The following is a 137,025-nucleotide window of genomic DNA, read 5'->3' as shown; positions in this document are numbered from 1 at the left end:
TTATTAGTGATTATAAGCTACCATGTGGGTACTGGGAATCAAATCTGGGTCCTCTGAAAGAAGTGCTCTTAACAACTGAGTCCTCTCTCCAGCCCCTTCAATGACTTCAAAAAGAAAAAAGAATTGGTAGACAGCTCCTGAAGAACATCACTGAGTCTGACCTTTGACACACACACACACACACACACACACACACAAAATCAGTGGATCCCCGGTAACTTTGGGTTTGATTTTCTGTACCACAAGCTTGAAGCAGAGGCGTCTCAGTAGAGGGCGCAAACAGAAACCAGACCACTCTCCACTTCTGTTTTCTGTTGACAGATCCTACAGGTTAAGACGTCCTTAAGGGTAGTTCCTGATGACAGGGAGCAGGGCAGGGCCAAGATGTGTCAGTGTTTATGAGCCATCAACAAGGATCACTGAGAACTGACTGAATCCTCCTTGAGAACAGTGTGTGCTTTAACCACTGAACCACTTCTCCAGTCCCTAGTTCGGGCTTTTTGAGGGAGAAGCTCCAAGTGAGGTCTGGGTAATCTTTGAATGGTCCTCCAGCCTCAGTCTCTTAAGTTGCTCCATTGGCGGGGGTGAGGTCCTGTGCCTGGCTTCCTGCTTTAGATGAGTGTTGCTGGTGTTGGGAATCCCTTGTCTGCCTCACCTGGCTTCCAGTAAGCAGGCAATTCACAGACAATAGATCCAGCCCTCAATGGAGACTGGTTGCTTTGTTCAACCTCTCACTGTGCTGCAGCCTTGTCAGGGCTTGTCTGTAGAAACAGCTTCCAACTGCGCCTCCACACACCTAACACAGTGGCTGACTCATCGTTGATGGCAGTGGGGTGTACTCATTAGGACTTGAATGTTTGAGATGAAGGCTCACCAAGTTTTGGGAGAACCCCCAGTCATTTGGATGGCTAAGATCTGACTTCTATAGAACATACCTCAGAGAGCCACGGGCATTCCCCACACAGTGTAAGGTAGTTAGTGATCTTCCTTGAAACAATCCTGGCTCAGAGCTGTCTGAGGGAAGTTGTGGAGCCAGGCTTAGACATGCTAGAGCTGCTTAGCCACTTTCTGCTGAGTCAAGCTCTCTGCTAGATTCTCTAGCCCCACCCATCCCACAGACCCGGAATTCCAAGTAGTCCTGAAATGGAAACAGGAAGGTCATAAACTCAAGGCCAGTGTGAACTTTGTAGACATATATTATCAAGAAGAAGAGGAAGAGAGGGGGGAGGGAGGGGAGGGAGAGGAGGAGGGAGAGGGAGGGGAGGAGGAGGAGAGGAGGAGGAGAGGAGAGGAGGAGGGAGAGGAGGAGGAGGGAGGAGGAGGGGAGGAGGAGGAGGAGAGAAGAGGGAGAAAGAAGAACAAGAAAAAGAAGAACAAGAAAAAAAAAGCAGAAACAAAAGAAGAAGCACAAAAAGAAGCAAAAGCAAAAGAAGAAGCACAAAAAGAAGTAGCAGAAGAACAAGGAGGAGAAGGAGGGGGAGGAGGGGGAGGAGGAGGAGGAGGAGGAGAAAGAAGGAAGGAGGGGTTGGGGATTTAGCTCAGTGGTGAGCTTTGCCTAGCAAGTGCAAGGCCCTGGTTCAGTCCCCAGCTCCCGAAAAAAAAAAAAAAAAAAAGGGGAGGGAGGGTGGTCAGGCCTTTAATCCCTGCACTTGGGAGGTCGAGACAGTTCTACAGAGTGAATTCCAGGACAAACAGGCTACACAGAGAAACCCTGTCTGGAAAAACAAAACCAAAAGAAACAAAAAACTAAAACTAAAAAAAATCATTAAAAATAAGAGCATTCCTTTCATCCCCCAAACCCCCGTGTCCCATTTGTGGCAGTTTCCCAGTCCCTGCAGCTGCTGATGTGCTCACATACCTTCGTGTTTTCTAGAAGGTCACAGAAAATAGAACCACACAGCCTTTTGAGCCTGCCTTCTTTCACTGACATAATGCATTCTGAAGTACACTGGCATTGTATCCTGTATTCATGGCTCTTTTTTTTTTAATGGTTTAAAAATATTCCATTGTGTGGATGGATCACAACTTGTATACCCCACTCAACTGCTGAAGGACATTCCAGTTTCAGTAGCTGTTGGTAATTCTTCATAAAGTCTCAGTAAAAATAAAATCCTGTGTTACATAAACATGTTTATTTAACTTTTTAAATTATACTTACTTTGTGTGTGTGTGGGAGCGGCACTCATGCCACGTGGCTAAGAGACAAACTGCTGTGTGTGGGTGACAAGGATGGAACCCAGGTCCTCAGGTTTGGAGGTGAGAGTCCTTACATGCTGAGCTCTCCCATCAGCCCTTGAGCACAAGACATGTTCTGTTTTCTGTTTCCCTTTTGCTCTGTGTGTGTGTGTGTGTGTGTGTGTGTGTGTGTGTGTGTGTGTGTGTCACAGTGTTTTGTTGTGAATCCCAGGCTACCCTGAAATTAGAGATCCTCCTGCCTCAGCCTTTTTAGCTCTACAGTAGAAGTTACATGCCACCATCCCAATTGAAACATGAGTTTGTATTGCACATAGACTTTCCCTGGGAATGGCAGTAGTGGCTGAAGGGCTGCCATGTTTTTTGATGGTCTTTGATGGATAGATAGGAGACAAGAGGACAAGAGCAAAATTCTTTAAGGCTTTAACAACATTTGGGCCACATCACAAACCAGGTGAACACTCTCAGTAAGGGCTCAATACGCAAACTCTTCGATGCTTTATTCTCTGTAAGGCCTGGGTAAAATAGGAGTGTCCAACTTCTCAGAGCCTTAGCTTTAAAATAGGAGTGTCCAACAGTAATTGTGTTGTGACGATTAGATAAGTTAGTGGAGCCTGGGGGTGTGGCTCAGCAGTACAGCCTAACAGGTGCTGGCCATGGGTGCCAATCCTGGGGAAAAAATAGAATGGTCGTGGACTATGATTCTGCCTTATCTGAGGCAGCTCATCTGTAGAACAGGCAGGACTTGAACTCAGATCCATCTGCTTCTGCGCACTCCTGTGCCCCCAGGGCTGGGATAAAGGTGTGCACCACCCAGCTTCAAAGTTCATTGCTTAGTTCCTTCTTGTTTTGTGACAGTGTCTCACTATATAAAGCGGTCCTGGAACATAGAGCTCCACCTACCTCTGCCTCCAAAGTGCTGGGATTAAGGGCGTGTGCCACCACTGCTGGCTCCAGCTTGGTTTTTGAGACACTCTCCCACTGGGTACACTGATTAGACTGGGCTGGATGTAATAATATTTGGGGAAGGGTTCGTCACGCCCTCTACTCCCAAGTAACTGTTTTGTCACCCACTCTACTATTTTAGCTCCTGAAAAATGACACGGAGACCTGATATTTTTATTAACAAGTTGCAAGCACTAAGCTGGGCAGGTTCTGAGCTATTCTGACCCTCTATGGCTGCCTGTTTCCCAACCACGTGGTCCTTTACCTCCAGTCTGCGTCTTACCCTGGCTAGCTCTGCTCCAAGTGTGTTCTCAAGGTGACCTCTGCTGGTCCCTACAAATGGTCTCTCACACCTCCCCCCACTTCTCTCTCTGGGACCCCCTGACTCAGATCAGAAGTCCTACCCTATTCTCTTCTGCCTCACCAACCAACCCATAACCTTACTGGCTCATCAGCTCTGTTAACCAAGCAGAGGTAATAGAAAACAACTTTACATAACTTTGAGACCGGAGATGCTTGACCTTGCACCGTGGGGACTGCAACCAGTTGTCCCGGCTTGGAAATCAGCATCTGAACACACAACCATCCCCCTACTGCTAGCTGTCTGGTCAGCCTACCCAGCGCTGGGATATCAGGTGCCTGCTGAGAATGCCTGGTTTTGTTTTTCTGTTTTGTTTTTGTAGATTCTGGTCATCAAACTTGGGTGCTTTCCATACAGAGACCTCACATTGGCCCTACTTCTAAATTTTGAGGCAGGGTCTCAAATTTTACATGAGCTGGCCTTGAATGTGCAGCCCAGGCAGGTCTCAAGCTCCTCGAAACTCTCTCTTGCTTCGGACTCCCAAGTGCCCTGGAAATCTACAGACCACGCTAGCCTCGAACTCATAGATCCACCTGCCTCTGTCTACAAAGTGCTGGGATTAAAGGCAAGCACCACTACGTAGGTTTGCTTTTAAACAACTGATACTTTCTGTTAAGCATGGTGGCAAGTGCTTGTCAGCTGGACACTAAAGACACTGCAGCAGGAGAATCTGGAGTTCAAGGCCAGCTTGGGCTACATAATGTATCCAAGACCACTGTAGGTTAGAGGGTGAGAATGTGCATTAATAATAATAATAACAACAACAACACCATCATGAATAAGCCTCATAAACTTCAGCCTTACTTAAAGAGCTAGAGTTCTCAGCTGTGAGACTGTCCCCAAAGATTTCCCTTGCACAATGTGGGGAACAAGACCCCCAGATGGCAAGAGACCTTAGTAAAACCCAGATAGGCCCACCCATAGGCATGCCTGCACTTCTCCATTAAAACCACACTGTAGGGGTTGGGGATTTAGCTCAGTGGTAGAGCGCTTGCCTAGCAAGCGCAAGGCCCTGGGTTCTGTCCCCAGCTCCGAAAAAAAGAAAAAAAAAACACACTGTAAAGAGAAGAACTCCCATGCCCTGTGCTCTTCCTTGGGCCCCTCTTCTGTTCATTATATACTTTTGATTTCTATTCACCCACTTTGAAGCCAGGCTGGCCTCACATGGGAGTTCCTCCTATAGCAGCATCCTGGCACAGGGATTACAGGAACGAGTCACTGTGCCAGGATAGGCTCTTCGTATCTCGGTATCTTTAAAGACACATTCTCTCCAAGTGACTGGTTCGGGACACCCTCTCTGATAAGCTAATGGGTTTCCTAGCCCCAAATCCATCTTGGGGGAAGGAGGACTCAACTGGTTCAGCTTTCACAGGGTCAGTACGGTCAGGAAAATCAAAACACACACAGCTATACCATCATGGGACAGCTATACCATCAGGGACGGCTAAGGTTGTTTTTCTCAGGGGTGCCTAAGGCAAGGGTTATCAGACTCTCATGCTGCAGGGCTGCCAGAAAGTGAGTGTCAACAGTTGTCCACTAAACAAGATGATTAATCATCCCTTTCAAGAACACCTCCTTTGTCCCTTGTCTGTCTACGGCACTTTCACAAATGCTGGATAATGTCAACTTAACCATAATACAGCGATCATTCCCATTATTCAGATGAGCATACTGAGACCAGAATGGCTGCACACTGAGACCAGAATGGCTACTTTACCAGCACAAAGTCACACAGCCAGAAAGTGCTAGGATTACTGTCAGCCTTTCATGCACTGTCTTCCAGGCAATTCCCTGCAAGAACCACCACTGACTGCTCCAGCTTCCAATATCAGAAGCTCTGTCCTCTTCCTCACTCAGCAGTGTCCTTGACCGTAATCATCCCAGGCTTACGAAGCCAAAGCAAAAAGCACCTATGTCAAAGTATTTGGAAATATTTACGAAGCACCTAGTGGATCTTAAAAAGATTTCACTCTCTGCCCTGGTGGTAAACTCAGCAAAGGAAGTGACACCAAGAACGCCAAGAAACCAGCTAATTCCAATAGGAATTAGTAGGAAGTAAAATAAGCCAGCCCGACTGGAGCAATCCCAAGGCAGACCAGTCTCACCTCGCTTTTCAGTAATGGCCTGTACGGGAAGACAAAGGGTTACGGGCAGAAGAGGGCGGGGTGCGTATTTTTATCCCTGGGTTGAAGCAGGAAGACTTGGAGTTACACATCAGGTAGCTACCATAAGTCACGCATCGGAACCGCCCAGCGGCGATCACCTGGGGAAAGGGTGCGGCCATCCGGGAGGGCCGCCTCTGTAGCCCGCCCCCTCGCGTCATCAGGGAGAGCGGGTCGCGATTGGCTGGATCCGCCGCGAAGGCGGGACCTCGGCAGCCGGCGCGCGCGTCCGAGGAAGGCGTTGACCAGGGGAGAGAGAGAAGGGGCGTGGCCCCGCGCGGAAAGCCGTTGGCCGCCGGGTCCCACCCCAGATGAGCTGCGTCACGCAGCGGGCTGCAGCGATTGGCCGGTGTGGCGCGACGCATCGGGAGGGGCGGAAGGTTCTGGAGGGCTGGCGGGATCTGGAAGCTTCCGCCGGACGGGTATATAGAGTCCGGGACGGGGCAGCAGCGGAGCCGGAGGCGGCGACAGCTGGGCGGCGGTGGCCATGGGCAAGGACTACTACCAGACGCTGGGCCTGGCCCGCGGCGCGTCCGACGACGAGATCAAGCGGGCCTACCGCCGCCAGGCGCTGCGCTACCACCCGGACAAGAACAAGGAGCCCGGCGCCGAGGAGAAGTTCAAGGAGATCGCCGAGGCCTACGACGTGCTCAGCGACCCGCGCAAGCGCGAGATTTTCGACCGCTATGGAGAGGAAGGTACGCGTGCGCGCGGCCCGGGTGACCCGCCGTTTGACAGGCTAGGAAACCGAGGCACTCGGGGCCTCTCTTCGGCGGGGGACAGATGGTCCGGGGATCCGGCCGCGGCGCTGCCTCCTCCACCTTCTCTCTAATCGGCGGCCTCAGACGGGAGGAGGAGCTCTGGGTGCGCCGCTAGCACAGAAGCTTCTAGCACGTCTGCCGCAGCCCCTCCCGGCCGGCCGCCTGCACAGCGCCGGAATGCTGCAGACGGGGGCGGGGGGCGGCGGTCGGGATGGGAATGAAAATTGCCCAAGTGTCGATTCTCTTTCCCAGCCGCAAGCTCGGTGCTTACCCAAAGTTGAACCTTTCTGGTACTAGTGCGTAGGAACTTCTTTGTAAGGTGTTACAGCATAGCTGGGAGGATGGAGCAGTCACGTCAACCTGGTGGCACCGACATCTAGAGACCTTTCTACTGAATTGTTGTCACGAAGTTAAACGGGGTGGTTTGTTTCCTGCTCCTGTTGCCATTGGGAGTTAAAGACTTGAGATTCGTCCTTGACTAAGTGGAAAAGCTTTTAAAAATATACACGTAACTCCACCACCACCACCACCCCCACACACACACACACTATAGTTTCTGCTGCTTTTTTACTAAGACCAAAACTTGTTGAGAGCAGTGTACTGGGGCTCACACCTCCACTTGGGAGGCTGAATTAGGAACGTTGTGAATTTGCTGCAAATCTGAGCTACAGCGTAAGCTGTTTCCAAAGGAAGCAGACGTTGTGACAATTCCCCCCACCCCCACCCCGGGGTGTCTGAGTCAGAAAGATTGCCTTGAGGCTAATCTAGACTACACAGCAAGTTCTTGTGCTACGTAGAATTGACAGTAATACATGCAAGGGAACAAGATGTTACCATTTACTTGAGACAGGACTTCACTGTTGCTGGAACTTTTATTTTTTAATTTACTTGAGTGTGTACCTCCGTGCATCATCACACGCTTCTAGAGAAGGCATTGAAGTTCCCGGAACTAGAGTTAGACCATGGTCTGCTGCTTTGTGGGTGTTGGAAATTGAACATAGTTCCTTTGCAAGTGCTCTGAGCCATTTCTCCAGCATCTCATGTTAGAGCTCTGGCTTGTCTGGAACTTGCAGAGATCAGTCTGCTCCTGTCTTGAGAGGCTGGGGTTCCAAGATCTTTGTTTCAAGGGCTTTGTGTTTTATCTGTGTGTAGAAGTGTTGGGATGAAGGGTCCTGACTCTCCTGCAGTAACCCTGAGTTGCCGTTTTGTTTTCCAGGCCTGAAGGGTGGTGGCCCCAGTGGCGGGAGCAGTGGTGGTGCTAATGGTACCTCTTTCAGCTACACATTCCATGGAGACCCTCATGCTATGTTTGCTGAGTTCTTCGGTGGCAGGAATCCCTTTGATACCTTTTTTGGGCAGCGCAACGGGGAAGAAGGCATGGACATCGATGACCCGTTCTCTAACTTTCCGATGGGTATGGGCGGCTTCACCAATATGAACTTTGGACGTTCCCGCCCTACTCAAGAGCCCACCCGGAAGAAGCAAGATCCCCCAGTCACCCACGACCTTCGGGTCTCCCTTGAAGAGATCTACAGCGGCTGTACCAAGAAGATGAAAATCTCCCACAAGCGGCTGAACCCTGATGGAAAGAGCATTCGAAATGAAGATAAGATCCTGACCATCGAAGTGAAGAGGGGCTGGAAAGAAGGGACCAAAATCACCTTTCCCAAGGAAGGGGACCAGACCTCGAACAACATTCCAGCTGACATCGTCTTTGTTTTAAAGGACAAGCCACACAATATCTTCAAGAGAGATGGTTCTGATGTCATTTATCCAGCCAGGATTAGCCTTCGGGAGGTAAGGTGCTGGGTTGGGGGAGGAGGAGTCATGAAGAGAGATGGGTACTGAGGATAACAGGCTGTGGGGGTGGCACTCTGCTTCTGACAGCATGGGGAGCTTTGTAGTGGGGTCTCGGAAGGCCTGGTCTGGTGGACCTGACCCTTCTCTGGATGGTTCTGGTCTGGAGGGGTCAAGCTTTCTAAGCCAGCTGCTACCTGACACTGTCTTTTTGCTTCCCTAGGCTCTCTGTGGTTGCACTGTGAATGTTCCTACTCTGGACGGCAGGACCATTCCTGTTGTATTCAAAGATGTCATCAGGCCTGGCATGCGGAGGAAAGTTCCTGGAGAAGGCCTCCCCCTCCCCAAAACACCTGAGAAACGTGGAGACCTTGTTATCGAATTTGAAGTCACCTTCCCTGATAGGATCCCCATCTCATCCAGATCCATCCTGGAGCAGGTTCTTCCCATATAGCTACCTGCATTCCTCAAGGACTGAGCCAGGGACCTTTCCAGAGCTGCAGATTTCCAGACCGTTCCACTGGTTGCATACTGCGGGAGGGCCCAGGGAGGGCTTTTGCTCTGCCGAATGTTTTCCACAGAATATATTACAATCTTTCAAAGTCGCGCACTAGACTACAGTGGTTTTTCGAGCGATAGGCAGGCGGTGGGAACAGCAGCCCTCCTGGAATGGACCCACCCTTTGCACCCCAGCTCCTGCCCGAGGGTGTGAGGCAGGCCTGCAACTGGACTCTTCCCCTCTGCTATCCTTAGGTTCTGGCTGTCACGTGACAGTGGCCCACCATCTCGGTTGCCAGACCCTGTGCACTAATCAGTCTCCACTGTGTGAGAGGTTCTTGTTTTATTCTGTATTTGTCCCCTGCCTTGTCCTCCTCCCCAGAAGAATCCTGTCTTGTCTTGGCCATCTCAAATTGAGACCAATTCTTTAGAACTGCCAGGCCAGCATCACAAGCAATACCTGGTTGCAGGACCACAGGGCCAGCCTCCTTCCAGGTTCTGGGGCCTGGACAGCCAGGAGATCCCCTGGACCTCTGGCTCTCTTGAAATCAGATGGCTGCCTTACAGTCACAGTACTTGCTGGTCCAGAGGTAGCCCTTGGCCACACCTGGCACTTCTCAGAGGTGCAGGTGACTTTTTTGTGTGTGTGTATGTGTGTGTGTAATGGACTCAACTTTCTCAAAAGGATACAGTCCTTTTGAATTTTGCACAGCCCTAGATATAATCCCTTTTGATAAAAGGGCCTTTGCTTCTGATGAAAGGAGCACTGTGGAACGTATGTAAATATGTTTTTATAATTCCATGCAAAGCTGGTGTGCACTTGGATGAAAGCAGTCCCTGTCAACTACTGCCTGTCCAGGGCTGTGATGAGTCAGACCTGGGGAGGGAACGGATCTGTTCTTTGGAGCTAGCCTGGTGCTCTGACCATTCGACTCATTGTAAGTTGCCACTACCAACACAAGACCAAAGTGTGTGACTTGTCATTATGCAGTGTGACAGCATTAAAGACTGATGCTAAACCTCAGGGGAGCAGTCCTTCGACTCTGTTTGAGGGCTTTGCTGGTGGGGAGGGGCGGCATGGTTACTGTTCTCATTCTCAAAAGCTGTTTCCCTCCCTGGGACACACTGGTTTCCAGTTCTGAACCCCAGCATCACTGTGCTGAAGGATGGGGTAGGATCCCACCCTGAGTGCCTTTTCTACCTTGCAAGGCTCCTGGCTACTCTGGGGACCTAGTAACCACCAGGGCTGAGGATTACAGTGCCATCTGCCTGGATTCTCCCTTCCCACTTGGTAAGGCAGGCTAGACTAGAGCCAGGATGCACCTGCCTAGAGCTGGCCACCCTGGGAAGAAAGAACCCTCTTCCTGTCCCAACTTCATGGGGGTGTCTGGGAACTTCTTTGAAGAGGTAGGTTGATTATAAAGAATGGTTTTGTTTCTGTGTTTTGGTGGTGCTGGTCATGGAGCCCAGGGTTTTTTCCTCTAGCTGAAGTCCATGCTAGAGTCTGCTCAACCGTAAAACCTGTTTTAAGAAATTATAACAGAATAGAAAGTTAATCCCACAGCCAGATGTGACATACATAGTTGAAGGGCAGCTTGATTTGGAAATGTGTCTAAGCTATGAGAGTATTGGTCCAGCCTATGTAAGTCTGCCTGAGCTGCTTTTCCTTACCACCAAAGACAACTCTGGAATGTTGTTTTAAAAAGTTAGAATAGCTCCTCCAGGCTCCCTAGCACACCAGGTGTTCAACTACCACATGCTGTGGCTGCAGACTGACCTCCAAGATACGCACTCCTAGAGAAATGACTTGGTATGTGATTAGCTTCACAAGGACACAGCATGTCCTTGTGAACTTTGACTAGGGACAAAACAATGTCCACAATTAGTTCTAGAAACCCACAAGTAGCATGGGCAGCAACCTCAGGAGTAGATCTTTGGGAAGCATACTGTTCTTCAGGGCCAGGGCACATGAATCAGTGCAAAGCACTGGTTTGGGTGTGTGGGGCCCAGGGCACCTGATACCTTAGCATGGCCTGAGATGGGAAGCAGGGCCTGCCCCAAGCCTGAGGTTCCCTCCCTATTGCAGCATGGTGCTGAAGAAACAGAAATCTGTTTTTTGTGCAGTCTAGAGAATGCCCATGGGGCTCAGTCCACTGCACTTCATCTCGTGTAAGACCCAGGTTCAGTTCTCATCCCCACGTGGGGAGTTTGCCTCCATCTACACCCAGTTCCAGGAGGTCTGACCCCTGACCTGAGGAGTCAAGCATGCATGTGATGCGGGCAAAACACTCATAAATACATCAGAAACCTTAGGAAGAGTGTGCCTGTGCTTATATAAAATACTCATATAAATACATATAAAACACTCAAATAAATCAGAAACCTTAGAAAGAGTGTGCCTCTGCTTACATAAGCCCAACTTCTAAGTTTTCAGTTTCACTTCTTGGCTTCAATTAGCACAATTTGAAACTAGGAAGAAAGGCTCAGAGTGAAGCTCACTGCCCTCCCCAAATGTTGTTTTCTGAGGGTTTCTGCTGAGACACGGTACAGAATGGTTCTCACTACGCATTCCTTCCCGCACCCAGGGCAATAGAGCCTCTCCGTTTCTCATACTCCATATCCCAGTTCCTGGGTTTCTGTGCTACTGGCTCTAACTGGATAGTGGAGCTGTAAAAATCCAGTTGATGAACGACAGCTTCTGTCTCCAGTTTGAATGTCTGCTTCCAGGTTTGAATCCTAGCTTCACCTTTGAGCTGTATGAACTTGGACACGCCAGTGCTCTGACTGTGAAGTGAGTGCAGTACAGACCCCATTCTGGATGTGAGGTCTTACACCTAACCGTAAGCAACTGCAAGGTCAAAACCAGCCTAGGAAACAGACACTGTGTCAGGAAGCTAAACCCCGTGTGGTGCATGCCTTTAATCCTGGTACTTAGGAGTTCCAGGACAGCCAAGGCTACATATCAAGATCCTTTCCAGAAAAAAAGTCATGAATTTTTTGTAGAAAACCAAAGTTTAGTACCCAGAACCCATGTCAATGGCTTGGAGGGATCCAAGGCCCTTTTTCTTTTTTTCTTTTTTAAGATTTATTTATTATATATAAGTACACTGTAGCTGTCTTCAGACACACCAGAAGAGGGCATCAGATCCCATTACAGATGGTTGTGGGCCACCATGTGGTTGCTGTGAATTGAACTCAGGACCTCTGGAAGAGCAGCCAGTGCTCTTAACCCCTGAGCCATCTCTCCAGCCCCCAGGCCCTTTTTCTGGCCTCCGAGGACACCTATACTCAACGTGCACATAGGCACACATGCCCAACATAGTCAAAACTCTTTTTAAGGGGTTGGGGATTTGGCTCAGTGGTAGAGCGCTTGCCTAGGCGCAAGGCCCTGGGTTGGTCCCCAGCTCCGAAAAAAAAAGAAAAAAAAAAAAAAAAAAAAAAACAACAACAACAACTCTTTTTAAAAGGGGCCAGGGGCTGGGGATTTAGCTCAGCGGTAGAGCGCTTACCTAGGAAGCCCAAGGCCCTGGGTTCGGTCCCCAGCTCCGAAAAAAAAGAACCAAAGGGGAAAAAGGGGCCAGGCTTAGTGGCACACAGCTTTGACCTCAGTACTTGGCAGAGCCAGGTGGATATCTTGACTTTGAGGCCACCAGGACAGTCAGCTACATAGTGAGGCAGTCCCCGAAAAGGGTGGGGAGGGGTAGAGTGTAGCTTAGTAATGGAGTGCTTGCCTAGCACTACACAAGGACCCGAGTTCCAGTCCTTGTACTACAAAAATGTATAACTACACCTCTTGTAGGTTTGTATAGATTTCCAGATATGTAAATGGCACACACACCATGCAGGTACTGACACAGAACAGTATTGTATGTCAGCTCTATGCACACACCTACCTTCCCAAAGACAGGCAAGTCTATCCTGGATCAGTGCTGTTGCCAAGTTCCAGGGACCAAACCCAGGTAGATTGCTGACCTCAGTAGAAATCTGCCGAAGCAGAAGCCAGAGCTAAAGTAGGCCTACTCCTTGTCACCTCTGGCCACCATTGGACAAGCACCAGAAAATAGTTACCAAGGCTGGGCACTCCCAGTTTTGTATCTCTGCTCCCGCGCTCTGATTCTGTGTGTTGTTGGATAAGTGATTCCACCTCTCTGGTCCTCTCAGTAATCTTGGAAGAATGGAGTAAATGACTGAGTATGATGTCAAATCCCAGAAATCCAGCACTCTGGAAGCTGGTCTGCATCCCCAGTTCCGGGTCACCCAGTGCTACATAGTGAGACTTGCAAATGGGCGGGAGATGCTGGAGGCAGGCTCGGTGGTTAAGAGAGCACCAGCTGCTTTTCTAGAGACTCCGGTTTGATTCTCAGCACCCACGTGGGAGCTCCCAACTAGCTGTAATTCTAGTTACAGATCTAATCCATGTGATGACCTCTTCTGGCCCCAGTCGGCACCAGGTCTGCACAAGGTGCACAGACAGACAGACAGGAAAGCAAATCAACCAACGTTAGCAATAAGTTCATGGTCCTAGAGAAAGAGACCACCACCTCTCCAACTAAACTGGACAAGACAAGATTTAATCCTTGACAAACAAGGTCAGCTCGGAAGAGACAGGAAGTGCTCTTGATTTTTACTCTAACTCAGGTGGTGACTGCAGATTTTCCCTATTGGCTGGGGTCCAACCCACAGTCTTATCCTATTGGCTTGTCTGAAAAAAATTGGTTCACTGGAATGAAGGGGGAAGAGGAAGTCAGTCTCTGCTCCAGTCTATCAAATTCCTGGAATGCAGCAGGGGGCCTTTTCCTTGGTGAGGGGGATTAATACATTTGCATAAAAGGTTTGTGAAGTTGGGGGAGATAAAAAAAAAAACAACACTTCATTCCTGAGCTTTTGATAGAGAAGACATTTCTTACACCTTACACATGAAATAAAATAATAAAAAAATTTTCCAATAATAAACTGAACTCTGGGGCTGGGGAGTTAGTCAGTGAAGGGCTCCCAAGCACTGGAGTTTGGAGCCCCAGTTCCCATGTGAAAGTTAGGTGGGTGTGGCCGGCTGCCTAGTGGCTACCCATAGAAAACTGACTGCCTAGACTAGCAAAAATTGGGAGCTGTGGCTTCAACCAGAGATACCAGTGGGAAGTGGTGAAGAAAACAAGCTTGGGGCCTCCACACAGATACACAGGTAACACATGCAAACACGCACACCACACACATGCAAAAGACAAACCTCACAGAATTACAATTTCCAGTGTTTAGAGACTGAGCCTCAAAGGATGTGAGTTCAAGGACACCCCTAAGCTACATAACGATGCCATCTTATAAGGTATCCACCAGAAGAGACCACTCAGACGCAGGTTCAAGTGAACAGGAAGTCTTTATTAGCTGGCTGGCACTGGGTGTTTGGGACCCTTAGGCAATCTAAACTTTTCTGAGGGTGAGCTTTTAAACACAAAACCCACATCCTAGGATGATACAGCTCACTTAACAGGAACAGTTACCCAAGAGTGTCACTACAGAAGCCAAAATGTACAATTAGGGACTTTCTCAGAATTATGGACTTTGATAGATTAGCTCTTTGTTCTCATTTGGAAATGTGGTGCTGTCTACATGCTTCATGGCCTGAATGGTACCTCCATCATGGAGTCAGTTGTGCTAAGGTCTGGGTACCTGTTAGAATGTCAAACAAAACACAAATTGATGGTCAATGAGAGCTGTGTGCTTAGCACGCAAGATGCTATGGCTTTGGTTTCCAGCATGGCAGCAAGAGAAAAAAGGAGATATTCCTAAGGCTAAACAGAAGACTACTTTCCAGTCTCACTATTTCTAAAGCCCGTCACCGTGTGACAGTCATATGGTAAGCACTCATCCATTTAATAAGTATTTATTGAACAGCCACCGAGTTCCAACTGTGAGCTTAGTGATGGGAACAGTGGTGAAGCAAACAGTCAAGAGCTCTTGTCTTTGGGCTGGTGAACTGGTTCAGCCTTAAAAGTGCTATGCCTGCCAACATGAGTTTGACACCCAGAACCCGCATGATAAAGGGGAACAAAGTTTCTCAGGTTGTCCACTGACCTCCACTAATGTGCCATACGTGCATGCAATAAGTAAATACATATTTAAACAGAATTTATTTATTTTTTTTTTTGGTTCTTTTTTTCGGAGCTGGGGACCGAACCCAGGGCCTTGCGCTTCCTAGGTAAGCGCTCTACCACTGAGCTAAATCCCCAGCCCCTAAACAGAATTTTTTAAAGATCTATTTATTCTGTTTATATGAGTACACTATAGCTGTCTTCAGATACACAGAAGAGGGCATCAGACCCCATTACAGATGGTCGTGAGCCACCATGTGGTTGCTGGGAATTGAACTCAGGACCTCTGGAAGAGCAGTCAGTGGTCTAACCACTGAGCCATCTCTGCCCAAGAATTTTTTAATTTCTTGGTTTTTGCTGGGCCGTGGCCCAGTGGTAACTCAGCCTAGCACATAGGAGATCCTGGGTTCCATACCCATCGAGGAAAAGAAGGAAGAAGGGGAAAGGGGTAGGGAAGGGAGAGAAAAGACTCCATCCTAACAAGCTTGAGACCCCATGCTCCACCCCCACATTACAATAAATAAATTAGTAATCCCTATCCCCGTGGAGCTGATGGTCAAGTGGGAGTAGCAACATATAAATACAGCATCCAGTGACGGCGTCAGATATCAACGAGAGGCAAGGTGCTGGAGGAGCAGTAGGTGGAGAGTGTTGGGTACATTTTTAAATAACAGCAAGTGTTTTGCCAAGAAGGTGGCATTTAAGCCAAGACCAGAGCAGTACAGAGGAGCTGTGCAGACACAGAATAGAACACCCAGGCAGAGGGAGCAGCTGTGCAAAGGCCCTGAGGCAGGAGGATGGGGGGAGGAATGCTTGAGGGTGCAGGCAAATGACAGAGGCCTGGAGGGCTTCCTGTGAGACAGCTTGCCAGGGCTTAGGGGTGAGAAAGTATTTCAGGTTTCCTTTGCTCGTGGCAGGGACTACAGGGGCACAAGGCACAAATCACATGTAAAGATCAGAGGACAGCTTTCAGGAACCAGTACCCTCTTTCCCACCATATAGGTCACAGGAGTCGAGCTCGGGCCTCGAGGCTTAGCCAAAAGTGCCTTCCTTACCCCGGGAGCCATTGCATCTGTCTGCACGAGTGTCATTTTTATGGCAGCATCAATTTCAGATCCTTGAAACCAGTCATCAGAACCTCGAGGTCACAATGCAGCGAACTTCCATCTCAAGGCGGCAGATGACAGAATATTAAGTACCACGAGTTCTCTTAATGTGCAGGCTTCCAGGTGTGGTAAGCAGACCTGAGGCCACACACTCCTGAGACTGCTTCATGGAGAGACAGCTCAGCATTTGTTGCTGGAGGACTCAAGTTTGACTTCCGGCACTTACATGGTGGTTCAAAATTATCTATAACTACAGGGGATCCACTGCCCTCTTTGACTTCTGCAGTCACCAGGCATACACATAGTACACAAACACACATGCAGACAAGACATTCTTACACATAAAGGAAATAAATCTAAAAATACAACAAAAACTAGGGCTAGGGAGGTTTTTTCTACTGCTGTGAGGCGACACCTTGACCAAGACAACTTATATAAGAAAAGTTTATTTGGGGCTTATGTTTCCAAAGGGTTAGAATCTGTGACCATCATGGCAGGGAGCAAGGCAGCAAACAGTCAGATAGGAATGAAGATGGAACAGTAGCTGAGAGCTCACATCTTGAGACATAACCAGGAGGCAGAGAGAGAAACCGGGCCTAGTGTGGGTTTTGAGACCTCAAAGCCCACCACCAGTGATTCACTTCCTCCTATAACAAGGCCACACCCCCTAATCCTTCCCAAACAGTTCTACCAACTGGGGACCAACTATCCAAATGTGTAAGCCTGTGGGGAGGGTATTCTGTTTGATTCTTTGAGAGAGGGTCTCTCTACATAGCCACACCTATCCTGGAATTCATAGACCAGACTGACCTAGAACTCATAGAGATCCTCCTGCTTTGGGTCTCCTGAGTGTTGGGATTAAAGGCCTGCCCCACCATGCCCAGCCTATAGAGACCGTTCTTATTCAAATCATCACAGTAGCTCAGTTCATAAAGGTGCTTACTTATTTCTGAACCTATAATTTGAGTTTAATCCCCAGAACCCAAATGGTAGAAGAAAAAGAAAAGAATAGACTCTCAAAGATCACAGGTTCTGGGATACACCTTTCCTTCCCCCCAAAATATAACTTTTAAAATTTATTAAAAAACAGGTGTGTTGTTAAACACCTTAATCTCAGTGCTCTCAAGGCAGAAGCAGACAGATCTTTTCAAGTTTAAGGCCAGCCTGGTCTATGAAGTGAGTTTCAGTCCAGCCAGAGCTATACAGAGAAACCCTGTCTTGGGGTTGGGGATTTAGCTCAGTGGAAGAGCGCTTGCCAAGGAAGGGAAAGGCCCTGGGTTCAGACCCCAACACCAAAAAAAAAAAAAAAAGAAAAAAAAAGAAAAAGAAAAAGAAAAAAGAAAAAAAGAGAAACCCTGTCTTGAAAATCCAACCAATCAATCAATACATACTAAATAATACATAACTAAGTAAAAGACAAAATAAATGTTAAAATATATTTTAATATGTAAATTATAAGTAAAATATGCCTTTGGGTTGTAGCACACACTTTGACTCCCAGCACCCAGGAGAAGACAGGAGAGTCCCCGAGGCTCACTGCCACTAGCTAGGTTAGCCAAATTGGCAGGTCCCTGATCCCAGTGAAAGGCCTCAGCTCAGAAACTGAAGTGAACAGTTGCTGAGGAAGGACAGCTGAGGTTGGCGTTGGCCTTCATATGCACACTTATGTGAGCATACACGGGCACACACCCAGTGGAAAAATGCAGACTTTCAAGCTCATGAACTCATCTCAAACAGGCCTCTACCCGTGCTCACGGCTTGCCAAACCCATGCTCGCCCCAGGGCACTGGAGTCCTATTTAGGAGTTCTCACACTCTAGTCACACTCTCTACACTCTTGGTGTAGGAAGCCAAACACCTTCCTTCTTTGACATGAGGGGCAAAGAGCAGGGTTCAGGAAAGGAATCCAGAAAGCTCCCTTCTGGAGCAAACTGGGTCCCCATTGACATCACCAACCACACTTCTCATAGCGCAGGCATCCAAGGCTGAGTGGTGCTTGACCTAGACTCCCAAGTGCTTGGTGAGTGACCAACTAACCTAATGATTCAGACCAGAGCACGTACAACATCTGTCCCGTGCTCGCCCATGTCACAGAGGGTACAGCAGAAGGAGAGTAGCCAATAGTCTGCTGGTGGCTGCCTCTGGGAGGAGTCTCCTTGTCCCCAGGATGAAGTGGACAATTGCTCTGGCTCCAGAGAGCCCCTCATCTTAGGGACTTTGTGAGTCACAGTTTATCTAGGGAACAACTATGATGGACAGACAGCTCAGTGCTAGGTCCAGGAAGGCACACACAGTAGATGTGGGTCCCTCACGAAGGCTGACTTAAAGGATTCAGTTTTTCTCATTTTAAAATATTGGTTTTTTTTTTTTATTATAAGTGTGATATGTGTGCAGGCATACAGGCCACAGTGTGGAGGTCAGAGGACAACTCGACTGAGTGGGCTTTCTCCTTCCACATGTGCCAGGGATCAAACTCAGGTCCTTAGTTTTATGACACAGGTGCTCTGCCCACTGAGCCATCCTATCAGCCTGAGGCTTCAGTCTTCTGAAGTCATAAAAACAGATGGCTTAAAAAAGCAGAAATTTGAGGGTTGGGGATTTGGCTCAGTGGTAGAGCGCTTGCCTAGGAAGCGCAAGGTCCTGGGTTCGGTCCCCAGCCCCGAAAAAAAAAAAAAAAAAAGCAGAAATTTGGGGGCTGAAGAGATGACTTAGTGGTTAAGAGCACTGGCTGCTCCTCCTAGAGGACCCAGGTTCGATTCCCAGCACCTACATGGCAGCTTACAACTGTTTGTAGCTCCAGTTCCAGGGGATCTGACACCCTTACACATGGAGGCAGAACACCAGTGCATATTCATGAAAAAAAAAGGAAGAAGGAAGGAAAGAAAGAAAGAAAGAGAGAGAGAGAGAAAGAAAGAAGAAAAGCAAAGCAGAGATGTGGGGGCTGAGAGATGGCTTGGTTAAGAGCACATATTTCTGCACAGGAGTTCAACTTCCAGCACCCATGTTAGTGGGCTCACGACTAGTACCTCTGGCCTCCAGGAGGGCCTGCAAACGCACACTTAAACATGCACAGGATTTAAAAAACAAGTAATTTTTTTTGTTGTTGTTCTTTTTTTCGGAGCTGGGGACCGAACCCAGGGCCTTGCGCTTCCTAGGTAAGCGCTCTACCACTGAGCTAAATCCCCAGCCCCAAACAAGTAATTTTTAAAAGCAGAAATTGGGACCTGGTTCAGTGGAAACCAATGTGACCCCAGCACTCCAAAGGCTGAGATGGGAGGATCGAGAGTTTAAGGCGAGCCCATGGAAAAGTTAGGATTCAACCGGATGGTGGTGACATGTGCTTTTAAATCCCTGCAGTGGGGATGCAGAGGCAGGTGGATCTCTGTGAGTTTGAGGCCAGTTTGGTCTACAAAGAGAGTGCTAGGACAGCCAGAACTGTCACACAGAGAAACCCTGCCTCAAAGAAAATTTTCTTGTTAAAATTCTGTCTCCAGGGGTTGGGGATTTAGCTCAGCGGTACAGCGCTTGCCTAGCAAGTGCAAGGCCCTGGGTTCGGTCCTCAGCTCCGAAAAAAAAAAAGAAAAAAAAATTCTGTCTCCAAAAATAAAAAAAAACTGAGGGCTGAATTGAATCCCCAGAGCCCATGTAAGTCACATATCCTCTGGCCTACACTTGCATGCACACACATGAACATGTTCACATAAACACATACATAAACCTTATTTAAAACAAACAACCCCCCCCCAAAAAAATGGAAACAAAACCTTGCAGTGCCAACTGAATTTCTTGTGCTTCCCAGTCTAGAAGTATGACATCACAGTGGCTCCTCCCATCCACCCCCCACCCCCCTGCTGGATTCTGGGGACTTTCATCAATCCTTGAAGTTCTGCTCTTTTGGAAAGCACCCCTTTTCTCTGCTGCCGCTGTCAAACCGCCCTCACTAGTCTGTGTGCCTTTCACTTCTGGACTGGGCTGTGGTTGAGCACTGGCCTAGCAGGTAGTGAGGCCCTCTCTCTAGCTGCAGCCCAGCAAAAATAAAAGATATGGATCAGTAGATAAATGTCGCCAGTAAAGTGCTTCCCTTGCAAACATGAGGCCTGAGAACCCACGCGTGCTGTCCTGAACTTGTAATCCCAGCCCTGGGGAGGCCCAGACAGGAGTCTTGCTGGGGTTCCATGGGCACCCTAACCAGGCAAATTCCCTTAGAGACCTGGTCTCAAAATACATTATAAATGGTGTGTGAGGACTCACACTGGGGGATGTCCTCTGACCTGCACACACATACCTGTGCCCACACACCCAACTCACACATAATGAGTGGATAAACTTCATTTGACAAGACCCTTAACCACAGACCCTCCTCACATACCTTTACTTTAGTGGAGAGCCAGTTCCTTCGAGAGCCTGGCTCTGAAGCCCTCCCCAGAACAGGATGTCTCAGAGAAAAAGCCTAGACATTCAGACAGACAGATTCCCCAGGATGCAGGAATGGCCGCTGTCGTTCAAGCCCTGGGCTTCTGGACATACAAGGCACAGAGACAGCGAGACCTACAAACCTACGCTGCCTCGCATCACTGACTGCTGGGTGGGGGCCAGACCTAGTCAAAGGACGGGACTCACAACTACCGGTTCAGTTTGCGGCTGCCGCAGGCCAGCGGTAGGACTGGGTGCTCTGATGTCAGGAAGACCGCGACCACGTCGTGGGGCACCCGAGCGCGGGCGAGCAGAGACCAGTTCTGGGTGGGCGCGAGCACGGGTGGCCCTAGGTAGGATACCGGAGAGATGCAGGTGCTCCTTGCGCCCTCTCGTGGCCATCAGGGAAAACTGAGGCCGTGACTACAATGGTCCCTCAGGACCAAGTGGTACGGGAGGGCTGGAAGAAAAAAAAGAATGTTGAATAATTGGGAATGAATAGACGAGGGACTTCCGAGGCCCCAGTCCTGGCTGAAGAGATTTTTGGCGAGGTGTAAATTCCAGGTCTTATCCTGGGCCCTGGGATGTGGGCATATCTTTCCTTTGGTGAGGAAATGAGACCTTTCTAGCTTGGGCCCACAACCTTGCTGAAAGGAAAGTCAAGTTTTCCTCAAAGGGTGTGGCCCATAGCAGAATACCCATGACCCCATATCCACGCACATACTGAAAGCAGTAATTGTGCACAGTGTGTTGATAAGAAGCAGAAGGAAGTGAGGCAGGAGAGGGGAGGAGAGGAAGAGACATGAAGTTGAGGGGAGAATGTGTATATGTGGAGGAGGGGGTGAGGAGCGGATGCTGTCTATATGTGTAGTTCTGATCGCAGCCTTTAAGCTTTGAGCCATCTCTACATTAGTTTCTGTGGCTGCAGGTGGTGCTAGAGGAGTTGTTTTTATGTTTCGTTTTGTTTTGTTTCGTTTCAAAGACAGGGTTTCCAGCCCTGGCTGTCCTGGAACTTGCTCTATAGACCAGGCTGGACTTGAACTCACAGAGATCTGACGCCTCTGCTTCCCAAGCGCTGGGATCAAAGCCGTGCGCCGCTGCCGCCGCCGCCACCACCACCACCCGGCTGCCGAAAATACTTGTGACCACTGACTCTCCACTCCAACACTACCTCTTAATTTAAGACAGGATCTGACTACACTGCCAAAGCTGGCCTTGAACTCACTTCATAGTCCCGAGTTGACCTCCTGCTTCAACCTCTTGAGTAGATGAGATTTTTTTTTTTTTTTTAGCTACTGCACGTGTATTTTGTTTGTTTGTGGGATGTGTTTGGTTTTGCATATTTTGTTGAGTGTGTGTGCACATGTGTGTTCACATGTGTGTGTGTGTGTGTGTGTGTTGCCAGGGATGAACATTAGGCAAGAGTTGTACCACTGAGCCATGCCTGCCACTCTGCTAGCATTTGATTCTGCCCTGCCCGCGGCTCAACAGAAGACAGTATGGGCCTCCGCCATTGCCAGGTCTATCCATGGCTTCCTAAAGCCAGCAGTCACAACAGATGCTAACTGCCTGTGACAGTAACTGATAAGGTCACTCGGGGTAGGAATGGAGCTCAGAGAATGTGCTGAGCATGCCTCTGTGGTCAGCACAGGCGGGGAGCAGGGGCGGCTCATCCCAGCATTGCATTGTCCCTTGGCATTGTTCCTTCTTGGGCCATCCTGTCCCCATGCCTTGGTTTGGGTCAGGCCCCAGACTGAGGAATGTTCCTTTGTGCAGGGGTTGAGGTGAGGGCTATGCCCGTGAGCTGCTGTGCAACTTTCTAAGAGTGTTGGCTTCCCTCCAAGTCTCAGTCTCCTGCTCTGTAGAATTCAAGTGAGGGGGTTGGGGACTTAGCTCAGTGGTAGAGCGCTTGCCTAGGAAGCGCAAGGCCCTGGGTTCGATCCCCAGCTCCGAAAAAAAGAACCAAAAAAAAAAAAAAAAGAATTCAAGTGAGGTCAGTCATAAACTAAGGAATTTGGGATTATTTTGTGGAGAGTCACGAAGAGCAGCCAGCGTGGGGCCCGGCACACAGCTGAGGTCCAATGCAGGATGCTGTCTATCGTGTTTCTAGCATGACAGACAGTCTTTGCTCATCGCAGTGCCCTCAGCCCAGCTTAGCAGCTGGGACTCATTAAACATCTATTAACGTCTGTCATGGTTAGAGGTATGTGACATGAAACTGTCACTTAACCCCAACATTTTAGGGCAGGGCTGTTCTTATTACTCCCATTCTGCAGACGAGGAGGGGGCACAGGAGGGCAGAAACCCACCCAGGATCCAGTCAGTGAACGATGCAGACTATGACTAAAGAAAGGCTGGGTTCCACTCCACCCCGAGGTAGACTCCTATTGGAAAAACACACAGAAAAATGAATCGTGGAAAAAGTAGGTGGGCAATTATGGTGCTGCACATCTTAACCCCTAACCTTGGAAGCAGAGACAGGTGGATCTCTGTGAGTTCAAGGCCGAATTGGTGTACAAAAAGAAACTGTCTGAAAATAAATAAGTAAATAAAAATAAAAGATAAGTAAAATAAACCATAAAAGGAGAAAATGAAGGGAAAGTTGTTTTGACTTTGTTTCCAAGACAGGGTCTGATGTAGCAGCCCAGCTGGTCTCAGATTCAACCATGTAGAGGGTGACACTGAATTGATGCTCACCACTAGGGGGCTGAGACTGCAGGTGAGCACAGTGGCTCACACCCAGTGGGAGTTCCGGTGTGGCTGGCAAAGGCAGGCAGATCTCTGTGAATTCGAGGCTAGCCTGGTCTACAGAGTGACTTCTAGGACAGCCAGAGCTACAGCGAGACCTTATCCCCAGCCGAAAAACAAACAAACAAACAAACAAACCAAAACCAAAGCAAAACAAAAAACGTTGTTATTGAGGCTGGAGAGGCGGCTCGGCGGTTAACAGCACTGGCTGTTCTGACAGAGGACCCAGATTCAGTTCTCACCACCCACAGAAAGGCTCACAACCATTGGTAGCTCCAGTTCCAGGGAATCTGACGTGCTTTTCTGGCCTCCTCAGGTACTTGGTGCAAAACATGTATGCAGGCAAAATATGCATGCAGGCAAAACGCACATAAATTAAATGAGTAAACATTTTTTTAAAAAAAAAAATTGTGGGGGTTGGGGATTTAGCTCAGCGGTAGAGCACTTGCCTAGCAAGCGCAAGGCCCTGGGTTCGGTTCCCAGCTCCGAAAAAAAGAAAAAAAAAATGTGTTCTTAGGGCTGGAGAGATGGCTCAGTGGTTAAGACTACTCTTCCAGAGGTCTTGAGTTCGAATCCCAGCAACCACATGGTGGCTCACAACCATCTGTAATGAGGTCTGATGTCCTCTTCTGGTGTGTCTGAAGACAACTGCGGTGTCCTTATATATAATAAATAAATAAATTGTGTTCTTTAAAGTAAACAAAAAAATGCCATTTTTTAGTTGTGTTTGTGTGCTTGCCACTGCTCCTGGTAGCCACGGGTTGTTAGATCCTCTGGAGCTAGAGTTACAGACAATTGTGAGCTGCTAGGCATGGGTCTGGCCCCACATTTTTTACTCCAGGGTTATAGCCCTTGGAATAGTAATGGTTCTGTCCATCTTCAGAATGAGTCTTCTGCTCAAGTTAAACCTTCCTGGAAACACCCTCACTCACAGATCCAGAGGTATTGCTCCTAGACATATTTTTTATATAGGGTCGTTAGTTTAGGCTATCCTTGAACTCACAGTACAGCTGAGTATTACCTGGAACTTCCGACTCTCCTGCCTCTACTTTCCAGAATCTGGAATCATGGGTGTGCAACACTGCACCTGGCTTCTGCAGTGCTGGGATCAAAGTCAGTGCCTGGTGCACGCTGGGCGAGGCCTCTGCTGACTGGATATAGCCGCTGTGTTCCTACGTGCGTCTAAAGGCAGCTGAGTGAAAATAAAGACCGGCTATCAGAGATACTGTGACTGGTGCACAGTCAGTCAGGAGAGACTGTGTGCAGGGCGTCGGGGAGATAGCAGCCTGGCCCCAGCCAGGCATCAAAGGTGATGTTGGTACTGCGACGATTGGATTCTTTTGCAAACGCAATGGAATCTACAGCAGCCTAGGAGACGAGTCCTCAGGCAGGCCTGTGAGGAAATTTCTAGATTAGGTTTAGTGAGGTGGAAAGACCCGTTGACTGTGGATGGCTTCATTCCATAGGCTGTGGTCAGAGACAGAAAAGGAAGGAGTGAGCTGGGTGGGGCATTCATCTCTCTGCTTCCTGACAGGGAATACCATGTGACCAGCTGCAACCATGATGGACACATTTAGACTGTGGGCTAGAATATGGCCACCCTTCCACAGGTTGTCTTTGTCAGTAACAAGAGTGACGGACACAGGGACCTGAGGCAACTGCCAGCATTCCATCACCCTTCATCCCAGTGAGCCCGATGCAGCCCCTATGTGTGCGTTGTTTCCTGTAGTGTTGAACCCTAATATAATCATCAGGAAACAGCTGCATACAGATACGGAATACTCTGCCAATCTACTGGCTTGGGCTCTTCAAACAGATCAAAGCTGAGCTCTAGAGCAACAATGAAGCTCTGTCAGAAAGAAGGCATTGTAGGACAGGATGGGAAATAGACAAGTTTGTAGAGTCCTTGTCTATCCTGCACATGGTCCTGGGCTCCATCCCCAGAATGACAAAAATCAGGTGTGATGATAGATACCTGTAATCCCAGAACAGGAGGTGATGGCTGGAAGATCAGCAGTTCAAGGTCCAACCTGGGCTACATAGGGAGTTGGAGTCCAGCCTGGGCTACATAAAGAGTGGCAGACCAACCTAGGCTACACAGAGAGTTAGAGGCCAGCCTGGGCTACATGAGACACTGTTGCAAAAAGAAAGCTCACCAAAATTATATGTGGGTAGAGTTTTTGCATATAGTATATAATAGGGCACGCACTAGTACACAAATACTGTATTGGTTATCTTTCTGTTGCGTCTATAAAACACAATGACCAAGGGAATACATAGAAGAAGGTTGATTTCGGCTTTGGTTTCAGAGGATTAGACTCTCTGATGGCAGAGCTGAGGCAGCAGGCAGTACCTGGAGTAGGAAGCAGAAGGTTCACATCATGAACTACAAGCACAAAACAAATAGTGTGAACTGGAGACGGCATGAGGCTTGGAAGTCGCAAACCCTGAACCCAGTGACATAGTCTCCCCAGCAAGACCGCGCTCCCTAAGTCTACGCAAACAGCACTACCAACTGGAGACCAACCAATCCAACATCCGAGTCTATGAGAAACACTCTTTTTTCTTTTTTCTTTTTTCCTTTTTTTTTCGGAGCTGGGGACTGAACCCAGGGCCTTGCACTTGCTAGGCAAGCGCTCTACCACTGAGCTAAATCCCCAACCCCTATGAGAAACATTTTTTTTGGGGGGGGGAGGAAAGGGTTTATTCAGCTCACACTTCCACATTGCTGTTCATCACCAAAGGAAGTCAGTACTGGAACGAAACTTTTTTTTTATTCATTTATTATATATAAGTAAACTGTAGCTGTCTTCAGACACACCAGTAAAGGGCACTGGATCTCTTTACAGATGGTTGTGAGCCACCATGTAGTTGCTGGGAATTGAACTCATGACCTCTGGAAAAGCAGTCGGGTGCTCTTAACTGCTGAGCCATCCCTCCAGCCCAAAACATTCTTATTTAAACCACCAAGCACGCGCACACACACACATACACACAGTCACACAGAGAGAGCACAGCGGGACAAATATGGCTAAATATTAATAATTGCCTATTACTGGTTGTCTCTTTCTTATGTGGTACTAGGATTGAGCATGACAGGCAAGTGCTCTACCACTGGGCTTTAGCCCCCGCTCTCTTTTGAATTATTTTGAAACAGGGTCTTTTTAATTCCTTATACACAGATGTGTTGCATATACACCATACTGGAATGAATGTTCTCCGTGTACACCACACTGGAACGGATGTGCTCCGTGTACACCACACTGGAACGGATGAGCTCCGTGTACACCACACTGGAACGGATGTGCTCCGTGTACACCACACTGGAACAGTTTCCTTCCAGCCGCTTCTGGTGTTGCATGAGACACTTTAACTTCACCTTACTTCCTTGTGCCTGGGGAGAGAAACCAGGCAACCTCCAGCTCCTGGTACTTAAGAGCCTTGGACAAGTCCCTGGTGGCTGCCTCTCTAGGAGAGTGCTCTTAATAACTTGGAACTTGGTGCCCGGAACAGCTGCCCCCAGCCATTCCTGAGGGGCCCATTTCCCCGAGCCACCTGTGTCCACTGGCCTCACCCAGCTCTCTTTCTTTCTATTTACTTATCATATTCATATATATATATATATATATATATATATATATATATATAGAGCGAGAGAGAGAGAGAGAGAGAGTGGTTTCTTGAGACATGGTTTCTCTGTATAGCCCTGGCTATCCTGGAACTTACTCTGTAGGCCAGGCTGGCTTTGAACTCACAAAGATCTGCCTGCTTCTGCCCCCCAAGTGCTGGGATTAAGAATATCCTCCATCACTGTTGGCAAGAGCAGGGTATTCTGTTTGTCTTGTTTTCCGAGACAGGGTTTCTTTATGTAATAACCCTAGCTGTTCTGGAACTCATTCTGTAGATCAGGTTGGCCTCAGATTCAGAGATCCACCTGCCTCCTGAGTGCTGGGACTAATGGCATGTGCCACCACACACATTCAGTTCAGAAAATATTTTTAACAAACTCATAGAAGAAAATGTTCCTAACTTAAAGAAGGAGGTGCCTATCAAGGGACAAGAAACACTAAGAACACCAAATATACTGGACCAGGAAAAAATTCCCCATGACACAGAGTAATCAAAACAGCAAACTTACAGAACGAAGAAAGAATATTAAAGTTTCAAGGAACAAGGACAAAGTAACACATAAAGGCAAACCCATTAGAATTAGAGTAACACCCACTTCTCAGCGGGGATGCTGAAAGTCAGCAGGGTCTACATGGGTGTGCTGCAAACTCTAAGAGACTACAAATGCCAGGCCAGACTACTATGTCAATCACATTAGACAGAGAAAGTAAAACATCCCACAACAGAAACAAATCTAAGCACAGTCCACAGATACTGCTAGAAGGCGCTAAAGGAAAACTTTAACATGAAGAAATTGTCCACAGCAAAGAAAACACAATAGATAATCTCAGACTGGTAAATCAAAAGGGGGGAAGACTACACCACAACAGCAAAACAACAGACTTTAATAAGCATTCCTCATTGGTAACTCTCAATATCAACCATCTCAATCCTCCAAGAAAAGACACAGACGAATAGTGTGGGTTGGAAAACAGAATCCATTTTCCTTTTTTTGCTACATCCAAGAAGCACACCTTACCACCAAGGATACACATCACACCAAGAAAAGGATGGAAAAAATATATTTCAGGGGGCTGGAGAAATGGCTCAGGGGTTAAGAGCACTAACTGCTCTTCCAGAGGTCCTGAGTTCAATTCCCAGCAACCACATGGTGGCTCACAACCATCTGTAATGAGATCTGATGCCCTTTTTTTGGTGTGTTTAAAGACAGCGACAATGTATTCACAGACATTAAATAAATCTTTAAAAATATTTCAAGCAAATAATAGAAATAGAGGAAGGAGAAGCAAGCAGATGGTGCCATTATAATATCTGACAAAATAATTTCAAACCAAAACTAATCAAAGAGATAGGGAAGGACACTGTGATGGTTTGTATGTGCTCAGCCCAGGGAGTGGAACTATTAGAAGGGGTGGTCCTGTTGGAGTAGGTGTATCACTGTGGGTGTGGGCTTTAAGACCCTCATCCTAGCTGCCTGGAAGCCAGTATTCTGCTAGCAGCCTTCAGATGAAGATGTAGAATTCTCCCCTCCTCCTGCACCATGCCTGCCTGGATGCTGCCATGTTTCCACCTTAATGATAATGTATTGAACTTCTGACCCTGTAAACCAGCCCCAATTAAATGTTGTCCTTTCAAGAGTTGTCTTGGTCACGGTGTCTGTTTACAGCAGTAAGACCCTAACTAAGACAGACACTCCATACTCATCAAAGGAAAAAATACACTAAGAGGACATTGCAATTCTTAACATCTATACACCAAACTCAAGGGCACCCAAGTTTATAAAAGAAACATTACTACAGCCAAAATCATATATTGACCCTCACATCATGCTAGTGGGTGATTTTAATGTCTCGCCCTGGACAACAGACAGGTAATCTAGATAAAAATTGAACAGAGAAATGATGGGATCGAATAGCATTATAAATCAAATGGAGTTAGTTAGCAGTTATTTATAGAACATTTCACCCAAACACGAAAGAATACACCTTCTTCTCATCGCCTCATAGAACTTCCTCCAAAATCTACCACATACCTGGACACAAAGCAAGTCTCATCAGACACAAGAAAATCGAAACAACATCTGCATCCTATTCGGCCACCATGGGTTAAAGTTGGATGTCAACAACAGCAGAAACAATAGAAATATACAGATTCGTGGAAACCAAGCAACTCACTACTGAATAAAAAATTGGGTTGAGACAGAAATCAAGAAGGAAATCTATGGACTGGAGAGATGGCTCAGTGGTTAAGAGCACTGATTGCTCTGCCAGAGGTCCTGAGTTCAAATCCCAGCAACCACATGGTGGCTCACAACTATCTGTAATCTGATGCCCTCTTCTGGTGTGTCTGAAGACAGCTATAGACGGTGTACTTATATGCGATAAATAAATAAATCTTTTTAAAAAAAATGAAGGAGAGGTTGGGGATTTAGCTCAGTGGTAGAGCGCTTGCCTAGCAAGCGCAAGGACTTGGGTTCGGTCCCCAGCTCCGAAGGAGAAAAAAAAAAATGAAGGAAATCTACAACTTTCTAGAATTGAATGAAAATGAAACCACAGCATGCCCACACCTATGGGCCACAGCAACAGTAGTTCTAGGAGGGAAGAGTCTAGCACTAAGTGTCTATGACAGAGAGTTGGAGAGATCTCACGTTAGTAACTTAACGGCACAACTGGAAACTCTAGAACAAAGAGAAGAAATAACACTCGCTCCATAAAAGTAGATGGCAGTAAATAATCAAACTTGTAGGCTTTGATTTCTTTTAAAAGAAAGCCCTACTTTTTTTTTTTTTTTTTTTTTGGTTTTTTTTTTCGGAGGCGGGGCCCGAAACCCGGGCCTTGGGCTCCCTAGGTAAGCGCTCCCCCCCTGAGCTAAATCCCCAGCCCCGAAAACCCTACTTTTAATAAAGGCTCACAGATGCGATGACCGCCCCCGCCCCCAGCCACCGTCCAAAGGCAGGGGAAAAAAGATGGTAACTAGGACAAGGGGATGTGGGCCTGCTTAGGAGTCGTTCTTCGGGGGCGATTCCAATCTCCATTTGTTGGGATAGCAGCAGTCCAGTTCAGTAGTGTCAGTACCAAGCACAAATCAGCAGCAGTGGTACAATCCAGCAGAAACAGCCAGGCCTCCACCCCCAGGACCAGCGGGGATGCCAGGAGAGGTTCCCTGCCATGCCTTTCTCAGTGAAGATCAATGAGACGAAGACTCGAGAGCAATGAAGTGTGCAAAGCTAAGTGCTAACTGTGCAAGCTCACTGTCTGTCCCTTGAGTCCTGCTTATGCTATCTCCAAACATTGCATGTCCTCCCACAGGTCTTGCCTCAGCAAAACACCAGTTGGCCTCACCATCTGAGTCTGTATCACATGACCCAACCAGAAACTTCTGCTTCATATCCTTGCTTTCATTTAAAAGATTGTCTTTTTCTCTGATATTAACAATGCACATACAATAAAAATAGTAAGAACCGTGAAACTAGAACATTACATATTTTAAATAAACAGCTTATGTAAAATATAGTCTAATAAAACAACCTTAAATTTCTATTAATATACACTAATTCAAACAAAATAACCTTAAAAATCCTATCAGTATACAATTATTCAAATGAATATACCATAAAAACAAAGCAACCTTAAATTCCTATCAGTATATAGAAATTCAAACAAAACTCACCACATGAGTGCATCACATGACTCGAGCAGAAGCTTCCACTTCACAAACTCAGTGCTAAAATCAGTAAAAGAGAACCAAACAAACGAAAGCAATACAAGGAATTAATGAAGAGTTGGTTCTCTGAGAAAATTAATAAGGTTGACAAACCTTTAGCTAAATGGACTAAAAGATGGGGAGAGAAGATCTAAATTAATAAAACTAGAGGGAAAAAGAGGGACATCACAACAGATATCAAGGAAATCCATCATGAGCACATAATTTAAAAATCTACACTCCTGTAAGCCGGAAGACAAAAGAGAATGGATGGATGAATTTCTTGATATATATATTTGGTTATGGGGTTGGGGATTTAGCTCAGTGGTAGAGCGCTTGCCTAGGAAGCAAGGCCCTGGGTTCGGTCCCCAGCTCCAAAAAAAAAAAAAAAAAAAAAAAAAAAAGATTATATATTTGGTTATGTATACACACACACACACACACACACACACACACACACACACACATATATATTACCAAGTCAAATCAAGACCAGAAAAGCAATTTAAACAGACTCATAACCCCGAGTGAAACACAGAAACAGTATTTAAAAGTCTCCTCCTCCACAAACCTAGGGCCAGATGCAGTCAGTGCAGAATTCTACCTGACTTTCAAAGAAGAGTTAACAATACTCTTTAAATTGTTCTCCAAAGTAGAAACACCAAAGGAAGACCAATTCTTGTTTGTTTGTTTGGTTTTTCTTTTTGTTTTTCTTTAAGGTTTTTTCAATACAACATAATCTCCAACTTCCCTGAGGTGGCTGACCATGTCCATGACTGAAGCCCCCTCTAAACTGGAACTCCGTTGCTAAGCCAGCCCCAGCCTTAGCTTTCATCAGCTCCAGGGGGCACAGCACTCCTTCTGTAGGTGTCTCTGTCTGCCTCCCCTCTTGTGAATCTTGCAGGCTGCTCACCCTCTGGACCTTTGGGCCGAGGCCTGCCGGTCTCGGGACGGCTGCGGCGCAGGGTGGCGGGCATGATCTCCAGAGGTAGGTGTAGGTAATCCCGGAGATATTGGATGCTCTCATTCGTGAGGTACCAGTAGAAATGTCTCCAAGCAAACTGCTCCTTCACGTAGCCTCGAGACTTGAGAGACAGCATGGCCCTCATGACGTGAGAGTTGGGCACGTTCTTATCTGCCAACTCGGGGTTCTTGGGCATGTGGACGTCTTTTTTGGCAACCATCACTCCTTCCTTATAAAGGAGTTCATAGATGGCAATCTGACCCTTCTTAGGCATCGACATCGCAGCGGCTGCAGGGTCCGAGGCAGAGGCTGGAAAAGGAGACTAGTTCTTTTTATCAGTCTACAATTAAACTAGTATCTAAGATACACAAAGACCCAACCAAAAAAAAAATTACAAACCAGTTCCTCTTATGAACATAGATGCAAACACTCTCAATAAAAGACTTGCAAACCAAATCCAAGAACACATCAAAAGCTGAAGCACAGGGGAATGCTAGGGCGGTGAGGTGGGAGTGGGTGGGTGGGCAGGTGGGAGCACCCTCATAGAAGCATTGGAGAGGGAATGGGAGAGGGGGGTTTTGGAGGGGAAACCAGGAAGGGGGATTAATATTTGAAATGTAAATAAATAAAATAACCAATTAAAAAAATAAAACATTTTAAAAAAAGAAAAGAAAGAACATATGTAAAAGGGTATTCACCATGAGTAGGTTTCATATAGGCTTCATGCACAGATACTAGATGGTTCGACATACATAAATCTATAAATGCAACCCACCATATAAACAAAGGTAAAGACAGAAACCACGTGATCATCTAATAAGATACAGACAAGGCTGTTGACAAAACTCAGCAGCCCTTCATGGTAAAGGCCCTGGAGAGGTTAAGTATACAAGGGATATGCCTCAACACCATTTTACATCAAGCCCACAGCCAACGTCAACCTAAACAGAAAGAAACTCAGGGTATTTCCACTAAAATCAGGAACAAGACAAGGATGTCCACTCCTTGCCTAGTCAATATAGTACTTAAAGTATTTTTTTTTTTTTTTTGGGTTCTTTTTTTCGGAGCTGGAGACCGAACCCAGGGCCTTGCACTTCCTAGGCAAGCGCTCTACCACTGAGCTAAATCCCCAACCCCCGTACTTAAAGTCTTAGCCAGACCAGTAAGACAGCTGAAGGAGATCAAGGGGATACCGGTGGGAGAGGAATAAGTAAAAGTGTCTTAATTAGCAGGTGATATGATTATATACATAAATGATCCAAAAAACTCCACCAGGAAACCCCTGCAGCTGACAAACACTTCCAGCAAAGTAGCTGGATACAAAGTCAACTCACAGACCTCAGCAGCCTTCCTATATATAAATGACAAAGGGGACAGAAAAGAAATCAGGGAAACAACACCTTCCATAGGAGCCTCAAAAAACATCTCGGGACAGTTCTATCCAAGCAAGAGAAGGGTTTGCATAACAAAAACTTTAAGACGTTGAAGGAAGAAATGGATGAAGATATAAAGATATAAAAATGGCCATCCTACCCAAACCAGGCAACGTCCAGAATCAGTGGGATCCCCTTCAGAACTCCAGGACAAGTTTTGACAGAAATTGGAAAACGATTTTCAGCTTCGTATGGAAACACACACGTTAAAAACCAAGATAGTAAAAACAACTTTGAATGATAATAAAATTAGTATTCACTACTCCTGATTTCAAACTGTACCTCAGAGCTATAGTAATAAAAACAGCATAAAAGAGAACAAGTGTGGTTGCACTGACACCGGTACATAGGCGCGGGGCGGTGCGTCCTTGGGCTAGAGAGCGGGACGTCTGCCCAAGAGCCTGGTCATTTGTGGTGTTGACCAGCCCGGACCGAATTTAAAATGGGTGATGTTGAAAAAGGCTAGAAGATTTTTGTTCAGAAGTGTGCCCAGTGCCACACTGAGGAAAAGGGAGGCAAGCTAAGACTGGATCAAACCTCCATGGTCTGTTTGGGCGGAAGACAGGCCAGGCTGCTGGATTTTCTTACACAGATGCCAACAAGAACAAAGGCATCACCTGGGGAGAGGATACCCTGATGGAGTATTTGGAAAATCCCAAAAAGTACATCCCTGGAACAAAAATGATCTTCGCTGGAATTAAGAAGAAGGGAGAAAGGGCAGACCTAATAGCTTATCTTAAAAAGGCTACTAATGAGTAATTCCACTGCCTTATTTATTACAAAACAAATGTCTCATGGCTTTTAATGTATACCATAATTTAATTCATACACCAAATTCAGATCATGAATGGCTAACAATGTTTTTGTTGGACAGCCCCGATTTAAGTAAAACTGACTTGTCCTAAAGTGGATATGATCTTTTTTAAAGTAACACTTCCAGTTTTATACATGCTATCACTGCTCTCCCTTTCTCAAGATAAGATTGGACTTAATTAGTAATATTTTACTTTCCATAAATATGGGGGTGTCGCCTCAAACCTATTGAATGGTTTTATACTTAGATTTATATAACTGGGTATATGAATATGTTTAAAAATAGATAAATTTTTATATATTCTATCACTGGGAAAATTCTGTCACTGTCTCAGAAACAAGAAGACTCACCCGTGCTTCAGTGTGTGTTCACTGGCCTCTGACAGTCAATGCTAAACACCAGGACGGAACTATTCTTGACAATGCTGTTTTAATTAGAATTCCCTACATCAATGATGCTGCCTTTCACCACCGAAAGGCATTTACTGTGGTTTATGTATGATATCAAATAAAGAGTATTTTACACTTTAAAAAAACAGCATAAAAACAAATACATTGATCAATGGAATCAAACAGAGGCCCAAACAGAAGTCCACACACCTATGGACATCTGGTTTTTGACAAAGAATCCAAAAATTACAGGCTATGAAAAAGGCAGCGTCTTCCACACACGGTGCCGACAGCTGGGTCTAAGAGGGCAAATGGGTCCCTGTTATCTATGCCCTGCAAGAACAACCCAAGTCCAGATAGATTAAGGACCTTAATATGAGGCCAGGTTCCTTAAATATGATAGAAGAGAAAGTCAGAAATAGGCTTGAACTCATAGGAAAACACTTTCTGAAGAGGACACTGTTAACACAGGCACTGAGAATGATACATAATAAATGGGACCTCATGGTACCAAAACCTTCTATGTGGCAAAGGACACCATCATTCAGACAAAGTTGCAGCCTAAAGAATGGGAAAAGAGCATTACTAATTACATGTGTGAAAGAGGGCTAATTTCTAATACATATGAAGAACTGAAAAGCAAAACAAACTGGATGGCAAGAAAACCAATAACCCAGTTTTTTGATTTTTGGGTTTTTTTTTTTTTTTTTCAGAGCTGGGGACCAAACCCAGGGCCTTGCGCTTGCTAGGCAAGCGCTCTACCACTGAACTAAATCCCCAACCCCATAACTCAGTTTTTTTGTTTTGTTTTGTTTTGTTTTTTAAAGATTTATTTATTATATATAAGTACACTGTAGCTGTCTTCAGACACCAGAAGAGGGCATCGGATCTCCTTATAGATGGTTGTGAGCCACCATGTGGTTGCTGGGAATTGAACTCAGGACCTCTGGAAGAACAGTCGGGTGCTCTTAACCGCTGAGCCATCTCTCTAGCCCATAACCCAGTTTTAAAATGGTGAACAGATCTAAACATGGAGTTCTCAAAGGACGGAACACAAATGGCTGAGAAACACTTAAATGTTCAACATCCTTAGTTGTCAGGGAAATGTGATTTAGAACTCCTTCAAATTACTATTTCATCTTCTACCAGTCAGAATGGCCAGATCAATAAAATAAATCACAACTCACACTGGTGAGGATGTGCGGTAAGGGAGAGCACTTGTCCATTGCTGATGAGACTGGAAAACGGTAAGGCCACTATGGAAATCAGGGAAGCAGTTGCTCAGGAAGCTGGGAATGAATCTACCTCAAGATCCAGCTATGCTACCCTTGGGCATATAAATACCCAAAGGACGCTTCAGCCTAATACAGAGACTCATTCATAGTCATTGCCGGTCCATTTGCAATAGCCAAAAATTGGGAACAGCATACACATTCATTAAAAGATTAATGGATAAAAAAATGTGTGATTATGTAATTATATATATACATATATATAAACATTTTATTTTACATTATTTGAATCTGAGTGTTCTGCAAGCATATATGGTGCATGGCAGAAAAGGGCATAAGATCCCATTATAGATGGCTGTGAGCCACTATGTGGTTGCTGGGTCAGGGCCTCTGGAACAACTTCCAGTGCTCTTAACTGCTGAGCCATCTCTCCACCCATATGCAATGTTATTACTCAGATGTTAAAAAAGAAAAACAAAAGAAAAAATTTTCAGGTAAATAGACGGAGTTAGAAAACATCATCTTAAGTGAGGTAACACAGACCCAGAACAGCAAATATTGTATATATTCGCTAATATGTGCATGCTAGGTGTTAAGCCTTTGATAGGCATGCTACAATCCATATACTCACAGAGGTTGAATATAGAGTAAAGGACTAGGGGAGGGGGATCTCCCAAGGAAGGGGAAATAGAATATGAAGTTATAGAGAGACAGGAGAGAGACTGGAACAGGATTATATTGAGAGCAGAGGGAAGAGAGGCTAAAGAAGAGAACAGAGAAAGAAAAAAAGCCTAACATTAAGAGCCATTTGAGGGGTGTCTTAGGGTTTTACTGCTGTGAACAGACACCATGACCAAAGCAACTCTTATGAAAACAACATTTAGTTGGGGCTAGCTTACAGGTTCAGAAATTCAGTCCAGTATCTTCACGGTAGAAGCAGGGCAGCGTCCAGGAAGGCATGGTGCGGGAGAAGCTGAGAGTTCTACATCTTCATCTGAAAGCTGCTAGTGGAAGACTGGCTTCCAGGTAGCTAGGGTGAAGGTCTTAAGCCCACACCAACAATAACACACCTACTCCAACAAGGCCACACCTTCTAATCCTGCCACTCCCTGGGCTGAGCATATATAAACCATCACAAGGGGGAAACCTACTACAGTAGAAGCTTATTAAAATATATACATACATGAACAAAACCTAAATGGAGTTGCTATACTGGGAAGACAATGCCCCAACCAGACATATTTCGCCACCAAATACAATGACTAATGCCAGAAATGGGTTCAATCTAATTGAGTCATTGGCCAAAGGAGGCCTGTGGAGCCTCAAACAATTCAGGCTATCGCCAAGGTTATTGTTCGCACTCTACAAACTGATGGCAAGGCCCCATTGCTGAAGACAACACCTATAGATCTCATTGAATATGGAGAAATTGAGCTGGTACCAACTAGATCCTTCATTCCTACTGACTAACCCAACTATAAACCCTTTGATCCTCAGTGGTGATCTGTCTGCATTACGTGCTAGTGCAGTGGTGGCACTAAAGCCATGGGAGTGACCAACCACGCTCTGATTGGATTTAAGACACTCCATGGAATGACAGCCTTGCCTGACACTGCTCTGGTGGCCAAGAGCCTAAGATTAGACAAGCCAGGGGCATAGGGGAAAACAACAATAGAATGATTCTTACTGCTATACATGTAGATTTGTGTCTTGCTTAGACGTCATCAAAGAAGCGTCTTGCAGTAGAAGGGAGCTAACACCGAGATTCACAACTGAACAATTTGCAAAGAGTAGGAGACTTTGGAAGGCTCAGTGGGATGGGATGGGACTCACAGAGACTGTGGCAGCCTACACAGCGGCTGCAGAGAGATTCAGGCCAGATGGGGTCCCATTCTTAACCAGGAAGCTACTGACAATCAACTGCTTGCAAAGGAAAACTTAGCTTCCTCCAATGGACCCAAACTTAAAGGTAAGGCCATATACTATGCTTAGCAGTATATGGCCAACACAAAACAAACTCAATGGTATTTTTGTGGATTTTTTTTTTGTCTCATATTGTTTTGTTTGAGAGTTTTTTTTCTTTCCGACTTTTTTTTGCTTTTATATTATGGTTTTTGTTTTTTGTAGTTTTCTGGGTTATTTTTTTGTGTGTGTCTGTGTGTGTTTCTTGTGCTTTTTCATTTTTTTGTAAAAATCTGTTTTGTTTGTTCTATTTGTTTGTTCTCTAAAGAGAAAGCAAAGGAAGGTATAAAGGTTGAATGGGTAGAGAGGTGGGTGGATCTGGGAGGAAGTGTGGGAGGAGAAATCATGATCTAAGTTTATTGTATGAATTTTTAGTATAGACTGCTCTGTAAGCTTGGATTCTTCACATCCTATTTTTTTTTTTTTCTTTTTTTTTTTTCGGAGCTGGGGACCCAACCTTAGGGCCTTGTGCTTGCCTAGGCAAGCGCTCTAACTAAAATCCCCAACCCCTTCACATCCTATTTTAATAACGGTTCTTAAAGGTTTTAACCTCCCTTCTAGCCCACCACCCACCAGAGACAGTGGAAAAGAAAGGATATGAGGGAAGTGGAGCTCTTTAGAAAGGTTCTTTGGAGCAAATCCCATCTGCATTGTCAGAAAATCTTCAGTTCAGTTCACAGGTCAGCAGCAGCAGCTCAATCCACTTGAAAACACTTCACACATACACTAGCAGTATAGTTCAGTAGTGTTGGGATAGTAGCAGTGGTGGCATGACCTACCAGAGACATCCAGGCCTCAGCTGAATCTACACAAGTCAGCAGGAGGTACCAGGACCACCAGGGACACCAGGAGAATTTCTCGGCTGTGTCTCTCTCAATGAAGTGAAGATCAGCAAAGACTGGAGACTAAGAATTGTTGCAAAACTAGCTCTACAAACCATCCCCCCTCACAGTCCTATTTATACTCCCTCAAACATCATGTGTCCTCCATGGCTCTTGCCTTACCATGTGTTTTGCCTCAGCACATGAGTCTGTCATAGCAAAACTTCATGTATCAGCTGACTTCACTCTGCCAATTGGCTTGAGTCCAAGGAAGTGGCAAGAAGCCACCAGTACACCACCAGAGGTTCAACAATTTGACCTCCCTAGCAACAGTTTCCACACACCCCCCCCACGCCCTGGTAATGGAATGTCCCTAGAGATGGAGTAAGATAAAGTTCACCTACCCCAGAAACCCCTAATATATTATCAGACCTGAGAGCTCACTTGGTGATCTCTCTATCTTTGTAATGGGAGACCCCAGCGTGCTGGACTTCTGCAGAATAAAACACTCTTTGCGTTTACATACTATTTGAGTCCAGGATATCATTCTTTGACAAATCATGGACCCTCACAATTCTTTCACCTATGTCTGCTTCTGTGAAACATTCCTTTATGAGTCTGCCTTAATGAAACACCTTTCACCTGTGACCGCTTCAGGACAACACTCTTCTATGGGTTTGCCCCAACAAAACATCATCTGACACAACTGACTTCCTGAAGAATTCTTAAGTTTCCACTTCAGTGCTCATGAAGTTTCAGAGAGGAATGAGAAATCTACTGGGAACTGGGCCACAGGCATTTGGTTACATTCTGGCAAAGAATACAACTGTATTGTATCTAAAACCCTGAGTGAGGCAGAATTAAAATGCAATCATCTAATGCGTTTAGCAGAAAAGCCATCAAGCCAGGACAGTGTTCATGGTGTGGCTAACAATCACACTGTGGTGTCACCCCTAGTCCCTCACACTGTGGCCTGGCTACAGGTCTCTGGTCTTATCCAGAACTACAGTGAGAAAGCAGGAACTAGAGCAGAAAGATATGGAAATCACAGTTTTGATGGGGAAAGGAGTTTGAGTGGTTTTAAAGTCGCACGCACAAGGTAAGCATAAAAAAAATGCTGTGACTGCTTATGGAAAGAGTCTAGCACCATTAAAGGACACCTTCTGCTCTGTACTGGAGCATATGACCTTCAGGGAAAGACTTTACCAAGGCTTCAGCATCTGAACACTCAATTTTTTTTGAAAAGAGAGAGCCCACCCTGAGCTTACTGTCACCTAGTGAGGTGGTTTGAACAAGAATGGCTCCACAGGCTCAATAGCTTTGAATGCTTGGTCCCCAGGGAGCTCCGCTAAACAGGATAAAAAGGATTAAAAGGATTAGGAGGGGTGCCCTTGTTAGCAGAAGTTTGTCACTGGACATGGGCTCTGAGGTTTCAAAAGCCCATGCCAGGCCCAATGTCTCTCTGCCTAGAGATCAGGATGTAGCTCTCAAGTACTTCTACGCCATGTCTGCCTACACGCTGCCGTGCTCTCTGCCATGATGATAATGGATTAAACCTCTCAAACTGTGAACCAGCCCCCAGTTAAATGCTCTCTTTTATAAGAGTTGTCATGGTCATGGCGTCTCTTCACAGCTGTAGGACAGTAACTGAGACACATGAGTTCCCTGCCCCCAAACGGCCACAGAAGAAAGTGTTCCCTTAGGGTCAGCCTGGAAAGCACATAAAGGCCAATGCAACTGTGTGCGTCATGGTTTAGCCAAAACGCAGGGACAGGCTACATAGAAAGCCGGCATTGGAACCTGGAAGCATTAATCTACATGGCACTGGTTTAACATTTGTGAAAAATACAGCTGTCAAGTGGGGCAAAGAGGCTTGACAAAGGTCACAGAAACCTACCGAGGCCAGGAAATGTGTAGCAGAATCTGGTTCCATGCAAGGAAACGCTGGGAAGCCACTGAGTACAGCTGGAAATACGAAACTTAAGCTGCAGTGGAGACTCCAGTGTTGGAAATGGTGGGGCTCTGGGCTATCTGTCAAGGAACGCTCTAATGTGGGGTGGTGCTGGGCCAGGGGAGAGGGTGTGTGATAGCAGAGCTGCAGAAGCAGGGCTACCCCAGCCCTTTGGAAGGCAGATGCAGCAGGATTTGGTGTTCTCCCTGGCTTGATATGCTTTGAGCCAATTTTTCCTCGTTTCCTTCCCATTCCCGCCCCCACCCCCTTTTGCAATGGCAAAATTTATTCTGCACCATCATATACATGGTAAGTTTTGACTTGATTTTTCAGGAGCTCCATCTTAGTTTCTGTGTCTGCAATAAAATACCCTAACAAAAACAAGTTAAGAGAGGACAGGTTTATTTTGGTTCACAGTTCCACTCTGTCATGGTGAGAAAGACGTAGCAGGAGTGTAAGCGGTGCAGGGCAGTCACCATCTTGTATGCACAGACAGTTACATACAAGTGGAAGAAGGCTACAAATTCTCTCTCTGTTTTCTTTTCTTTTCTTTTTTTTCTTTCTTTTTTTTTTTTGGAGCTGAGGACCAAACCCAGGGCCTTGCGGTTGCTAGGCAAGCGCTCTACCACTGAGCTAAATCCCCAACCCCGGCTACAAATTCTCAAACCTGCTCTCACTGACACACTTCTTCCAGCAAGGCCACACCTCCTAAAGGCTCTACAACCTACCCACACAGCACTGCCAACCTGGGACCAAATATTCAAACACAGGAACTGAGGGGGAACATTTCACATTCTGTTGGAGACTGGTCCTAAGGCTTTCATTCAGTTGGGAATTTTGTGTGTCCAGACACTGAAGGTCCTTGTCCCCAATTGGTTTTTGATTCATGGTTAAAGATGCTGATGTCCAATGGCTGGGCACAGGGCAGGACCCTTAGAGTTGTGCAGATGAGGATGCAGAGAGGAACGGGACAGGATCACCATGACTCGGGGTAGAAGGATGGGATGCAGGAATGGCAGGAGAGAAAGCCAAGCAGCCATGTGAGATTTCCGGTGGCCACTTCCCCAATTGGGTCTGGGGTGGCAGGGGAAGGTTTAGGAATGTCCAGCTTTGAGGCGGCCAAAGGTAGCATTTTAAAAAATAAGCTGGTGTGTGTATGTTTCATTTGCATAACCAAAGATAGTTCTGAGGCAGGTGTGCCTGTGATTCTCTTCCCCCAAAGAAGAGGGGAAGGGAGGATTGTAGGAGTCAGAGAGGTCAAAGATATCATGAGAATACAGCCCACAGAATCAACTATGCACGACCTATAAAGCTTCATGGAAACTGAAATGACAAACAGACCCTGTGCAGGTCTGAGCTAGGTCTTCTGTTTATGCCTACGGTTGTGTAGCTTGGTGCTCTTGTAGGACTTTCAACAGTAGGCGTGGGGTTGTCTCTGACTCTTTTGCCTGCACTTGAGAACCTATCCTACAGGGTTGCCATGTTCAGCCGTGATATAAGGGTATATGCCACTCTTGTTGTATCTTATTAGGCCATGTTCAGTGGATGTCCCTGGGAGGCCAGCCCACCCCACTCCCTTTTTTTAAGGGAAACAGAGGAGGAGTTGATCTAGGGGAGAGGGGAGGCGGTGGGGAGGTATTGGGAGGAGCGGAGGGTGAGGAAACTATGGTCAGGGTGTAATGTATGCGAGAAGAATAAAAGTTAAAAGAAGGGGTTGGGGATTTAGCTCAGTGGTAGAGCGCTTGCCTAGGAAGCGCAAGGCCCTGGGTTCGGTCCCCAACTCCGAAAAAAAGAACCAAAAAAAAAAAAAAAATGCCTTAAAAAAAAAAAAAAGTTAAAAGAAAGGAATCACGGTTACATGTAGCAAAGCTGAAAGGACAGAACCATCGAAGCCCCCTGACTTCAGACATGAAGCTACAGGATTTGGAGCTTGTTCTGTTGGGTTTGGGTCTTGCTGTGGTCCAGGATTTCCCATAATGCCCCTTTCCTCCCCTTTGAAATGGTAATGCATATTCCATGCCATTGGAAGTACGAAATTCGCTATCTGATTTTTACAGAGGGTTACAGTTAAGAGATTGTTTTGAGTCTTAAAAAAAGGCTTCAGACTTTTTTTTTTCTTTTTTCTATTTTTCGGAGCTGGGGACCGAACCCAGGGCCTTGCGCTTGCTAGGCAAGCGCTCTACCACTGAGCTAAATCCCCAACCCCGGCTTCAGACTTTTAAATTGTGTCAAGACTGTGATAGGCTGTAGGGACTTTTGAATTTGGACTAAATGCATTTTCATTATGATATGGCCACAAGCCTAAAGGGTCCAGAGAATGGAATGTGGTGCTTTGAATGAGGATGACCCCTATAGTTTCATATATTTGAATATTTGGTTCCTTCACTGCTGGGTGTGATGATACATACCTTTAGTCCTAGAACTCGGAAGGCAGAGGCAGGTGGATCACTATGATTTGGAGGCCAGCCTGGTCTAGAGAGTGAGTTCTAGGACAGCCAGAGAAACCCTATCCCAAAAAAGAAAAGAAGGGAGGAAGGGAGGGAGGAAGAAAGGAAAGAAAGAAACAAAGAAAAGAAAAGGAGAGAGAGAAACAAAGAAAAGAAAAGGAGAGAGAGAGAGAGATTAAAAAGTGATCTTCAGTCTTCAGTTGATGGAACTGTTTGGGAAGGCTTAAGGAGGTGTGCCCTTATTGGAGAAGGTATGTCACTGGGGAAGGGCTTTGATGTTTCAAAGATTCAAGTCATTTCCAGACACACACACACACACACACACACACACACACACACACACGTTGTCTTCTCTCTTCTCTTCTTTCTTTCTCTGTCTCTTCTTCCCTCCCTCTCTTCCTCCTCCCTTCCTCTCCCTCCCTCTTTCTCTGTATGTGTATCTTCGTGTTAAAAGGTAGGAAGGTGGATGACAAAGTGTGTGCACAGTAAACTCAGAGTTAGTTGGAGATAAACCACTAAAGGGAAGCAGGAGACGTGGCTTGGAGGTAGATTGTCAGCATCCATCAGTGACAGTGGCTCAACCTTGAGCACTTGACCAGCATGCACAAGACCCAATAGCTGATCCTCCAAGAGGAGGAGAAAGTGAGCCTTGATTCAACCTTAGACCACCTAGAAGAACGAAAAAGAAGGTGGCGAAAAAGAGTCCATCCTCCCTGAGGGTAGAAACCTGGACTGGTTGGTCACCAGCTTTGATTCCGCACAGTACACTGACAAGTCGAGTGTTCTACTGTTCTGATATGTTCCATAGGGTCTTCTTACACGATTTTGCTTGCGGAAGTGCTCTGGAGCTCTCTGTCCATCTTCGTAGCCTTTGCACACCCTGTATTTGACACTGTGTACACTCGGTCCTTGTGTCTGTAGAGACAGGACCGAGCCTGGTACCAGGCAGAGGCAATTAAATATTGAAAGACTGAATGAATGCGCGATCGCCTTTGTCTATTGTATAGAGTGGAAGAGGCAGAGACACGCGGGACCCTCCCTATTCACTGTGGTCCACCCCCTGGAATCAAAGCATCTTTCTGAGAGGGAAGCGGGGCTTGGGGTTGCCCTCCGGCCTCTCCCTGACCTCTCAAAAAGCGCGCTTTCCTGGGTACAGAGCTCGGTCCTCCAAACCCTGTCATCTGACTCTCACTGCCAGCTCCCCGCCCCGTCCACCCGCCCGCCCACCCGTGCAACCCCACAATGGTTCAGCCCTCCGTCATTTAGAGCGAGTAAGGTTGGACCACTGCTCGCACGATGGGGGGAGTCCGAGGTACGGCGGAGGGATCCCTCCAGAGCGTTCCGACCGGAGGCGCTCATTGGACACGAGTGTGCACGGCCGCCGCTGATTAGTCCGCTCGGGACGCGGGCCCCGCCCAAGTGCCGGAGGCCCAGGGAGAAGCCGGGAGGAGTTTCGAGAGGACCGAGCAGGGCGCACGGGGTGGCGGCGGCGCAGGTGAGTGTCCTCCGCCCGGGGGGCGGCCTCCCGGGCGTGGAGCCGTGGCGGTGGGGTGGAGCTGGCCGCGTCGGGACCCCAAACACGGACCCCTCCGCTGCCCGGGCCTCCGGTCTGCCCCTGCTCTCTGCTCCCTGGACGCTCCCTGTTGGTGGTGGGTCCGTGTTCCCGACCGCTTCCAGGCCTTCTCCCAAAGCCGCGGGGACACGGAGACCACCCAGGTCCGGATAACAGTAACAACAGCTGTACTAGTTTGATGCCTCCCCTTCCCTAACCCGGATCAGCGTTTCCTCGTCCGGCACTTACGGTGCACAGCGTTGAATCAAAACACCCTCCTGGGAGGGGTTGTTAACTTGTTTTAGAAGTGAGGCACCAGTGCCAGAGAGGTGGAGTAATTTACCCAAGGTCACACAGCTCGTAAGTAGCCCATGGGGCTTAGGGACCCTTATCCTTTGAGTCCAGAAACTAGTTCCAGAGATCAGGTGTCCCTAGCCAGCCCCTGGACTCATCGCCCACTGCTGTCCCTATATTCACTAAGGAGCCGCACCTGCTTGCTGGGTTTTGCTTTTCTCCTGTCGCCCACGGGTCACTGGACAGCTTCCAAGTAGCCCTCGCGGTCCTTCTCTGAACTGAAGAGGGAAGGCCCAAACACCACGGGTCGCTTAACCCCATTTCCTTTCCACCCACCCTGTCCACTCTTCTCTGTGAAGAGGAGTGACTGGAAGTATAGAGGCTTGGTGTCTGGGGAGCCGGGCTACCGAGGCCAAGACCAGTCAAGCTGTGCATTCCTGCCCCTCTGCCCCCGCCCCGGAAACACTGGAGAGATGAAACCTTCAGGATCCGGTTTTTCAAGAATGAATCAGAGGCCTCCTGCCCTCCTCTCCGAAGCAATACTGTGCTGGGGGTTAGGAGGGAGGGACTACCAACCAGGGAGCAGGTGTGATGTCCCCTAAGCCAGGCGTTATCTGAGCCCCAGGAACAACCCCTTTCCCTGCTTCCTGCTCCCCCCACTTGGCTTTACTGTGACTGTAGGGTTGCTGAGTTTCAGGCCCTTTTTGGGATGAGAGTGCTGGACTCTGGAAATCCATCCAACCCACTTCCCTTCAGCTCCTTGCAGACTGGAGAGGTGCTCACACTTAGCTCTCTAGCAGTCATGTTGTGGGGGTTTGTTTGGGCCACAGGCAGTCGGGAATGTAAGACATTACATTCTACAATTCAGCCCTCGTGGAACTCAAGGTTTCACAGGTTAGGCAGGCAGGTGCCTTGCGTCTGAACTACACACCCATCACCTACCAATACTGAGCAGCCATTGTGCCTGGCAGCATATTTCGCTTAGAGGACTCCAAATGCAGGACAGAATTTCCTGTATTCTAGTGGGGAACAGGCAACCAGTTAACGGGCAGCCATTGCAGATCCTCATAAGTGCTGTGGTGGCCTCAGCATCACTGGGCATAAGGGTCCTGGAACAGTATAGCTTTTGCAGTGCGGAGGACACACACACACACACACACACACACACACACACACACACACACACACACACACACACCCCGGGCAGAGCAGTGTCCTATAGCTGACACAAGGAACAAAGCTAGAGGTGTGATTCACAGTAGTTTGCTGTGCCACTTTCTTTCTTTCTTTCCTCTTTTTTTTTTTTTTTTTTTTTTTGGAGTTTTCCCTCTATGCTGTGGGATCCCTTTGTCAGGTCGGATTCTAAGGTAGACACTTGCTGGGACTTTTGATACCCAGCACCCACATGGTTCAGGCACACAAGCAGTGCACAGACACCGATAAATAACAGCTGGGAGGTTGGAAGATGAGAGCTGTTGTCAGGGTAGCTTATAAATAAGTTCATAGGCCTACGTCCTGTAGACCATGGGAGCTGCTCCAGGGGGCTCCGGCAAGGAGGCTGCCTGGAGAATTCTGGAAAAGGCCTTGCCATACATAGGAACTGGGGTGGTCCTGGGCCAGGGAAGGGAGGATGTAAGGTTCTGGGACCGTGGCTCAGCTGTACAGCCCCTGCCCAGAATCGGTCAGTGAGGAGTAGAGGGGGGCGTGGCTCAACAGTACACAGCTCCCCTGCCCCCGCACCCAGAATCAGTGCGGGGTAGAGGAGGGGGTGTGGCTCAGCGGTAGAGTGCCGTGTGCGTGCGTGCGTGCGTGCTTGCGTGCGGGTGGGCGGGCAGATAAAACGCACTAGCTTCTGTTTTCCATCACTTGCAAATAATGTTTCCAGAAGCGATGAGCTAAAGCACTGGACAGTCAGCATGCAGTATAGTCTTTGGGTCCCACAGGGACCCCGAGAAATGTGAATTCTGCCAATTTTTCAGATGCAGATCTGGGGCCTCATGAAGTGAAGCAGCTTGGCCTTGACTGTGCCGCTGTTAAGTGACAAAGGAGGGACTTGAATCCAGGCCACCACACCACACCTCAGGGTCTTCAGTTCTAACTTACGAGTGACTCATTTTCCTCAGAACAAAACCATGCAGGGGCCATGGAGACCCAGGAGGTAGCTGACATGGTACATTACTTACTCGGCCAGCTGAATTTGACAGACCCATGTGGAAGTGCCAGGCATGGTGGCTTGCTGTTGGTACCCAGCTCTGGGGACATAAAGAGGACAACCCGTGGGGCTCATTGGCCAACTGGAGAACTCCGTCCCAGGAGAGACCCTGCTTCAAAAAGACAAAGTAGGGCTGGGGATAGGGGCTATAAATTAGTGGTAGAGCCCTTGCCTGGCATATGGGAGACCCTGAGTTAAGCTCGCAGTATAAATAGAGTGGGCACACTGGAGAGATGGCTCAGCACAGTAAAGGCTCCTGCTCCCTAGCCTGGGACCCACCTTGGGACCCACATGGTAGAAGGAAAGAACTGATTCCTACAGTCTCTGCACACCCACTGTGGCAACACGTGCACACGGTGTGGTTTTTATTTTTGATTGGTTTTGAGACCGGGTCTCACTACATAGTTCTGGTTGTCCGAGAACTTGCTGTGTTAACCAGCCTAGTGTCAAAGTCACCATTTTCTTATGTGTGCGGATGTGTCACCTCATGCATGTCTGTGCACTCAAGAGGGCATCAGATCCTCCCAGAAGCTGGAGTTAGAGGCAGTTATGAGCTGCCACGTAGATGCCGAGGTTTGAACCCGGGTCCTTTGGAAGAGTAGGCATTAACCACTGAACCATCTGGCCAGCTTCAGTAAAAATTTTAAGCAAAGTAGTGACTCTTGGAGACCGATACCCAAGGTTGACCTAATGACCTCCGAATGTGCCCACACATCCATGAATGAGCCCTGTAGGGGCTGGAGACATGGCCCAGCAGTTGACAATGCTTGCTGCTCTTCTAGAGGATCTGAGTTTCCTTCCCAGCACCCGTGGTGGGCGGCCTCAGCTACTTCTAACTCCATATTTAGGGATCTAGCTATGGAGCTGTCTGGCCTTTGCAGCACCTACAGTCAGACACACACACACACACACACACACACACACACACACACACACATGCAGACACACATACACAGAGAGAGAGAGAGAGAGAGAGAGAGAGACTCTCATGCCTACACACACAATACAAAACACTGTTCTTTAGAAGGTAAGATGGCTCAGTGAGTAAATGCAGTTGCTGCCAAACTTGATGACCTGAGTTTGACCTCCAGGCCCCGGACCCACATGATGGAGGGAAAGAAGTAAGTCAGCTGAGTTGTTCTCAGCACACACACACACACACACACACACACACACACACATACGCACACACATGCACACACACACACACATCCAGCAGATAAATGTAAACAAAAGACTTAGGTTGATAAAAAAGAAGACGGATGGTCGTGCATGCCTGACCTACATGAGTGAGTCCCAGAACAGCGTACACAGAGAAACCCTGTCTCAAAAACCAAACAAAAAGAGTTAACAGGCAATTCACTAAAAAGCCAATCAAGAGCATTATAAATGTACAAAAAGGTGTTGGGTACCATTGGTTATCCCAAAAGCATGGAGAATTCAGCAGTGCCTCCCTGTCAGGCACTGTCAGACAGCGCCCCCTGCTGGCCACTGTGCTGGGAGCAGGATGAGGGTCACACAGCGGGGCGTGTGATCTGGGGAAATGGCCACACAGGGCACTCACTCGTCCACCAGTGCTGTGTCTGTGGCTGCCAGCCAGTGTTCCACATACTGAGGGGTAGGCACGAGTGACACAGGTCTCCCTCAGCAGCAGGCAAAGACATGAAATACCCATCCCAGCCGAAGGGTGGGGGAGAGTGCCGGGCAGCAGAGGGAGCAGCCACTACCAAGACTGGGGCAGCTCGCTCTGGCCTGACCATCTGAGAAGCATGTTAGAGGCCCCAGTGGCTGCAGGGAGGGAGCTAAGGAAGAGCAGGCTGAAGGGGCATAAAGGACACTGGGATGCCTGGGGCGATCAGAGCAGAGAAGGAAGTGACCAGAGTGTTTATAGGGTCATTCTGACTGCTGACTTGACAGGAAACTGGGGGGTAAAAGGAAGCCTGAAGACACAGAGGCCACTTGTAGTGTAGGCGAGTGGATGGGAGTAGAGCGCCAGAGTCAGAAGAATGCGCGGCTTGAGTAAGGAACCCTCGTGGAGGAAGTGATCCAGCCAACGGGGTGCCCTTCTTCCTGGGACGGCCCCTCAGGCTCCGCAAAGCACAGGTCGTTCCTAGTACCAGGATGTTGAGCTTTATGTGGAAGCTGAGGAGGACGATCCGGAAGTCAGGGCAAGCCTGTGCTACTTAGTGTGACTGCCTCAAAATAATGAAGAGATGACTCTAACCAGGTGTGCCGTACACCCTTGTTCCCAGCACTCAGGAGGATGAGGCAGGGGGGTTACAAGGTCAAGGTCAACCTTGGCTATACAGCAAGCCAGCCTGAGCTGTATGGGGGGGGGTGGGGAGAAGGTGAAATGTCACTGAAGAAAGGAGTCAAGGCCAAGGAACTTCCTCAGGGAATTGCAAATGAGGTACCCTTGAGGGAGCTTGTGGCTTTTTGGTTGGTTGGTTGGTTTTTTGCTTTGGACAAGGGACTCGAAAATGAAATCAGGTGTGGGTGTGGTCCATGAAGTACAGGAGCCCCGGTCCCATCCCGGCCCTACCAGAGAAGAATAGTGCCACCTTCTCTCAACGCCCTTTCTCTTCCCTGCCTCTCTCCCTCCTTCCTCTACTCCAACCACACCTTTCAAAGATGTGCTATGTGCTCGTATGTAGTGAAGCCGGGGAGGGGGATTAAACACACCTTCAATCCCAGTGCTCGGGAGGCAGAGGCAGGAGGATCTCTGTGAGCCCGAGGCCAGCCTGGTCTATAGAGTGAGTTCCAGGACAGCCAGGGCTGCACAGAGAAACCCTGTCCTTAAAAACTAATTAATTATAAATCAGCGCATGGATATAAATAGTAAGTACCACCCCCTAAAATGTTCTTTGCTAGAGAGGGGGAGAGAGAAAAGAAATAAAAGGAGCGGAGCGGAGAAGTGGCTCAGATAGGCGCTGCTGCTTAAGGGTGAGGACCAGGCTGATCCAGGCACCTGCATTGCCCAGGGGGTGAGGGGGGGGGGCTGCCTGGCTGCCAGACTAGCCAAAGGCGGGGGGGGGGGCGGGGGCGGGGGTGGGGGTGGTGCAGGGTCATCCATCCATCCAGAGGCCCTCCTCTAAGGACCAAGGTGGAGAGCAATTGGGGACGCCATGCCCTTCCTTTGGCATCTGTGAGCACAGGACCACACACTCACACGCAGTGGGCGTGTACCATGCGCGCGCACACACTAAATACGAATAAACAAAGTGGTCCACACTCTTTTGGTGGGTGCTGGAGGCTGGGGACAGGATTTCTCTCTGTAGCGCTTGCTGGCTTGGAACTAGAGAAGGCCAGGTGGGCCTTGACGGCACAGCTCTGCTTGCCTCTACCTTCCAAGTACTGAGATTTGCTGTGGCAAGCAGCAGCTGAGAGCTTACACTTTAGTCAGAGGCATCAAGCAGAGACAGACAGACAGACAGACAGACTGACTGACTGACTGACCGGGCCTGGAGTGAGCGTTTGACACCTCAAGGCCCACCCTCTAATGGCAGGAACCAGGCATTCAAATACGTGAGGCTTAGGAGGCACTCTCTTTCAGACCAGCACAGCTTCAGTTCCTAAAGACCCATGCAGCCCAACATTGCCACAGGCCAGCCATTGCTCTGTCTAGGGGCAGTACTGCTCTGAGGATTTCACCCCAGTAATTAAGTTTCCATGAGGATGCATCGCCCGCCTCTTCCTGCCACAACTCATTGGCAGAACCAGTCATCTGCAGCCCTGTCCCAAGGGGCGTGGCAGGGACCATGCACTCTGTGCTTTGAGGGAGACTCAGAAGAGTTTTGTTTCCTGTGTGTGGTATGCGTGCGCGTCAGATGTCTGTGGAAGCGGCTGGAGGACAGCCTCAGGTCTCACGCCTCGGGAGCTGTCCACTTTGGGGTGCTGTTTACTACTGCATTTGCTTGTGTACATACGTGTGTGTTTGTGTGTAAGCACACATAGCCCAGTGCACATGTAAAGGTCAGATGACAGCTTGCAAGAGTGCACACTCTCCCTTCATTGGGCCCAGGTGATCAAACTCAGGCCTGCAGGGGTGATGGCCATCTTGCCAGCCCTCCACCTTGCGTTTTGAGACAGGATTTCTCACTGGACTGAGCTCACTAGGTAGGCTAGGTGGGCGTTGAGCCTTGGGGGTCCTTCTCTCTCCAGCTCTGGGCTTACAAGGGCATCTTTCCTCGTGTGTTTTTTTTGTTTGTTTGTTTTTGTTTTGTTTTGTTTTTACATAAATCAGACCCAAACTTGGGTTTAGCACAGAGCATTAATGACTGCAACTGATAGAAAATGAAAAGACACTGTGTCTGGTGGTTTCCATCTGCTCCAACACTGCAAGATGAACAGAGGTAGAGTTGGTGAGTTCTAGGCCAGCCTGGACGACAGAGTGAGAGCCTTCTCAGAGAAATGGAAAGTAAAGGGCCAGCCAGCACTTTATCCTCCCTTCAGTTGTCTGCTCCAGTGGGTGTGGTCAGGGCAGGATACACCAACGGCCTCATGCCTCATCCAGAAGGAGAATTGGGGTGTGGGGTTGTAGTGGGTATCTCTGTGAGGATTATTACTGTGCAGTGCAAGGCTTCATTCTGATGCTGGGATGAGACCAGGTCATTAACTCGTGCTCTACCTCTGAGCTGCACCCCAGCATCCGAGCTACCTGGAGTCACCTCTCTTTGTTCACATCAGCTCTGGGTGCCCAGATTGAATCCTCTGTACACAGAAAATACTTGGGCGAGGCAGATGTCCTGCTATTTCCCTGTAATCCCATCCATTCTGCAGTCTGAAGCAGGAGGATTGCAAGTTCAAGGACAGCCTGAGCAACTGAGAGATAACTGCCTCACGCTAAAAAGTAAGAAGCAGTCTAGACTTGTAGGTTGGGTCCACATGCACGAGGCCAAAATGGCCGATTCGGAGAGAGCCTTGTACCTATGCTGACCATGGACAGAATCTTGTGTTGTTACTCTTCAGACAATACAGCGGAAGAAGAGTTTGCATAGCTTTAAATGTGTACAGCAGATTCCACTGTACGGGAGGAGCTGCAGCTCTGTGGATAAGCGCCAGCCAAGCAGGGGCGGTGAAAGCCTCAGCAGAACGCAAACGCAACACAACGTTATATAGGCCGCAATGTGCTGGAGGTGTCCTGGCTCCCTGTGCTTGGGAGCCTGAGTCACGTGATCAGACGCGGTGGGGTTCGGTGGTGGAGCACTTGACCAGCACCAGGCCCCTGGGTTAAGAAACATTGCTTTGCAAAATGGAACCATGTTGGTTGATGTCGATACCATGTGGTGGTGATGGATGGCATCAAGGCTGGTACTCAGAGAGTGAAGCCCGATTCCCTTTCACAGGTCTCCCGGCCAAGTCCCCACTTCTGGCTGCTCATGCCACTGGGACTGGGGCGAAGGAAAAAAGCACCACCTCTGGTGGAAAATGAGGAGGCGGAGCCAAGCCGGAGTGGGCTGGGCGTCGGGGAGCCCGGGCCCCTGGGTGGAAGTGGAGCAGGGGAATCCCAGATGGGTTTGCCCCCACCTCCTGCTTCCCTCCGGCCTCGCCTCGTGTTCCACACCCAGCTGGCCCACGGCAGCCCCACGGGCCGCATCGAGGGCTTCACTAATGTCAAGGAGCTGTACGGCAAGATCGCTGAGGCCTTCCGACTACCGGCTGCTGAGGTACCAGTGGGACCACGGTCCCTTAAGAGCAAGCCACAGGCCTGGGCATGTATTCCTGTGAGCTGGGGCTCATGTTCCTTGCTGGCCAGCAGCCCCTGAACCTAGGAGGCGTGGCTACAGGAGGATACTGAGTTCCTATGAGGCCTTGAGAGACTTGTACCCTAGTAGGTATGGGGGGGTTTCCCAACAGACCTTACGAGGCTCGTAATCTAGTAAATTGTGGGTCTGCAGACACTGATTTCCCATCAGGTCTGAAGTAGCCTGTGTCCTGGAGGATGACAGCTACAGGTGGCAGCTGGGTTTCCAAGGCATTGGGAAGCTTGTGCCCCAAATACTGTGGGAGCTTGGGGGAGGGGGTCCGGAGCAGCTTCTATTTCTCCAGGGTGCCCTGGAGGCATGACTCCAAGCTAGAAGCTGAGAAGCCGCTGGGAGGGCAACAGTGGGACTGAGATTCAAGTGGAGACGGGTAGGAAGGCTGGGTGGGAGTCTAGACACCCTTCACCCCTCAGTAAGTATCGAGTGATCTCTGTATGTCAAGCTAGCTCTTGAGCTTTTACCAGAACAGAAATCCTGCTCATAGCATTTGATGTGCCAGTGGACCTCTCCTTGGCTTTGGGTGTCACCAGTCCCTGGGATAGGGATGTGTTGGGAAAGGGGACCCAGGGAGGAAGGACGAGCATCTTGCCCCACCTCTGCAGGTGATGTTCTGTACCCTCAACACCCATAAAGTGGATATGGACAAGCTGCTGGGGGGCCAAATCGGGCTGGAGGACTTCATCTTTGCCCATGTCAAGGGGCAGCGCAAAGAGGTGGAAGTATTCAAGTCTGAGGATGCTCTGGGGCTCACCATCACCGACAACGGGGCCGGCTATGCCTTCATTAAGGTGCCCGGGTGGGTGGCACACCCTTAGTCAGTGGCCAGGGTCTTTAATGGGACCTAGAGTGGAGCTTCCAGGGTTGATGCCTGCCCCTCCACAGCGCATCAAGGAAGGCAGTGTGATTGACCACATCCAGCTCATCAGCGTGGGTGACATGATTGAAGCCATCAACGGACAAAGCCTGCTGGGCTGTCGGCATTATGAGGTTGCCAGGCTCCTCAAAGAGCTGCCCCGAGGCCGCACCTTCACCCTCAAACTCACAGAACCTCGGAAGGCGTTTGGTGAGCCATTCTTGCAACCTGGACCACCCACGGGGCTGACCTTGAGCTCTTAAGAAATACAGATTGTAGTCCTGGGAACCACCAGCAGGTGGCACTCAAGCCTGCAGTGCAGAGTGGGGGCAGCCCCACCCTACCCTAGAACTGAGTGCTGGCTGACAGCCCAGCCAGAAGGAAGTCGCCCCCACACCCGACTTCCAGGAGCCATTAGCCCAGCCGAGTGCCCCCAACCCTGGCCAGCCCCCTCAGCCTGGAGAAGTGAGGCTTGGCTGCCTTGTATGGCTCCTGTGCCCGGCGTCCGTTGTGTCCCCCCCCCCTCCCCGTTTCTACCTGGCTTCACTAACTCTCAGGAATGGGCCTGAGGCGCCCCTGGTGTGGGTAGAAAGGGCTTATCTGAGACTCAGCAGTTACACTCACCCTTCTCAACCCTCACTCCTTCAAATAGAAGCTACCTTCCATTCTCTCTCCAGCTGGCCCCTAGCTGCCCTCACCATCCATGCAAAGTCCAGCCTTGCTGGAACCCAGTCCCTACCCAAGGAGCCTGCAGAACTTGAAGGTGGTGGGAGGTGGCTGTGTAAAGCCTGCGTACTGTGTTACCGTGGGCTGAATTTCCCCACTACCTTTGCCTTCCACAGATATGATCAGCCAGCGTTCATCAGGTGGTCACCCTGGCTCAGGCCCACAACTGGGCACTGGCCGAGGGACCCTCCGGCTCCGGTCCCGGGGCCCTGCCACAGTGGAGGATCTGGTGAGTGAGCCCCCCGGGCGGTGACACCATTCTAATTATGTGAAAGGCTCAGGACACCTCTGCCTAAGCCTACTCTTCCCAGCTCTGGGACCTACGGTGGTCCATCGGGCCTGGGGTCTCCTCCCTGTCGAGTAGGTTCAGTGACTTCTTGTCAGAGCAGACATTAGTGATGTAAACAAAAAGGGCTGCCAGCACGGAATTTCCGGCAGGAGGATTTCACATTTGCTCAAACCGTAAGAACTTGTCACCAGGTTCTTATATGAAAATAGATGGGGGCTGGGGATTTAGTTCAGTGGTAGAGCGCTTGCCTAGGAAGCGCAAGGCCCTGGGTTCGATCCCCAGCTCTGAAAAAAAGAACCAAAAAAAAAAAAAAAATAGATGAAAGGCAGCCCAGTGTAGATACGTACCCGTAATCCTGGCTACTGGATAGGAGTTAAGTGTTCAAAGCCAGTTTGGGCAACTTAGAATATGTCTGGGTATGAGAATGGTAATTTCTAGATGTGGGGACTGAAGAGATGCTTAGCAGTTTATAGGAGGTGTGGCTCCTGCAGACCACACAGGACACTTCCAAGTGCCCATGACGGGTGGCTTTCTCCATCTCTTAACTCCAGTCCAGAGGTCCAGTGTTCTCTTCTGACCCCCACAGACACCAGGCAGACACATAGGACACACAGATATGTGCAGGCAGAAGGATCCGCTACATTAAATAAGTAACAGCGGCAGCCACACCAGGGGGTGCATGCAGCTCACCACTGGAGCTGACGCCTGCATGCTGTCCCCAGCACTGACATCTGTTGACATTACTGTACTGTCTTGTCCCCACCCTCTACAGCCGTCGGCTTTTGAGGAAAAGGCCATTGAAAAGGTGGATGACTTGCTAGAGAGCTACATGGGGATCAGAGACACAGAGCTGGGTGAGTGGGGCACCCGTGCTGGGAGGTGGGAGCTTCCAGGTCCCCCCCGGGCGGAGTTGAGCTACATCGTGCCTCCGTCTTTCTCCTCCCTGACAGCTGCCACGATGGTGGAGCTGGGGAAAGACAAAAGGAACCCAGACGAACTGGCAGAAGCTCTGGATGAACGGCTCGGTGACTTCGCATTCCCGGATGAATTCGTCTTTGATGTCTGGGGAGCCATCGGGGATGCCAAGGTTGGCCGCTACTAAGACTGGGACTGAACCTGGACCGTGAGATAACCTGGCTTTGCCCAGCTGCGGTTTCCAGAAGCCACAGCCAAGACCTGGGCTGACAGCTTAGGCTGTAACTCCGCAGCCTGGGGATGGCACAGGCTGCAAGTGCCCTGTGGTCCAGGCCCCGCTCCAATCAGTACCGCCACGGTGCCCAGCCTGGTTGGGGTCCCCGGCCAACCCCTGCCGGGTTCCCCACCTACCTCAATAGAGTAAGCGCATGGGGAGGGACCAACACACTAGGCAGCCAGCCACCTCTATCCCCAACACTTCCCACTATCAGCTGGCAACTGCCCCTTCTGTCCGCCTGGCCTCAGCTCTCTTCGGGGTCATGACCTCCCTACTTTATTTTTTTTTTTTTTGCTTTGTTTTTTTTTTTTTTTTTTTCAAGACAAAGTCACTATGTAGCTCTGGCTGTCCTGGAACTCATTCTGTAAACCAGGCTGGCCTTGAACTCACAGAGATCCACCTGCATCTGCATTCACAGTGCTGGGAATAAAGGTGTGCATCACCACTCCCAGTTCTTCCTGCCTCCCTTCAGCGTCTCCCACCTGACAGGAGCTCCTCAGTTGGGTTCTGTTACCTCCCATTGGAGTGGAGGTTGTTAACCCTGGTTCCTTCTCCCTTAGTCAATGGTGGGGGGTGGGGGTGAAGGAGGCAGTGGCTTTTGTATCAACACACACACCCTTGGATATAGAGATTTTACTGTGGGAGCTGTTTGACTCTGGGGCAGGAGGGGTGGCCAGGGAAAGAATGCAGCAGCTGAAATCTATCCTGGATTCCAAATTGAATTAGGAGTTGGCTGCCCCACTGCCCCCTCCCCCTGGCTGGAGGCCATCAAGCTTCCAGGCAGTGCTGAAGTTTCTGGCTTGTTTGGGGTTCAGACCTGGTCCCCACTCACCAAGGCCTCACATATGCTCCTATTGTGTGAGAAAGCTACACCTAACCCCTCTGTGGCAGCAAAGCCTGTTGCGCTGTTACAGCACGCAGGTTGTGCCTGGTTGTACTTGGGGCACAGTGCTTCACAGAGACATAAACCTGCCAAGCTTGTTTTGACAGACCATTTTATCCTAGGATTTAGGGAGATCAAGGAAAGGGTGGGGTGGGACCCTGGCCAGACTTTGGGAGAAGGAAGGCAATTGGAAAAAGGGGAGCCAGGCCAGAGGTCTCTCTAGCACCCGGTAGGAATGTTTGGGGGTGAGCCCAGCAGAGGTGCTGCAGGAAGGCTGAGTGGGGCTGGCTCGCTGGAACCAGGCAGAGATGAGTATCCTGGATATGGGACAGAGCCCTGCAGGTGGCTACTTGCCAACGGTCATTTGCCACCCCTGATCTCAGGCCCATTTTCATTGCTGATTGTGGAACCCATGGCTTCACACATGCTCAGGATGCATTCCGTCACTGAACTGTACCCCAAGCCCCGTGCTGGGGTCTTGCACGTCTGCTGGGCGCAGCAGGGATTGTGTGGCTTTGTTGGGTGGAGCCATGTGTAGTGGATGGTTAGTGGCCAGGGCGAGCCAGAGCTGTGACTATTGTGGGTGAGCCTCGGGTCCTCTGAGTTTCAGGGAGCTGTGTTCAGTGTGTTCAGTGGGGGTTCAGGATAAACAGCCAGCCAGGCCTTAGAGATGTGATTATGCGTCTCAGGACAAGTTCTTGGGGTCCATGGGCATTGGTCTGAGGGGGACTACGTCAGGAGGTGTGCTCTGGGGCTGGGAACAGATTTACAGTGCCAGTGAGATTTACCTCCAGTGCCGAGGTGTGGGCAAGCATCAATTTCAAGGGTCCGTATTGGGAATAGATGTTACAGTCCGCAATGGTGAGTGCTCTCCAGTGTTTACTTCCCGTTACAATGGATCTGACAGTGGCTGCATGGGCCCCTTTTCAAGATAAAAGGTAAGGCATAGCTATGGTTCAGGATTAGAAAGACTCAGGTACCCTGCGAATTGCCCTCCACATCTTAAGGCAGATGATAGCCTGGCTCCCCTGAGCCATTTAACCAGCTCCCTTTCTCCTAGGAGGACTCCCTATTTGCCCTGTCCTAGGCTGCCCTCTGCCCAGCTGTGACAACAATAAAGGCAAGGGTAGGAGGCTTTGCTAGCACCCATCACACAGGCAACTCCCAAACCCTCAAGCCCAAGGAGGACAACCCCCACCTTCCCCCCACCACACACACACTCACCCCCGCCCCCTCACGGGAGTTCATAGCCCTCCCAGCTCGCCCCAGGCGATGCTCACATTTTCCAGTGTTTAGATTTTTATCCGCTTTATTAATGAGGCGGGCAAGAGGCCCGGGTGAGGGTGTGGGGGTTTGCTCCTGTCCCGCTCAGAGGAGGGGGTCACAGAAACCAAACCAATTCAGAAAACTTCAGTCCTTGGAGAGAAGGAGCTGGACCCAGTTGCCCTGACCATTGCCAGCTGTAGAGGTTTTGCCCACTCAAGGCTCCCAGCCCCAGAGGGCAGACATGCATGGGGTGGAGCAGCCCCTGGAGGCCAGTGGAGTGCGGGTGGAGGCGGCACGGAGCCGGGGAGCCGCCCCAGGAAGAGGGAGCAGCCTGCCGGGAGCCAGGGAGTAGCTGGAGGGGCAGCAGGAGCCAAGTTCCAGGCCATGGGGACCCTGCATCCTGAGCGCACTGGGTAAGAAGCTGGGACGTGATGGATGGCAAGCCAGAGGAGAGCTCTAGCCATCCTGCTCTCTTGCTGTTTTATGGCTCTCAGCCCTAAGCTGTCCATCTCCTCTCAACGAGAGAAAGAAGGACAAGCCAGAGGCTGGTTCAAATAGAGACGTGGGATGGGCATCTGAATGAGGCAATGCCAGACTGGTGAGAGATTGCCATGAAGACAGGGAGACAGCAACAGAGATGGGATTATGGAAAAAGAGGTGGGCCCATGGGGTCTGAGAGCACCATAGAGATCAGAGATGGGTTCGTGGCAGCCGGGGGCTGTGGGAACAGAGAGGACCTCGGAGACAAGAGATCAGGCAGAGAGGCCTCGGGGCACAGGAATGGGTTTAAAGGTGTAGAGATGTGTTGTTTGGGGAGAAATGAAACTGCAGATTGAGTTAGTATCTGAAGACAGCCACAGGGCCATTGGAAGAGATGAACTATAGTGGTGGAGGTGTCGGGACATGGACATCAAGGACAGAGTTAAAAGGTGACCAAAGCTGGTCACGGTGGTGTGAGCCTTTAATCCCAAGACACAGCAGGCATAGGCAGGTGGGTCTTTTGAGTTTAAGGTTAGCTTGGCTGGTTCCAGGGCAAGCCAAGGAGACTTCTGAAAAGGAGCATGGGCAGGCGGACATGAGGGTTGAGATTGGGATTAGAAGCCAGTGAATGTCTAGTCCACCGGGCCACAGACCAGGAAACTGATGGGTGGAAACCAGGAGGTGGGGGTGGGGTGGAGACCAGGACAGATACCAGTGACCTGTGCAGGTCAACCAAGCCCCCCAGCAGATGTGAGGGCAGAGAGAAGCCCGGCACAAGAGATGAAGGCAGTGACAGGTGAAGTAAGATCTGAAAGGGAGCAGCCAGGGTCATGTGGAGGTGCCCTGGGCACAGAAAGTTGGGACACTACCTCACTGTGCCCTCTTTTTATCTACGCAGCCCTCTTGGCCACTGATATGAGCCCCTACGGGCTTAACCTGAGCCTAGCGGATGAGGCAACAACGTGTGTAACACCCAGGGTCCCCAATACATCTGTGGTGCTGCCAACAGGCGGTAACGGCACATCACCAGCGCTGCCTATCTTCTCCATGACGCTGGGTGCTGTGTCCAACGTGCTGGCGCTGGCGCTGCTGGCCCAGGTTGCAGGCAGACTGCGGCGCCGCCGCTCGACTGCCACCTTCCTGTTGTTCGTCGCCAGCCTGCTTGCCATCGACCTAGCAGGCCATGTGATCCCGGGCGCCTTGGTGCTTCGCCTGTATACTGCAGGACGTGCGCCTGCTGGCGGGGCCTGTCATTTCCTGGGCGGCTGCATGGTCTTCTTTGGCCTGTGCCCACTTTTACTTGGCTGTGGCATGGCCGTGGAGCGCTGCGTGGGTGTCACGCAGCCGCTGATCCACGCGGCGCGCGTGTCCGTAGCCCGCGCACGCCTGGCACTAGCCCTGCTGGCCGCCATAGCTTTGGCAGTGGCGCTGCTGCCACTAGTGCACGTGGGTCACTACGAGCTACAGTACCCTGGCACTTGGTGTTTCATTAGCCTTGGGCCTCCTGGAGGTTGGCGCCAGGCGTTGCTTGCCGGCCTCTTCGCCGGCCTTGGCCTGGCTGCGCTCCTTGCGGCACTAGTGTGCAATACGCTCAGCGGCCTGGCGCTCCTTCGTGCCCGCTGGAGGCGGCGTCGCTCTCGACGTTTCCGAGAGAACGCAGGTCCCGATGATCGCCGGCGCTGGGGGTCCCGTGGACTCCGCTTGGCCTCCGCCTCGTCTGCGTCATCCATCACTTCAACCACAGCCGCCCTCCGCAGCTCTCGGGGAGGCGGCTCCGCGCGCAGGGTTCACGCACACGACGTGGAAATGGTGGGCCAGCTCGTGGGCATCATGGTGGTGTCGTGCATCTGCTGGAGCCCCCTGCTGGTGAGGGGCGCAGTCGCTCCTCAAGCCAAACTCTTTTCTGCCCCCTCTTGGCTTCTGCCCCCTGAAGACCCTGCCTGCAGACAAAAGCCTGCCCCTCTGCTATCCCGAACCCTTACCTTTTTCACTCTCTTTGGGAATCTCTGTAAATAGTCTCACTCACTCAAGCCTTTCAGTCCACTTTCTACGCCCCTCCTGCTCCATCCATTCATAGCCTTCCTCCTCCCCAGCTTTTTGACTTTTCTTGAGTCCGGTGTGTGTTGGGATACTGGGTCTTCTCTAGCCACTCTCCGAAGTCACTGAGGACCTTTGCTTAGTCACTCTCCTTCCCTCACAGATCCTCTGCCCTGCATGGCTCGCCCGTCCTGACCTCCACCCCACCCCTCGTCTCCCACTGCTCCACAGCTCACACCTGCTTCTCTCGCAGGTATTGGTGGTGTTGGCCATCGGGGGCTGGAACTCTAACTCCCTGCAGCGGCCGCTCTTTCTGGCTGTACGCCTCGCGTCGTGGAACCAGATCCTGGACCCATGGGTGTACATCCTGCTGCGCCAGGCTATGCTGCGCCAACTTCTTCGCCTCCTACCCCTGAGGGTTAGTGCCAAGGGTGGTCCAACGGAGCTGAGCCTAACCAAGAGTGGCTGGGAGGCCAGTTCACTGCGTAGCTCCCGGCACAGTGGCTTCAGCCACTTGTGAATGTGCCCAAAGCTAGGCCAAACCATTCTGGGCTCAAGGGTTCAAGGGCATAGAGTCTCAAACTCAGTGTGCCTAGGGTGCTGCATCCTGTGGGTCCGCAACACTGTCACAGCACTGGGGGGAAAGAGGCACCACCGGGGACGAGTACAGTTCGAACGTTGGTCAGGAGATGGCACAGATACAGGGGATGCTCCAAACACCAGAGGTGGGATTCCCCAGGCCGGAAGCTTGAAGAGCATGCGCACAATGCTGCAACCTTAGTTCTAAGATTGGGGATCTCCGCAAGTAGAGCAAAGTTCTGGATTCACGTCCCACCTCTGTCGCCACAGTAGACTCTTGCAACCGTTCTGTTCATTTTGGTCCCTGACTATCCCAAGAATCTCAACACCTTGTACCCACACAGCTTTAAAACCCCAAATGCGCCCCAACGCACCCCTGAGCCCCATTGCATGTTCCCATCTTGACCTTTCAAATGAGCCCCGTCAGTCCTACCCTCAAGAGTCTGCCTTGCCTCTGTCACCTGCTCCAAGCACACTCCCGTCCCAGATTGCACACAGAGGCTGAAAATGCACGTATGGAGTAAACCCCAAAGGCTTTTTTAAAAACCAAGAACTCTTGGGCAAGGCAGGGGCTTAGGGCTAATAGCCTCCCGCCACAAAGTCGAAATCCCGGAAGGCCGCCTGCTCCGCAGCTGTCAGGGGCCGTGCATCCCGGGGAGGGCTCAGTGTGGGGGCCTCCCCAGTGAACTCCTCATCGAAGTTGCTGACGTCTGTGCGCCCTGAAAGTGTAGGCACGAAGGGTGGAGGCAGGCGACGGGCCAGCAGGGCATCCCAGCCCAGAGTCTGTGGAGAGAGGACAAAGAGAGTCATGATGGAGGTTGAGCAGTATGAACGGAAGTCTGGAGATCAGCAGGAAGCTGGAGATGCAGAGGGGCTGGGAACTCAGAGAAAGGGCGTCTGGGGTGGTCCAGGGTAAGTCCTGTAATGACCACATGGGCCTGGGGAAGTCTGGGGTGGTCCAGGGTAAGTCCTGTAATGACCACATGGGCCTGGAGAAGTCTGGGGTGGTCCAGGGTAAGTCCTGTAATGACGACATGGGCCTGGGGAAGCAGTGGTAGTGACGACTAAGGGTAAGGAAGGGTGCAGACAAACCGAGGTAACATTTGAGAGGGATCATGACGCCTGGAGGGTTGGGGCGGGGCAACAAAACTCTTTAAGATACAGCTACTAGATTTGGGTGGGAATGAATGGGAAGAACACTCAGGTCCGTGGGGAGGCTGAGAGAATGGAGAGGGCTCTGCTCACCCTGAAGAAAGGCTGTTTTTTCACATCTTCTGCATCCCGCTCAGTGGATCCCAACCTCCGCTCTGGGTTCCTCCGCAGTAGCTGTGAGAGGACGCCTGAGTCAGTCTATCGGATTCCAGTCCCGACACCCCTTCCCAGCCTACCTTGACTAGGTGGTCGAGAGGTGGGAGGTGTGCCTACCCTTCTCATGATGCCGATGGCCTCCGCAGACAGGAAGCGGGGATAACGAACCTCGTCATTGACGATGCTGTCAAATACCTCCTCCTCGTCGTCCCCAGGGAACGGAGACTGTGGGGCAGAGAAAGCCGGGTCTTGTAAGACTCCCACCTTTAGCCAGTCCACACGCCCAGCACTACCGAGGGGCCCCACCCCTCCGGGGGCACTCTGGCACCACTGCTGGCTTACAGGGGGTGAGTATCCCACTTTACAATTACGGAAACAGATCAGAGAGGTAGAGCTGGTGGCTCCAGATCATACTTCATGGTAGGAGCAGGCTCCCATTTCACTCTGAGGCACATGCATGTTCTCTACAGAAGAAAGGCAGCCTGGCCTCACCTCTCCAACCAGCATCTCATAGAGCAATACACCCAGTCCCCACCAGTCCACGGCTCGAGTGTAGGATGTGTCTGTGAGCACTTCCGGTGCCAGGAACTCCGGAGTTCCGCAGAATGTGCTGGTCCGGTCCCCATAGCCCATCCCTGGGTGGGATGGAGAGCAAGGCCATGTGAGCCTACAGTAGCTAGGGGAAGCAGGAGCATGAGATACTCCAAACATCCAGCCAGCCCTACCCCGAGTCAGTATGGGGTGACCCAGATGGGGCTAGAGCTGGCGAACTATCCTGAAGCTGCTAGGGTGAGCAGGTGGCTGACAGCAAAGCCCATAGAGAAGAAAATGTCATCTGACCACCCAGGTACAGCTGCACCAGACGGTAGCCCACCCCCTATTCCTCTCATCCCAGGATTGCAGCCCCTCACCCTCCTTGCAGAGGCCAAAGTCTGCGATCTTGACGTAGCCCTCAGTATCCAGGAGCAAATTGTCCAACTTCAGGTCCCTGGGGAATGGGGTGTCAGGGGATGTAAAGAGGGTGACTGGGTAGGGATCAGGGCTTTGTGCAGAGCTTGACCATGTCCAGTCTGTGGGCAGAACATGTTCTCACGTACACACCTGTAGACAATCTTGTGTTCATGGAGGAACTGCAGTCCCAGCACCACACAGGCCGAATAGAAGCTGCAAAGACGCACGAGGTCACACAAGCCTGGCCCCACAGGCACCAGAGACCCCTGAGGCCTGGGCTCCCAGGGCTGTGCAGGAGGCTGTCTCAGGGCGGTGCTGGACGTTAGACTCACACAGCCCGAGGCTCTGAGAAGACGTCGCTGTGGATATGCAGCATCAAGTCCCCACCGGCCGAGTACTCCATCACAAAGCACACATGCTCTGGGGTCTGGAAACAGCCGAAAAGGTTCACCAGGAAGGGATGTCCTGCCCTGGTCACGGTCGCCAAAATCCGCTTCTCACACATCAGGCTGGGCAGGAGGCAGAAGTCAGAGAGCCCAGCTGCCCCTGCCCTCCAGGGATCACTCAGATATCTGTTGAGTTGCACAGCTGTGCAACTTTGAGCGATTGAATTCATTTCTCATTTTGGGAAATGGGTAAGGGTACAAGGATCAGGCCAACAGCGCAGTCCAAGCCCATGCTGGAGACTGGCTTGGGAACCTGTAGGCCCACTCAACAGTGCAGGTGTGAGGACTCAGGCAGCAGGAGGAACAAGGTCTGATGGGGGTGGAGAGGCTACCCTGCCTGTGAGAGGGCTGCAAGCGCAGCCACAGAGGAGCACACGACCAGCAGAGGCACCAAGCATCAGGACAGAGGCGCCTTCAGGCGGACACAACTGGACTTCTGCTGCCCAGATCAATGAATAAACTCTTACTTATTTGAGCTTTCGTTCCTGGTTATTAAAGTTCCTGGTCATTAAAAAGGTGGCTGGAAAGTCTAGGGACAGCACAAAGCCTCCACAGAGATCGAGAACTGTGAAGATGCTTTGCCTAGACCTTCTCTTTAATGTATCAGATAGTCGTAAGGGTGAGATCCACCGGCATCTGATGGGTAGACCAGGAGGCTAAGTTCTATGGGAGGACTGCCCTTCCCAGCATCTGGAAGCACATCTGTTAGAGGCATGACCATGACCCTGACCCCGAACTAAGGCAACCCAAGACCCAGCGTTTGAGTCCTGAACCTCCTGCCTGTGACTGTGTGACCTCGAGTGCACTGTTAAATCCTGAGCAGGAACGGGGACAATATCAGTCAGTATTCACCCAGGAAAGGGAAGGGGTCACAAATGAGGAACTGTTTCCTGTCAGTACTCACAAGTAAGAGGGATGTAAGTTCTAGTCCATGGATTCCCTCTCACTGAAATGCTCAGTAGAAGACACTCTTGGTCTGTTTTCCAAAAATTCCCAAGGGTCAGGGCAGGACCTCACCTCTCAACCTCATCCCGGGCTACAATGTCACCTTTCTTCAAGGCTTTAATGGCAAAGAGCTCCCCACTGGAGTGGAATTCAGACAGCAGCACCTGGCACACAGAGGACACAGGGGCCTCAGTGGACAGCCTAGGCCCTTGGGGTGAAAACCCTGAGCCCCTAAGTTCTCCCACTGCATCACCTTTCCAAAGTGACCCCGACCAAGCACTGCCAGGAACTTGAAGTCCTCAAGCGTCAGGGGCGACTTCCTCAGGGGACTGTGGAGAAAGAGAGCTGTGGGGACTTGGAGGGGGTGCAGGGCACAGGTAGGGACTAGGGAGGGGTATCACCTGCACAGGCCAGGGCCTGGGGTCTCCTGGGTCTCTGAAGGCAGCTCTGGAGAGGTGGTAGATTCGTGGGTTGGAGAACTCTGTGGTGCAGAGGTCGCAGTAGTCATAAGTCAGAGCTCATGAGCCTCAAGAGCCTCAAGAGCCCCGAGCCACACACATCCTCTCCGGCTTGTGACTGCTGCACACCCTCCTCCCCAGGACCACCTTCTTTTAGCTTGCTTCCCTTCACATGGGTAGCACAGGATAGACCTGAGCATTGTGCTTGCTTCCCCAGCCCCGTGCTTTATTCTCACCACCTGCCCGAGCTACCCTGAACCTGTGCTCCTTCCGCCTTAACCTGTTGGGTAACTTGGACCCCAGGCTTGCATGGCCCAGCTCTTTCTCCTCTGTAACCCTTCCTGAGATATTGTCTATACGAGGATCAGCTGACTCCTGTGTTAAAGAACAGAGACCCTTAGCACACCCTGTCCATCTGCCATTTTCCTCCCAGAATCCTGCATATTTAAATACCCTTTGTCGGCTTATTTAATTTACTGGGTTTAACCTGCACAGATTAGGCCTGGAGAGAGGGCTCAGTGGTTAGAGCAGTGGCTGCTCTTCCACAGGTTCTGAGTTCAATTCCTGGCAACCACATGGTGACTTACAGATTAATGGCTTGACTGATTTATAATGCTGGGCATGGAACCCAGGACCGTGTACCTACTAGGTGAGCATTCTGCTACAGAGCTTCAACCCAGCCTAGCCATACCACATGAGCATATGACTGAAAAGAATCAGGGCCTGGGGCATCCTTGGCTCAAGAGAAGGAAGGTGCTTACTACACCAAGCCTGCTGGCCTGAGGGAGACCTCTGGACCCACAGGTGGGAGGAGAGAATCAACTTCTGTAGTTGTCCTCTGATCTCCACACCTGAAGGTGTAGCACATGAGCCCCCCTCCAAAGAAAACAACATACAAACACAAAAGCTAAACCAACAAAAGACTCGGGTTCTGGGGGTGCAGCTTCGTAGTATAGTGCTGGCCTCGAGTGAGACCCTGGCTTCCAGCTTCTTTCCTTTTCCAAATGGAGAAGAGGCAGCAGGTAGATAGTGTGGCCAGGCACACTCTTAGCACTAGAGAAGCTGGGGCAGAATGATCAAAATGGAAGGAAAATGAGGCCAACACCAGGGCGAAGGCACCTGCTGCCATGACTGACAACTGGAGTTTGAGCCCTGGGACCCACAGGGTAGGAGAGAACTGACTCCTGCAAGTTGTTCTCTGACCACTCAATGAGCGCTCACACACTCACATAAAATAAAGTGAATGGTAATAAAAATTGTAAAAAGAAGCCAGGCATGGTGGCACATGTCTTTAATCCTAGCATTTAGGAGAGAGAAGGCAATCTCTGTGATTTCAAGGCGTGCCTGGTCTATAAAGTGAGCTCTAGGATAGCCAGAGCTACATGGAGAGGCCCTGTCTCAGACAGATGGATAGATGGATGGATGGATGGATGGATGGATGGATGGATGGATGGATGGATGGATGGATAGATAAATAGATAGATAGATAGATAGATAGATAGATAGATAGATAGATAAATATAGATATAGATAGAGATAGGCAAAGCTGATAAAAGCACAGGCACCATGCACCAGCCTGAGCCCAGCGATGCCGACCACCAATGGGCCAGCCTATGGTTAGCTAGCCTACCAGAGCTAGAAGCACTTGAAGGGGTAGAAAGGAAAGGCGTGTCTGGTAACCACACGCAGTCTCTCCATGGCATGGCTGCGACCCCGGCACCCACGCAGCTCTCATCAGGTTCACAGAGTCAGTTCCTTATTTCTTTACCAAAAAATAAAACATCTATGGCTACAGAACTAGAGGAAGCTCATGACAGTTGCACCCCTACTTCTTTTGGTAACCCCTATCAATAGAGCAACACAGTTTGTCCTTAATATAATTTTTTTTTCCTTTGTGCTTTAGATCAACAGCTCCCTAACTGACCTTAAGGCCCACTCCTTAATAAGAGAGAAACATGCCAGGTACTGGAAACCTAGCCAACTCTCCAGGGTTGGTGAAGTCATAGCCCTTGGAGGAGACCCGACAACCACCACTATACTAAACCAGCATAACCCCTATCTACACTCTAAATATTATGGTGACCAGTGGTTCTCAACCTGCAGGTCGTGACTTCCTGGGGGCAGGTCGATTGACTCTTGAACAGGCCACATAAGACTATCACAGATGTTTACATTATGATTCATAACAATAGCAAAATCCCAGTTGTGAAGTAGCAATGAAGAGAGTCTTATTTTTCACACCATGAGGAAGTGGTGGTACCCGTATTAAAGGGTCAGCATGGGCAAGGTTGAACACCACTGCCTTACACCCGCAGGTCAAGTGGTCCTCACCCTCATCAAGGAAGCTTCTCTACAAAGATGGAGACCACGACTGAGAACCACAGCCAGTCAAAATGCAGAGGTGTGTGGCCCAGTCCCAGGGATACAGCTACAAAACACGTCCATGCCTAAGGCTCAGCGAGCACTGAGAGAGGAAGAGGGGGGAGCTATAAGAGCCAGAGGACTGGGGAGTTTGCTAGGAGGCGGTGTCAGAAGCTGCACCCGTCATCTCAACAGCATAACCATCCTGTGTGAGCTGGACAAGGACGATGACAATAGGAACGCCACAGTGGATGCGGAAAAGCCCACAAGGCCCAACCCTTCTGAAAGTACTACAGCCAATTAAAGTGTGCTGAGAGAGAGAGAGAGAGAGAGAGAGAGAGAGAGAGAGAGAGAGAGAGAGAGAGAGAGAGACAGAGACTGACTTCCCAAAGAAAAAGTTACCCAGTATTAAATGGCCAGACTTGAAAACATACAGAAACGTGACATTATGCACATTGCACAAAACGTGTGTAGGAATATATAAATACTTATACATACACAGATGCATGCAATTAGCAATTAATGAAAAAAGGGGAGGCTATGAATTTGACCGAGAGGAAGAGGGGTTTACAGGAGGATTTGGAAAGAGAAAAGCTCTATTACAATCTCAAAAACAAGAGAAAAGCATCCCATCCCCCCTAGAAAATCTGCTCCATAGCTGCGGTGACCTTTCGTTCCCAGCGCAGGAGTCACGCAGGCACCTCTGCTGCCCCCTGTCACAGTTCACACTTTATGTTTGGTCTTTCCTTCTTCAGCCCAGATGGAAGCCAGAGCTGCAAGCACAGTGCTCAGGAGTTCTGCTCCTGAGCAGACTTCTGTCCCCATGACCAGCCCCACTTTGGCTTCTGAGACGCGGCTGGATATGTAGCCTAAACTGGCCTAGGACTACTATGTAGTCTCACTCATACTCAAACTTGTGTGACCACCCTGGCTCAGTCACGCCACTGCCGGAAGATAGGCTGGCGCCACCTTGCCCAGCTTCCACGCTGATATTTTAAGCAGGTATAGGAAACAGGGGAGGAGCTGGGGATGCCGTTGCCTAGCGTGCAGAAAGCCTTGGATTTCATCACCAGTACCCTACAAACATGGTAATCCCAGGATGCAGCGGACTGAGGCAGGAGTCCAAGAGTTCAAAGCCCGAAACTATACTCAACAAAAACAACCGGTCTTGTTCTCCTGGATGATCCTGGGTTAGCATCAGATCTCCTAGGCTCCCCTGTGAACACTCACCAGGCTACATGAGGTGGAGGGCAGCCCTGCAGGGCTCTTCTGGGATGAGCTGTCTGAGTCAGCACCGAGATTCAATTTCTCCATGGATATGTCTCTGCAGGAGAGGGAGGAGAAGGAGTTGAGAACCCAGGACCCTGGGTAGCAGGAGCAACAAGTGGCATTGGGACCACACTCCTTCCTTACCCAGTGCTCCGGACCTCAGAGCCTGGAGATGCACTGGGGCTGAAGGAGCCGGTGGCCACGGCATTCGGGATGAGTCTCCGGAGCAGCCGCACCCAGGTGGCCACATCGATGTTCATCTGTCTGGCACGCTGAAATGTCTTCCCTAAAGGAAGGGTAGGGTCACCACCCATGACATCCTGGGGTCCTTGGCTGTCCCGCCCAGCTCACTCGGGCCCTCCTTACCTTGCTGCTTGGAGAAAATTTTTTTCTGCCTTTGGAGCCTAGGGATCCGCTCGATGATGGGGTTACGGAACGTGACCTGTGGGGACATGCTCAGCTGCAGTGGTGGCAGGAACAGATGCACCACAACCTATGACACCAAGCGTCCCTGAGGACACGTGGCTTGGCCTAGCAGCCGTGCAAAGCTAAGCCTTTGGCAGTGGCTATGCACAGGAGGGTCAAGGACTTCACTCATGGATTCGCCCAGTGATGGCTTCAGAGCTTGATAGACCGTTGGGAAGCGGGGGACTTCACAAGGAGGGGTGTCATTAAAAGAAGCAGGTCTCTAGCTGCCAGACCTACTCCCTTATCCTCCTTCTGTCTCCTGTCAGCACGTGAGCAGCTTGACTCCACAGAGTGCTTCATCACAAGCCCAGAAGCAACAGGATGAACGGCTGCCGCCCGGAAACCATGAACCCAGAGAACCCTGCTTCCTTTATCTCTCCCGAGTATTCTGTCACGCAACAGAGTGCTGGTGAGCATGGAGAGGTGGTCAGCGAGCCCACTGTCTGCCCTCAGTGCTGTCTGTGTTCTCCTCACTGTGACAGAGGACCTGACAGAAACAACTGCAGGGGGAGTTCTAAGCTGGGCACAGCTGAGGGGATATAGTCCGTCACAGAAGGAGGACACGGCAGCTCCGGCAGTGGGGTCCACAGTGGCAGAAGACTGAAGCCCAGGTACATCTCAGATGGCCAAAGAACAGAAAGCAGCAGGACTAGGGCCTAACGATAACCCTAGTGACATTGCTCTCAGTGAGGCTCCACCTCCTAGGAGTTCTATTACCTCTCAAAAGAGCACCAGCTGGGGACAAGTGTTCAAACACAGGCGTCTTCTGGGGACTGAAATAGTTAAAGTTGGTTGTCAAGTTGACTAGAATAACCTAGACCAGCCTCTTGGCACACTTGTGAGGGATTACCTATGGTGGTCATGTCTATTGGGGAAGACCCACCAAAACTATGAGAGGCACCTTTCCCTAGGCGGGGGTCCTGGACAGTATGGACAGGAGAAAGCAAGTTGAGCACCAGGCATTCACCACTCTGCTTCCCGACCTCACTTCCTATGCAGTGTGACTGCGTGACTTCCCCTTCATGGTGGACTCTGAGCCAGAAGAAACCCTCTTTTCCTTAATACTTTTGTTAGGGAACTTTACTACAGTTGCAGGAAAAACACCTAAGACAGGAACCTTCATTTTCTTTTTCTTTTTTTCTTTTTCTTTTTTTCGGAGCTGGGGACCGAACCCAGAGCCTTGTGCTTGCTAGGCAAGCGCTCTACCACTGAGCTAAATCCCCAACCCGGAACCTTCATTTTCAAACCACGACAGGCTTCCATCTTGAAAAGGGAAGGCGCAGGCAATCAGACCCTTCTCTGAAGGGAAAGGAGTCATCTATGCCCACAAGACTGACATGGAAGTCTGGAAAACAAGTCTCCATCATCTGACTTGATTCCCAAGTATAGTGGCAGGTTGGCCACAATGGCATCATCTGGCATGGCTGTTAAATTGGCCCTGTGTATGGAAGACTTTGTCACAAACCTATGGCTCTATTTAGGAGGTGGTGTGACCATTAGAGGCAGGTCCTAGTGGGAGGAAGTGAGGTCACTGGAGTACGTCCACACACAGGATATTGGGAGCCTAGCCCCTTCCTGTGTCTCTCTTTGCTTCTGTATTCCATTGGGTACACATGCCTCCTCCACTTGAACTAAGGAGCCATGGGCAGAGCCCCTGGGTCAAAATAACCCTTTCTCTTTCTGATTATTTCAGGCATTTGTCACAGTGACAGAAAGATGCTTTGCTTACCTGGGACCTGAGAGATACACTCTCAGACCCCTATCTCAGACTGCATCAGAGCCAAGACGGATGGAACCTGGCCCTTTGGGGGTGATGGGGCCGCCCATGTGCGAATCCCAGGGTAACTTAGCCTAGTCCTCCAATCCCAGGATAACTCAGCCTAGTCCTCCAAGCCCAACTCAGCAGGCGCTGGTCTCTAGACCCAGATGTTCCTGTGCAGGTGCCATGTGTGCAGATCAAATTTAAATCACTCAAACGTCAGCGGGAAAAACTCTGCTTTCCAGCTACACCAGCTACAGTTCAGACAGAATATTCTATCCATGGTAGAACTCGACATGGTGGGCTCAGTGGCAACAGCACTCTGGGGGAGTCTGTCAGCTGCAGCCACCCCTTGCTGTGAGGTTCCCACCAGCACCCACCTCCAATTGGGTTGGTTGTTGCTGCCGTGGGATGCTGGGGATGAAACTTTGAGGGCGTGAGCCCAGCACGCCACACAAGGCTCACCCAGTGCTTGCTTTTCTGAGGCAGGCCTCACTAGGCTGCAGTGGCAGGAAATGTTCCTGGCTTGTTCTATTTTTCAGACAGGGGCTCTCTATAGACCTGACTGGCCTGGGACACACTATGTAGATCAGGCTGACCACAAACTCAGATGTCTGCTTGCCTCTGCTCCCAGACTGTGGGATTAAAGCTCACTCGGCTTTGGCTGTGTTTTTTGGTAAGTCTTTATATTCCTGTCTCTTGCTCATCATGTGGCTTAAGGCTGTATGACATCTAGCTTTAATGTTTGCTTGCTTAATGTATATGGGTGTTTTGCCTTCATGTATGTCTGTGTAATACATGTGAACCTGGTGACTGAGGCCAAAAGAGGGTGTCAGATCCCCCGGAACTGGAGTTACAGACAGCTGTAAGTGCCCATGTAGGAGCTGAGAATCAAATATGGGTCCTCTGGAAGAGCAGACAGTGCTCTTACTTGCTGAGCCATCTTTCCAGTACCCACGCCTAGTTTTATCTGAAGTAGCAATTTGGCCCATGGCTTTGTGCATGCTAGGCTAGCACTTTACCCATTGGGCTCTACCTATCACCAGACCAACACACAACTGACAGGCACAGCCTTCTGGGAGCACTGTCACGTATGTGGTCTGTTACTGCTGATTCTTCCTCCTGTGTGATGTGTGGCTCCTGGCACCAATCCCACCTTTCATGAAACTTACTTCCCATTAAGGCTCAGAAGCATCTGGAATTAATCTCCCCCATGCTAGACAATCAGAGGCAAGGAGGCAGGAAACATCTTAGGGTCAGAAGTCAGAAACCAGGCCATACCTCAGCCACCAGGCAGCCCTGGGGTTCCATGTCCAGCTGCACCTCATGCCTCTCGTTGTCCAAGAAATCTTCCAACTTCAGAAATTTGAGAGCACACAGACCCCTCTGGTCACGCCAGAACACAGCCAACTCCAGCTCCCGAGCCTTGAGGAAAAACGGTCATCACTTCCTGTGTCTGATGCCTCAACTCCCCTTCTTCTACTGCCCGGTGCCCCCATGCACAGCTCACCCTCTCCAGCTCCAGGGTGAAGCTCTGGTCCCAGGCATTGGGGCCGCATGGCTTCCAGGCTGTTTGCCCCACCACTGTGTTGTCCAGCTTGAGCACGGTGCTGACCTCAGCTGAAACCAGGAGAGGGCGGCAGGAAAGAGGGAGGGGAGGGCTTGCTCTGCATCCTGTCAGAGGCCCTCGTGGACGCTCTGCTAACTTGCCTTTCACACTAAAGCCTTTAATTCGACTGTGGGTTTAGGGAAGGAGGTTGCTTGTTTGTGTGTTTTTCTTTTGGTTTTGAGATACAATCTTACTCTAAAGACCAAGCTAGCCTAGAACTTACTACTTAACCCAGATTGGCTTTGAATCCTCCTACCTTAGCCTCCTGGGTATTAGGGTTATAGGCATGCACCACAGGTCAGCCCTCATTTTTGTTTTGTTTTTGAGACGATGTTTCATGTATCCCAAGCTGGCCCTTAACTTGTGATCTTCCTGCTTCTACCTTCTAAATTCTGGGAGGCTTGTAGGACCACACAAGATATGAGTTTGGTTTGTTTTTGAGACAGTCTTGTGTAACTCAGGCTGGCCCTGGACACTGTTTTTAGGATGATTGTGAACTTCTGATTGTCCTGTCTCGACTTCCAAGCCTGCTGGTAGTACAGACGTGTGCTACCCTACTTGGTTTATCCAGGGCTGGGACTCAAACTAAGGGTCTTACGCATGCTAGGCAAATCCCACCTAACCTCTGTGGGCTTGTGTAAGTGCAAATCCATGGAGTTCTGCATTCTTACTACCAGTCACCCCCTGCTTTAATCCCAGAGGATGGCTTCTGAGCTTTAATCCCAGAGGATGAGGACACCCTTCCCTATTGAACACTCTCTAGCCTCTAGCATCTGCCATCCGTTCTACTTCCTGTCTCGGTGCATCTGTGGCTCTGGGACATGCTATGAGCGGAATCAGGCCGTCCTTGTCTTCTTACAACTGGCTTCTTTTGCTTCCTGCGCCATCCTCAGTGTCTATCTGTGCTACGGTGTGGTTCATGCTATCCTTGCTTCTAAGACTGAATCCTAGCCCACTGTGTGCCTGTCCACCTGTGGCCTGGCTTCTCCCTTCTTGTCGTTGTGAATAATGCCTCAAGCTGGGCATCTAACAGCTCAGGCCCTGCTCAGTTCTCTCAGGGCATAGAAGCTGAACTGCTAGAGCATGCATTGCTAATTTCACCTTTACTTTTGTTGAGTTTAGATGAAAGGAACCAAGACCTCAAGTATAGCAGGCAAGTGGTCTACCTTTAATCAGTGGCTCCAGTGCCTCAGGGGAGGCTCTCGGCAGGTGCTCTCTCACTGAGTCCCGCCCCACCTTCCCACTGGGGAGGGGGCTCTAGGCAGGGGCTCTATCCCAGCCACACTCTGGCTACTCACTGGGGCATTCTAGGCAGCTCCACTGCTGACCTGTGTCCCCAGCATCCCCAGCATGTTTGACTCCCCAAGATGGCTTTCGCTTTGCATTCCCACACCCAACACAGGTTCCGATTTCTCTACATCTTCTCTACATTTGTGGGGTTTTATTTTGTTCTGTTTGTCTTGTCATCATTTGATAAGTCATCCCAATGGATGTCACATACTTTTTTATTTAATGTATTCATTTTAATTTTTATTTACTTTTACTTTTATGTGTACGTGTGTTTTGCATGCATGTATGTATATGCACTAGGAATGTACCTGGTACCTGAAGAGGTCAGAAGGTGACAGAGCCTCTAGAACTGGAGTCATGGACGGTTGTGAGCTGCCATGTGGGTGCTGGGAACTGACCCGAGGTCCTCTGCAAGAGCAGCCAGTGCTCTCAACTGCTGAGCCTTCTCTCTGGTCCTAATGTTTATTTTTGAATTATGTGTGTGTGAGAGAGAGTATGGAAGTCTGTTCACATGGATGTAGTGAGCAAAAAAGTCAGAAGAGAATCAGATCCTCTGGAACTGTGGTGACGGCAGCTAAGGGACACCTGATGTGGGTCGGGGTCCTCTGCAAACTCAGTACACACTCCTTCCCCCCGAGTCCCTGTCTAGTGCCCTACACTGTGTAACTAGTACAGGGCCATGGCAGCCATGGCATAGCCAACTCAGTTGGCTGAACCACGAATCTCTTGAGCCCAGAGCTGGACGGCAGCCTGGGCGACAGTGAAACCCTGGCTTTACATACGTAAGCAAACGGACAAACCAGTAAAGAAAACACCACAGACACGGCCACTCTGCCCACCCACACACCCACTCAGCCTCCCGTGACCACTCACTGGAATTCTCTGCCTCTCCCTTGAGGCTGCTCCGTCCACTAAGGCTTCCACTTCGGTTGTAAAGGCCCCGAGCTGGACGACTCAGGAAAGGAGTGCGGCTGTCGGGGGTCCCAGATGCCCCAACTGAGGGGGGAGGGCTCCAAGGGATGGTCTCGGGAAGGTTTTTGCAGCCCACCACTCGTACTTCCAGGGTCCCTGCAGGAAGGGCAGACGCATGGGAAGCAGGCAGAGGAGAGAGCACAACAGGGAAGGGACCTCGCCTCGAGCAAGTGGCAGTCGAGAAAGAACAGTCAGCAGGGCTCTGACATGATGTCAGGGAGGCAGGGGTCTAAGGAGGTGACACTAAGGGCAGCCAAGGGGAGACAGCAGGACTGGGCTGAGATGTGATGATTTGCCATGGACTGCTGACAGGGCAGAGGAGGAGGGTGAGGACAATAGTCTAATGTCAGAACAGAGCAAGAAGATGGGGTTGCTTGGCCGGTAAAGATGAAAGTGGGGACCAGGATTAGAGGGAAGGAGGTGATGAGGGAAGGAGGTGATGGAGAGGAAGAAGTTGATGAGGGGAAGGAGGTGATGGAGGGGAAAGAGGTGATGGAGGGGAAGGAGGTGATGGAGGGGAAAGAGGTGATGGGGTCAGCACAGTCATGGCTGGGAGCCTGGAGATCTAGGCAAGTGGTCTCAGGGCCAGGTCCCGAGAGTGCAGTCAGCCAGGAGCCCACCTGTGAGTGGTGCAGGCTTGCTCAAGGTGCTGTAGTGAGTGGCAGGGAAGGGCCCAGGCAGTATTGCACTGAAGGCTGCCGATGAGGCTGCAGTGAGCTCCTCCCGAAGCAGGCGTCCCTTGGGGTGATCAGCAGGCAGTTCCCCCAGGCGCCTCTCCAGTGACTCCCGCAGCAAGCCCAGCTTCTGGTTGGACTCAGTCAATTTCTCCTGAGCCTGAGGCAGGAAGGCAGAGAGCTGAGAACAGGCATAGGCCCTTCCCCAAGAACCCACCCACTTCTAGCAACTTTTTCCTCAAGCTTAAACCTCAAACCTACTTAGACCCATCAGGTGGAACCTTGAAAACTAGGCTTTGCTCCTCGCTGGTGCCAGGATCCCCTGAGGTACCACCCACATTAAAGCTTCTTGCTCCTCCCCCTGAAGCTCTAGCTTAGACAGGACTAATGCTCTCCTCCTCTCTACTGAGGCTCACACCCAGTGGCAGTCCACCTGAGTTATCGTGCCACCCTCACCAGGACCTCTCTCTTCTACATCCCTTGAATGCCACGCCTCCAGCAGAAGCCCTCAATGTCACCTCGCTGACTGCTTTGCGGTCTGGGGCCTTTGCAGCACTGAGCAGACGCAGGACATTCTTGGCGCCTTCTGCCACTGCATGCTCTACTCGAAAATGGTGTCGTAGCTCCTCAATGCGTAGCTCTACGGCTCCCAGGTCTGGATCTCCTATGGACATGGGCCCAAGACAGTGAGACAACCTTCAGACTAGCCTGATCCCAGACACAGCTCGCCATACACAGCCACCAAAGCACATCGTGATTCTTGCCCTGGAAGAGACTGTCACCTTCCACTCAAATTCAGTCACTCTTACTCAAACACCATAATGTCTAGGGACATGGTTACCCAATTACCTTCATGAGATGACACACAGGCACACTGACAACCTAGGCTTAGGGACATATATTGTAACAGTCCCTTGCCATTCCCAGAGACTGGCATAGGACAAAAGGAACACTAAAATCTACAAGGGCAGAGAGCATCTACACCCAGCAGCCCTCACCCACACATTACATTTTTTACCAAAGGACTATCAAAGACGAAACTCAGACTCTTATGTGACACTGGTCCTCCGTGTCCTACTGAACTCCCACCAATAGGGACACAGTAAGACACTGAGTGTGTATAACCTGGGCCGGTTTACATGTGGGACTCGTCCCCAATGAGGTGGCACTGGAGTCAGGGCCTCTGGGTCGGATGAGGGCATGAGGGAGCATCGCCCTTAGAGGAGTAACAGAGCTAGCTGTGTGGTGCACTAGTAAATCCTGACTGGAGTGCAGGAGGGCCTCACTCTATCCTCAGCACCTGAAGCAGCATCAACAAATAACACAAGAAACCCAAAAGGCAAACAAGGAGCTGAGTGGAGTGGAGACCCCTGATCCCAGCACCTGGGACACAGAAGCTGGAGTAGAGCGTGAGTTCGGGCCAGCCTGAGGTACCTGAGACCCTACCCCACACCCACACCCCAAAAAGCAAAGGGGCATGGAAGATAAAGGAACCTGCCATCAAGACTTGACTCCCAGAACCCATGGTAGAGAGAGAACTGACTCCCAAAGGTGACTCACTTTCTTGTGCCAAAACAAACACAAAAAAAAAAAAAAAAAAGAAACAAGAAAAAAAATGTTGGTCATAGTAGCATATGCCTATGATCAACCATGGCATCTGGGAGACTGAGGCAGGAGAATTACCACGAGTCCAGGGCCAGTGAGTGAGCAGCAGGACAGATGTTCAGCTCTTGGCATCATCTGTGATGGTGTTTCTGTTCTATTCTATTTTGTCTCACCACGTAGCCCTGGCTGGCCAGGAACTCCCAAAGATGTGCCTGTTCTGCCGTCTGCATGCTGTGATTAAAGGGTATGGGATGAGAGGTCTGTGTCACTACACCTGGCTCACCAAGGCTCAGTCACCACTTCTCAGCTCTGCGCATGTGGTAAAAAGCAAACGTGAAAAAAATGGTTATACTTGCGTGCCAATAAAACTTCCTTTACAGAGGCACGTGGGTCTGGTGGTGCAAGCCTGGGATTCCACACACTCACAGGTGAGGGCAGGAGGAGTCTAGCTTGGGCCACAGAGTGAAATCTTTTCTCAAAAGAAAAAAAGCAAAAGGAAAAAAAAAAAAGATAGAGAGGGGAATGGAGGTGATCTCTGTAGCCTGGTCTACATAGATCAAGGCTAGCCAGGGCTACATAATGATGTCCTGTCTCAAAACACAAAAACAGGGGGTTGGGGATTTAGCTCAGTGGTAGAGCACTTGCCTAGCAAGGGCAAGGCCCTGGGTTCGGTCCCCAGCTCCAAAAAAAAGAAAAAGAAAAAAAAAAAACAAAACACAAAAACAGGCTGGATATGGTAACACACACATTTAATTCCAGCACTCAGGAGGCAGAGGCAGGAAGAGTTCTGTGTGAGTTAGAGGCCAGCCAGCCTGGTTGACATAGTAAGTTCCAGAACAGGCAGGGCTATTATAGAAAGATTCTGTCTCTAAACTAAACTAAAAGCAACCAGCGGGTGGAGCTAGAGAGATGGCTTGATTGTTTGAAAAAGCTTTCTGCTCTTCCAGAGACTCAAATCTGTTTACCCAGACCCACAATGGATGACTCACAACCAACCACCTACGACTCTAGTCCCTGAGATCTGATGCCTTCTTCTGGCCTCTGAGGCACTTGCACATGCACACACACACACACACACACACACACACACACACACACACACACACACATACAAAAAATAAATTTTAAAACAACCTTAAAAAACAAGGATAGGGCATATAAGTACTACAGTGCCTACATAGATTTTATCATTGAACAGTTGGGGACACGGTTCAATAAAAACACAGGCCTAGTTTATAGGAGCCCCTGTATTCCATCCTAAACACAACCAAAGGAAGGAAGGAAGGAAGGAAGGAAGGAAGGAAGGAAGGAAGGAAGGAAGGAAGGAAGGAACTATTCTGTCCCAAACCTTGAAGGAAACAGAAACAGACAGGAATAGGCTCCATTCACCATGAGGTTAATTCCTGCCTCCTTGCCCTCCACAACAGGACATTATGGGTTGAAGGGTGACCCCTGGAAGGGAAAATGCAGGCAGACAATGTCCAGGGAAGGTCTTACCGTGGGCCTCATCAGGAGCTGCCTGACTCTCCAGCTGGCCAGCCTGGAGTGCTTGTAGCGCCCGGCGAAGCTGCATGCGGATGATGTCAATCTTGGTCTTACTATCCTGCAGCATCTGTTGGGCCGTCAACAGCAGCTTCCGGTCCTGGAGACAGACATGCAAGGTGACAGGCAGAGAGGGAACTCAAGTCTGAGCACTGACCCTGCTGTCCACATCCTAAAAGGTAAGAGCATTCGCACGTGCATACAAGGACACGTTCCCATTGTCCTGGGCCAGTGCAGTGATAGGAAGTCCATGGGCTTCAGTTCTAGCTCTGCTTGCTACCTGACAACTGAGTGTAACTGGTCTTTGCTACTTCGTGGGTTCTTCTTCTTCTTTTTCCCACCCTTTATCCCCTCGGTCCCCCCCCCCCATAACTAGATAGGAGAGGAAGAGGGATAGAAGGGAGGGAGGGGGAGAAAGATCCTTGGGTCTAATTTCTGTCTCTTTCTTCTTTGAGTATGACTACTAACAAACTGTAACCAACCTCCCTGAGTGACCGACAGCCACCCACCCTGCCAACTGGGGCTCTACATTTGTACACCCTTTGAAAAGTCCCCAGAGTTCCAAACGTCACACAATTGCAATAACTACTGCAGCTGGCAAAAGCTCGCCTCTGCTAGAGCACGAGGCAAATCACAGTCAGCTGCTGTGGGCAGTCTGAAACAGCCGCACATCCCACACCTGGGATTAAAATGAAAATATATTCTTATTCTGACTTTGTAAAGAAGCAAAAATTCCAAAATTGTCACTACAGTTTAGCTTTGTGACCTCAGCCTGGCTTTCTCTCTTCTCTGGGCCTCAGCACCCTCATTTGCAAAGTCTGGACCTCCACTGGACTGAGGACTCATGACCCAGTTTGGACCAGCTGGAGCTACATCCTCCTCACCTGTCTGAACATCTCTGTGCAAGTGTCTGCAGAGTCACAGACAAATGGCTGTGTGCTGCAGTGACATGAGATGCCTAGAGCAGACCAATCCAGAGGCAGGAGCGGACTAGTAGGTGCAGTTGGGACACAGCTTCCACACAGTGATTGGTGAAATGTTCGGGACTGTCTTACCTTGGTGCTGCCATTGCTGTAGGTCTGGATCATGTTTTCTGCCCCCTGTTTGACCTTGAGCTCAATGGCCAGCTGCTTCTCCAGGCCAGCCACTCGGCTCAGGTTGGTGGATGAGCAGATGGGGCTGCCCTCTGCAAGGGATTGGGGAGCATCTGAGGAAACAAGAAGAGAAGAGGCTCACACAGTGGTCACTCCAGGAGACCCAGGAGATTTTGTCCCAGCCAATAGGAAGCCTTCGTCCAGAAAAGGAGCCTGGAGGCAAGTACACAGGCAGGAGACACATGGCTCTCAGTGACAAAATGGGCTTTAGCATGAAGGAGAGTGAGTTAGTGACCAGGTATGCAGGTCTTCAGGGTTAGCTGGAATAAATGCCCCCATCTACCTCAGGGTGTGTAGGCCCACGGTGTGAGTGTGATTATGTCTGTAGGCGGTAGTACCCTAGATGTGGGTGTATAGTGCTTACATGGCTTCTTGTTGGTATAGCTCAGTTCTGATCTCTAGGGGCTTCTGGGATTCTGTTTTGAGAGTTGGCTGTTGTCAGAGGTGAGGTCTGTACCTCAGGAGAGATGCAGTGGTGGGGAACTCACTGCAGAAGGGGCAGATGAGACTCTTGACTGAACTCCACCTTGGACCCCAATAGCGGACACAGCAAAACGCAGAGGGGCTGAGCCTGTTGGCTGTACGTAGAGTCGGCTGTGGATGGGACAATGGTGGGACACCTCTGAGGGTGGTATGACCCAGTGGGAGAGCTCTAATGTCATTGTAGGTTAGTGTGTCTCTAGGTATAAGTGACAGGATGCAAACCTTGGATGCTGTTGGGACTGTGCTACTCTCTCTCGAAACATGTAATCATATGTGCTGTGTTGCCCGGGTGGCATATGTGTGACAGTATAGACTCTGGGTATCTTCTCCTGTTCCTGTGACCATGAACATCTTAGCTACAAGATGAAGGCCCTGTGGCCTTGCTTTGCTACTGCATGAACACACATAAAACTACTGAACTCTGGCAATGATAAATCATGTTGAGTTTTCTTTTTGTGTATGTATACACATGTGTGCATGCATGTGTGCACATGGAAGCTAAAAGAACAGCAGATGAGTTCCTCAGTTGTTCTCTACCCCCTTCCCTCTTTCCTTCCTTCCTTTCCTTCATCCCTTCTTTCCTTCATCCCTCCTTCCTTTCTTCTTTCCTTCCTTTTTGGATAAGGTCTCTCACTGAGCTTGGAGCTCTCTGATTGACTTGTGTGACTGAGCAGTGAGCCCAGAGATCGTCATGTCTCTACCTCCCAAATGCAAGGATTACCAACACACAAGACTTTTTACTTGGGTGCTTGGAATCCAAATTTGAGCCTTAATACTTAATACTAAAGTATCTACTAGCAGAGCTCCTCAACCTGTGGGGTTTTACTTTAACCACAATCAAAAACAAAATTTTGTGTTTTTAAAAACAGGGTTTCTCTGTGTAGCCCTGGCTGTCCTAGAATTCACTCCATAGTGGCTGGCCTTGAACTCAGAAACCTGCCTGCCTCTGCCTCTGCCTCTGGAGTGCCGGGATTAAAGGCATGTGCTACCACCATCAAATTAAAAACCAGATCCAGGGGTTGGGGATTTAGCTCAGTGGTAGAGCACTTGCCTAGCAAGCGCAAGGCCCTGGGTTCGGTCCCCAGCTCTGAAAAAAAGAAAAGAAAAAAAAAAAAAAAAACAAAAAAAAACCAGGGGTTGGGGATTTGGCTCAGAGGTAGAGCGCTTGCCTAGCAACCGCAAGGCCCTGGGTTCGGTCCCCAGCTCCGAAAAAAAGAAAAAAAAAAAAAACAAAACAAAAACCAGGTCCAGGTCTGTAATCTCTGCCACTCAGGAACAAAAGCCCTTCCCTAGCAGCCTAGAAAAATTTTGTCTCAAAAAACAATAAAAAGAAAAAAAAAAAACGGAGAAGAGCATAAATATATAAAACACAAAAAATATAAAACAAAGCAAAAACAACAGAAAAATAGTCTACAACTGCTGTTGTACTAGAATGATTTAGGGAGCCATGAGGGTGACGGATGTGCAATATTTGGGTGTTTGTTAGTGTGACTGTGAGCTTCGGGGTTCTCACGTGGCAGCATGTCACTCAAATGTCCTGGGAATAGCTGTAATGGTGTCCTTAGGTATCTGGTGTTATCTGGATGCTGGTGTGTGTATCTAGATACTCCTAATGCCAAGGACAGTTTTGAGTGGGGTCTGGGAACAGGTGTGACTGTGTTTATCCGGGTGATAGTGGCCCTGTGAGTCTGGCCTCTCCCATGGCTTCTGTGGATCCAGGACAGCGTCCTGGTGGAATGCACTCTCAGGCTTTCTGCTCACCACTCCCCGCTGTAGGGTCGGGCAGCACCACATGTGCATGCAGCTCCTGCAGCTGCTGGTGCAGCAAGTCAAGCCGTCTAGCGGAGCCCCTCAGCAGCAGTTCCACAGGGGCCAAGCTGCGGCCCAGGTCAGTGGTGGCCCGCCTCAGGTTCTCAGCGCCCTCCTTCAGCTTCAGCTCTTTTCGGATTTCCCGCTTCAGCCGCTCTCGCTCTAACTCCAGCTGCTGCTGCACCCCAGGGGCTGCCAGGTCTGCCCCAGCCAGACCCAGCTGCTCCAGCAGTGACCAGCTGCGAGGCTCACTCTAGGGGAAGGGACCAGACACAGAATGTCAGAAGCTAAAGGGCAGTTGGCCTCACCAGGACACAGTTCACCTGACCAGCCACCACCCTACCCTACTCCACCCTAGAATCCCAAGGACAGAGACCTGACCCTCATAAATGGGATTTCTTGGCCAGAGAGATGGTTCAGGGGGTAAAGGCTCTTGCTGCCAAGCCTGCCTGAGTTCACCCCTAGAAATCTACATAGTGGAAGGAGATGATCAAGTTCAAAAGATTGTCCTCTGACAAACCCCCACAACACACACACACACACACACACACACACACACACACGTAGATCCACGAATAAACAAACAAACAAATAAATCGGGGTCTGAAGAAATGGCTTAGCAGCTAAAAACAGAGTATTCTTGCAGAAGAACTGAATTCAGTTTCCATCTCTAATTCCAGATCCAGGGGGCCCTGATGCCTCTGCAGGCACTGGTGTGCTTATGTGCACAACTCCACAGACACAGATGCATAATAAGGAAATAATATCAGTAAGTAAATAGGAGATCAAAGACTAGGCCAAGACTAAGGCCCTTCCTTCCCCAGGTGTTCACCGGGGTCCCCACAGGTATGCCCCATCTCCCTCAATGTACTACTTATGCAATGGGGTTCTCTCAGATGACCCCTTTTCTCTTCTGGTTTCCTGCATTCCTAACCAGGAAGTCCCAAGGGCAGGCTACTGTTTCTTTTGCTGTCCTCCAAACCCAGGAGGACCAGAGAGACAAATCCTGGCTTCTCATCTGCGTTCTCAAGCTAGACGGTCCCTGGGCTTTCCCGAGAGCCTCCTGTATCTGGTGCTCCAAAGAGCAGAGTTCATCTCCTCCCACATCCCCCAAACCTGAGCACTGACACAGCACCCAAGTTTCACCCTCCACCTGGAGAGGTCACCAGTTCCCCTCCTCCTTCCTGCTCTTAGTCACAGTTTCTGCCTCATGCAGTCCTCCTTCTGCCACCCTGTGGAGACCCCAGCCCCTACCTCCAGCTCCAAATCCAAAGGGGGATCAGCTGCCATCTGGGTCCTAGGTCTGGCCTGAGGGCCACGCCCTCTTCCTGAACCTCAGCCCTGCCAGGGCCTCTGGACTGCCACTTCCTCTTTCCTTCCAGTTCCCAGCATCCTCTGCGCCAGGCCAGCTCTAGGGCAAGTTTTTTGTTGTTAGGGGTGGGAGTTATTTTGTTTTGTTTTTGAGACAGGTCTCTCTATGTAGTTCTGGCTGACCTGTAATTCACTATGGAGAACAGGGTGGCTTCGAACTCAGATATCCACCTGCTTCTATATCCCAGGTAGGTGTGGGTCATGTAAGAGGTTCTTCCCACATCACCCCCTAAATGGCCATGCTTGTTTCTCTGGAGGTGAGCCAGGGAGAAAGTTTTTAGTGCCTGACACATTGGACAGACACATGCACAGGATGTTACACAGCAGGCAGGATCTTATGTGTGGGGCCATGGGCTCAACGGTGCAGTCACAGTTCCAGCTTTGCAGCTGTGAGATCTGCACCCCTCAGTTGAGGAGGCCTCTGTGGGCCTGACCGGTGGGACTGGCCTGTGGGACTGGCCGGTGGGCCTGTCTAAGGGATATTTTCTTGACTGCTAAGTGATGTAGGAGGGCTCAGCTCTCTGTGGGCAGTGCCATCCTGGGCAGGTGGGCCTGGGGTGTACAAAAGGAGCTGAGCCAGCCAGAGGGAGGGACCAGTGAGCAGTGCTCCTCTGCGGTTTTGCCTTACGCTTCTGTCTTCAGCCCCAGCCCTGACTTCACTCCGTGATGAACTATAATTTATAAAACCAAGTAAACCCTTTCTTCCCCAAGTTGCTTTTGGTCAGTCTTTTATCACAGCGATGGAAGGCAGACTAGACCAGTCCCCACCTGCAGGAGTGTGTGGGTAGAACACAGCTTCCCACAGGTGTGTGCATCTAGCTGTGCAGGTCTGTGCCTGGCTCAGGGTGTACACAGAGTACTAATTTGCACACAGACACCTGCAGGTGTATGTCTGGGACACGGGCTCGGGAGTGCACAGAGTAGTCTCACTTATATTGCACTCCCACAGGGGTCAGCGTGGAAGTGGGACACAGCATCATAAATCCGCACACTCCCACGCCTGCCTGCACAGACCCTAATGAACAAACAGCTATGGGTGCTAGTTTAAGTCCCTCTGGAAGCTACTCACACACCCTCCACCTGATGGGTGGCCATAGCCCACAAGCTCATGCGCACGTGCGTGCGTGCGTGCGTGCGTGCGTGTGTGTGTGTGTGTGGTTCAGGACTTGTACATGCTCACACTTCTTTTCAGATGCACTACTCATGCACGAACAGCAGCCTCGAGGTCTCTCAGGCCCTCAACCCTGCTATTGCCTATTCATGTCACTATTGAGAGACCCTCCCACTTGTCCCTTGTCCCCAACTTCCTCTTAAGGCTCAGAACAGTGAGTTCTGTAGGGTGTGTGTGGGGGGTGGTACTGTGAGCATGCTTCCGGTACACAGGCAGCATCAACTTCCTGCTTCCTCCTACCCAGATGTCCACCCTGGCTGCTCACATCTTGGAGGCCTAGGGAGCCCACCTGGCTTAGTAGCAGCTCCCTGAAGCTAACACCAGGAAGAAACAACCCCAAGGGGCCCCAAACAGCAGCCCACAACTGTTTGCCGAGTATATACTAAATCTCAGCTGTCAGAGATAGCTGTTACAAGGCTGCTCATATCAGGATCAAGATACATGTGAAAACATTCTATTTCCTACTGGATTTTGCTGTGATCCTCAAAATAATCTATCATATTTTAAAACATTAGTAGTGGTGCTGGACGGACAGTGCAGCAGTTAAAGGCTCACACTGTTCTTCCAGAGGACCTGAGTTCAGACCCGAGTACCCATAACAGATGGCTCACAAATGCCTGTAACCTGGGTGGATCTCACGTCTCCGGCTTCTGTGGGCAGATGTACATACCCCTCAACATATATAATTAAAAATAACAAATAAATAAAAGTAATAGTAGTGGTGGTGATAACAGCGGCTACGGGCAGAACTAAAAAGACAGCAGCTACTACAGCCTCATCCAGGTCTCAGCCTCCGTCATTCCATGTTACAGGCGCTGTTTGTTTTGTTTTGCTTCATATGGTTTTGTGACTGGGTCTCATAGAACCCAAGATGGCTTTGAATCTAACACATGGCTAAGGCTGACCTTGAACTCCTGATCTTCCCGCATCCACCTTGCCAGTGCTAGGATTGTAACAGCACCTTAGCATTTGGCACAGCAAGATGCAGATGCTAGAGATGGACACATGAGACAGAGAGATATGATACCATCTTCAAAACGAAGAAACTGAGGTCCAGCAAAGCTTGTCGCTGCCTTTAATCCTAGCACTCAGGAGGCAGGGGTTAGAGATCTCTTAGCATTCCAGACCAGCCAGAGCTACACAGCGAGTCCCTGTCTCAATTAAAAAAAAAAAAAAATTAGAGGGCTGGAGAGATGGCTCAGTGGTTAAGAGCACTGACTGCTCTTCCAGAGGTCCCGAGTTCAATTCCCAGCAACCACATGATGGTTCACAACCATCTGTAATGGGATCCAAAGCTCTGGTGTGTCTGAAGACAGCTACAGTGTACTTATACACAGGAAATAAAAAAAAAATTAGTAGACTGAACATGGTCAAGCTATCTGTGACAGAGGAGAGAATAGCAGGTTATAGAATAGAGAAAAAAATTAGAGAAGGGGGCATGACACAGATCCCACAGGCAGCAAGAGAGAGGTCCAAGATTGACACTAGCCGGGAAGAAGCCCACGTCCACCACACCTCGCAGCAGTGAGCCACCATCACAGTAAGCGATGTTCTCCTAGGCTCGTAAGCCCTTCTGGAGGGAAGATGAGGGTGCAGGCCAAGAACACAGATCCTGTGACTCTATCATCTCCTCCTGAGCAGTAGTCACCACAGGGGAAAACTGAGGCTCAAAGAGGCCATAGCTGTGCTCTCAGTGAAGCTGGGGTTGCCTTCTCCTCCCCTCTAGAAACACATGTCAATGTCTGAGGTCATTCTTGTTGTCATTATAACCAAAGTATAGAGGGGGCACCTGTCAAATGTCACCATCCTAGGGGCACAGGATAGCTCCACCACCACCAAATGACCCAGGCACAAAGGCCATTGCTGGGGCCTTGGAAAGGGACATGGGCTCCCAGCATAGACTGCCAAGCTCCATGTTCAAAGTAAAGATGTCACAGAAGCACAGGACTGGCCGCGGCCCCACCTCTCTCCCCATAACCATCATCTCCACCCTCACCCCCACCCTCAGGGTTTCTCTGAGTTGCCCTGGCTGTCCTGGAACTCTATAGACCAGGCTGACCTCAAACTCAGAGATCTGCCTGCCTCTGCCTCCCACACGAAGGTGTGTGCCACCACCGCTAGACCCTCGTCACCATTCTTAACCCATTGCCTCCTCCGAAACAGATACAAGACTCAGTAAGGCGAAGGCAGTTGACCCAAGAATTCATCAGGGAAGGCAGCATTGGTATTTAAACCCGGCCTCACTGAGCAACACTCTGGCATAACTAGGCCCCGCCCACTGTCGCCCACCAGTGCCCCAAACCCAGCAGGCAAAGCAGGTACACAGCCAAGAGCAGGGCCAGCTCAAGCATTCGAGCAGAGGAAAGGTGAAGGCCCTTGGCCCCACCTCCAGCAGAGAAGGCCTGAGAATATGAAAAGCATGCAGGGAGGGAGGCAGGGCCTCCTTGTCCTCCTCCCCTGGGTGAGTCACTTCTGCCCAGGGACAAGGAGTCACTTGAGGGCAGCAGGGCAAACGCCTGGCCTGGTCTTGAGGAATTAAGAGTGTCAGCTTCTCCACCTGCCATTACAGATCTGGAGACACCAGACCAAGAACTGTCACCATGGGGGAAACCCTCTTGGCAAAGTGGCTAGGAACCCAAAACCCCACTTCCTGAGATTTCAATGCCTGGGGCGTTTCCAGAATCTAGACAGGACATCCGTTTGCCAGACACAGAACACACAGACATGGAGCTGGTGGAACAGGGCAGCAAGTCCAAGCGGGAATGAACATATGGGAGAAGACCAGAACGGGACCAAGATGTAGGTCCTGCCTCATTCTGGGAATCGCAGCCTCCATATGTGTCCTATGTGGGACACACCAAGCACATGCATATACTGGGAGAGCCCTACACAGCCCTCAGTGGGCCTGAAGGGGAGCTGGCACCGGTGCATCAGCCTGGAGGTCTGACCTTGTGAGATCGGCAGCACCAGATACGCCCAGCTCCTCGGCAAGGCCGGCAGGCCATCAGCAGGACTGGGGAAGAGGGGTACAGGAGGGTACAGGGGAGACATGGGGGCAGGTGTAGAAGGAGATGAGAACTGGTTACACAGGACAATGGACTGCATGGTGAAGAACTAATGGAACCACGAAGATACAAAGACCTCAGATTTGGGCCACTGAATTAGAGGGTGGGAAGTCAGTCACCCCGACCCTGCTTCCTCTTGGGAAGGTGAGTTCAGTAACACCCAACAGGTCACACAGGGAAGGCTATGTGGCTGGCAGATGCCAGTCACAGGTGTCTGTTGCGGGGGTAGCCCTGTCACCTTCCAGACATAAAATCCTTCCTGTCTGTGTGACAGGACACGCCCCACCTGGGTTACAGCTCCATCTGTCAGCCTGAAGGGTGGTTACGGGGAACAGGGCGGAAGGAGGAACCCGGCCTCAGGCCTAATGAAGTGACTTAAGATACTTCCTCCAACAGGTGCCCATCTGGGTGGCGTCAAGACCATCGTAAAGACGTCTGCAGGCGGGGGTGGCCCCGGCTTTGTTGTGCGGGGGAGGGGATCGGGCCGGGCACTCCTCCGGTCCGCGGCAGGGTGCCAGGCACCTGCTCCAGGTGAAGCGGCACCTGCCAGAAACCGAACGCTGAGGACCCAGAGCAGGGCGTGGGGACGAGAGGCACCAGGACCCGCAGCTGGCCTCGGACACCAAAGTGGGGACCCCGCTGCAACCGCTGACTCTTGGGGAGGGCCGGAAGAGGGGATGCAGTGGTAGAATCCCGAACAGCACCCCTTCCTCCAACCAGATCGGCGCCTCCACCTGCTACAAGGGCCTGCGCGGGCTCCGGATGGGGACCTCGTTTCGGATTCTACCCGTGCCTGGGGTCCTCCGCGCCGTCCGGCCGCTCCGCGGGTAGCCTACCTGCACGGCGTCGCCGGCCATGTCCGCCAGGGGTCCCAGCGCCAAGGGAGGGCTTGCGAGCGCGTCGGCGTGTGCGGCGGGAAGCGCCGAGCCCAGACCCTCCCTGACGCGCTGCGCGATCTGGCCTGCTGCGCTCGGCCCGGCCTGGCCAGGCCTCCGCCGAGCTGCGCCCTCGGGCCCCAGCGGCTGCAGGATGGGTCACGTGAGCGCCGAGGTCCGCGCCTGGGGAGGAGGCGGGGCGGGGGCGGGGGCGGGGCTCCCGGCGGCCCCCGGGGCTTGCAGCGGGGAGTGGGATCTCTGTTGGCTGTGCGGTGCGGCAAGCGCTCCTCTTAGCGTAGGGGGACTCTGAACAGGCCTGAGCGGCCGCGAGTCTCACAAACCTTGTCCCCCGCCTCGGACCCCTCTGAAAGCAAAAGTCACGATCCACCTCCCTACACACACCGCCTAGCTGCACAGAGGCATCCATCCTCCCATTTACCCGTAGGCAAGCACAGGGAGAGCCTGACTTCAACTCAAATGCCTGTGTCCTGGGCCTTGGGGGACCACCGTACCTCTTAGGACAAGGATGGCTGTAAAACTTAATAAGGAAGAGTAGGGCAAGTGTACAGACCCCCAAGTGAGCAATAAACGCTAGTGGCTGTCACTTTTAGCTTATTGGTTTAAAGACTCTATTTTGATTCATGTGTGTTAGAAATAAGTTCTGGGATGGCAAAGAAAGAAGCCACCCTTCAAAATGAAATGTCCGAACAAGGCAAACTTTATTACTCTTCATCAAGACAGTGTGCTGCGGAAAAGCTAAGAGAAGACAGGAAGTGCATTTGGTTTCTATTCTAACTCAGGTGACCTCGCACTCTTATTCAATTGGCTAGTCTGAAAAAAATTTGGCGCAGAGGAAATTGAGGAGGAAGGGGAAAGGGGTCACTGCTCTAAGCAATCAATTTTCTAGAATGGAGCAGGGTGGCCTTTGTGATGCGGGGAGAATTAAAACATCTCCTTAAAAGTCCTACAAGGTAGGGGAGAGAACGATTTTTTTAACGACTGTCCAAAACACAAGTTGTATACTATTTGCTAGGAAAGACTCATATTTGATTTCTTACATGTGTACATATGTGTTTCTTTGTGGGAGTTATGAAACATGTGTGGGGATCCTCTGGACGTCGGAAAAGGACATGGGATCCCCTAAAATGAAGTTATAAAGCCAGACTTGGTTTTCTACAAGAGCAGTATATTCTAAATACCCAGCCATCTCTTCCACTCCTGTTTTAATCTTTACACTATTTATTGTGTGTGCTCACGTGCATATACACACACATCCAAAGCAAATGTGTGGTGGTCAGTGAGTAACTTACAAGACCACTTTTCTTCTGCACCCTATCATTGGGGGGGGGTTCACCTTCCCTAAGCCCTGAACAGGGCCAGCACACCATCCCTGAACTATCAGGACTACAGTAGAAGCCTCTTCCTTGTCCCTCAGCCTCCTCCTCCTCCTTACATTCTCTTCCCCAAACCACAGACCAACAGGGCCTAAGTCTAGACATTTCCAGGAGGAGCCCCTGTGTCGTCAGCTCTCTCCACATCTGTGTTCATTCACGGCTTCAACAAGTTGACATCCGCATTCTACCTCAAAGGTTTGTGGAGGGAATAAAATAACTTGCCACACCAGACATCCAACTTCCTTTTTGCCGATTGATAAAAGAGAGACACCCCTTGCTTTCATAATCAAGCCACGATGTTGATAGTCCCTTGCATAATAGGCAAGGAACCCACCCATCTTACAGATGAGGAGGGCATGGACTTGGCAGGGAGAAAGCCTTGCCTGGGGCCCTGCCTGCCAGGTTCTGGGCTGCCTCTGGGGAGGAGGCTTGGGAATCCAGCCAGATTCTCCTTCAACCTTCTAGCATTCATTTACTCAGTAAGTCTTTATCTCGGTCTGCTAGGGAATTTCGTGGACTGGAAGCAGCTGTAGTCTGGGCTTTAAAAGGCACAGACAAAGAACTCATTGTAAAATCTCCACACAGCGATGATAAAAGTCCGACCAGATCTCTGAGGCATCCTTGGTCTCTTTCCAGTCTACTCCGGACCCCAGACATGTTCCGTGTCACTGGGCTCTGCTTCTCCATGCCAGAGAGTCTGAGAAGAGGTTTCTCAGCCTCATTTGGCCTTCAAGGTAGTCTGTCCAGCCACTCTGGTCTCTTCATATTGCTGCCAGCCACAGGGTCTTTGCACAGGTTGCTATCTGGTCTAAAATGTCTTCCTGTCACATCTCCCAGGCTGGTCCTTCTTGTTTTTTTTTTTTTGGTTCTTTTTTTCCGGAGCTGGGACCGAACCCAGGACCTTGGCGCTTCCCTAGGCAAGCACTCTACCACTGAGCTAAATCCCCAACCCCTCATTTATTTTTTTTAAATTAATTACATTTAACATTTTTATTTAAATGTATTTTTATGTGTATATACGTGTGTGTGTAGATATGTGGCCATGAGTCCAGGTACCCATGGAGGCCAGAAAAGGGTATCAGATTCCCTGGAACTAGAGTTACAGATGGTCGTGAGCCACCATGGGGGTGCTGGGAACCAAACTTGGGTCTTCTAGGAAAGCAAAAAGTCCTCCTAGTTGTTGCCATTTCTCTGGCCCAATATATTTACTCTCTCTCTCTCTCTCTGTCTGTCTGTGTGTGTGTGTACAAGAGAACATGCGTGTTGTCAATGGCATATATGGAGGACAGAGGATAATTTTCAGGACTCATTCTCATCGTTCACCATGGTCCTGGGCTCGAACTCTGGTTATCAATGATGATCCCTTTACCCTCTGAGGAATTTCACTGGCCAATGTTTAAATGATTTTTATTTGTTTTAATCATCTGAGGAAATGTCTCACGGCCCGCCCCTAATGGCATCTCCAGACCTTGGCACGGTTTGACTTAATATCAAAGGCACTCGGCTCCAGCTGTGGTTGTTTGAATGAGGACGGCTCCCATAGACTCAGACATTTGAATGTTTGGTCCTTTGTTGGTGAACTGTCTGGGAAGGACGAGAAGGTGTGGCCTTGTTGGAGGAGGTGTGTTACTGGCAGTGGGTTTAAGGTTTCCAAAGCCCATGCTAGGCCTAGACTTTGCACCGTTCTCTCTGCATTGTCTTGTTTATCAGGATGTAAGCTCTCAGCTGCTGCTCCAGCGCCATGCCCGCCTGCCCGCCTGCCTGCCTGCCTGCCTGCCTGCCTGCCTGCCTGCCACCATTCACCACCATGGTTACGATAATGGACTAATCCCCTGAAACTGTACACCACACCTCACTTAAATACTTTCTACCATAAATTGCCATTGTCATGTTTATTCACAACAATAGAACAATAACTAGATACAGGTCCTGCTGTCTCCATCTGTAGAGTGAACACCGTGAGCGGAACCCTATCTCTATGGAAGCCTAATGACAACTGTACCATGGTGGTGAGCAGGCAGGTTTCCCTGAGGAGCTGGCCCTGGCACTGAGTGTTAAAGAATGAGTAGAAACAGGTTGGGGATTTAGCTCAGTGGTAGAGCGCTTGCCTAGCAAGCGCAAGGCCCTGGGTTCGGTCCCCAGCTCCGAAAAAAGAAAAAGAAAAAAAAAAGAGTTAAAAAAGAATGAGTAGAAACATGCTCAACGCTTAGAAAATTCCAGAACCCAGGAGGTAGAAGAAGATAGATCTCTGTGAATTTGAGGCCACATAGTGAAACCTTGTCTCAATAAAATAAAAGGAAGGAAGGAAGGAAGGAAGGAAGGAAGGAAGGAAGGAAGGAAGGAAGGGCGGTGGGAAATGTCTGGACATCCTTAAGGAAAACAGTTAAGCTCTGGGGCACTACTGGCTTCTCTGTCCCCCATCTTCTCTCTCCACTGTGGTCATAGGGGCCTCCTCACTGGGCCTCAGACAAAACAAGCCTGCCCTGACCTCAGGATCTTTGAACTGGCTATTCCCTCTATCTATAATGGTGTTCCTTTTTATCTTAAGTTTCTCTCTCTCTCTTCATTCTACTTTTGTTCAAATGTTACCTCCTAAGCCAGATTTTTTCCAGCACCTTCACCTAAAACAAGTCCCATCTACTATATATGTGCCTTAGGGTTTTACTGCTGCGAACAGACACCGTGACCAAGGCAACTCTTATAAGGACAACATTTAATTGGGGCTGGCTTACAGGTTCAGAGGTTCAGTCCATTACCATAGAGGCGGGAGCATGGCAGCATCCAGGCAGGCATGGTGCAGGAGGAGCTGAGAGTTCAACATCTTCATCTGAAGGCTGCTAGTGGAAGACTCACTTCCAGGAAGCTAGGGTGAGGGTCTTAAGACCACACCCACAGTGACACACCTACTCCAACAAGGCCACATCTCTGAATAGTGCCTCTCCCTGGGCCAAGCATATAAAAACCATCACAATATGTATATGTACATATATGTGATATGTGTGTATGTGTATATGTATATGTAATTTTTTTGTTTGTATGAGTGTCTTGACTGTATCTATGTCTGTGTACCATATGCATACCTGGTCCTGCAGAAGTCAAAAGAAGTCATCAGATCCCCTGGAACTGGGGTTATATGGGTTGTAAGCCAAAAGTGAGTGCTGGGAACCAAATGTGGGTCCTCTGCAAATGCAACAAATGCTCTTAATCACTGCGCCATCTTGCCAGCACCCACAAACAATGTTTTTCTATGGTACTTGGAATTGAACTTAGGGCCTTGTACATCTGGACAGAGGTTCAACTACTCAGGTACATCCTCTGCTTTCCAAAAAATAATCTTTTTTTTCACTTAGTTTGCATGTGTAGGTATTTGGACTGCATGTACATCTATGTAGTACGTGTGTGCCCAGTGCCCTCAGAAGCCAGAAGAGGCAGTCACATCCCCTGGAATCGCAGTCACAGATGACTGTGATCCACAGTGTGGGAACTAGGAAAAGAACCAAGGTCTTCTGGAAAAGCAGCCCATGTTCTAACCACTGAGCCAGCTCTCTTGCCTGCAGATTGTAATCTTTTGGTAGTGTAGGGCTGAACAGCTCCGTGCTATGCATGCGCTCTAGCAATGAGCTGAATCCCCAGCCCTCTTCTTTTTCTTTAATAACTTTACATTTTAAAAACAGGATTTTTAGGTATTGGAACAAGGTGACCCCAGGAAGTCTAGACTGGGACTCCTTGGTTTTTTTAATTATAGAAATTGATGAGCTAGGCGGTGATGATGCAGGCCTTTAATCCAGGCACACAGGAGGCAGAGGCAGAGGATCTCTGATGAGATCAGCCTGGGCTTCAGAGTGAGTTCCAGGACAATCAGGGCTACATAGAGAGACCTTGTCTCCAAAAAGAAAAAGAAAGAAAGAAGAAAAAGATGAAAACCACTTTTTATTCTCCCAGCATTCAGATAAAGATGATAAGGACTGGGTTGGGGATTTAGCTCAGTGGTAGAGCGCTTGCCTAGCAAGCGCAAGGCCCTGGTTCGGTCCCCAGCTCCGAAAAAAAGAAAAGAAAAAGAAAAGATGATAAGGACTTAGAAAAAGGTCATTTTTAGAATTTATGAATGTATGCATGTATATTATATAATAACGTGTGCAGGTGTCTACCAAAGCTAGACAGGGGACATCGACGCTCCAGGAGCTAAAGTTACACGTGGTTCTGACATGAGAGCTAGGAACCAAACTCATGTCCTCTGCAAGAGTAGGACTACTGACTGCTGAGACATTTCTCCAGCCCCAACTTTTATTTTGAGACAGAGTCTTGCTTCATGGCCTAGGCTGTCCTTGAACTCACCCTGTAGACTAGGAAGCTTTCAAAACTCTATCTTCTGACTCAGCATCGGGAGTAACTGGGGATTACAAGCCTGTGCAACTGGGTCCCACCAAAGGTTAATACATTTTCTGTTGTTCCTTGTCTCTCTGAGATTAGGGATTTATCTTGTTCATAACTGAGTTCCAAGCTTCTACAATGAAGTCTAGAATGTACTGGAAACTTTGTTAACAACTACCCGCGGCAAAGAGCCCTGACCTAGAATCCTCCAGTGAGGAGCCAGGGACTTGTCTCACATGGTGAAACACTTTCCCAGCATATGGGAGGCTGGATCCATGTCCCCAAACACCAAAGGCTAAACAACAATGACAGCAACATAGCTACCGAGTGACTGGAAAGAGGAATAAACTGGGCACAGCTGGAATCTGGTCTGAGTGTTTGATAGACAGGTGCGGCTATGGGTACAAGCTGGCCTGAGAAAATGACCCTGTAGAGAAGCTCATGGGGGAAGAGGCCATCACTCCTGAGATGGCAGCCCCACTGCATGTGTTATGACATTTTGTTTTCAGGAGCTGGAAGGAAACCACAGACAGCTTCACAGCAGAGATCCAGGGCCACACCTCCTGGGCTCTGAGTCAGTGACAATCAGAAAATCTTTATCAGGGTGGAGCTAAATGATGTCGAGTTTCTCAAGAGGTAAAAGTTCTTTGCCGACCAAATCTAAAGCTGAGCACAGTGGTGTGAGGACGTCATCCCAACAACCCGGAAGCTGAGGCTGGAGGACTGGCACGAGTTCAGAGCCAACCTAGGCTATGCAGAGAAGCCTTGTCTCAAAAATCGAAACTAAACTAAAACAAAACAAAACCCCCAAAATGCCAGGGACTGGAGAGATACCTCAGCGGTTAGGAGTGCTGACCGTTCTTCCAGAGGCCTCAAGTTCAAATCCCAGCAACCATATGGTGGCTCACAACCATCTGTAATGGGTTTCGATGCTCTCTTCTGGTGTGTCTGAAGACAGCAACAGTGTACTCAAATACATAAAATAAATAATAAATCTTAAAAAGAAAACTAAAGCAAAACAAAACTCCTCAAACACCGGGGACTGGAGAGCTGGCTCAGTGATTAAGAGTATTTACTGGGGCTGGAGAGATGGCTCAGTGGTTAGGAGCACTAACTGTTCTTCCAGAGGTCCTGAGTTCAAATCCCAGCAACCGCATGGTGGCTCACAACCATCTATAATGAGATCTGATGCCCTCTTCTGGTGTGTCTGAAGACAGCTACAGTGTACTCATATACATTAAATAAATAAATCTTTTAAAAAAAAAAAGAGTATTTACTGTTCCTCCAAAGGACCGTAGTTTGATTCCCAGTGGCTATAACCCCTGCTCCAAGGAGATCTTCATATAGACACAGAAATAAAATGAACTGGAAGAGAAATTAACCCTTACCCTTTTTGCCAAAAGGAAAACAAAGGAAACGGTTTGATGTATAAGATGAGCAGTGCCTCAAGTCCCCAGCACGTTCGTGCAACGCTGAGCATAGTGTGGGCACCTGCAGCCTCTGCATTGTGAGATGGGCACATGCCGAGCAGAGCGGCAAGCTTCCATCATCAAGAGAACTCTCTTGTTGAAATAGACGGAAATCAATGGAAGACATCTGACGTCTTGTTGGCTTTCGCATAGAGAGGGAGGGAATATATATATATATATATATATATATATATATATATACACACTATAGGACAGGTTTACCTACCATCGATACTAAATGTGTCACTCCAGAGGCGGCTCAGGCAGAATTAAGACCTGCAGGTCAGCCTGGGCTGCCTAGCCTACTCAACAAGAACCAATTTGGCAGGGCTGGGTGGACTCAGAGGCAGAGGGCTTGCCCCTAGCTTTTCTAAGGCTCTGGGCTCCATCACCACCCCTTCCAAACAAAATGAAATGATGTGCTGTGCTGAGGAAAACCTGGCACAGAACCCACTGGGATGTTGCATGCCTAGGGAGGCTGAAGTAGGGTGACCAGGGGCTAAAGACCAGCTTAGGCTGAGGGAGATTCTGCCTAAGCAACAGACCCACGTGAAAGGAGTGGCTCATTTGAGTTCAGACTGAAGCTTGGGAGTAAACACTGTGTGAGCAAGGGTTCCTGAGAGGAAGGCTGCTTGGTTAAAAAGTCCATGCCTGTGCAGAGTTCAGAACTCGGAGGTCCGGAACCTAATTACAGCTTCTCACAGGCTAGCTTTCAACCTTAAAGAGCCAAATCAGTCTTTTATGTCAGACCTAACATCCTGATAAACTGGTAAAAACAAAACAGTGGAATGTGTTAACTTAGAAACCCCTCTTCTGGGGCTCAGTGGTTAAGAGCACTGACTACTCTTCCAGAAGTCCTGAGTTCAATTCCCAGCAACCACTGGTGGCTCACAACCATCTGTCATGGGATCCGATGCCCTCTTCTGGTGTGTCTGAAGACAGCGACAGTGTACTCACATACATGAAGTAAATACATAAAATCTTAAAAAAGAAAAAAGAAAGAAACCCCTCTTCTCTCAGGGGAAGGGAGGCTAAGAATGCTGACAGCTATCGAGGCCGGTCTGCCTGGTGGTGGTGAACCACCTCTCTGATGTTTCTTCGGAGGCGGTTTTAAAATGCCTTCATTTATCTGGGTGCCACGGCTCAGGCTCAGGCTTTTTCCTTTCCCTCTCCGTTAATTAATTTATTCACTTTACATCCAGATCACAGCTGTTCCTCCCCTCCCAGCCACCTCTGTCCTTTGCACGGTCCCTCCCCCATCCTTCCCCCTTCTCCTTCGAGAAGGGGGAGCCCTGCCCACCCCGAGGTGGGTACCAACCCATCCAATCACTGCAGGACCAGGCACATCCTCTTCCCCTGAGGCCAGATAAGGCAACCTAGGTAGGGGAAGAAGGCAGGCAAGAGTCAGGGATGGCGCCCTCTCTAGACGTTGGGGGACCGGCATGGGGCTGCGCATCCTGCTACCTGTGTGCTGAGGGCCCCCACCTAGCCTGAGTTTGGTTGGTCTGTGGCTCAGTCTCTGAAAGCCCCCTGGGGTTCAGGTTAGTTGACTCTGTTGGTCTTCCTGTGGAGTTCCTATCTCCCTTCAGGGCCTTCAATCCTTCCCCAACTCTTCCATTAGAGTCCCTGACCTCCAGACACTATTTGGCTTGGTTCCATGCGTGTGTTCCAGTCAGCTGCTGGGTGGAGTCTCTCAGAGGACAGTTAGTTACACTAGGCTCCTGTCTGCAAGCATAACAGAGCCTAACTGTGTCAGGGATTGGTGCCCGCCCATGGGATGGGTCTCAAGTTGGGCCGGTTATTGGTTGGCCATTCCTTCCGTCTCTGTTCCGTTTTCATTCCTGCAGTTTGTTTTTTGTTGTTGTTGTTGTTTGTTTGGTTTTTTTTCTGCAGTTTTTTTAGACAGGACAGATTTTGGGTCAAAAGTTTCATGGGTGGTTGGTGTCCTTGTTCCTCTACTGGGAGGGTGCAGGCTTTGATCCTACCCTTGGGGAGGAACAGGTTTAGATCACTCTGTGAGTTCCAGGACAGCCTGGTCTACATAGTGAGTTCCAGGATACCCAGGACTACACAGACTTTGCCTCAAGAACAAAACAAAACTCAAGAAACAAAGTAAGTAAAAGTGCCTTGATTTATGACTTTCTTGGTCCTATTCCTGTAACAACCCCATGAAGCTGCTTCCATGTTGGAACACCAGACTGTGGTGTAACCTAACTCTGTGCTCCCTGGACCATGGCCACTCAGGTTTGGCTCTAGAACAAACTGCCACTTCCTCTGAAGTGAGAGCTGTGCTTAGGGTTGACGCCTGCCACTGTCAAGCAGTAATTCACGCCTAATTCCAGCATTCCTGCCTGGGCTACATGCAGAAACTGTTGCAGCCTAAAAGGAAACAAACCAAACCAAAGGGTGCATGATGGCTTACACCTTTAATCTCAGCAGAGGCAGGTAGATCTCTGGGCTTGATGCTTATCTGGTCTACAGAGCAAGTTCCAGGATAACCAGGGCTACACATAGAAACCTTCTTGAAACCAAATCAAGCCAAACTGAGCAAGCACACAATAGACCCAAATGTCTGAGAACGGCAGCTCTGTCTTAGGGTCCTGGTGGGTTTTGGTGACATGGCCTCTGGCACCCTAGCAGCTATTGCTGCGCTTAGTAGGGTCTGTGGCGGGGATGGTTATCCCAGCCCAGGAGACTTTTAACTAGAATTCACTAGTTCAGTACTTATTTATTTAAAAGATTTATGTTTGATACACTGTACAGTACACCGTAACTGTCTCCAGACATATCAGAAGAGAGCAGCAGATCCCATTATAGACGGTTGCAAGTCACCATGTGGTTGCTGGGAACTGAACTCAGGTTGTCCAGTTTGGAAGCAATCATCTTTATCCACCAAGGTATCAATGATCCCGTTCTCCAACTTTCCAAGTCTACAATCGGCACACCATTCTTCAGAACTATATTCTCCCATTCCACATGGCTTGTTTTGTTTTGTTTTGTTTTTTTGAGACAAGATTCTTTTCTGCGTAACAACCCTGGCTGTCTTGGAAACTCACACTGTAGACCAGGCTGGCCTCACACTCACAATTAAAGGCGTGTACGATACTGCCTGGCTTGTTTAAACTGCCTTTTTTTTTTTTTTTTTTCTTTTTTTCGGAGTTGGGGACCAACCCAGGCCTTGCGCTTCCTAGGCAAGCGCTCTACCACTGAGCTAAATCCCCAACCCCTTAAACTGCCTTTAAAAGAGAAATACGTCAGCCTTTCTTGACTCCCATTTCCATGCCAATTTTTACAACCTAAGCTAACGCACAGCTGCAATCTTTTTTTTTTTTTTTTTTTCCGGAGCTGGGGACCGAACCCAGGGTCTTGCACTTGCTAGGCAAGCTCTCTACCACTGAGCTAAATCCCCAACCCCCACAGCTGTAATCTTAAATTATGTGCTGGTCGACACCCCTGACCGAAGAATAACTGATACATGTGTGTTTATACACTGATCATGATCATCAATTGCTGGAAACAATATAAGAATACGCACCATGAATGTTGAAATCAGTGTACGGACATTACCTGATAATGATAAGTGATACTTGTAAAGCTTTTCACTAACCTATGCTAGTTGGATTTACTGACTTAATCCCTTGTAAAACTGTTAACATTTCTGGGAGGTGTCCCTCCTTCTCCATGCGATGCTCTCTGGGCTGCTCGACCAGAGAGGGAAGCTGTTTGTCATGGACACACACAGGGGCAGACTCACAGGACAGCCTTCAAGTAGGAAAAAGGCTACAATCAACAGATGGACGGGGATGACAGAGGACAAGGCGAGTGGGGGAGAGAATCTAAATCAGGGCTTGCTCTTGATTTAATGACACCAAGAGGAAGGGCTTTCATTTCTTTCCTTAATGCATTATTGCCGACTCTGAGTTAATTATTAACTCAATCAAACCAAATGCACTTTTGGAGATAGGAGCTCACTGGATAGCCCAGGTTAACCTGGAATTTAAACTTCTCTTGCCTCAGCTTGCCAAGTGCTGCTATCACAGCCCTGAGTTAGGCACTGACAGCTCTCTTGCACAGGTCCTTGAGAATAACACAGGTGTCATTGTTCCATTTCCTGTTTGGGGGCATCTGTGCAGGTTGGGGTATTCTTTAAGCTATTTTATTGCTTTTTTATTTTTATTTTTATGGTTATTGGCCTCAGACTGTGCTTCCCCACCCCTGGAACAGTGCCCCGGGGCTTCCCTAAGGCCCAACACCTCCCCAGTGACAGCGTGGGGTAAGCTCAGTCACCTCCTGTGTTCTGCCTCCTCGAGTGGTCGAGCCGTGTGTCAGAGTGGACATGGGACCCATAACCCTACATCTATGTAGTTTTTCAGAGAATTAAAGGTTTCAGACTAGACTGGGGTATATGAAACCTTATCTCAAAAAATCAAAACCATAGCCGGTGGGGGTAGCTCACGCCATTTGTCACTGGGTAGGTAGAGCCAGTCAAGCCGATTTCTGAGTTCCAGGACAGCTAGGGCTACACAGAGAAACCCTGTCCTGGGGCGGGGTGGGATGGGGTGGAGGGAAGCAAAACCAGGACTGGAGAGTTGGCTCAATGGTTAGAGGCAGCTCACAATTGTCTGTAACCCCAGTTCCAGGGGATCCGGTGCCATCTTCTGACCTCTGGGGCTACCGCACATGCATACATGCAGGCAAAAGGCTCATAGACAGAGTATTTTTTAAAATCTAAAGAGCAAACCCCCAAAACAAATCATACCAAAACAATGACTGGGGCTGTAGTCAGTGGTAGAGGGCTTGTCTGGCACATATACAGCCCTGAGTCCATCTCAGTCCACCAAATAAGAAACACCAAAACCCTGCGAATTACAAAGCACCTGACCTAGCTGCCCGGGCAAGGCACACCAGCCATCCCAGAACCTGAAGGGCTGAGGCAGGAAGATGGTGACTTCAGGGTAGCCTGGGCAGCTGAGTGATCTAGAACAAAGTATGCTGAGTACAGTGGCACTCACCTTTAACTCCAGCACTTGGAAGGCAGGGGCAGGCAGATCTCTGAGTTCAAGGCCAGCCTGATCTACATAATGATTTCCAAGCCAGCCAGAGCTACATGGTGAGATCCTGTCTCAATAAACAAACAAAAAATGAAAATAAAGGGCCAGTGAGACGCTGCTGCTGCTGCCAAGCCTGAAGGACCCGAGTGTGATCTTCAGGGATCGCTGGCCTCCATTGCAGATACATACGTGGCAGCAAAGAAGTGTGAAAAGTAAGACGTTCCCCTGTGTGTGCCGCCATGCTCCCCACACGATGAGAACAGATTAAGCCTCTGGAAATGGTAGCGAGCCCCCAACGAAATGCTTTCTTTTATGAGTTGCCATGGTCATAACTAAGAGTGATTTCAGCTCTGTAGGGATGGAATCCAGACCTGTTTGGGCAGTTTGTTGGTTTTTGTTTTGTTTTGTTTTGTTTTGTTTTGTGTGTTTGTTTTGTGTGTGTGTGTGTGTGTGTGTGTGTGTGTGTGTGTGTGTGTGTGTGTGTGTGTTTTGAGACACAGTCTCTCTTTGTAGCCCTGGCTATCCTGGACTTTACTGTATAGACCAGGCTAGCCTCAGACTCAAAGCATTCTGCCTGTCTCTGACTATACTTTGTAGACTAGGCTGGTTGGATGCATAGAGTTCTCTGCTTCTGGAGAACTGGGATTAAAGGTGTGGCCACCATGACTATTTTTTTGTTTTATTTTGTTTTTTGAGACAGAGTCTCACTATGTAACCCTGGCTGTTTTAGAACTCACTCTACAGACCAAGCTGGAATTATATTCAAAGACCAGCCTCCCTCTGCCTACGAAGTGCTAGAATTCAAAAATCAAAACAAAACAAGAACAAACAAAACAAAACCAAAAACCCAACACTTTTTTCAATCTTAGATTGGAACATAACAAGGTTGGAGAAATGGCTCAGTGGTTAAGAGCACTGGCTGCTCTTCCAGAGGTCCTGAGTTCAAGTCCCAGCAACCACATGGTGGCTCACAACCATCTGTGATGAGATCTGATGCCCTCTTCTGGTGTCTCTGGACAGCTACAGTGTACTCATATACATAAAAATAAAAAAGAAACTGAGATTGGAACATAGGCCTTGTGCATCCTATGTTAGTGCTTTGCCACTGAGTTACACCCTAGCTCTTGTTAACCTTTTTGTTAATTACAGGCAAGTGAGGTGGTGTTGCATGGCTTTAATCCCAGCACTCAAGAGGCAGAGGCAGGCAGATCTCCATGAGTTTGAGGCCAGTCTGGTCTACAGAGTAAGTTACAGGGTGACAGGACTACACAGAGAAACCCTGTTAGGAAAAAACAAACCAACAAATTTTGTTCACTACTGTCGAGCCAGGCTGTGTAGTGCTCTCCTGTGCTCCCAGCTACTAGTTGTAAGAATTATGTTTTGTAGGGCTGGAGAGATGGCTCAGCGGTTAAGAGCACCGACTTTTCCAGAGGTCATGAGTTCAATTCCCAGCAACCACATGGTGGCTCACAACCATCTGTAAAGAGATCTGATGCCCTCTTCTGGTGTGTCTGAAGACAGGCTACAGTGTACTTATATATAATAAATGAATAAATCTTAAAAAAAAAAAAGATAAAAAAAAAGAAAATGCTGTCTTAAAAAAAAAAAGAATTATGTTTGTAGAAAGAAAGAAAGAGTGCTCGCTTCGGCAGCACATATACTAAAGTTGGAACAATACAGAGAAGATTAGCATGGTCCCTGCACAAGGAGTGAAGCGTTCCATATAAAAAAAGAAAAAGGAAGGAAGGAAGGGAGGAAGGAAGGGTGACTAGTTAGCACTAACAGCTAGAGTAAGTTTTATCTGGCAGGTGGCCTCTCGGTACCGTGATCAAGACAGTGTAGGTAGATTGTGTTTCAGGCTGGGGTTTTTGTAGCTAAGGATGGGAAAGGAGAGGAGGGTTTCATAGGGGCAGAATGGGGATTAACTGTTTTCCTTAGACACAGTCTTTTTGTATCACCAGATATCTGGGTGCTTTGCTTCTGCACTCCTCATAGCAGGCTTTCTGGAGCTCTGAGCTCAGTTTGTGACCTGGGCTTGTCTGTTTGTTTTGGTGGTGTTACAACGTAGGGGTTAAAAAGAAACGACTAAAAACAAACAAAAACGTTTAAAAAATTGGGCTAGGCCGTGATGCCACAAGTCTGCCTTTAAATCACAACACACAGACGGCAGACAGAGGCAGGTGATCTCTGAGGTCAAGTCCAGCCTGGTTCACAGAGCAAGTTCCAGGACAGCCAGGGCTACCCAGAGAAACCGTCTCAAAAATCAAAGTATTGGATCTGGAGTATTTTCAACTGTGAGGCTGGCACACTTCCCCCAATAAGTAAAAAGAAACGTAAGATTAAGACTTTTACCAAAGTAGCAGCTTTCGTTTATGTGAACCTAACAAATTACTCTTTTAGTTTCAATCTCTCCATCCTCAAAGCCCTTTCTGAGCTTCTGCAGGTGAGTCAGTGGATTGAAATGTGGGAGCCAGGGCTTCCCTAGGTGCAGCAGCACATAGCACACAGGCACAGCACACCTTTAATCACAGCACTCACACCTTTAATCACACGGAGGAAGAGGCAGGCAGATCTCTGAGTTTGAGGCCAGCCTGGTCACAGATGGAGGAGTTCCCGGACAGCAGAGGTACTCAGGGAAACTATCTCGAAAAGGTACAACCAACCAAAAGAGTCAGGGGTTCTACACCAGCCAGGAAAGGGACACTTTAAAAGGGTGGGGCACATACAAGAGCGACTAAGGTGCGGTTGCCAGTACTAAATGTGGCAGCGTCCACTCAGGCCCTCAATTCATCGCACGTGACTGAGCGGGATCGCTGATTGGCCCACTCCCCCCTCGGACACGCCCACTCTACGACTGCCCAATGAACACGAAGCTCTAGGTACGCCCTCTTTCACCCTTTTCACCAATAGCCGGCCGACAGCGTCCTTATAATCCAACCATCATTTCCTCCTCTGTTGAGTGATAAACCAGCTGTCCAGTGAGCAAGACCAGAGTTGGGCTCAAGGAAGGAAGCGTTGTAGCTCGCGTCCAGGGGCGCGGCGTGTACGGGTGGCTCTCTTCGCAGCTCGCGGAGGCGAACCGGGCGACAGGTAAGTGGCCGGTCCCGAGGCCCGGGCTGCGGTGCGGGGCTGTGGGTTCGCCGAAAGGGACGCCGCGGAGCGCGGTGCAGTGGGAAAAGTGGGCGCGCGGCGGCGGGACGGTTAGGCACCCCACTGGAGCCGGCGGCCGTTGGGTTCCAGTAAGCATGCGCCAGGGGCGGGCCGGCCGTTAGTGCGTCGGCTTCCGGGATCGGTGTCATGGCGGCTCTCGGAGGCCCGCATGTGTACCGTGGTGGGTTTGAGGCACGGGGCGGCTCCAGGCTGCGTTTTCGGTCGCGGGGAGAGGACCCAGGCTTTCTGGGCAGATGCCCCGAGTCTGCACTCACCTGCTTCCCGTCTTGCTCCGCCGCTCTCCCAGGAGATTCACCTTCAGACTCCGAAGCGGAAAGCCGGTGTGGCGGCCCTTAGGCCATTCACCGGGTGTCGTTTTCCCGGTGTGAGGCCGGTTCAGCCAGTTGCATCTCGTCTTCCTGGGCCTGTTTGAAACTTTAGGTCTGTGACAGCCTGGGTTCAGTTATTTCATTTTCCTGATTGAACGAAGGCCTGACGTATTTGGAGGCATACATTCCGAGGTGCACCTCAGCTAGTTCCCGGAACCTTTTGTGTATCTCGTTTCTTGAGACAAGATCTCTTTACATAATTCTGGCCGTTCTTGAACTTTCTCTGAAGAGCAGGTCGGGCTCGAACTTACCGAGATCCACAAGCCTCGGTTCCCGGAACGCTGGTATTAAAGGCGGGTGCCACTATGCCGGGCTTCACATTTATCTTTTAACCAGCACAATAAGTGTTTTTTAAACAATACTGCCTAAAAACAGAGTACACATCTGAGAGGCCCTAAGATAGGTTCTCCTGAAATCGAGGCTGTCCTTGTCGTTTTTTATTTAGGCGTATATATGTGAATGAACACCTGTGGTGTGCAGGTGCTCTTGGATACCGGAAGTACTGTCCCTGGAGTTAGAGGGTTGTTGTGAACTGAGAAACCTAACTCAGGTCGTCTGAAAGAGCATTAAGCACTCTTAAAGCACCCCCTTGCCTGGCCAGTCTTAGAACTTAACTTCTAAGGTTTTTGTTGTTGTTATTGAGACAAGATCTCTCACTATGTAGCCCTGGCTGGCCTGGAACTCAGAGTTCTGCCTGTCCCTGTCTCAGACATTTAAAAAAAATTTTTTAATATATTCTAGCATTTGGGAACTAGAGACAGGATCTGGAATTCAAGACTAGCCTCAGCTACATAGCAAGTTTGAGGGGCTGCAGGAAACCCAATTTCAAATAAAAATAGGTAGTACATCTTGGGCCATTCAAGTGTGATTCTTTTCTCCTCAGGAATGGCTTTGAGCTCTTCAGCATCTCCTCTCCTCTACTTCAGCTCCCCCCACAGCTGATCACCTTTTAGCGGACTGGTTTCTCCCTGCTGCCGTTCTTTTTTTTTTTTTTTTTTTTAACACTTTTTTTTTTTTTTTTTTTTTTTTTTTTTTTTTTATTTATATTGTAGCTGTCTTCAGACACCAGAAGAGAGCATCAAATCCCATTACAGATGGTTGTGAGCCACCATGTGATTGCTGGGAGTTGAACTCAGGACCTCTCGAAGAGCTGTCAGTGCTCTTAACCGCTGAGCCATCTCACCAGCCCCCTGCTGCCGTTCTTATCTCCACTTGAGCAAATTCTTAATGAATCACTCAATTCCAAGCCTAGTTAGCAGTTCTCCACGACTTAGCAATTTAGCTACACAGGCCCTGGGCCTGCCCAGCTCTCCTGTCCTCTCCTAGCTGTCTCTGCTTTAAACCTTTGCTGGGGTGTAGTGCTTTAATACCTAGTTAAAGCATTTTTTACTTTGTGTCTGTGTAGGGGTGTGTGCATGTTGATCAGAGGACAATTTGTCAGTTTTCTTCACTATGTGGATTTGGGGGACTCACAACACAGTGACAAGCCAGATATGATTTAGCTGGAGTATGCTCCCTCTGTCTGCTGTGAGAGTTGTGTAGTGCATAGGGTCAGTGGACATGGAGTAGGCTGTTGGTGTAATCCAGACAAAACAGTGTTAATCCAAATGACATCATGTGATAGTATATGCATTTTTACATCTGTGGCATCAGTACAATCAACTGAAACATAAGCCCTTTTTTTTTTTTTTTTTTTTTAAAGATTTATTTATTCATTTATTATATATAAGTACACTGTAGCTGTCTTCAGACACACCAGAAGAGGGCATCAGATCTCATTACAGATGGTTGTGAGCCACCATGTGGTTGCTGGGAATTGAACTCAGGACCTCTGGAAGAGCAGTCAGTGCTCTTAACTGCTGAGCCATCTCTCCAGCCCGAAACATAAGCCCTTTAAGAAAGAAAACCTTTTGGTCCCCAGCTCCGAAAAAAAGAAAAAGAAAGAAAACCTTCTGGTGGGCTAGAGAGAGACCGATTAAGAGCACATGATCTTTCAGAGCACCAGGGTTCAATTCACATGATCTCATATTGTTTGGGTGTAAAGGGAATGCAGCATTTATTTCCATTGCATTGTTGGTGAGTGTCGAGAATGGTAGATTGAAGGAATCAGAAAGGAAAAGGCCAGGTAATGCTGTCTGAACCTATATATAGAAAATGCTCAGAAAAGACTAGTCTGCAGAGGCCAGAAACAGATTGTTTCTGGGAGTTAGGCAATGGCTGTAGGCTACTTTGTGGGTTTGGGTGTGGAGTTCAGGGTTTTTCACATGCTAGGCATTTGTGGCTGAGCCACACCCTAGGCCAGGGGCCTTTTTTTTTTTTTTTTTTTTAAGATTTATTTATTTTGCTTATGTAAGTGTTTTGTCTGAATGCATTTATATTCAAAGGGCATGCTTCCTGGTCAGAAGGTCAGAAGAAGACTTTGGGTCTCTTTGGAACTGGAGTTATGGACAGTTGTGAACCATCATGTGGATGCTGGGAATTGAACCCTGGTGCTCTGAATGAAAATGTGCTCTTAATCAGCCATCTCTTTAGGCTATCCAGAAGGTTTTCTTTTTTTAAAGGTGGTGAACTATGTTAGAGTTAATTGTGCGAGCGTGTTTGTGACTCCTGAATTGTGTACTTTGACTGGTGAGTTGTATAGCTTATGACTGTTTTAGTAAAGCTGTTCTGATTTTAAAGAAAGAAACAAAAGGTCACTTCAACTTGGGGCCAGCATGGTCACTTCTCTGTGAGAAGTGGCTAGGTAGACCTGACTGGATTTGGTAAGTGCAATTTACTGGGTAAGATTTGTTGGTCAGTCAAGTCTGCCCGAGAATGGAATCATTGTTTTTGAGATGGGGGATGTAGCCCCTTGGGGTGAAAACAAAAAGCTTTGCTGTATATAGGCCTCTTGAATTTAGCTTGTAAGGCCATGGGCAAGCAGCTGCTCACAGTTCTACAGTGGAAAAGGCATATGACTGTAGACAGTTGGGGAAACTGAACATAGAAATGGTTGAGTATCATTGGGTAAAGTTGTGGAGGGATGTATAAGGAGTGGGTCCTACTGTGTTAGCATCTGACCTCAAGGAGATGGAACTATTTCTGTAGGCTAGGAGAGACAAGAGGCAAGCCTGGCTGGTGTATGCCTTGTATGTACTTGGTGTGTAAGAGATTAATAAAGCGAGGGCTGACTGTCTCCTGCAAATTCCACTTAGCATCTCAACTGGCTGGCTTTCTTGCTGGCCTGGCCCAGTGGGAATCCTCTTCTTAAAAGCTCTTAATGATTCCCCTGTGTAGACCACAAATAGCAAGGGAGGCTGACTGGGCATGGTAAGGAAATTGCTGCTTTTTTTTTTTTTTTTTTTTTTTTTTTTCCTTGAGCTGGGGACCAACAGGGCCTTGCACTTGCTAGGCAAGCGCTCTACCATTGAGCTAAATCCCCAATCCCTTTGCTGCTTTTCTTGACCACCACCCCTTTCTCAGCAGCGAGGCAGATACAACTTCAGGTCCATGCTGTGGGTTCCAGGAGCTCCTTGGGAGGGTGGTCTGAGAAACCTTATCAGTGCCAAAACTTCAATGCCAGGGAGGACACATTAGCCAGGAGAAGTAATGTCAACCTGTAACTGCCATTTCTGGACCAGCCAGGACTATTGGGGCTATCTAAAAAATTCTTGTGTGTGCAGACTTGAGAATAGGGAATCCTTCCAGTGGAGGTTCTGATCAGATGAAGTATGGGGAAGTGAGCAGGATCCGGGCCATGAAGACTATAGTGAAGAATCTGGTATCACATGATCACTTATTTGAGTTGGGATAGAACCTGGTAGATAAGTGATCTATCACTGAGCCACATCCCCATTTGTAATATGAAATTGGTATTTCACTGTAGACCTTAGGATGCTTGAGGTGGGAGGCAGAATGGGGCTTTGCTGCTGAGAGAATGGTGACAAAGGACAGTAGGCTTAAGTGGGAAGTCCTGTACACCATTGAGCTGCCTGTTTCCAGGGCTTGACCCTGCAAACCCCTTACCTTACCTGCCTTCTCTACCAAGTGGGTTTTTCTGCATGCTTCTCAGATGCATTTCTGCCTTCCCCTCTCTTCTGTTCTCAGTGACATGGCAGAACAGGATGTGGAAAATGAGCTTTTGGATTATGATGAAGATGAAGAGCCCCAGGTACCCCAGGAGAGCACTCCAGCTCCCCCGAAGAAAGATGTCAAAGGATCTTATGTCTCCATCCACAGTTCTGGCTTCCGGGACTTTCTGCTGAAGCCAGAGCTCCTGAGAGCTATAGTTGACTGTGGCTTTGAACATCCTTCAGAGGGTATGCTACTCTGGTGCCACCCCTTTATGCCCTCTTCCCAGAGTTAATCCTGTCCATCCTGAGCTTCTGCTGTGCTTCTCCTGTGCCTTAAATAGGGGGTATGCCCTCCCCATGAGTCAGTTATATCAGCAGCCTCTGTGCAAGCAAATGGTTGGGGCCTGGCTCTTCTGACCTTCTCTGGCTGAGGAGTGTGCAGAGAGGCAGCAGCCAGTTTCTTAACTCATACACTTTTTTCTTCCTTAGTCCAGCATGAGTGTATTCCCCAGGCCATTCTGGGTATGGATGTCCTGTGCCAAGCCAAGTCTGGGATGGGCAAGACAGCTGTGTTTGTGCTGGCCACCCTGCAGCAGATTGAACCCATCAATGGCCAGGTAAATGTGGGCTCTTTTCTGGGCTAGAGTTACCATGTGACAGTGTAGCCTTGGGTCTCTCTCATGAAACGGTTTCCATTTTCTCTTTGTGGGCTTTTGAAGTTAACCTGGGAAGTGAAATTATGCCTGCTGCAGTCGTTGTTGGCTGGTCTTACAGGTGTTCTAATACCACCATTATAGATAAATGGTAGGGTCTCATGCTGGACTCCAGGATAGGAAACCCGGGGTGGGGGTGGGCGGTGATAAGTCATGTTGTGGTGGGCTGGAGTGTGGCTCCATGGTAGAGCTCTTGGGTGGCCTGAGTGAGGCTTTGGTTTGTGTTCTTGGGTGGGTGTCTGCTTGTTTTTTCAGGGTCTGACAAGAGCATGAGGATTTAGGGAAGGGCTATGCTGTGGGTGGTCAAGAAGACATGGCAGCCTGAGGTAACCCTTTTATCTAGGGTCAGTGCTGCCATTTTCTGTTCCTGGCTTACTGGGGGAGACAGGCCTCAGTAGCCATGAGGAGAATAGGTTAGGGTAAGGAGAAGTGGAGATGTTTGGGCTTCAAATGGCTTGTGGGAAAGGAACTATTGTAATAGGTTGCTGTGGGTTTGGTAGGGTGATGTGGATTCTGGGAAAGAAGACCTGTGTTTGTTGCCCACTCTGCAGGTATCAGTACTGGTCATGTGCCACACAAGGGAGCTGGCCTTCCAGATCAGCAAGGAGTATGAGCGCTTCTCGAAGTACATGCCCAGTGTCAAGGTAAGCCTCCTCAGGTTCTGTGTTGGGTACCATGTGGCCTTCTGGAGCCATGCTGGCCTCAAGCAGCATTCATCAATCTTGAGGTTTGTGGTAACTTACGTTCCTTATAAGCCTGATGAGTTATGCCCAGCCCCACAGGCTTGTGCTGGTCCCACATACCTCAGCCTTGCACCTGCTCTTCAGTCTCCCCTGGGTTCTGAGGGAGTAGGGCTGGAGTGTCAGGTTCCCTCAGGATGGATAGAAACAGCTTTCTTTCTGTCCCCATAGGTATCTGTGTTCTTTGGAGGCCTCTCCATTAAGAAAGATGAAGATGTGTTAAAGAAGAACTGTCCCCATGTTGTGGTGGGGACACCAGGCCGGATCCTGGCCCTCGTGCGGAGCAGGAGCCTCAACCTGAGGAATGTGAAGCACTTTGTGCTAGATGAATGTGACAAGATGCTGGAACAGCTGGGTGAGCATCCTACTGGCCTGACCAGCTGCTTTCCCACTCACAGAGTCACAGCCATTTTCTAGGGGGCCTGATGGGGCAGGCAGTGGCTCTCATAGTGGGTCACATGGGTGGCCAGAACTCAAGGCTCCTAGGAGAAGCCTAAGGGAACAGAGTATGTGCTGCTTCTGAACCCAAGTTGGTTGGGACCATAGGCCCCATGAGCTGCCATCCCTTTAGGACATGTAGGCACACCCAGGGAATCTAGAGGAGTAGAGTGGCCTCTGCCACCCACTAGGGGCTGGGAGAGATGGGCATGTGTCCTGGGAAGCAGCTGCAGCTCTCACGCCAGTGGCTGTCTCTGCCTCAGGCTCCCTTTCCTGAAGCGTGGCTCAAGGCGCACTGGCAGGGCCGCTCCATGCTGGCAGCGAGTAAGTGGACCGCAGCTCCTCCCATGCCTGCGCTCCCGCCCATCCGAGCCCAGCCCCTCAGGCAGTGGGGACACCCTTGGGCCCACTCCACCGCGGCTATGGTGCCAATGTTGTCTGGCCCAGGTTGGGAAGGGCTGGTTCCTCTCTGGTGTGGGTCTGCTCAGTCAAACAAGACATTCAGGCTTGCTATTTGTTGGCGTCCCCTCCAGACATGCGCCGGGATGTACAGGAGATCTTTCGTCTGACACCCCATGAGAAGCAATGTATGATGTTCAGCGCCACCCTGAGCAAGGAGATCCGGCCAGTCTGCAGGAAGTTCATGCAGGATGTGAGTAGGGTGACGCCCCAGCTGGCTGCCTGCCTGCCCACCGTGGCCAACACCTCAGCGCAGCAGCTTTGGCCTTCCCTGAGGGCTGGGCCACTCTGCGACAAGCACACTGCTCTCATGGCCTGGAGGATGCTAGGAGGCTTCGCTGGCCTCCTTCCTTCCCCTGGTTTGTCAAACTGGGAGCTGAGTGGTCCACACCTGAGCCAGAGGCAGAGCTTACATCCGGCTTTTGGGAGAGAATTGTTTACTGAGGTTGGGTGCAACAGGCCCTCTGGGAATCATCAATACAGAGGAGCTGCTCCCCGGACGGTGCCGGGCACATGAGACGTCCAGAAGTGAGCCCTACTCGCCCCTTCCTGCTTCCCTTCCCACACAGCCTATGGAGGTGTTTGTGGACGACGAGACCAAGCTCACACTGCATGGGCTGCAGCAGTATTACGTCAAACTCAAGGACAGTGAGAAGAATCGTAAACTCTTCGACCTCCTTGACGTGCTAGAGTTTAACCAGGTGATGCTTCTTGACTACACCCACGATTCGGGCCTGTGGGGGTGATTATCCATTGGCCTAAACACCATTACCATTCTTCTTCAGGTGGTGATCTTTGTCAAGTCTGTGCAGCGCTGCATGGCCCTGGCCCAGCTCCTAGTGGAACAGAATTTTCCGGCTATCGCTATTCACAGAGGCATGGCCCAGGAGGAGCGGTGAGTGCTTGATGTCCACTCGGGGTCACGGGTACTCACACCTAGGACTCAGGTTTAATACCTCTGCTTGTCTCCCACTCTAGCCTGTCCCGATACCAGCAGTTCAAGGACTTCCAGCGTCGCATCCTAGTGGCTACTAATCTGTTTGGCAGAGGCATGGACATTGAGAGAGTCAACATCGTCTTCAACTATGACATGCCAGAGGACTCGGATACCTACCTGCACCGAGTGAGTGCTTCCTCCCAGCATGTGTGGGCTCAGGGTCTCCCTCACTCCTCCTCGGATCCTAAGGAGTACCTGTCTCCTGACACCATCTCTGCAGGTGGCTCGTGCTGGTCGCTTTGGTACCAAGGGTCTGGCAGTCACTTTTGTGTCAGATGAGAATGATGCCAAAATCCTTAATGACGTTCAGGACCGGTTTGAAGTGAATGTGGCTGAGCTTCCAGAAGAAATAGATATCTCCACATACAGTGAGTGCCTGGGGCCACTCCGGGAGGAGCTGCTGGGTTTCAGGAGCAAACCTCTAGCTGTCCTAACTGCGACTTTCTTGTCTTTACAGTTGAGCAGAGCCGGTAACCATGTGTGTAGCCAGGCACGTGGCTTTCTCTCCTGCTGCTTCAGATCCTCCTCCTAGGTGGCAATTGGCGGCCTCTCTTTTTATTGTTCCAAAGCTTTAGCTATGTTAAGAATAAACTTTTATTGTGAATGCCTGGCTCCAGCCCCATCTTTCTTTTCGCCAATATCTCATGGAGTGAGACAACATCTCAAGTCGGCAAACCTCTCCACCAGCAAGCATGCCATCTTTTTTATCAGGAGATTTAATTTTGTGTATCAGCATTGAAAGGTTTACAGGTTAAAAAAATTTACAAAACCTAGTCTTTTAACTGGGAGACCCTCTGCCCTGGATGTGGGGCAGCCAGGCCTCTGTACCGTGAGCCTCAGTAGCAGGCAGGTCCTCAGTGGCCACCATGGCCTTGTCAGTCTTAGCTTAAAGACACTGAACCCAGCACCCTGGCCAAGAGCCCAGGTTTCAAGGGGTCACTTTTGTCCCAGGACTGCCTGCCCCGTGTACCAGGCAGTGCGCTGCAGGTCTGGGCTGTCTGGCTTTGTTTCTCTGGTAGGCAATAGCTGTGGTGAGGCAGAGAGGCAACCAGAAGCAGGAGCAGTGGCCCCTTGCCCTCTTGCAGGACTCACTGCTGGGTTTACATCCCTTCTTTATCTGAAGTGGGGCCAAAGGCGGGAGTATGGCGGAAACAGAAGGCAAAATGGCGGCCTTGAATATGTGCTGCTGTCCTGCGTGGAACTTGCCTTCACATCCCTGATTCTGAGGGCCTGAGGGTCTGCAGAGGAAGGAGGCCCTTGAGGTTGAGCTCACCCAGGCACACCCTCCCAGCCCTACTGCAGGCCAGCCCCTTACCCGTGTTTGACTGGTGCCAGTGCCTGTTGTGGAAGAGGTGAACTCTGTGTACTTGTTCCCGGTAACCATGCAGGCCCATTTCCAGTACTCTTCCCTCACCTGTGAGCCCAAGGCACCAGGGACTTGGTGAGACTATGGGGAGCTGGGCTTGGGTCTCGGGCCTGGCCCTGCCTCCTCCCACCCTGGGCTCTTCCTGGAGCCAGCTCTGGTCAGCCTACCTTTTTGTTGAGCAGGCAGAGCGTCACATAGAGGAAAAGGCCCTGCAGGCAGTTGAGCAGGGTAAAGATGTAGGACAGCCATGTGCTATGGGGGTTGAAGAGGAACAGGCCGAAGCCCCAGGTGCAGCCCAGCACGAGGAGCTGGGCAATGGCTGTGATGGTCAGCACTCTGTAGGGGTGGACAGTTGCAGCTAACAGCCTGGTCTCCAGCCCTCCAAACGACCTGCTCAGCCCTAGCCCTTGGCTCTGCTCAAAGCCCCCTTCCTACCCTTCTCACCTCGCCTTCTTTAATTTCTTCATGTTTGGGTTGATTTCAGAAAACTTCTTAGTGAGCTTCCAGACAGTGATCACGAAAATGGCAGCATTGCACTGGTGAGGAACATGGCTTTCAGGTTATAGGGCTGCAAGTAGTTAGCAATCTTCCTGCTCAGGCCTCCAGTACCCAGAGAATACTTACGAAAATGATGAAGACCACAGGGCCCGAAAAGCTCCAGAGAAAGCCCTGCTTCCTGAAGTCCAACCAGCAGCTGCGGGAGGAGAGAGTGTCTCAGTGCCCTAGCTCAGCGCCAGCCCCAGCCCAGCCTGGGCCTTACATCAGTATACTCACTAGGTCGCATGCCCATAGCCGTCCATTCTGGCAGCTGCTGAGATGGCCACGATGAGGAGGGGCACCCCGTAGCCAACCAGACAGCGGTGCCACGTGCTCAGGCCTTGGCCCTGGAACACACGCACCACCAGGAAGTAGAGCTCTACACCCTCCAGGGCCATCCAGCAGAAGGCGGCCAGGAAGCAGAAATGCAGCAGCATAGCCACCAGGCGGCAGCGCAGGCCCACCTGTGGGTACCGAGAGTTAGGGAGAGGCAGAGCCAGGCAGGACCACTGGGCTCCACCGCCTCATATCCCAGCAGCTGGGCTCCATCAGGTTCCTGTTCCACACTGAGCCCCAGGCCTGACACAGGCTACCTTACCCCTAGGACTTGACCCCATGCTCTGGTGAGGTCAGGACAGGAACCTACCTCGCCCCCTTCGTTCTCAACACCGACCAGGAAGATGACTGAGCCCAGGAAAAGGCAGATGCACAGGTGCAGGTGCACCATGGTTCGAGAACTCTGGATGGGCTTCACCAGCAGGAAGGTCAGGATACAGAGCAGCAGGCAGACCAGGGACAGCAGCAACCCCACCTTGGTGATCAGTTCCAGCCTTGGGTCCTAGGGGCAGGCAACCAGGACGGGCGATGTCCCTCACACCCCTCCAAGCCGGGTGCTCCTCTTTCCCTACACTCAGAACCCCAGATGGGCCTCTCCTATGTGAAAAGTCAAAGATCCTACATCCTGCCTTGGACCACAGGGCCAACTGGCTAATTCAAGCTGACCGTGTGGCCCAGGTTATGGCCATGTTCAGAAAGCTACACTGCCTGGGACATTCTACACATTTTTTTAAAGTTACATTTACATGGGGTTGGGGATTTAGCTCAGCGGTAGAGCGGTTGCCTAGCGAGCGCAAGGCCCTGGGTTTGGTCCCCAGCTCCGGAAAAAAAAAAAGTTACACTTACATATTTGTGGGGTTTTGGGGGGGCAGTATCTGTTCCCACTGTATTTTCTGGAGACAGGGCTCAGATTATTAGGCTGCCTGCCTTACTCACTGACCCAGCTTATCTGCCCGGACTGGTGTTTCTAGGAGGCCTGAATCCATCATCTGCTGGGTCATAAGAGGATCCCAGGGGAGGAAGTAAGAAGCAGGGCGTGGGGCCATCCAAAGGGGACTGCTTAAAAACCCCCTTGAGTGGCTACCTGTGGGTCCAGCGCTTACCCTTACCTGCACGTGGTACTGAGCCATTAGGATGGCAAAACTGGTCAGGTGGTTGCAGTGGCAGAAGCCAGTGTCATTCATTGAGCAGCCGTCAGTGGCCCAGGACCCACTCCCATTGTCATGGCTTTTCCAGTAGGCACACATCAGCTCTTCACGTGCCTTAAGTGACTTCACCTACGGGGCAGACAGGTGGTTAGGGTGTCCAGCGCACTCCAGCACACTCAGGGTCAGGGTCTGGGGTGAACAGAGAATCTTGTTTTTAGCTACATAAATATATCATCTACTTTGTGCTCAGAGAGCGTGGGGAGCCAGCAATGGAAGAACAGGACAGCAGTCCCTGCCTTGAGTTGAAACAAATCACAAGCAGTAATAAATGCCAAGGAAATTAAGAGCCAGTGGGAATGGTTACCTACAGATTGTAATTTAAAAACAAAAACAAGGTTTGTCAGATGTCCTCAGACTAGATGTATATAGTACTCCAGGTTGCCCTCAAACTCTCTGTGGCTGAGGATGAGGCCAACTTTTTTTCTTTTCTTTTCTTTTTTCTTTTTTTTTTTTTTTTTTTTTTTTTTTTTGGAACTGGGGACCGAACCCAGGGCCTTGCACTTGCTAGGCAAGTCCTCTACCACTGAGCTAAATCCCCAACCCCGAGGCCAACTTTTTTCTCCTCCTACTTCCTGAGTGTTGGGACTACAGTTAGATACTTTAGACGTTGAATCCAGGCCTTCATGCATGTTAGACAAATATTGCACCAATATCACCAGAGCTATATCACCAGCCTAGATTAATTTCTTTTTTTTTTTTTTTTTTTTCTTTTTTTCGGACCTGGGTACCGAACCCAGGGCCTTGCGCTTCCTAGGTAAGCGCTCTACCACTGAGCTAAATCCCCAGCCCCTAGATTAATTTCTAACTGAAAATTAACATGAATATAGCTAGATGTGGCATATACCTTTAATCCAATCACTTACAGCAGACATACGTGGATCTCTGAGTTCCAGGCCAGCCAGAAACACACAGTGAGACATTGTCTCATATACAGACGTAGATGGAGGTCCGAGAGCTGGAGAAATGTCTCAGCGGTTGAGAGCACTGGCTGGTCCAGAGGACCCAGGTTTAATTCCCAGCACCCACATGGTGGCTCACCCTACCCACGACTGTCTAATTCCAGTTCCAGGGAATAGGATGTCTTCTGGCCCCCACGGGACTAGGCATACATGTAGTGCACAGACATAAATGCAGGTAAACACCAGAACACGTCATTTTAAAAACCTACATCGGTGGGGGCTGCCCTTGGACTAATGAATAAGGAGGGCAAAGGGAAATTCATGAGAACTGGTTTTCGTCTACCTTGTAAGTTCCAACTCAGGTTGGGAATTAAACTGAGGTTTGGTGAAAAACACCTTTGTCCACTGAGCCGTCTTGTCAGACCCAGAATACATTTTTAAAAAAGATTTACTTGTTTTATTTATGTGAATACACTTTAGTTGTCTTCAGAACAACCAGAAGAGGGCATCAGATCCCATTACAGATGGTTGTGAGCCACCATGTGGTTGCTGGGATTTGAACTCAGGACCTCTGGAAGAGCAGTCAGCGCTCTTAACTGTGAGCCATCTCTCCGGACTGTTTTAAACGTTTTATGATACTGAGGACCAAACCCTGTAACCTTACCCTAACAGGTAAGCATTCTATCATTGAATCATCTACTGGCCTTGCATGCCAATAACTTATCTGTTCATTCGTTCGTTCATTCGTTCGTTCATTTATCCGTTCATTCATTGAATTCAGCAGTGCTAAGGGCTGAACCCAGGGACTTTCTGGATGCCAATCAACTACAGCACTGATTCTGATGATAGGGTCTGGCCAAGTTGCCCAGGTTGCCTTCCCTTCACTCTAGTTCAGGCGAGCTTTTAACACTGAGTCTCCTGCCTTCCAGCGGTTGCCTACGCCACAAGACCCAGCTCCCATTTTATTTATTTATTTATCTATTTTAGTTTTGTTTTTTGCTATTTTTTGGGACAGGGGTCTCTATAGAGCTCTACCCTGAAATTCTCTGTAGACCATACTGGCCTCAAACTCACAGAGACACTGACTTTGGCTAGGGGGTGAGCCACAGAGCATCCTCTCCCTTCCCCCCCCCGCCCCCGTCCAAGGACTCACAGAAGTTAGGTTGAACTTGAATGTGACATCCGAGGCGAGCTTCTCAGTGTCCGTGTTGGTCAGAAAGATGGAATTGATGCTCGAGAGGAACGTAAGTGTGACACTCTGAACCGGGCTTCCATAGAGGTCTTCCAAGGTGTCCCTCTTCTGCTCCAGGTTCAAGGAGGTGTTGGCCAGCAGCTTTTGTATGTTTGGACTGGACAGGATGCCCGCCACTGAGTAACCTGGGGGCAGACATGCAGGCTCGATTCCTGTCCTCCCAATGGGCTGGCGTCTACTTGTCCTACACTCCAGACCTCACCCTGGTTTCCCCGGCAGGTGTCCTCCCTGGGCCCCTACCGTTTTCTGAGCTTTTGGCTCCAGCTGTCACAGCCCAGTCCAGCTGCATCCAAGCTTGGCTGTGGTGCACTGTGGTAACATCTTTGCTGTCTTGCTCCTTGACCATCAGGGCCAGTTCTGAAAAGACAGGGACATGATTGGGGAAACCAAGGACGGTGCCTGGAGGTGGGGCAGGAAGAAGGCTTACCAGTGTCTGAAGGGGACTTGTAGGTGAAAGGGCCTTTGGGTAAGAACTGGGCCAAGGTCCGAAGGCTTTGCTCCAGGTTCGAGAGCAACTGGGTGGCAACTTGTTGGGTTTGAGTCCCTATATCCATGGGCATTTCCAGCAGTTTGTCCACAGCCTCGATGAGTTCCTGGGATGATGAGTGACAGAGATGTTGAGGTTTGGAACCACAGGAAGTAAATGAAGGACCCTGACCACTCTTCCCACCAGCTGGAAAGCCACGTGGGTTCCCTGGGGAACCAGCTGGTGGGATACATTAAGACTTACGCAGTAGCCAGAAAACAAGGAGATGAAATTTATGGCCCTGTGCACCTGCGTGTCACAGCAGCACAGTGAATGCCGAGGTTCTGCTGAGCCACTCCCCCAGACCCTAACTGGGGATTCTAGGCTGGTGCTCCACCATTGAGCCGTACCCCCAGCCCTAAAATTTTGAAATTGGCTTGGGCTTCTGATCTTCCTGCCTCTACCTGCTGTGGTTATAGGCAAGTCATATCAACCATACCTTGTTTACTCACTGCTGGGGGGCAATCCTAGGGTGTTTTGCATGTTGGGCAAGCATTCTACCAACTGTGCCATCCCAGCCCTGTTGTTTGTTTGTTTGTTTGTTTTCAGGGTCTCAATGCTGACCTTTAGTCCTTCTTTAGGCTCCAAGCAGTATGGGCCACCATGCTCTGCTTAACTCCAGTCTTAACTGACCCAGTCACTGCCATTATAACCCTAGTGTAATAGTCACACGCACAGCTGCACATGTCAGACCCATGTGTCCCAAACCGAAAGTACTGCTCGAACGGATGGAATGCTGTCAGTCTGCCCTTGAATCCTGTGGCTTGTTCCCCACTGCACCGGAATCCCCAGAGTCCCCCTTACCTGGATGGTGTAGTTGACCGTGGCTGGATTGAAGTCTCTGAGCAGATTCTGGACTTCAACAGAGAAATTCAACAGAGTCTGGGAAGGGAAATGGTGGGTCATGGGTGGGCAACAGCACAGCTGATGGGGATGGACAGGCTGTGTGAAAGATCCAATCTCCTGGTCTCAACTCACCTGGCTATGGGCCGTGGGCAGCAGCGTCCAGGTAGGAAAATGTGGTTCTGTGGAGACAGGACTATAGTTCAGTAACCTCAGAGTGTACTTGCAGGGCATGGAGTCTGGGTGGCTGGGTCAGGTACCTTGGCATACGGTGTTATTTGGCTTATCACGAGGCCCAGGAATTGTTATCCAACCTTGAGGGCAGTGGCACTTGTAGGAGCCCGGGGTATTTTTGCAGATGGCGGAACTGTGACATTGATGTTGGCCAGAACTGCACTCATCCACATCTGGGGACACAAGGAAGGGGTTACAGCCTTTTCTGTCTGTCCCCAGTGGTGCTGCTCCAGTCTCTAGCTGAGGTACTGACCCCTGGTGGCCTCACTCAGTAGCACACATCGGGGAGGGAATGTGCACAGGCCGAACGCGTGTAGATGTGCATGAGAAAATATGAACTATGGACTTTCAGTAATTGAAGGCATCTGGGGTCCCCTGGGGCTTCCCCTTGGTATTCCAGCTCCTTTCCTGGACCCCACAGCTTTTCAAATTTAGCCTCAGGAGATTAAGCCCTGGCCTAACAGAGCCTCCTTTCACTCTTTTGATAAAACAGAGGAGCTGAAGGGACGGCTGAACCTATCGGTTCAGTTCCCAGCACACCATCGAGTGGCTCACAATCACTGGTAACCTGTGGATTCGGTCCTAGAGGATCTGACAGGCTCCTCTGGCTTCCTTGGGCATGTGTGCCACACGGTGTATATGAAATGAACCCACAGAGATCTATCTGCCCGCCTCCGCTGCCCTCCAAGTAGTGGGTAAAGGCGCTTGTCAGCACTCTTGGCTAAAATAAACAAATCTTGAACGTGAGATTAGTTATGGTGATTGGGAGTCCTTAGAAAGGTTGCACTCGGACCTTCGCACACTGTGTTGACTGGGCCATTGGGGGATCCAGGAGCAGGTTTCCAGCCTCGGCGACAGATGCAAGAATAGCCGCCCATCTTGTTGATGCAGTGCGTGGACCGATGGCACTGGTTTTGCCCAGAGGTGCATTCATTCACATCTGGGAACAAAACCAAAGGGTCATCCCTGCCCCCCTCACTCCTCCATGCACCGTAACACTTTCCCATCTTCTCACCGCTGCAAATTTAGTTACCACCTGGCGTACTTCCACTTTACCTGCAGAGCACCTCATGGTGGTTTCTGCAAGACAGGCTCAGCCCAAATCAGGGGTCACAATTTAGAGGCCGTAAAGCTAGGACGGAGACTGAGATACAGCACTGGACTTCTTGACCAAGTAAGTCCATGGTCAACACAGGACGTAATGCTGCTCTCAGAGATGAGGAAGAGCTGAGGTCTGGGAGCTCCATGGAGTTCCTCGGGCCTCCTACCCTGGAGTGACATGTTGCTGGGAGCTGAGTCCTCAGGGAAGTCTTCATAATTCTTGGAGCTCCTGCCACCCTGCAGACCTCCCTCTTCAGGCTAACAGACCTTGTCTCCTCGCAGCTCCTGTGCAGTCTTAGGCTTCTTCTGGGTGGACCTCCACCTGTGTATCCCTTCAGGGTACACGCCTGTGAGTGAGCTGCCCTGGGTTGGTGCAAACGCTGGGCTCCTACAGACTCTAGGGTTCAGACCTTCTTCTGCTCGAGAGGTGATCATGTGCTTCAAGTTGAAACCTCAGGCTCGAGGTTGGACACGTTTCGTGACACAGAAGCATCTGGAACATTTCAATCTCCTCCTTGTATTGGAAGACCTCCTTCTAATTCATATAAAGGCATCAAATAGGGTCCATGGTAGCTCAGACTCTATTGTCTGGATATAGGGAAGCAGTCAAGAGTTCCTTGACTGCCAGCAATAGGAGTGGGGCTGCTACGAGTGTCCCAGTCTGAAGATCTGGAGTGAAGACCACATATGACCCTAGGAGCCAGTGCAGGGATGGGGGGACTCTGTATTCCCCATGGGAGTCTCTGTCTCCACTCTTACAGGGTACTGTTTCCTTGCAGACTTCTACATAGACTTCCAGGAGCCTTCAAGACTATGCTAGCCTCAGTCACACTAGGTCCCCAGACCTCTGTTCTGTCAATGGAGAAGAATTGAGTGTCTCCCCACAAGCCATACTCCCTCTAGAAAGAAACTCAAGAGGAGAAGCAGGGCAAGAGGGATAAGACTAGACAGGCCATGGTGCCACACAGTGGGAGCTGGCTGTGGGCTGGCGAGCTGCTGGGCAGACAAGCATCACTTCCTGAAGTTATAGAGGGAAAGAATATCTCTTCCACCGAGGCTAGCCCTTCAAGACCACAGTGCCCGGAGGTGGAGATGTACTGAAGGGGGCGGGAGTGAGGGATACTTCTGTCCTCTCTTTTCCTGTCATGGCCACAGACCTGGGGATGTGCTGAATTGTCTGGCCTGGCAGTCATGGGTGGCTGACATCGTCAGGTAAGGGTAGGTTGTGAAGCAACAATCCTCCATGACACCTTGGATTGTGCTAGCCTTCAACTCTCTTGGGTTTGTGTTGGGGGATGGAGGTTGATGGCACCCTGCCCAATCTGGCCATACCATTCAATGCTGAATTCAGGGAACCAGAATTGCCGGGGATAGTTAGAACGCTGATTGGGCAGAGCAATGGACACAGCTGATCAAAAAGGGAGTCGGGGTACCAAGTGTTGTCTTCCAGTAGAAGTAACAGCAGAGAATGTGGCCTACCCTTGGGGGTCCTTTCTCCTGAGTCTCCCAGCTGTGTCCGTGGGTGCACTGTAGTTGGCTGCTCCGGGAGCTTTCCGGCAGTAGGAACTGTGTGGATGCTGGAGGGCACAGGTATCATCCCAGTGTCCATGGATGCTGGGAAGAGGACAGAGACTGCAGTGGGACGTACTTGTGGTAGGAGCATTCTGAAAGCCATTCCTTTGGCTTATGCAAATGAGATGCAGATGGGCAGAGGGATGGTGGCTTATGCAAATGAGATGAGATGGCAGAAGGATGGTGGCTTATGCAAATGAGATGCAGATGGACACAAGGAGTTCTGAACTTCCATAACAAGGTAGTAGAGAAGGAGAAGAGGCTATGGCCCAAGGAATCCTGACATCTTCTGAGTATGATCCAGGTGGCCATGTCTTCCAAATGAAGCAGGATGGAGCGCCTTAGGCATTGAATGCGTTCTGCTCTAAGCCAGATGCTTTCTGTCACCTTCCTTGGGGTCCGTGAAGACTCCTGTGTCACCTCATGTAGTGATAACATTTTTCTGAAAATCAACCTTTCTCTCTATCTCTCTTTGGGACAGAGTCTCACTATGAAGCTCGGTCGGGTCCTGAAACTCACTATATAGACCAGGTTGGCTTTGAACCTACAGAGATCTGCCGACCTCTACTGTGTTGAGTTTAAAGGAGTGTGCCTCATGCCTTTGAAAATGTCTCTTGCATTGAAAGAGAACAAACTTTTTCTTAGATCTTGCCATCAAGTTAATTATCTGCCTTGAGATCACGTAAGACTACGTACTTAACCTACTGCCCTATTGTGTGCCCAGCCTGTTAAAATACTGCCCTACTGTGTGCTTGGCCTGTTAAAGTTTAACCAGCCTTTAAGAGGACAATGTGACCAACCTTACTGTGCCTTAGATTTCCCATTTAATCAACTTTTACAACCTAAGCTAAATGCATTAAGTTGTATATTTTTCCATGCTCCCGACCCAGAACGATGTGTGCGTGACTCTGTGTGTGCGGGTGTGTGTTGTGGTAATCATTTCCTGAAAACAACAATAGGTTGAGAACAATGTTATACAACAAATCTCCCCCACGGATGCTAGAAATAGCATGTGGATATAGGGCGATGTCTGTCTGCCGTCGTTTGCTGTTCTGAGTAAGTTATTTTTTCCCTTGTAAAAACCCGTTAGACTTCTGTAGAGGACCCCTAGTTCCTTTACCATGTGTGCTTCTGTGCTGTTTAATAAATACAGAACAAACCTCTTTGTTAGAGACAGACAGAAGAGCCTGGGAGAGGAGTGTGGAGAAGTCTTTGTTTGTTGGATTGATTGATTTTGTTTTTCAAGACTGGGTTTCTCCGTGTAGCCCTGGCTGTCCTGGAACTCACACTGTAGAGCAAGCTGGCCTCAAACTCAGAGCCATCCTCCTGCCTCTAGCCCCAGGCCCTGTGATGAAAGGTGTGTGCTGTCTCCACCAGGCTATTTTTGGTTTTTTGAGTCTTTCTCCACAGCTCTGGCTGTCCTGGAACTTTCTCCACAGCTCTGGCTGTCCTGGAACTTTCTCCACAGCTCTGGCTGTCCTGGAACTTTCTCCTGGAACTTTCTCCACAGCTCTGGCTGTCCTGGAACTTTCTCCACAGCTCTGGCTGTCCTGGAACTTGCTACCCATGCACTACTTGGCTCACATTCTACTCTCAAAACTCCAAAGTGTTGGCTCACAGACATGTGCCGACTAACCAGGGCTTTCTGAGTCACACACGCATGGGTACAGGATGAGGCCTTGGAAGGGTGTCCTGAATCTCCTCTCCTCCCTGCAGTTCTAAGCCTGTGGCTGCTGCAGGACACATGCTGGTGACCTTGAAGCTGACATTGATGAGGTGAGGCATAGGGGAACTCTTACCTTGACACGTGTTCTCACTCTTATTAGTAAAAGATTCTGCCCCAGAAAGGAGCTTGTATCCCAGGTTGCAGACGCAGTAGTAGCTCCCCTCTGAGTTCATACACATGGCATACGGTCCACAGAGATTATCGGTTTGTATACACTCGTTGATGTCTACGACAAAGTTGGAGTTGAAAGCTCTCCCAAGGACGAGACCCCTACCCCTACCTGACTACCTGGGACCTGCTGATGTGTTAGTACTCGTAAGGCTGAGCTATAGGTCTAGCAAGCTATTCCTGAAGCTCATTGGTCTGCTCTGCTCCTCTCCATCCTCTGGATGGAACCCAGGGTTTGAGCAATACCAGTGTGGGGGTGGAATGGAAAGTCAGCCTTCTCTTTCCAGTTCCTAAAGCCAAGTTCAGGCACAGCTCCTGGAACACCTCTCAGGAAGCCCCTCTTTTCACCTCTTGCCTCCTACCTTGCTTTCTTTCTCTGTCTTTGATGAAGGATAAACCCCCCTGGCCCCAGACCACACCTTGTCATCTCCTCCTGTGCCCATCCCCCAGCCTTTGTACCTTCACAGCTCTCTGCAGGGTTAGTGATCAAACCGCTGGCGTTGCCGGAGGAGGAGTTGAAGCCTGGCTTGCACTTACAACTTCTGTTACTCTCACATTCTGAGTTGGGAGGGCACCACCTGGCACAGCCTGTGGGGACAGACACTCTGGTAAGAAAGTGAAGGAGGCCCAGTAGAGGGGAAGTGCCACCAAGAACAGAATATTACAAAGGTGTGAGGGGGCCCTAACAGTCCTCAGCAGTGTTTCATGTCTTCCCAGGGCTCTGTGGTTGGCGGCAGGATTCCCTCCCCAGCTCTGGCTGTGCAGTCCTGTGACTTACCTGATGCCTTTTGGGTTCCAACTCCTGAGAGATTCGGTACAATGCATAACACTGTAAGAAAGTAAAAGGTTAGCTGGAAGCCAGAGCAGGGACAGGAGGCCCAAGTTGTGCATCTGTGGGCATCAGGCAATGACCCTGCCCAGCTCAAACAAGAAGACAGACCCAGGGGATGTACCTAATGACACTTGCTTATAATTCAATCACTCGGGGTGCTGAGGCAGGAGGATTAGGAGCTCAAAGCTGATCCTGGGCTACATACTGAGACCCTGTCTCAAAAACAAAAACAAAACAAAACAAACAAACAAACAACCAGCTAGTGCTGGAGAGATAATTCAGCAGTTAAGAGCACTGGCTGCTCTTCCAGAGGTCATGAGTTCAATTCCCAGCACCAGCATGGCAGCTCACAACCATCTGTAATGGGACCTGATGCCTTCTCCTGGTGAACAGAGAAACATGCATATTTTCTCCATATTTATGAATAAATAGATCTTTTTAAAAAACTCAACAAGCAAATAATGATGATGATGATGGTGGTGGTGGTGATGATGATGATGACAAACTGCACAGTTAAGAATGGGGTTTATGGGGTTGGGGATTTAGCTCAGTGGTAGGCGCTTGCCTAGGAAGCGCAAGGCCCTGGGTTAGGTCCCCAGCTCTGAAAAAAAAGAACCAAAAAAAAAAATGGGGTTTATGATTGAAACCCCAATATATGGGAGGGGGTTCAGGAAGATCAGAAGTTTGAAATCATCCTTGGCTACACATCGAGGTTAAGTCCAAACTAGGCTACATGAATCCTATCAATCAATCAATCAATCAATCAATCAATACAAACAAAAAGGTAGATGTGAGTTTGACTAGCCTAAGTTACACAGTGAGGTTCTATCTCAAAAATAAAACAGAGGGGAAAGATACACAACCCAGGTGTTGACACCCACAACCAGAGGATCAGTACTCATGGTGACCTGTGGGGCAGCCCAGGACCTGGAGACCGGAGGGGTCCGGACACAGGAAGCTAGGCTTGGCTCTCCAGGCCTATGGGGTGGACAGAGGAACCCCCTTGTTACAGTTGGATATTGGATATAGCTTCCTCAGTCTCTCCCTCAGTTTCCCTCTCTGTGGGGATGGAGAAGACGATGGATGGCCTGGCTTTGTGGGGACAAACCATATGTGGCTAAGCAACTAACCGAAGGGGTTGGTCTGGTGCCGCTTGCACTCAATGCTAAATTCTGAACCCCAACACCTGGTTGCTCCAAGATCCTCACAGATACCAGCATTTCTTATGTAAACCTTGCTCCCCAACTACTGCGGAGGTGAGGTTTGAGTTTCGGGCCTGGAGATCACAGGCAGGGAGCACAGAGGAGAGAAGAGAGAAAGAGAAGGATCTCAGAGGAGAAGATAGGAGAGCACAGGTGGTCTCTGTAAGTCGTGATGGACCAGAGTGGGTACCTCCCCAGGACACCAGGCTGCTGGAGCAGAAATAACCCAGAGAATTTCAAACAATTATTTGTGGAGCACAGTTGGGGTAGTAGCCAGACTATAGTTGATATTTAGATTAGGGTAATCCTCTAGTAACTGTGCAGAGCCTAATACATAAGTAAATATCATAGCTTGAGTATCAGTCATTTGAAACTGGATGGGGGTAAGTTTAATAAATATTATTTCAGGGGCCAGTTTGTTGTAGTCATTATTATGGGGGTTTGCTACACCCCCTTTTTGACTTTTTCTATGTATTATCTATCTAGACCAGACAAATCAAAGACACAAAACCTTTAGATTTATAATAAGCTTAAAAGCACCAGGGTTGGGCAGATATCAACCTTCTGTGCTCTTTTGTCAATGTCCCTGTCATAACCCCGAAATGTCTCCCCACATGTTCTGCCTGGGCCACTCCTACTCCATGAGGTCAACCTTCATGGCCATGTGTTCACAATCCACCTACCCATCCCACGGCCATTTCTTTCTTCTCCCTCATTCTCCTGTGCTCCCTGCCTGAGAAGCTCTCCCCTGTCTCTTCTGCCCAGCCCAGGCTGTGGGCATCTGTATTAACCAACGAGGGCTAACTTAGGAAGGGCGATCAAGGGGTACACAGCAAACCTGGTGTACATGAGGATCTCTGGGGCCAGTATGCAGCATTTGAATATACAGCAGCACCAGAACAATCCCCTACAATAACATTGTCTCCACCCATACACATACCCAGGCTGGAGAGATGGCTCAGTGGTTAAGAGCCCTGACTGCTCTTCCAGAGGTCCTGAGTTCAATCCCAGCAACCACATGGTGGCTCACAACCATCTGTAATGGGATCTGATGCCCTCTTCTGGTGTGTCCGAAGTGAGCAACAGTGTACTCATATATACATGAAATAAGTAAATCTTTAAAAAAAAAATTGTCTTCCCCCATCCCCATCCGCTTTGAAACAGAGTTTCGATATATAACTCGGGCTGCCCTGGAACCCCCAGAGATCCAGATGCCTCTGCCTCCCCAGTGCTGGGATTAAAGGTGTGCATCACCATGCCCCAGTGGAATACTTTGTTTATACTTCCTCCCTGCTTTAGTTTGTTTTCTATCGTTTTTTTGTCCCGAAATGCTGGGAAAGAACCCAGCACTCACATGTTAGGCAAGTGCTCCACCATTGAGCCTCACTCCCAAGCCCTCTTTTTACTTCATTCCCAGGTTCAGGCTGGGCTTTGACCTGAAATCCTCCTGCTTCCGTGTTCTGAGGAGCTGGTGCAGGTCTATGCCACCAGGATTGTCCCCTGTCATCTAAAAGGGAAGAATGAAAGCTTGGTCTCCTAGGTCCCATCCAAGCTCTGACACTGCAATACCACATGTGTACCCACTGTCAACCCCATGACCTGGTGGCCACATGTCCTCACACACAGGAAGTGGCTTCGGTGGAGGGTGGGTGACTGCTGAACACACCGCATGCCTCGCTGTTGTTGGCAGGCATCCCACCCAGGGAGCCTGGGAAACAGCACCCGGGAAGAAAGAAAATGGCTCGGAGGGAGATGAGAAGCAGGTCATGAAGGCAACCGGTGGCTTGGGGCTGAGGCAGGAGGCTCCTCAGTTAAAAGCGACACAAAACTCAAGGGCAGCCTGGGTAGCTTAGCAGGAACCTGACTGAAACAAGGCCCTGGGTTCCATCCCCAGGATCAAACCATGAAATGGGNGGGGGGGTCCACATGACAGAAAAAGAGCACTGACCTCAACACGGTGTCATTGCATGTGAGCGCGCGCGTGCGCGCGCGCGCGCACGCACACATATACACACACACACACACACACACACACACACCAAACTGGCAGCTGGAGAGATGGCTCCTCTGTTAAGAGCCCTGGCTGCTCTTCTGGTGGACTCAGGGTTCGATTTCCAGCACCCACACTGTGGTTCCTAAGAGCCTGTAACTCCAGTTCCAGGGACTTAGGTGCTGTCCTCTGGACTCCAAGGGCACAGGCACGCATGTGGTGCATACATATGTATGTAAGCAAAGCACTCAAAAACACAAACCAAATACATTGCGGGGGAGGGAAGGAGGGAGGGAGGGGGGAAGGAGGGAGGGAGGGGAGGGGAGGGAGGGAGAGGAGGAGGAGAGAGAGAGAGAGAGAGAGAGAGAGAGAGAGAGAGAGAGAGAGTGGGGAAGCCAGCAGGCAGCAGGGCTGCCATGCAATGCCAACTACTTGAGGTGCTGACAAAAGAGGACTGGAAGTCCCCAACCTGGGCTACAGGTGTAGTTGCAAGAGCTTGTCTCCGAATAAAAGCCAAGAAAAAACTGGAGTGGCGGCTGTGTGAAGGTGCGACCCTGGCAGCCGTGAATCCCTGGTTTCCCTCTCAGTACAGAAGAAAAGAGTGGGCATCAGGGCAGGGGTACAGACAGAAAGCTGGGAGGGAAGGTGTCCTAGGAGCAGGAGACCTGGGGAGCAGTTAGGGGACAGAGTTGATCCCAATGTGGGGAAGACAGCAGCAAGAAAATAATCCCAAGAACAGGAATCCCAGAGGGAGCCCTTGGGAGAAGGGCTGGTGTGGGGGATGGGTGAGTCACTTCCTTGATGATTCACCCACCACTGGGCTGGCTGCATGCCAGGTTCCCAGGGGACTCCTGGGGTCATACATTATGAATAGGATTGGTAGAGCAGGGCCAGTGAACTCAGAGGGTCCCTTGAAAGCTCCGTCTTTGTCTGACTGGGTTCCCTCAGGCCATAGAGAGGCTTTGAGTGAAACTCACCCCCCTCAAAGCTGGGTGTCCTGAGGAGGGGCACTCTAACCAGTCAGTTTCCCCTCAACTCAGAATTCCTCTTCCTCCTCTTGGGCCATTGAGCTGAATTTCTTCTCCCACATCCATCAGAACCCAGTTCCTCTTTGGGGGACAGACCACAAAATGTCCTTCCCTTCATGCTGGGCCCCAAGGGCAATGCAGTTCTTAAAGTCCAGTACCAGTATGTGTGTCTGTGTGTGACGGCCCCCGGTGCCTTCTACCTTGAACCTCGGCTCATCAAGCAGGCTTGGCTAGGTAGCCAGCAAGCCCCAGGGATAAGACACTGTGATCACAAGTGTGTCATCACATCCAGCTGCCTTCACACAAATCATTCACTGACCGAGCCCTCCCTCCAACCCTCAAGTCACTTTTGAAAAAATAATATTGATTTATTTTTAGGTGCCTGGATGTTCTGCCTGCATGTATACTGCCTGGGGCATAGGCAGGTAGGAAGAGGGCATTAGATGCCCTGGGACTGGAGTTACAAATGGTTGTGAGCTACGGTGTGGTTCCTGGGAACTCTCTGTCCTCTGCAGGGGCAGCAAGTGCTCCTAACCGCTGAGCCATCTCTCCAGCCCCTTAAGGGATTTAAGTCTCAGAACCAAGGCCGGGTGTGGTGATGCACAGTCTCAGTGCCAACACTGGAGAAGCACTGTGGGAGAACTCTGCTGGAGGCCAGCCGGGTCTACTTAGGGAGCCAAAGCTTTACAGGAAGACCCTATCTTGGCAACATGACAGAAGTAGGGGGATAGTACAAAACCAGTCACGGCTACATAGCTACAGCGCCAAACCCTGTCTCAAGACAAAAACCGAAACAGACTCAAAATGAAGCCAGACCTCATTGCACAAATCTGTAATTTCAGCAGTCGGACGTGGAGGCCAGAGGACCAGAAGTTCAAGGTCATCTTAGCCACCCCGAAACCTTGTTTACAAGAACAAAACAAGAAACAAATAACCAAACAAACAGGACTCAGAGCAACGTCCGTCAGGAGAGTCAGGAGGGTCAGGAGGGTCAGGAGGTAGCCGGGGTTATGTCCAATCTACACAAGGAGAAACTGAGGCTTGAAGCGAGAAAAAAGATGAAAGGTCCAACCAGGCCAGAGCAGGGACAATAGACTGGAGTAACAGAGCTACCCAAGCCTGGGTGGGTTCCTCATCCCTTGGGCTGGGCTGGGCTCTGCCCCACCATCCTAAAGCCATTGGCCAGACCGCCTACATGTGGAGACTTGGAAATTAATCAAACGGGAGCAGAGCCGTTCCATTCTGCTCCCAGACACATCTGGTTCAAATTCCCAAGCTCAGATTGGAGCCAAGGGACTCCTTCTTAGGGAATCCAGAAGTGGGGGGTAGGCAGCCTTTGTGCTGCCTGCCAGGGACATCCCAGCATCTCACCCAGAAAGAATAATCACAGTGATAAAAGTGTCTACTTAGGCGTGTGTGTGTGTGTGTGTGTGTGTGTGTGTGTGTGGTGTGTGGCGTGTTTTGAGACAGTATCTCATTGTGTAGTTCTGGCTGGCCTGGAACTTACTATGTAGACCAGGTTGACCTCCAACTCCCAGGGTTACGGAAGCCTCCTGCCTCAGCCTCTTTGGTGCTGGGATTCAAACCTTAGACACCAGCTAGCTAGGCTGGTTGATTGGTTTGCAAGACAAGGTGCCATGCGGCCTGAAACTCAGCATGCAGCAGAGAACGATGACCTTGAACTTCTGAGCCTCCTGCCAAACTACCTGGGTACCACGATAGCAGACACAGACACCACACACCCACACGTTCAGTTAATTCAAACTGTAAACCAGAACGTTTGTATACAAACTCCTGGCCCTTGAAACACTACGGTAAAATGCAGCTGCTCTTGTTCCATTTCCCAGAGGAGGAAAGTGCAGCCCAAGGTCACTATGACCCAGCCTAGTGACGGCCAGGCAGGCCTCTGCAGCTGTTTGCCACCAACTGTGACACGCTGGGACTCTTATTTCCTGGCACTGAGCTGCCTGCCACCTGCCACCAGCCACTACCACACAGGCCAGTCATTGTGGTTAGGGCAACCCCGGTATGTGACCCAAGTTCCATATCCTGGGGTAACTCCAGCTTGTGCCCCAAGTTCCAGTTTTTTTTCTGTTTGTTGTCACGTTACTTAGGGTTACTTAGGTAACTCAGCAGTCAGACAACGGTTGAGGCACCCAGGGTGGGGTGGGAAAGGAGACCAGGAGAGTCACAATGAAAGCCAAGTTCAAAACACAGCCTGGTAAGATCCCTTCAGCAAACAGCTCAGTCCCAGGCAGGTCCTGAGACAGCAACAGCAGGGGACGGGGTGCGCGCGTGTGTGTGTGTGTGTGTGTGTGTGTGTGTGTGTGTGTGTGTGTGTGTGTGTGTGTCATGGTGGGTGGGGGAGAGTTCCTACCCTCAAAAAAAAAAAAAATGGAAACCCTCACAAGGGTTTTACCTCACATTAAGAGCGTCTGTATGGCAAACAGTTTGCAAAGCGTACTTTAACCTGCACTTATTTTTGTGTTTTACTACTTTACTACTGTATGTGTTTTGTCTGCATGTGCGTTTGTACACTGCATGTATGTTTATGTACTGCATGTGTGTCTGTACACTACATGCCTGGTGCCTGAGAAAGCAGAACAAAGTGTGGATCCCCTGGAACTGGAGTTACAGACGCTTGTGAGCCACCACATAGGTGCTGGGACCCAACCAGGTCCTCTCTTAATGCTCTTAACCTCGGCACCACCCCAGCCCTAGCCTGCATTTCTTTTTCTTTTGTTCTTTTGAGGCAGGGTCTTGCTGTGTAGCTCAGGCTGACCTGAAATTGGTGACCCTCCTGCCTCGGCCTCCTTAATGCCCTGTGACACCATGCCCGCTTTGCCACCCCCTTTAAGTGTCTCCCATGCCTCACTTTCCTCCTCTTAGCCTCCAAGTTGGCAACATTCAAGCCCATTAGGACCTGGCATCCCCCTGACAGCCTTCTGGGGCTCACAGGTGCGCGCCAGCTTTGCCTGTCCCTGCCCCTCCTGGCCACGTTCGGCGAGCTCCCTCCCTGCCCCGCGTAGCCCCGAGGTCTCACCGAGCAGGAGGTGGCAGCTGACGCCCCTCATGGTGGCGCGGAACGGACAGCGTCTGGGTTGACAGAGAGCTGTGGCGGGCGGCTGGGCTGGGCCTTTATGCAGCGGGCGTGGGCAGGGCCCTCCCCGGAACTCTCCTCCCCGCTGGAAAGTAACAGGAAAGTGCCGGGGAAACAGACCCAGGGCGCGGCGCGCACCCGCGCCTGGAACAAACGCTACTCCCGACTGGGCGCGCGGCCCCGACACCCGTCCCCGCGGGGAGCTGGGACAGGGACCAAAGCACACGGGAGAGAGCTGGGTGGAGCTCCCCTCGGAGCGATGTCCCGGACTCCTAAGCGAACCCCTATTCCCACCAGCAGGACTCGCTGGCTTCTTTTCCAGAAGGGAAACTGAGGCTCAGAGAAGCCAGAGGCCAAATAAGAACCAGGAGAGGACTGAGGATCCTGCCGGGATGACAGTCCCGGAACGAGAAACGTCAAGGTCTGAAGATGTGGCTCAGGGCGTGCAGTGTTTGCTTAACATGCTCCAGGCCTTAAAGCCACGTAAACCTGAGGAGGACCGCTGTCCTGTAATCCCAGCACTAATCCGAGGTTCAACTCATCCTCCCTTTTGTCGCTTTTGAAGCCTGCGGGTGCTACAAGAGACCTTGTCCCACAAAGAAAAAGTGAGAATGTCATGGTTGCGCTGGCCTTTACTAATACCCGCAGTCTGCAGTCTGGAAAGCAGAGGCTACACCCGAGACCATTCTTGGCTACTTAGGAGTTCCAGGCCAGCCAGGCGTAGGAAGCAAGAACCTATCTCAAAAATAAAAAATAATAAATAATAAAGGGGGTGGGGGAGTACTACCAAGATGGGTCAGTGGGTAAAAGCACTTACCCCAGAACCTAGCGACCTGATTTCTGATATCCAGGACCTCCTGGATGGAAGGAGAGAACCAACTCCTGAAAGTTGCCCTCTGACCTTCACAGGTACACATACCCAAACACTAAACAAACATGTCAATAAATAAAACGTAATACAAACTTAAAATAGAGGAAGAGAGAGCTTTGACCATTGGACACGGCTAACCACTGCAGGGCTTTGGTTACACACGTTGGCCTGGCCACAATCTATGGAGAATCATGTGATGTACACTGGCTTCCTGTTTGAGTTACTTGTATAACCATGGTTTCTTTTTATGTGTGTGTGTTGGGGGTGGGAAGGATGCCAAACCTGTGGCTTTGTGCATACTAGGCAAGCACTCCACCAAGTGAACTACACTTCCAGGCACATCTACTGATTTTTCAAAATATTATGAATTTTCTTTTTCTTTTTTCTCTGAAGCCTGGTCTCAAGTAGCCCAGACTGGATTTCAGCTCTATGTAGCCTAGGATGGCATTGAACTCCTGATTTCCTGCCTCTGAAGCTTGAGTATATTGGAATCACCGGCATAAACCACCAGGAGTGTCAGGCCTCCTTTTCACCTTAATAAATTCTGGATTCAAGTCGGGCCACGGTGGTGCACACCTCCCAGGACTTGAGAGGCAGAGGCAGGTGGATCTGTGAGTTGGAAGCCAGCCTGGTCTATAGAGTGAGTTGGGGCAACCAGGGCTGTCACACAGAGAAACCCTGTCTCGGAAAAAAATAACCAAAGAATAAAAACTTTTTAAAATCCAAGTTCTGGGCTGGAGAGACGGCACAGTGGTTGAGAGCACTGGCTGCTCTTCCAGAGGTCCTGAGTTCAATTCCCAGCAACCACCATGGTGGCTCACAACCATCTGTAGTGGGGTCCAATACCCTCTTCTGGTGTGTCTGAGGACAACTTACTCATATACCTACCTAAGTAAATAAATCTTTAAAAAAATAATAAAAAAGGCCCTGGGTTCGGTCCCCAGCTCCGAAAAAAAAAAAGAACAAAAAAAAAAATAATAAAAGACAGAATTCCTGTCAAATAAACACATAGAAGAGGAAACATTTCATAAAAATAAGATAAATGTTTTATTTGGAAAAACTCAGCTTCTTACATAGGTCTTACATTTTAAATAAGTTTAAATCTTTATTTTTACCTTGTGAATTATAATGGTAATTTAAATGTGTTAGGTACGATTCATTGACTGTCATATGTAAGTATCTTTCTTCGTCTATTTCGAAGGGTTAAAAAATATTGACAATTCCATTCTGGTGTATCTTCCTTCCTGTCCTTACACTAAACCACTTCCCCATCCATATTTCAAGTAGTGAAAAGTCCATGAAGCTTAAGGTTTGTGGAGTGAAGACTAGGGCCAAGAACTCTAAGCATGATAGAAGTTTCTCTTTAAACCTTGGTGTGTGGATCTTAAAAAAAGGAAAAGGACATGTGTGGTACATAGTAATTCATAGGCGACATTAAAAAATGACCAGTGGCCACATTAGGAGTGAGTTGCTATGAGAGAGCAGAGCCTCAGTTCGGGGTTTAATCCCTTGGGGTTTGCACAAGAGCCAGCAGAGAGGAGGGTAGGAGGGGAAAGGGCCATTCCGAGGCTTAAGTGGAATTTGGGTCTTATTTTCTCCAAAAATGGAGTAACCTCGGGGCACAATGTCCTGCAGACTGGCAGGCAGAGCCTCCCTGGGACTTGATTTTTCTGTCTTTTGAATGGAGATTAAACCAAGTATGGTGGTTCAGGTCTGTCATCCCAGCGCTAGGAAGGTAGAGACAGGGGGATTGATTATGAGCTCAAGACAAGAGAGGACTAACTAGTTCACATGATGTGGTGGCTGTCCTTGGCTGTCACCTTGACTACCTCTGAAATAAATGAAAAGCTTAAGACTATGACATACCTGTGAGAGATATTTATAGTTGATTAGATCATCTGAACTGGGAAGACCCACCTTCAAACTGCCACACCTCCTCGTAGTAACCTCAATGCCACTGGCAAGTTTGTGCCTTCACTGACATTAGCGCCTACTTCTTTGGGATTTTGATGTATACTGAAGACCAGCTGAGGCCTCTGGCTTCATGGACTGAACAACTATTAGATTCTTGGACTGTCAGGAAGACAGCCATTGTTGGATTGCCTGAACCACCAGCTGCAAGTCACTCTAATAAAGCCCCCCAAATACCCATGCTATCTGCTTTGCTGTGCTAGAACCCTGACCATTTCACATATCAAGGCTAGCCAGGGCTACAAGAGATACTGTCTCAAAAACAAAAACTAGATTTAAAAAAAAAAAAAAAGCCCAGTGTGGTGGCCCACCAGAGTCACCCCAGCACTCAGGAGCAAAGGAAAGAGGATTGCTGGGAATTCCAGACCAACCAGGGAATAGATGGAGTGGGTCTCAAACAGAAAAAGCTGGAGAGATGGCTCTGTGGTTAAGACACTGGCTGTTCTTCCAGAGGACCTGGTTTTGCTTCCCAGGCCACATAGTGGCTCACAACCACCTGTAACTCCTTCTGCTCTCCCTAGGTATCATACATGCATGTGGTACACAGACACACATGCAGGCCAACATGCGTATACATGAAATAAAAACAAATCAACAGGGATAAAAATCTGATTCCCGTAGTGAGAATTCTGGAATTTGGGCTTCTTTAAAAACACAGGCTCATTATAAGCGTATGCTTTCGTTCTGATTCCAGGTATGGGATGTGGGACTGCTTCCGACTGTCCACAGCTGCTGGCAGCTGCTCACCAGGATTTGCCTGGTGCTCTAGCTAGAAGGAGGTTTTTCCAGCTGCAGATAGCTTCTGTGATTGTGTGACACTCGGAATTCTGGGAACTTGTCGGAGGGTATATAAATGCTCACACCCGGATAGGTGTTCACGTTTGGTGGGGGTGGGGGTGGGGGTTGGTTGACGTTTGTTAGTAGCCAATGCTCAAAGCTGAAACAAGAAATTAGACTGAAGGATTCTCACCCCCCTCTCTCTCCCCTTCCCTTCCCCCTCCTTCCCTCCCTCCTCTATTCTTTCTCTCCTTTCTAGTGATGTCTGCGGGATGTCTCTAGTGAGACAGGGTTGGAGGGGATAAAGGGTGGGAAAAGAGGAACCCCCAAAATAGCAAAGTTGAGCTATAAACTCCAGTATTTTGAGGGACAGAGTGCGGAGGGGACAGAGTAACAGGAGAAAGGCTTCAGGTTCCTATCTTTTTTTTTTATTATTCTTAGTACAATTTTATTTTAATTAATTAATTTTTTTGTTTACTGGTATGTCTCTGTGTGAGCATGTACATGTTTATGCAGGCGCCCAAGGGGACCAGAGAAGAGTACTGAATCCCTGGTGGGTACTACGGTTTGAACTCACGTCCTCTGCAAGAGCAACCAGAACTATAGTTTGTTTTGTTTTTGGAGACAGGGTTCTGGGTAACACTGGCTGTCCTAGAACCTACTCTGTAGACCTTACTGGCCTCAGATTCAGAGATGTGCTACTTCTGCCTCCTGAGTGCTAGGATTCAAGTCACCACGTGCCCTAGCAGCCTAGGAGCAGCCAGCCCTGAGCCGGAAGGTCTCCTTTTCATATCATAATTATCCTTATTACAGCTGCAATAGTTACCTGGTGCTACTGTGCATCCTGCTTTTTCCTGAAGTGTTGAGATGGAACCTAGAATCCAGCGTCTTTACTGACTAGACCGACAGCCATTGCGATTTCTTTGTAGCCTTTCCTAGCGATTCAACCCCAGAACATATTCATCCTACCAATAGCTCCTGGAAGCAGGCAGTATGGTTTCCACTTGATAGATGGGGGAACGGAGGCACCCAAGAGTATAATGACTCGCTTGGTGGCACAAAGCACTCCTCTCTACCCGATATCTGAGGGTCTAGGCAAAGTTCTGCCCTTTTTGGGGAAGTGATATTTCTTTGGGCCTTAGTGTCCCCATTAGGGACATCAAGAGCTCATTAGGATCCCGAGGGAGTGACCCAGTTGCACGGAGCATCGGAGCATCACACCGACGCAAAGACCAGCAGCTGCCTTTGGGGTGTGGCGAGCAGGCGGGGACCTCGATGCCCCACCAGCACAGGTCCAACAGCACATTTGCACAAACCTAGGCAGGGCAGGGGTCGAATAGGATCCCGGGCGGAGGGGCCATAACAGGATGCCACCGACTGGAGACAATGGCAGAGGAAGGGGCCGGGCAGCTCTGCGCGGACGAGCGAGCCCTGGGCTCCAGCAGGGCGGCCGCACAATTGTGAGCCGGGACAGCTGTCACTGAGCCAGGAAGCCCCACGGGAGAGGGAAGAGGGAGGGAAGCATGCTCTTCCTCCTACAGTCCCCAGCACCCGGGTTCCCCCAAGCCTGGCGCCTCACAGCTGTAGACTCCTCCTGGCCGCAGCGGTCTCCTCCTCACCCTGTCTAATGAATCCCAGTCTGCCTGGAGTCGGCAGTCAACGCAGTGTCTGTATTTATAGTCATTGACAGTGCTGCGACAGCGCCTAAATATAGAAGTTAGGCTATTTGGAGCCCCGGGCCTCAAGTAGAGTGAAGGGAAGCGCACCTGCCACCTGAGTTGTCACTGCCCCTAAGATCACCCAGCCTGACAGTCCCCTGGGGCTGGAGCTGTGGGGATTCTCAACCCTGGAAAACTGGGAAAGGTTGGTGGGAGAAGTGCAACAGCAGCCTATCTCCTACTCAGAAGTTGGGAGGCTGAGGCAGGAAGATCCTGAGTTCGAGGATAGCCAGGCTATGTAGGGAAAGTCTGGGGGTGGGGGCAGAGGAGGGAGGAAAGAAGGGGAGGGGCAGGAGAGGGGCAAGCAGCAGTCAAAGTCACTTCCACATGTGTGGAAAGGCCCTAGGGGTGATGGCCCCTGGGAGAGACAAACTAGTTTGGAGGGGCAGTGCACCCCTTTAGGGCTTTAGGTCTCATACCC

At 49.7% G+C, this 137,025-nt stretch overlaps 7 protein-coding genes, 1 non-coding gene and 1 pseudogene across 13 annotated transcripts; 6 read left to right on the top strand and 3 right to left on the bottom strand.

The window, feature by feature from the left end:
- The first annotated feature begins 6,042 nt into the window (after positions 1-6,042).
- Dnajb1 (DnaJ heat shock protein family (Hsp40) member B1) lies at positions 6,043-9,741 on the top strand. Of its 2 annotated transcripts, XM_032887796.1 has the most exons (4): positions 6,043-6,359; positions 7,639-8,219; positions 8,443-8,496; positions 8,549-9,741. In XM_032887796.1, exons 1-4 carry the CDS (start codon positions 6,149-6,151, stop codon positions 8,831-8,833), a joined length of 1,131 nt encoding a protein of 376 aa, XP_032743687.1. In that variant the 5' UTR covers positions 6,043-6,148; the 3' UTR covers positions 8,834-9,741. The 2 variants fall into 2 exon arrangements, with proteins under 2 accessions (XP_032743687.1, XP_032743685.1); XM_032887794.1 differs by having other exon boundaries at positions 6,051-6,359; positions 8,443-9,741.
- Positions 9,742-31,225: 21,484 nt separating this feature from the next.
- LOC116886539 (40S ribosomal protein S10-like) lies at positions 31,226-31,645 on the bottom strand. Its single transcript, XM_032888060.1, has one exon. It carries the CDS (start codon positions 31,643-31,645, stop codon positions 31,226-31,228), a length of 420 nt encoding a protein of 139 aa, XP_032743951.1.
- Positions 31,646-33,229: 1,584 nt separating this feature from the next.
- Positions 33,230-33,699, top strand: LOC116886275 (annotated as a pseudogene).
- Positions 33,700-43,811: 10,112 nt separating this feature from the next.
- On the top strand, positions 43,812-56,285 carry Gipc1 (GIPC PDZ domain containing family member 1). 2 transcript variants are annotated; one of them, XM_032887763.1, is made up of 8 exons: positions 43,852-43,909; positions 50,716-50,833; positions 51,818-52,138; positions 52,837-53,022; positions 53,117-53,297; positions 53,930-54,042; positions 54,875-54,956; positions 55,053-56,285. In XM_032887763.1, the coding sequence occupies exons 3-8, from the start codon at positions 51,851-51,853 to the stop codon at positions 55,202-55,204; spliced, it is 1,002 nt and encodes a 333-aa protein (XP_032743654.1). In that variant the 5' UTR covers positions 43,852-43,909; positions 50,716-50,833; positions 51,818-51,850; the 3' UTR covers positions 55,205-56,285. The 2 variants fall into 2 exon arrangements, with proteins under 2 accessions (XP_032743652.1, XP_032743654.1); XM_032887761.1 differs by lacking the exon at positions 50,716-50,833 and having other exon boundaries at positions 43,812-43,909; positions 55,053-56,278.
- Positions 56,286-57,468: 1,183 nt separating this feature from the next.
- On the bottom strand, positions 57,469-88,446 carry Pkn1 (protein kinase N1). 2 transcript variants are annotated; one of them, XM_032888214.1, is made up of 22 exons: positions 82,897-83,039; positions 81,595-81,895; positions 79,252-79,403; positions 78,152-78,296; positions 75,568-75,713; positions 74,996-75,209; positions 74,277-74,471; positions 72,015-72,124; positions 71,786-71,929; positions 68,644-68,719; positions 68,422-68,563; positions 68,239-68,332; positions 64,591-64,670; positions 64,443-64,518; positions 64,262-64,353; positions 63,131-63,307; positions 62,949-63,011; positions 62,759-62,835; positions 62,340-62,482; positions 61,965-62,072; positions 61,785-61,865; positions 57,469-61,322 (listed from the first exon to the last, which is right to left on the bottom strand). In XM_032888214.1, exons 1-22 carry the CDS (start codon positions 82,930-82,932, stop codon positions 61,119-61,121), a joined length of 2,856 nt encoding a protein of 951 aa, XP_032744105.1. In that variant the 5' UTR covers positions 82,933-83,039; the 3' UTR covers positions 57,469-61,118. The 2 variants fall into 2 exon arrangements, with proteins under 2 accessions (XP_032744105.1, XP_032744106.1); XM_032888215.1 differs by lacking the exon at positions 82,897-83,039 and adding an exon at positions 88,086-88,446 and having other exon boundaries at positions 61,048-61,322.
- Positions 58,252-60,480, top strand: Ptger1 (prostaglandin E receptor 1). Its single transcript, XM_032888216.1, has 2 exons — positions 58,252-59,789; positions 60,214-60,480. Exons 1-2 carry the CDS (start codon positions 58,587-58,589, stop codon positions 60,478-60,480), a joined length of 1,470 nt encoding a protein of 489 aa, XP_032744107.1. The 5' UTR covers positions 58,252-58,586.
- A 13,599-nt stretch (positions 88,447-102,045) lies between the features above and the next one.
- LOC116886790 lies at positions 102,046-102,154 on the top strand. The gene has a single exon (XR_004386181.1). It is a non-coding gene; the product is annotated as a U6 spliceosomal RNA (small nuclear RNA).
- A 1,146-nt stretch (positions 102,155-103,300) lies between these two features.
- Ddx39a (DExD-box helicase 39A) lies at positions 103,301-111,951 on the top strand. 3 transcript variants are annotated; one of them, XM_032887559.1, is made up of 12 exons: positions 103,358-103,499; positions 108,035-108,246; positions 108,490-108,617; positions 109,265-109,357; positions 109,625-109,808; positions 110,155-110,215; positions 110,425-110,543; positions 110,920-111,051; positions 111,136-111,245; positions 111,329-111,473; positions 111,568-111,715; positions 111,805-111,951. In XM_032887559.1, exons 5-12 carry the CDS (start codon positions 109,779-109,781, stop codon positions 111,819-111,821), a joined length of 762 nt encoding a protein of 253 aa, XP_032743450.1. In that variant the 5' UTR covers positions 103,358-103,499; positions 108,035-108,246; positions 108,490-108,617; positions 109,265-109,357; positions 109,625-109,778; the 3' UTR covers positions 111,822-111,951. The 3 variants fall into 3 exon arrangements, with proteins under 3 accessions (XP_032743447.1, XP_032743450.1, XP_032743449.1); XM_032887558.1 differs by lacking the exon at positions 110,155-110,215 and adding an exon at positions 106,510-106,576; XM_032887556.1 differs by lacking the exon at positions 110,155-110,215 and having other exon boundaries at positions 103,301-103,499.
- Positions 111,952-112,047: 96 nt separating this feature from the next.
- On the bottom strand, positions 112,048-131,312 carry Adgre5 (adhesion G protein-coupled receptor E5). Its single transcript, XM_032887560.1, has 20 exons — positions 131,211-131,312; positions 123,894-123,944; positions 123,575-123,703; positions 123,021-123,173; positions 121,129-121,263; positions 119,342-119,488; positions 118,575-118,721; positions 118,450-118,496; positions 118,276-118,353; positions 117,373-117,538; positions 117,186-117,302; positions 116,847-117,070; positions 114,696-114,863; positions 113,897-114,088; positions 113,488-113,714; positions 113,338-113,407; positions 113,158-113,249; positions 112,881-113,049; positions 112,663-112,761; positions 112,048-112,585 (listed from the first exon to the last, which is right to left on the bottom strand). Exons 1-20 carry the CDS (start codon positions 131,239-131,241, stop codon positions 112,556-112,558), a joined length of 2,472 nt encoding a protein of 823 aa, XP_032743451.1. The 5' UTR covers positions 131,242-131,312; the 3' UTR covers positions 112,048-112,555.
- Positions 131,313-137,025: the final 5,713 nt, after the last annotated feature.

The sequence above is a fragment of the Rattus rattus genome, chromosome 17 (genome assembly GCF_011064425.1).
Source record: "Rattus rattus isolate New Zealand chromosome 17, Rrattus_CSIRO_v1, whole genome shotgun sequence".
Lineage (NCBI taxonomy): Eukaryota > Metazoa > Chordata > Mammalia > Rodentia > Muridae > Rattus > Rattus rattus.
This window is presented reverse-complemented; position numbering and strand designations above follow the sequence as displayed.

Bases quoted from the DNA above. Each gene is read 5' to 3' on its own strand.
- Adgre5 (XM_032887560.1), bottom strand. From the start codon at position 131,241: ATGAGGGGCGTCAGCTGCCACCTCCTGCTCG. The intron at 118,722-119,341 runs GTCCGAGTGCAA...TTGTGTCCCCAG, and splicing joins AGTCAACACAGTGTGCGAAG to ATGTGGATGAGTGCAGTTCT. The intron at 112,586-112,662 runs GTAAGGGGCTGG...CTTCCTCTGCAG, and splicing joins CTGGCACCAGTCAAACACGG to ACCCTCAGGCCCTCAGAATC.
- Ptger1 (XM_032888216.1), top strand. From the start codon at position 58,587: ATGGGTGGAAACCAGGAGGTGGGGGTGGGGTGGAGACCAGGACAGATA. The intron at 59,790-60,213 runs GTGAGGGGCGCA...CTTCTCTCGCAG, and splicing joins TCTGCTGGAGCCCCCTGCTG to GTATTGGTGGTGTTGGCCAT.
- Pkn1 (XM_032888214.1), bottom strand. From the start codon at position 82,932: ATGGCAGCTGATCCCCCTTTGGATTTGGAGCTGGAG. The intron at 72,125-74,276 runs GTGAGTGGTCAC...TCCTGGTTTCAG, and splicing joins GGGAGAGGCAGAGAATTCCA to CTGAGGTCAGCACCGTGCTC. The intron at 62,073-62,339 runs GTGAGGCCAGGC...TCTGCCCCACAG, and splicing joins ATGAGATGCTGGTTGGAGAG to TCTCCGTTCCCTGGGGACGA.
- Ddx39a (XM_032887556.1), top strand. From the start codon at position 108,039: ATGGCAGAACAGGATGTGGAAAATGAGCTTTTGGATTATGATGAAGAT. The intron at 108,618-109,264 runs GTAAATGTGGGC...CCCACTCTGCAG, and splicing joins TTGAACCCATCAATGGCCAG to GTATCAGTACTGGTCATGTG. The intron at 109,358-109,624 runs GTAAGCCTCCTC...CTGTCCCCATAG, and splicing joins AGTACATGCCCAGTGTCAAG to GTATCTGTGTTCTTTGGAGG.
- Gipc1 (XM_032887763.1), top strand. From the start codon at position 51,851: ATGCCACTGGGACTGGGGCGAAGGAAAAAAGCACCACCTCTGGTGGAA. The intron at 53,298-53,929 runs GTGAGCCATTCT...TGCCTTCCACAG, and splicing joins AGAACCTCGGAAGGCGTTTG to ATATGATCAGCCAGCGTTCA. The intron at 54,957-55,052 runs GTGAGTGGGGCA...CCTCCCTGACAG, and splicing joins GATCAGAGACACAGAGCTGG to CTGCCACGATGGTGGAGCTG.
- Dnajb1 (XM_032887796.1), top strand. From the start codon at position 6,149: ATGGGCAAGGACTACTACCAGACGCTGGGCCTGGCCCGCGGCGCGTCC. The intron at 6,360-7,638 runs GTACGCGTGCGC...TTTGTTTTCCAG, and splicing joins CGACCGCTATGGAGAGGAAG to GCCTGAAGGGTGGTGGCCCC. The intron at 8,220-8,442 runs GTAAGGTGCTGG...TTGCTTCCCTAG, and splicing joins CCAGGATTAGCCTTCGGGAG to GCTCTCTGTGGTTGCACTGT.
- LOC116886539 (XM_032888060.1), bottom strand. From the start codon at position 31,645: ATGTCGATGCCTAAGAAGGGTCAGATTGCCATCTATGAACTCCTTTAT.